Genomic DNA, 144,179 nt, shown 5'->3' on the forward strand with positions numbered 1-144,179 from the left:
CAGAGTTCTTCGTCGACCTGCTTCCATTCTGAGCTGTGGCTGAGGGCACGGTCGACGTAAGCGTTAACAACACTCCTCTTGTACCTGTCCGGGCAGTCACTGTTGGCATTTAGGCACATTCCTATGTTAAAACATAGGAATGTTAAGGAAACAAACAAACGAGTCACAATAACGTGGCTGAAGATATGATGACCAAAGCACACATCAGAAAGCAAAGAAACGACGACGTGTTGGTCCATCAGGACGTTTATCAAGTCCTTTGAGCAGCTGGATAATGGTCCTGGACGGCCCGAAATACGGTTGTTTCGTCGTTTTCTGTTGTGTGGGTATGCCTATAATAGGCCTAGTATTGCCTACATAGTCCTAGCAGCTTCTCGAGATCATACTGACTTGGGGAGTATTAAGCAAACACATTTAAGTGCATAAATATGACTCGTTTTTTTTCACAAAATTATATATATTAATATTATTTCTTCCAGAATATCAATGAATTAAAAGGTAGAAGAAAACTACCAGAAACTTTATATATACTTGTTAATTCAGCCACTGTCAGTCAGAAACTGGCTTTATTTAATACTTGCTGTACCAGACCACGCGCTGTTGTGGCTGTTGCTGAGCCACAGCAACCTTCCCCTGTCTCCCAGTTCTCCCCACCATTCCCCCCCCCCCCTCCCCCTCCCGCTTCTCGTCCTCCCAACCATACCTCACTCCTCTGTCCCTTCGTCCCCACCATCCCCAACTCCCCTGTCCCCTCGTCCTCCCCACCATCCCCCACTCCCGGCCCCATGTCCTTCCCACTATTCCCCACTCCCTCGTCTGATGATCAAATGATCTGATGTTCCCATCAGAAAATTGGGAACATTAAGTGATCTAGGGCTAGATTCACGAAGAAGTTACGCAAACACTTACGAACCTGAACATCTTTTCTCAATCTTTGGTGTCTTTGTTTACAATTATTAAACAGGTAATGAGCTCCGAAACACCAGGTGGCTTTTTATAGCAATAAAACAGTTGATTGTCAAGTTTTCATGCATGTAAACTGTTTAATAAATGTAACCATGGCCATTAAAAAATTGAGGAAAGATGTACACGTTCGTAAGTACTTGCATACCTGCTTCGTGAATCTGGCCCAACATTTTCCCATCACTGAAATATAAGAAAAACAGTCCAAAAAACGAAATGAAAACAACGAAAAGATAACAAAATAAGCTGTACTCACAAAATGAACGTACAATACAGCTCAATACAATTACAGTTGAGCTGTAAACAGTTCAGCTCAATTCCAACGCAATGTTACACAAAATAATTAAATCAAAATGAAAATAAATCAAAATCTATGAAAATTCAATTTATCAATGAAATAGGAAACACTGAAATGGAATCGTAACATAATTGGTTTAGCATGTGTTGGTCTAATGTCCAACAGATGAAACTGTTTTTCAAAAACGCATGTTTTTTACCTGTCTCAGGGGGTGGCATCTATATAGTAGGTATATAAAAAGACGCGCCTTTTCGAATGCAACGTTGTGTTCAAATTTCAAAGCAATCGGTAAAGAACTTTCGAAGATTACAGTGTGTGTTGCTCTTACATTCAACAGATGGCGCTGTTTAAAAAAAAAATAATGTTTTTTCCTGTCACAAGAAATATTGATATTGTATATTGTAGATATATAAAAAGATGCGCCTATTCGAATGCAACGTTGTGTCAAAATTTCAAAGCAATCGGTAAAGAGGTTTCGAAGATTTACCTCACATGGAAAAACACAGTTTTTCAGAAAATGCATGTTTTTTTAACGTCACAGACGTGACATCTATATAGTATGTATATGAAAACCTACTCGGATGCAAATGGAACGTTGTGTGAAAATTTCAAAGCAATCGGTGAAGAACTTTCGGAGATTAGCGGTTATTTACAAACGAACATTTCCATTTATATTTATATAGATAATGATCTTGGGTCAGATTCGTTCAGAAGAGGACGAGGGCTATGATAACTATATATGCAGAACTTCAATATATTGGTTAACAGGACTGACAATACAGCATCTTATAAATCTATTTATAGTTACTAATCTTCCAGTTTAAATTAAATAGAAATCTCTAAATATTACAAGCAAAATGTTATGATCTAAGCTGAGGCATAACCTAAAGTGACAATATAATACCATGAAAACGTCAAGCCTAACATTAATACAAGTATAATGCAAGAGTTAATACCTCTAGGAATATGTCAAGCTCTCTCTAAATACATATATAATGTAAGTGATAGTACTACTAGGAAAATGTCAAGCTTAATCTTTATACAAAATTAAAGGTTTGATACACAAACTAAAAACTCCACAAATTTTTAAAAGATTATCTTATGGTGGTGTTCTGTTCTACCTTTATTGTGTGCTGTTTTTCATTTATTGTGGGCTGTTCTCCATTTATTGTGCGTTTTTTTCTGCATGTCTTGTGCATTGTTTTGCTTATCTTGATACGTTCATGTCAGTTGGGCCATCTTGAGGTTGATAGTTGCTGGGAGACAACTGTGGAGTCAAGGTGTCAACTCGTCCAAGTGAGCTGAAGCATCTTATGGTGTTTTCCCTGCACCGGTTCCAAGCACTCTTGATAGATGAAAATATTCTGGACGTGTGTAATGCTGGTTTTGTTAAGGAATGTTTCACAGCGCCTCTACTGACTGATCTAGCCACTTGGGCTGGACGGTATAGCGACGGTCTCGCTTCATGCGTGTCGGCGTTCGATCCCCGACCGTACAGGTGGATGGGCACCATTCCATTTCCCCCGCCCTATCCCAAATCCATATTCTGACCCAAGTGCTATATAGTCATAATAGCTTTGCACTTTCACCTGATAATTCCCTAATTCTATTGGCTGAAATCATTTCATAGATAATATGAAAACGCTCTTACATAATGCTTCTATTGCGTGCCCTACTGCAGTATGCCCTTCTGCCCCTCTTCCAACGTACCCTTTGTTCCTCCTGACCTTAGTTTATGCACTCCTTGCCACAGCCAGCAACAAGACAACACTTGTGGCCCGTCTGACAGTGCAGGTCAGAATAACACTGGTCTAGGTATTGAATGCAGACCCTTCCGAACGAGTTGGGATCCGGACAGCGTTTCCTGTGGGAAGTTTTTATTAGAAGATGGAAATGGAAGAAAATGGGTTATGGAAACTGATAATTAGGTTGCATTAAATTAATACTTAATCGAGCGAATAAGTGAAATGCGTTTAATGATTTTTTTCTCAAGCGTTGCCATCTCCAATATAGAACATTCACTGCTGGAAGATTTGGCAAGGAAATCAACTTATTACAAGGACGTGTGATCGTTGAATTCTTTCAAGTTTAGGTCAGACATACATATGAATGTATTTGGGAGGATATAAATAGGATATGTCTTGAAATAGTCGTCACTTGGACTATTTACTGTGGTGGACTGTATACTCCTCCTGAGGTTGATAGGCCATAAGACCAAAGCTAAACTTGCTAGTTCATCAGGAAGCTATTGTGGTGGCCTTGCGGGATTATGTGGGTAAAGTTAATATTTCAGTAATTTATCTTACCTCTAATGGACTGAATAAACGGTTTGTTATGTGTTACACTCACCTCCACAGGGTTTTAATTTATTAGTGTCATATATTATTAATTTAGAATTAGTCCATCCAGTACAGAATTGTTTAATTAAACCTAAACTTAAGTATTTTGTCTACCCAGTTGACCGAAGATAACTCTAATGTTATTTAACGTTTTAAGGATCAGCATTTTGCCATTGACTCCTACGTCCTGTATGTATGATTGTCACTGAATGGGATAAATATTATTTGTGAATTAATAATTACTTAATTATGTAAATTTTACTAAATTATGTAAATTACTAAATTAATTATTAAAACGAGACTATCTGAGCTACAAGTGTGTGACGCCCTCGGGGTGGTGAAGCGAGTCTCCCACAATGGTTACTGTCGGCTGGTGTACACTCTGGGACGTGTCAATAATCTCGGACACCACCCGCCGCCAGTTGTAATATTATGCTCACAATAATAATGTGTGATTACTTGTGTGTTGTAACACTAAAAACATAGTGTTTAATAAAGAGGTGAAACACTCTGGTGTGTTGTATTCATGTATTATAACCAGCCCAACCTCACCCTTACTCCCAGGATGTACTAACTGCCCAGATGATATAGAACCAAAAGAGCTAGAGGACTTAACGTTTGAACAAGGGTCAGAGAGGAACTGTTTCCGTCCTGGACGTGTAGAACGATTGTAAACTAACAAGCTGAGCTATAGTTACAATGTAAAATCATCCACAGTTTAAGCTTCAGTTCACCCCTTGAACAACGATGAACAATGAACAATGGCATCGAACCATCCTCATTTACCCACCTCCAGCGGGAGAGAGAAGATTTTCATGTTATATAATTAATCGAATCACAAAGCCGCTCCTTTGGTGAGCACACTCACGTAGACACTCACGGGGCCAAAGTACAAAACAGGCACACATGAGGGCAAAGTACTCACATGACGCTCGCTGGAACCAAGTACTAACTAGAAACTCACGGAGACAAAGTACCAGCCAGGCACTTATGGGGGGGGGGGGGCAAAGTACTCACCTGGCACTCACTGGAACAAAGTACCAAACCAGGCATTCATGCGTACATAATACAAATCAGGCACTCATGGTGGCAAAGTACAAACCTGGCGCTCATTGGGGTAAATTCCCAACAAGGCATTATCGGGAGCAAAGCATCAAGGTACTCATGTGAGGAAAGTATCAAGGTACTCACGGGAGAAAGTATCAAGGTACTCATGGGAGGAAAGTATCAAGGTACTCATGGGAGGACAGTATCAAGGTACTCACGGGAGCACAGTATCAAGGTACTCACGGGAGCACAGTATCAAGGTACTCACGGGAGGAAAGTATCAAGGTACTCACGGGAGCAAAGTATCAAGGTACTCACGGGAGCACAGTATCAAGGTACTCACGGAAGGAAAGTATCAAGGTACTCACGGAAGGAAAGTATCAAGGTACTCACGGGAGGAAAGTATCAAGGTACTCATGGGAGGAAAGTATCGAGGTACTCACGGGAGCACAGTATCAAGGTACTCACGGAAGGAAAGTATCAAGGTACTCACGGAAGGAAAGTATCAAGGTACTCACGGGAGGAAAGTATCAAGGTACTCACGGGAGGAAAGTATCGAGGTACTCACGGTCACGGGAGGAAAGTATCAAGGTACTCACGGGAGGAAAGTATCAAGGTACTCACGGGAGCAAACTACAAACCTGGCACTCACAGGGTTACATTACCAACCAAACACTCAAGGGGTCATACAAAGGGACAAAGTACCACCAACAAGACACTCATGGGAACTCTAATACAAAGTGCCAACTAAACACTCAAGGGATCCCGCAAAAGGATTAAGGGTCAACCAGACACTCAAGGGCTCACACAGGAGAACAAAGTAAGAAACAGACACTCTAGGCGTAACACAATAGGACAAAGTACGAACCAGACCCTCAAGGGGCTCGCACACAGGAACAAAGTACCAACCAAACTCTCAAGTGGTAACACACACTGTTCAGAGACTACATTACAGGCACCATGAAGATGGGAGGACCAAGAGTAGTAATAGCAGTGATATATAGCCCTCCACCAAACAACAGAAGACCCAGGCAAGAGTATGACAGAAACAACATGGCAGTCAACACTATAACTGAGAGAGCATCCACTGCTGCCTGTAGAAATAGCTCCCATTTTCTCATCATGGTGGACTTCAATCATGGAAGGGTAGACTGGGGAAACAAAGAACCACATGGGGGTGAGGAAACATGGAGAGCTAAACTGTTGGAAGTGGTGACAAGAAGCGTTTTAAGTCAGCATGTCAGGGGACCCACAAGAATGAGAGGCAACGAGGAACCAGCGAGACTCGAGCTAGTCTTCACTCTGAATGACTCCGACATAAGGAAATCGGTTTCAAAGCCCCCGTGGGAATAAACGATCACTGTGTAATGTTGTTTGAGTATTTGATCGAATAATGGTTAATGTACCCAATCTTGAGGTTATCTTGAGATGATTTAGGGGCTTTTTAGTGTCCCCGCGGCCTGGTGCTCGACCAGGCCTCCACCCCCAGGAAGCAGCCCGTGACAGCTAACTAACACCCAGGTACCTATTTTACTGCTAGGTAACAGGGGCATAGGGTGAAAGAAACTCTGCACATTGTTTCTCGCCGGCGCCTGGGATCGAACCCAGGACCACAGGATCACAAGTCCAACGTGATGTCCGCTCGGCCGACCGGCTCCAAGGAAGGCCCTTGGGCCGACCGGCCCAAGGGAGGGCCCAGAAAACAAAAGAATGGCATTCCGAAAGGGCAACTAAGATGAGATAATTCCTAATAGATATAACTTGGGAAACAGATCTTAGAGGAAAGACGGCCCAAGGCATGATGGACTACATCACACAAAAGTGTAAGGAGGCAACAGACAAGATCGTCCCAATCCAAAAGCAAAGAAATGAGATCTTTTACTCCAGGCAGGAGTAAAAGATCTCAAAGAGGGAATAGACTCGTTCCTCTCGATGTTTGTTGATGATGAAAAAATTATGAGGAGGATTAAGACAGGATGATAGTAGGAGGCTACAAGATGACCTAAACAAACTGAAGGAATGGTCCAACAAATGGCTACTACCGTTCAACCCAAGTAAATGTAAGGTAATGAAACTAGGCGGAGGAAATAGGAGGCCAGACACTGGATACCGAATTGGAGATAAAGTCCTTCACGAAATGGAAAGAGAGAAAGATCTAGGAGTTGATATCACGCCAAGCCTGTCTCCTGTAGCCCACATCAAAAGAATAACATCGGCGTCGTATGCGAAACTGGCTAACATCAGAACCGCCTTCGGAAATCTGAGTAAGGAATCATTCAGAACTTTGTATACCACGTATGTAAGGATACGCATCTCAAATCCTGGAGTATGCGGCCCCAGCATGGAGCCCGAACGTTTTCAAGCACAAGACGAAGCAAGAAAATGTTCAGAGGTATGCCACTAAGCTAGTCCCAGAACTAAGAGGCATGCGTGGCGAGGAAAGGCTGAGTGAACTGCACCTCACGTCGCTGAAAGACAGAGAACTCGGAAAGACATGATCACCACATACAAAATTCTCAGTGGAATTGACAGGGTACACAAGGATGGATTATTTAACACGGGTGGTACATGCACAAGAGGACACAGGTGGGAGCTGAGTACCCAAAAGAGTCACAGAGACATTAGAAAAATCTTTTTCAATGTCAGAGTAGTTAGTAAATAGAAACGATGTGGAGGAGGCAGACTCCATACACAGTTTCAAATGTACATATGATAGAGCCCAGTAGGCTCAGGAATATGTACACCAGTTGATTGATGGTTGAAAGGCGGGACCAAAGAGCCAAAGTTCAACCTCCGCAAGCACAACTAGGTGAGTACACGAGAACAACGTACCAACCAGACACTCATGGATCACTAACAAGGACAATGTACCAACCAGACACTCAAGGATCACTAACAAGGGCAACATACCAACCAGACACTCAAGGAACACTAACACGGACCACGTACCAATCAGATTCTCAAGGAACACTAACAAGGGCAACGTACCAACCAGACACTCAAGGATCACTAACAAGGGCAACATACCAACCAGACACTCAATATCTTGAGGTTATCTTGAGATGATTTCGGGGCTTTAGTGTCCCCGCGGCCCGGTCCACGACCATGCCTCCACCTCCAGGAAGCAACCCGTGGCAGCTGACTAACACCCAGGTACCTATTTTACTGCTAGGTAACAGGGGCATAGGGTGAAAGAAACTCTGCCCATTGTTTCTCGCCGGCGCCTGGGATCAAACCCAGGACCACAGGATTACAAGTCCAGCGTGCTGTCCACTCGGCCGACCGGCTCCCTAACTCTCAATGATCACTGAAAAGGACAACGTACCAACCAGACTCTCAAGGAACACTAACAAGTGCAACATACCAACCAGACACTCAAGGATCAGTACCAAGGGCAACATACCAACCAGACACTCAAGGAACACTAACACGGACCACGTACCAATCAGACTCTCAAGGAACACTAACAAGGGCAACGTACCAACCAGACACTCAAGGATCACTAACAATTACAACATACAAACAGTGTACTTACCCAGGGTGAGCGGTTGTTCCCACAACAACAATCTGATAAAACAACAATACATTTAATATTAATTAATATGTCTCGTATAACTGCAAGTAATTTCAGATGATTTGATAACTTTAACATTTGGTAAATGTTTACAAAGTCCATCTGGTCATACTTACCCAGTCTCTCTCCCAAAGTCTTGTCCAACCTTTAGTCCATTCTCTCACCCAATGTTTTGTCTAACCTCTAGTCCAGTCTCTCGCCCAATGTCTTGTCCAACCTCTAGCCCAGTCTCTCGCCCAATGTCTAATCCAACCTCTGGCCCAGTCTCTCGCCCAATGTCTTGTCTAACCTCTAGTCCAGTCTCTCACCCAAAATCTAATCCGACCTCTGGCCCAGTGTCTCACCCAATGTCTTCTCCAACCTCTAGCCCATTCTCTCTCCCAATGTCTTGTCCAACCACTGACTTAGTCTCTTGCTGAATCTCTTGTCCAATCTTTTGCACAATTTTGTGTATAACCTTTTACATGGTCATTTGCATAATCTTTTCCCTCACTCGCTTGTCCCCTTTCATACCTAATCTCTTGAATAATCTTTTCCGTAATCTCTGGCTCAACCTCTTGCTCAATTTGTTGTCACTCTTTTGTTCATTCTATTACTCAATCTGTTGGCTCAGTCTCTTGCAAAATTTTATACGCAATGTCTTGCTCAATCACTTGCCAATAAATTTCTTAATCTCTTGCTCAGTCTCTCAACTAATTTCTTGCTCATTTGTATAATCCAATCTATTGTTCAATCGGGTAATCAATCTCTTGCACGATAACTTCCCCCAATCTCCTGCTCAGTCAGATGATCAATCTCCTGGCCAATCTTTGGCTCAATCTCTTGCATATTCTTCTGCTTTCTCAGTGGTATAGTGCTGTACCACTGAACTATCACACCACAAATTTGAGTATTGTTCGACTGAACCATCACTCCACAATGGTTGGCTGCTGTACCAATGAACCACCACTCCACAATGTTTGGCTGCTGTACCACTGAACCATCACCCAACAATGTTTGGCTGCTGTACCACTGAACCATCACTCAACAACGGTTGACTGCTGTACCAATGAACCACTACTCAACAATGGTTGGCTGCTGTACCACTGAACCATCACTCCACGATGGTTGGCTGCTGTACCAATGAACCACCACTCCACAATGGTTGGCTGCTGTACCAATGAACCACCACTCCACAATGGTTGACTGCTGTACCACTGAACCACCACTCCACAATGGTTGACTGCTGTACCAATGAACCATCACCCAACAATGGTTGGCTGCTGTACCAATGAACCACCACTCCACAATGGTTGGCTGCTGTACCAATGAACCACCACTCCACAATGGTTGGCTGCTGTACCAATGAACCACCACTCCACAATGGTTGGCTGCTGTACCAATGAACCATCACCCAACAATGGTTGACTGCTGTACCACTGATCCTTCGCTCCAGAGAGCTGACTGCTGTACCATTCAACTCTTTCAATCTGTCGTCACAGAAAGAGTATTGGATGCACTGCCACACAGGATAGGTGTGGGAAAGCCTAGCTCTAAATATTAATAATAATCAATTTTAATTGAATACTACGACAGCTTCGAAGGACCACCTCTTTTCATACAAAAAAAGAGAAAAAATAAATAAAGGAATCTGAAAATATAATCCAGGAATCAGTGTCCTAAGGATCTAGATTAATTCAATAAAATATTAAGAGAGCATTAAATGAACTGTAGTTATAATAAATTAAAGAGCTGCCTTAACACATAAATCTGCGAGGTTACATACTAAAAGATAAATATATCCCTAGTATTATTCCGACGCTGGTAATTCGTCAGAATAATCATTGAATATTAGTTAAGTAAATAGTTGCATGAATTAATAAATGCAGATTTCTATCAGAGTTTTTCTTCACTGTCGAGGGTAATTTTGAAATTACCTCTCCAAAGTTCATTACCATTCACAATGCAATTTATGGTTCAATACCATAAATAAAAATGTGAAAATGAACTTTGGAGAGTTAATTTTTCAATTACCCTTGACAGTGAAGAAAAACGTAAGATATATTGAGAAGATTCGTCTTAGAATCATTAATCTTACCCTTTCGGTAATATTTAACAACATATCTTTACAAGAAAGACTGCTACCAAAATATACTAATATGTACATATATATGTACATATTATATATATATATATATATATATATATATATATATATATATATATATATATATATATATATATATATATATATATATATATATATATATATATATATATATATATATATATATATATATGCAATTGACGATCACAAAACACTGATCATTTTATGCGGAAAATCCACAGAGAAATATGAAATGAGGTGAACGTTTCGGCTTTGTTAAAGCCTTTGTCAACACCAGACTGACTAAGGAGAAGGGAGAAGGGGGGAAGATATATAGGCCGACACCTGACCACCCCATCCCAAGGGTTGGTCAGGTGTAATTAACCAAAAACAGGTATAGCTTAGCTTAGAATGGTCAAAGAGGATTAAGCGGTCAGAGAATAAGGATGAAAGATTAAAGAAAAGCCTCATGAACACACAATATATGAATATACAATTATAATGAGACATTGTAAGCCTCTCTATCAGAGTTGTTTCTTAAACTGTTGTGCAATATTATAACTTAAAAATGGATCAAGTTTGTACATTCCAGTACTGACATTAAGATTTGGACACTGACTGATTAGAGCAGACTCAATCAAATTCCGTTCCACGAAATCCCCACAATTGGTAATGCTTTTTGCCCCATTCCAGTTAATATTGTGATCGCATAAACTCGTATGTAGATACAATGCATTAGACGTTTGGGCAGTTCTAATACTATAAGCATGTTGTGACAACCGCAATTGTAAGGACTTTCCTGTTTGTCCAAGGTACACAGAATCACAATCATTGCAGGGAATCGAATACACACAACCTGCTGTATCAGGGGAGTTTTTTATTAAATTGGATTTGATCGTACTATTAGTGAACACCAAATTTATATTAAGTTTCTTAAAAATCAGAGACAATTTTTCAAGTCCACTCGCATAAGGTACCACCAATGAGTTAATAATTTTTGGTTTCGCTTTAGGGACGTGATTATAAAACGTACGCTTGGCTTGTACAAACGAGAAATCCAAAAACCTCTTAGGATATTGTAGACTCTTCCCAATTTCATATATTTTAACAATCTCTTCATCAAAAAACTCAGGGCTGCAAACCCTCAAAGCTCGTAGAAACATTCCTGAAAATACTGCCTGTTTAACTTTACTATGATGATTCGAATAAAAATGAACATACGACCCCACGTTGGTAGGTTTCCTATACACATTAAATTTGAACTTTCTAGTGACTCTATGAATCATAATGTCCAAAAACGGAAGAGTACCATTCTCCTCAGTCTCACAAGTGAATTTTATTGAAGGTACCAAAGAATTGAGTTCATTAAGAAAAACTATCTGGTCTTTGTCGCACGGCCATAAGCACAAAATATCATCAACATACCTATACCAAACCACATTAGCCGGGATAATCCTGGATAAGATTTTTGTTTCAAAGAATTCCATATACAAATTGCTTAAAACTGGGGACAAGTTTATAAGTCGCCGAACCAATTGAGCCGATTATTAGTTCAATGAACTAATAACTGATGAACTGATGAACTAATAATCGGCAAGGCCGATTATTAGTTCAATTGGTTCGGCGGCTTATAAACTCTCTAAGTGGTTAGTCAAAGTTTTGTCCCCTATAGTTGGTACTATTTCCAACTCACACTTGACAAACAATGTGGACTTAGTTAATAAGCTATCCACACTGAATTTAAATTTTGATTTTAAACTTATAAGTTTCGATGTGACCTCTTTATTCACTAAAGTTCCTGTTGATGATCTGTTAGAATTTCTACGTGAGGAACTGCCTAAATATAATTTGAGCTTGCAGACCAATAAAGTATTGGAACTTATTAAATTGTGTATAAAAGACAATTATTTTAGTTTTAATGGAAAATTTTTCAAACAAACATTTGGTATGGCGATGGGCAATCCCCTGTCCCCAGTTTTAAGCAATTTGTATATGGAATTCTTTGAAACAAAAATCTTATCCAGGATTATCCCGGCTAAGGTGGTTTGGTATAGGTATTGTTGGGGGTTTCACCTCTCTATTATTCTCTACCCTTACTCTGGGGTGAGCAATAGTTACGCTCAAGGTAACTCACCGTAGCCCTGCGGGTCTTCCCTCGATCCTCACGGCGCCACTGCACGCCAGGAGAGTCTCCCAGTCAATCTTAACGGCCTCTTATTAAGAAAGAGTGAGAACACGACTCGATCACATCGACCGTCGTGTGCCCTCCCCAACAATAGGGCTCTACGGTTAATCACAAGGTCGCCAATTGGTGTTTAAGGTGGCCAATAACACCATCAGTGGACTGGTGTATTCAGTGGTAGCCTTGGCAAGGTCACACTCAAAGATCAGGAATCAGGCAGGTACTTGTTGTTATCACTCTATGTTTACCAGTATAATATAGCCACAAGATCAATGGAGGGGATGATAAAAACACAAAGAGAGTTTTGTATTTTACTTAAAATGTATGAAAGATGTCACAACAACAAATAAATCAGCAAATCCTGACGCGGCCGGAAGTTCCCACGAATAGTCCGCGATCATTAGGTGGCAACACCTCCCCCTCCTCATCAAGTGTCAAGAACAGCTGATCGCAATGGACTCTCCGCGCGAAATTTGCTTGTTTGCTAGATTCACGCGCGCGGTTTCTTTAAATTCTCCAATATTACTAGAAACTCGCACACTCGATATTGGCACAAATAAACCGAATTACTTAGTTACACTGTACTCAGGCTCAAACAGTCTTTTCTACAATCAATTCTACAATGATTCACTGTAATGGTCTTACACTGTTATTTATCCAACAATATATTATGAAATATTAACACGGGAGTTTTCAGTACTTTCTCTCGTGGGCGATAACGCAATAATTCACTGTACTCACAAATGATTATTCACTGAATGAACATAGACATATATATGGTATATAAATCAATCATCAATACATGGAAAATAAATAGTTTCTGGGCACATAGCCTAACCTCCGAATACTGGCATAATATTATATATAATTCACCACTATATGTTCATATCAAAATCTATAGAAAGATATACACAACACAGTAAATTTATCACTGGTTCCTGGTGCCTGTACACACCAATAATCAACATGAATATTACAAGTACTCTTGATAGTACTGTCTAGCACACTGGTGCTTTACCATGACATGGGTGAGACTTGCTCACGACATATAAAATCTTCGGGCTAGATAATATAGCCAAATAATATAGCTAACTAAAGGGGAATGGGGAGGGAACTAGAACCACCTACTTCACCCTATCCTCCGATGAAAGTCGAGATGTAGCTCCTGGTCCTCGTGTCGGGAACGCCCCCACACTACACGTCGTCGTGTCCTACCAGAGCCTCTCGTCGTCCCACCGTTTAGCGCGTCGTCTCCGTGCCTCCTCACTGCAGGTCCGTCCTCCTCCTTGACTTCTTGAAGGTTGGAGTCGGTCTCCTGGCCGTCGTCTTCTCCCAGCAACGGCTGTCGCCTACGTCTCAGCTACAGTCGTTCGGTTTCCCCAAATAGTCCTCTCTTCCTCAGCTACCCAGTGGCTCTGTCAGCCACTACGCTGTCACGAACTGGTGAATTGCCACAGACGTCAACATACGTCACTGCACGGCTTCACTGCTACTGGCACAGTACCTGACTGGAGCACTTGTTGCTCAAATAACCGTCAATTCCCTCTTCTGGTTCAACACATGAACTAGGGAAGACTTCTCAGAGTACTGGCGAACTTCCGATGACGCGTAAATCCACGGTAGTGGGAAACAGCTGTCCGACAGACAGGACCACTCGTCGCACGTCCGACCTCTATGACGTGTCGTGTCTGACTGATGGCGCCAGAGTGGCGCGCGGCCCGGACCCCCTTCCATCGTGACGTCACTTTCGCTAAGGGAAGTTTTCATTGGCTCCCGGTGCCACATTGCTGTCGGTGACCAATCCGGTGCCACTGACGTCACACGGTTTTGGCGGGAGATCAGAGAGGCCAGCGCCATCTTGGCTCCCTAAAGGGCCTAAACCACAGGCCAAAATATTACTATTTCACAAATTTCTCGGCTCTCCGAGAACACTTCACTCTCTCCCATATATCAAATTGTAGCCTGCAACGTAGAGAACGCTTGGGAAAAGCAGACGTGACTCTTACTGCAGGCGTGGGAGAATTATAAGGGGGGGGAACTCCGTCACATACCCCTCCCCTTAAAATAAGAGTCATGTCTCGTTAGTGGATGCGGGATAGGGCATCCGCTACTACGTCGTCCTTCCCCTTGATGTGCTTGACCTTGATCCTTGTCAGACTCTCAGTGCGGGTGAGACTGGTGCCGTCCGCCCTGGACCACTTACTTTCCTCCTCCGGGAGTTCTCGGTCCCTCGGTACACTCAGAACCGTCTTCCGCTGGGTTTCTCGGGTATTCGTTCCGTCCTGCTTGGCGACCCTACCTTCCACAGTGAAGAAAGGTCTCAGGCGGTCTGCGCGATACACCTGTTTCTTTCGGGGTCCATCCGGCTTCCCAATCTCGTACGACACTGGACCCAACCGTCGCAGCACTCGGTATGGTCCCTTGAACCGCGACCTGGTCACTCTACCTTTACCTGGCAGCACAACCAATACTTTGGATCCGGCCTGAACATTCCTCTGCGCAGCTCCCCTGTCGTACCACTCCGACATCTTACGTTGCGCCTTCTTCAGGAGTTTCCTAGCCAGTTTCTTCGCTCTAGTGAGACGTTCTTTGAACTTCTGGACATATTTATTCACCGTTCCCACGGTTGCTCCTGGCGTCCATCGTTCCCTCATCATAGATAGCACGGCATATATAATATAGATAAATGGAAAGTAAGCCTTCTCAGGACCCACACGTCCTCCTTCGGCCTTACTAACCAGTTCGGGGAACTCCTCCTGCTGTAACTCTCCGAGACGAGTGCGGTTTACCCCTGGAGAACCGGTGAGTGTCACCTGCAACTCACCATTCGGGCTACTTTCGCCCTCCACTCGTTCTCTGGGTCCTACGCAGAGGTGATCTGTTCCCAGGCTGTCAGTCGACTCCTCAGCCCCATCAGATCCACAACCTCCTGGTTCTTCGCGTTGTCTCGGTGTCACAGTACAAACTGGGATCGCCACCGGTGCGATTCCCTTCTCGTCCCCACAGGCGTTCAACTCTCCGCCTGCCTCCATGCATTGTTCTATGCACTCTTCGCTTTTCACGAGAGGTGGGAGGACGTATCCTCCACACGCGTCATTCCCCAAGATGACCTGTGCCTCCATCTTGGGCATTGATGTACAGACTCCCACCACTAGGGTTTGGCAGCCATAATCGGAATTTAAAGTTACCTGGTGTAGGGGCATCCTCACTGGGCCTCCCACAGTGGCCACCCGTGCCACCCCCACACTGGTACTTTCGTAACCCTCGGGGAACAGGGTTTCACTTACCAGGGTAAAGTCAGCCCCGGTGTCTCTTAGCATCTTCACGGGGATGGGGTCTGCGACCCCTATCCTTACGGTTCCTTGACACATAAATGGGTGAACTTTCTTCTCCCCATTTAGCACGGGTTCATCCCGCACTCCCTCGGCCCTCTGGTCCTCGAACATCACTAAAGCAACGTGTCCCCGCTGCTTAGGGCGTCTGCATTCCCGCGCGACGTGTCCGGGTATTCCGCAGTTGTAGCAGCGGCCCCTCGGCGGAGACCATCCACCACCGCTCGTCTTAGCACTGCCTCCAGAGACCGTCACACCCTGTGTCTTTCCCGCCTCACTTGTCGTTTCTTTCCCTGCAGTAACAGTTCCCGAGCTCTCAGCTTGGTTCTCCCCTATCGGCTCTACAACACCTTTTGATTCTCGGGTGTTCCAACTTGAGAAATGGGACTTGGGAGAACTCGTTCCTGTCCTCCATCCATCCGTCCTTCTATAACTCCGATCGTTTCCGACGTATGCGGGTGGTCGGTTCTGTCCCTCTCGGCGTGGGCGTAGGGCTTCCTCTAGCATGTCGGCCCGGTCGGCTGCGGCCCTCAGGTCCTTTATGTCCGCCTCCTTTACCCTCATCCTGATCTCAGGAGAGAGCACGGACATAAACTTTTCCATGGCCATTAGTTCCTTGGCCTCTTCGACCGACCTTGCTTCTTCAGAGTCCAGCCACTTAAGGAACTTTCTTTCCATGTCCCTCGCCGTCTCCGCATACGACTTTCCTGGCAACCGGGTACATTCTCTAAACCTCTTCCGGTAACACTCTGGCGTGAGCTTAAAGGAACGGAGCACAGCTCGTTTTACCGCATCGTAGTTAGTGCATTCTTGGAAGTCGAGCATGGTGAAGGCTTGGCGAGCTTCCCCTGTGAGCCTTCCTTGGACCAACTCCGCCCACTCCGCCCTCGGCCACCTCTTCATAGCAGCAACTCTCTCAAAGTGATCGAAGAAACTTTCGGCTTCACTAGGCACAAAGACCGGCAGGTCTCGTTCCCTCACTCGTCGGTCTTCCTGTGGCGGGGCAGGGGCACCTAGTCCCAGTTCAGCTCGCTTCAGCTCCACCTCCTGGTTGGCTTCTATTTCCATTTGTCTCAGCCTAACTTCTTGCTCTCGTTCTTCCCTGCGTAGCTGTGCTTCTCGTTCTTGCTCTTCCCGGCGCAGCTGTGCTTCTCGTTCCTGTTCTTCCCGGCGCAGCTGTGCTTCTCGCTCCTGTTCTTCCCGGCGCAGCTGTGCTTCTCGCTCCTCTTTGCGCTGCTGTGCCTCTGCTTCTCGCTCCTCTTTGCGCTGCTGTGCCTCTTCTCTCCTCAGCTGCGCTTCTGCTTCTCGCTCTTCTTTGCGCTGCTGCGCTTCTCGCTCTTCTTTGCGCTGCTGTGCCTCTAGCTGCAGCTTCATTATTTCCAGCTTAATGCTGTGCCTGCTGCCGCTGGATCCCCTGCTGCTTCCACCAATACTCAGGTGTTCACCCTCACTGGCAGGTGTTTGGGGCCGTTCCTCCCCCAAAGCTTCGTCTCGAGCCTTTAGCTGAGCCATTATCTCTAGTCTTCTTTCACCAACTCGGGCAGATTTCAGCTTTATTCCAAAATGATCCGCTATAGCCTGTAACTGTGCCTTGGTGCACTCTTCCAGCACCTGTTCGTCTCTAGAGTCAATAAACCTCGCTACTTTATCATCCTCCATCTTGTGCTACGAGTGATAACCTTCACCTGATCTCTAACACCACTGCCAAGTACCACTGCAACCTTTACTCCGATCTATATCCTGGCAAGGTCGCCAATGTTGGGGGTTTCACCTCTCTATTATTCTCTACCCTTACTCTGGGGTGAGCAATAGTTACGCTCAAGGTAACTCACCGTAGCCCTGCGGGTCTTCCCTCGATCCTCACGGCGCCACTGCACGCCAGGAGAGTCTCCCAGTCAATCTTAACGGCCTCTTATTAAGAAAGAGTGAGAACACGACTCGATCACATCGACCGTCGTGTGCCCTCCCCAACAATAGGGCTCTACGGTTAATCACAAGGTCGCCAATTGGTGTTTAAGGTGGCCAATAACACCATCAGTGGACTGGTGTATTCAGTGGTAGCCTTGGCAAGGTCACACTCAAAGATCAGGAATCAGGCAGGTACTTGTTGTTATCACTCTATGTTTACCAGTATAATATAGCCACAAGATCAATGGAGGGGATGATAAAAACACAAAGAGAGTTTTGTATTTTACTTAAAATGTATGAAAGATGTCACAACAACAAATAAATCAGCAAATCCTGACGCGGCCGGAAGTTCCCACGAATAGTCCGCGATCATTAGGTGGCAACACCTCCCCCTCCTCATCAAGTGTCAAGAACAGCTGATCGCAATGGACTCTCCGCGCGAAATTTGCTTGTTTGCTAGATTCACGCGCGCGGTTTCTTTAAATTCTCCAATATTACTAGAAACTCGCACACTCGATATTGGCACAAATAAACCGAATTACTTAGTTACACTGTACTCAGGCTCAAACAGTCTTTTCTACAATCAATTCTACAATGATTCACTGTAATGGTCTTACACTGTTATTTATCCAACAATATATTATGAAATATTAACACGGGAGTTTTCAGTACTTTCTCTCGTGGGCGATAACGCAATAATTCACTGTACTCACAAATGATTATTCACTGAATGAACATAGACATATATATGGTATATAAATCAATCATCAATACATGGAAAATAAATAGTTTCTGGGCACATAGCCTAACCTCCGAATACTGGCATAATATTATATATAATTCACCACTATATGTTCATATCAAAATCTATAGAAAGATATACACAACACAGTAAATTTATCACTGGTTCCTGGTGCCTGTACACACCAATAATCAACATGAATATTACAAGTACTCTTGATAGTACTGTCTAGCACACTGGTGCTTTACCATGACATGGGTGAGACTTGCTCACGACATATAAAATCTTCGGGCTAGATAATATAGCCAAATAATATAGCTAACTAAAGGGGAATGGGGAGGGAACTAGAACCACCTACTTCACCCTATCCTCCGATGAAAGTCGAGATGTAGCTCCTGGTCCTCGTGTCGGGAACGCCCCCACACTACACGTCGTCGTGTCCTACCAGAGCCTCTCGTCGTCCCACCGTTTAGCGCGTCGTCTCCGTGCCTCCTCACTGCAGGTCCGTCCTCCTCCTTGACTTCTTGAAGGTTGGAGTCGGTCTCCTGGCCGTCGTCTTCTCCCAGCAACGGCTGTCGCCTACGTCTCAGCTACAGTCGTTCGGTTTCCCCAAATAGTCCTCTCTTCCTCAGCTACCCAGTGGCTCTGTCAGCCACTACGCTGTCACGAACTGGTGAATTGCCACAGACGTCAACATACGTCACTGCACGGCTTCACTGCTACTGGCACAGTACCTGACTGGAGCACTTGTTGCTCAAATAACCGTCAATTCCCTCTTCTGGTTCAACACATGAACTAGGGAAGACTTCTCAGAGTACTGGCGGACTTCAGGTGACGCGTAAATCCACGGTAGTGGGAAACAGCTGTCCGACAGACAGGACCACTCGTCGCACGTCCGACCTCTATGACGTGTCGTGTCTGACTGATGGCGCCAGAGTGGCGCGCGGCCCGGACCCCCTTCCATCGTGACGTCACTTTCGCTAAGGGAAGTTTTCATTGGCTCCCGGTGCCACATTGCTGTCGGTGACCAATCCGGTGCCACTGACGTCACACGGTTTTGGCGGGAGATCAGAGAGGCCAGCGCCATCTTGGCTCCCTAAAGGGCCTAAACCACAGGCCAAAATATTACTATTTCACAAATTTCTCGGCTCTCCGAGAACACTTCACTCTCTCCCATATATCAAATTGTAGCCTGCAACGTAGAGAACGCTTGGGAAAAGCAGACGTGACTCTTACTGCAGGCGTGGGAGAATTATAAGGGGGGGGAACTCCGTCACAGTATGTTGATGATATTTTGTGCTTATGGCCGTGTGACAAAGACCAGATAGTTTTTCTTAATGAACTCAATTCTTTGGTACCTTCAATAAAATTCACTTGTGAGACTGAGGAGAATGGTACTCTTCCGTTTTTGGACATTATGATTCATAGAGTCACTAGAAAGTTCAAATTTAATGTGTATAGGAAACCTACCAACGTGGGGTCGTATGTTCATTTTTATTCGAATCATCATAGTAAAGTTAAACAGGCAGTATTTTCAGGAATGTTTCTACGAGCTTTGAGGGTTTGCAGCCCTGAGTTTTTTGATGAAGAGATTGCTAAAATATATGAAATTGGGAAGAGTCTACAATATCCTAAGAGGTTTTTGGATTTCTCGTTTGTACAAGCCAAGCGTACGTTTTATAATCACGTCCCTAAAGCGAAACCAAAAATTATTAACTCATTGGTGGTACCTTATGCGAGTGGACTTGAAAAATTGTCTCTGATTTTTAAGAAACTTAATATAAATTTGGTGTTCACTAATAGTACGATCAAATCCAATTTAATAAAAAACTCCCCTGATACAACAGGTTGTGTGTATTCGATTCCCTGCAATGATTGTGATTCTGTGTACCTTGGACAAACAGGAAAGTCCTTACAATTGCGGTTGTCACAACATGCTTATAGTATTAGAACTGCCCAAACGTCTAATGCATTGTATCTACATACGAGTTTATGTGATCACAATATTAACTGGAATGGGGCAAAAAGCATTACCAATTGTGGGGATTTCGTGGAACGGAATTTGATTGAGTCTGCTCTAATCAGTCAGTGTCCAAATCTTCTTAATGTCAGTACTGGAATGTACAAACTTGATCCATTTTTAAGTTATAATATTGCACAACAGTTTAAGAAACAACTCTGATAGAGAGGCTTACAATGTCTCATTATAATTGTATATTCATATATTGTGTGTTCATGAGGCTTTTCTTTAATCTTTCATCCTTATTCTCTGACCGCTTAATCCTCTTTGACCATTCTAAGCTAAGCTATACCTGTTTTTGGTTAATTACACCTGACCAACCCTTGGGATGGGGTGGTCAGGTGTCGGCCTATATATCTTCCCCCCTTCTCCCTTCTCCTTAGTCAGTCTGGTGTTGACAAAGGCTTTAACAAAGCCGAAACGTTCACCTCATTTCATATTTCTCTGTGGATTTTCCGCATATATATATATATATATATATATATATATATATATATATATATATATATATATATATATATATATATATATATATATATATATATATAACATTAACAATTGTGTAACTAGCTTCAAAAGATTGCCACTTGCTTAGCTAAATGAACTATGGTGTTCAGTTCCTGAACCCATTATATTCTCTGTAACCCTTTCCTTTATAGGGAAAGGATAGGGGATCTATAACCACTTTAGGGAAATGGGTATGGATCCCCTCAAAAGGATGGTTTTAGAAACCACTGCCACTCACATGATTGGTATGGAATTCAGTACTGCTCGCAGGATGGGTATGGCGTTCATTACTGCACGCAGGATGGGTATGGGGTTCATTACTGCACGCAGGATGAGTATGGGGTTCTCTACTGCTCGCAGGATAGGTATAGGGTTCACTACCGCTCGCAGGATGGGTATGGGGGTTCACTACCGCTCGCAGGATGGGTATGGGGTTCACTACCGCTCGCAGAATAGGTATGGGGCTCACTACCGCTCGCAAGAAGATTATTGGGTGCAATACCATACACAGGAAGGGGATAGTGTCTAATACTACTAACAGAATTGGTATGGGGGTTCACTACCGCTCGCAGAATGGGTTGACCAAACCACACACTAGAAAATGAAGGAACGACATTTCGGTCCGTGCTGGACCATTTTCAAGCCATTCTCAAGTCATCTACATATTTCAGCCACGTTATTATGACTCCTCATCTCCACAAGATGGTATTGGATTCATAATAAAAGACTCATAGGATGCATAAGTCAACAAACAATTTTGAATTATATTGATTGATTCTTTCATTATTATGTACCCCCATACCCATCCCGTGGGCAGTGGTGGAAAGGGTTACAGATTCTCATAATGGGTTCAGGAACTGAACACCATAGTTCATTTAGCTAAGCAAGTGACAATCTTTTGAAGCTAGTTACACAATTGTTAATGTTATATATATATATATATATATATATATATATATATATATATATATATATATATATATATATATATATATATATATATATATATATATATATATATATATATATATATATATATATATATACGCGTATATTAAGTCATTTACACTAATACATATCCACATCGATAATCGTTTTTATATTACAAGTGATTCAACAAGAGGCCCACAATAGTCACTATACAAAGAACTTTATATCTATAGTGAGTCACACAGTTACTAGTCTTGCTGCACACCCACCCAACTGGCCGACAGCTTTACAGTTATGTAAAGGCTGCACTTACAGAAAGCAAATTTTGGATACTTCGCTAAGATTCCCAGCAGTTCATTATTGTGAATAAAGTACATACACATTTCTTGCACTCCACTGTTGGCGGAGTCCAAGAAATGCAAACTCTCAAGAAATACAACACTGCATTTCTCGAATTTTTAACATTCCTTTATACTTATACTTATTATAATACTTATTATACCATTATTATTAAATCATATTGTGATTGAATACTGACCTTGTCCCACTGGAACCAAGGTATTAAAAAGCTCCACTCACCGTCAGCAACAGAGCTGAGAGCAGCAAGAGCTTCATCGTGGCTTCTGCTGGAGAGGTGAAGGTGTTGACGACTGCTTGAGAGGAGGTGATACTGACCAAGACCTGTGGCAGGTGAATGGTTCAGTAGGTGTTGCTGGCGGGACACGTGTGGCTGGTGTGGGGTTCCCCGGGCGCTTAAGGATGTACTGAGAGATGTTCCCCAAGGAGAGCGCTGGCACCTCTCACAGTTCCCTAGGTCCTCGCTGTGTAAAAACTGGAACTGTGTTGTCTAGCCGGAGCCGCAGCTAACCAGTCCAGGACGACGCATAATATGACTCGTTTTCTTAACATATTGGTCGACCTGGCAACCTCTGGGTTCCTGGAACACTGCTGAGTCTCTCCTGAACGTGTTCCTCTTTCCCAACACTGATTACCTCACACTGCTTAACTAACTTTGTTTATATAGCAGTCTTACCCCTAACAGTGCTTATAGCAGTGTTACCCTAACAGTGCTTATAGCAGTGTTACCCTAACAGTGCTAATAGCAGTGTTACCCTAACAGTGCATATAGCAGTGTTACCCTAACAGTGCTTATAACAGTGTTACCCTAACAGTGCTTATAGCAGGGTTACCCTAACAGTGTTTATAGCAGTGTTACCCTAACAGTGTCTAAAGCAGTGTTACCCTAACAGTACTTTTAGCAGTGTTACCCTAACAGTGTCTAAAGCAGTGTTACCCTAACAGTGCTTATAGCAGTGTTACCCTAACAGTGTCTAAAGCAGTGTTACCTTAACAGTGTTTATAGCAGTGTTACCCTAGCAGTGCCTATAGCAGTGTTACCCTAACAGTGCTTTTAGCAGTGTTACTCTAACAGTGCTTATAGCAGTGTTACCCTAACAGTGCCTATAGCAGTGTTACCCTAACAGTGTTTATAGCAGTGTCACCCTAACAGTGATTATAGCAATGCTACCCTAACAGTGCTAATAACAGTGTTACCCTAACAGTGCTTATAACAATGTTACCCCTAACAGTGCTTATAGCAGTGTTACCGTAACAGTACTTATAACAGTGTTAACCCTAACAGTGTTTATAGCAGTGATACCCTAACAGTGCTTATAGCAGTGCTTGTATGATTGCTTATATATCAGTGTTAGCCTAACTTTGTTCATATTCCTGTACTCACCTAGTTGTGCTTGCGTAGGTGTCTCTGATGTCTCCCACCTCACAGTTATTCGTTGTTTCCTGTTGCTTAGATACTCTCTTATCCACTGGAGCTCCTTCCCTTTTACTTCTGCCTGTTGCTCCAACTTTCGTTACAACCTTTTGTGGGGTACTGTGTCAAAAGCTTGCTGACAGTCCAAGAAAATGCATTCTGCCCACCCTTCTCTTTCTTGCCTAATTTTTGTTGTTTGGTCATAGAATTCTATTAACCCCGTGAGACACGATTTACCATTTTTGAACCCATGCTGGTGGTGCATTACAAAGTTATTTCCCTCCTGATGCTCTACGAGCGTTTTCCTCACGATCTTCTCCATCACCTTGCATGGTAAACAGGTTGGGAAAGCTGACCTGTAATTTAGTGCCTCTTGACTTTCACCCTTTTTGTATGTTGGGACTACATTAGCTGTCTTCCAACTTTCCGGTAGGTCTCCTGTTCCCAGTGACCTGTTTTAGACCATAGAGAGTGGCACGCTTAGGGCTTCTGCACCTTCTTTTAGTATTCACAGTGAGATTCTGCAGGCCCAACAGCCTCTGACACATTCAGCTCCAACAGATTCCTTTTGATCTCATTACTATTGAGGTCAAAACCCTCCAAGGCTGCTTGGTTGGCCTCCTTCTCATTTAGCGCATTTCTTGCCCTCTTGTATCTCTCCCTGCTCTCTGGTGTGCTGTTATTTCTGTACTTTCTCCATTTTCTTTTACTCACTTGCTTCGCTACCTAACATTCCTGGTTGAACCATGGATTCTTCTGTTGCTCTTCGCTTTTCTCCTTTTGGACCGGGATAAATCTATCTGCAGCTTCCTGGCATTTCTGTATGACATAGTCCATCATATCCTGTATATTCTTCTCTCTGAGTTCTGTTTTTCATGATATTCCCCCTTAGGAAGTTCCTCATCTTCATATTTTCCTCTTCAGTACTACAGTCTTTTCCCTTCCAATCCCATCCTTGGATAGGTTATCCCTGCCTCCACCAGATACTCAAATGTCAATGCATTGTGGTCACTTTTTCCTATGGGGGCTACAAATTTGACTTCTCTTACTTCTGACTTATTCAAGGTGAATATCAATTCTAGTCTAGCTGGTTCGCCATAGCCTCTCATTCTAGTGGGTTCCCTGACATGCTGGCTTAGAAAGTTCTTTGTTGCCACTTCCAAGAGTTTAGCTCTCCATGTTTCTGCTCCTTTATGTGGGTCCCTATTCTCCCAGTCTATCTTTCCATGGTCGAAATTTCTCATGATTAAGAGTCTGGAGCCATTCCTGCAGGCAACTGAAGCTTCTCTCTCTATTATATTATTGGTTGTCATGTTGTTCCTATCAAACTCCTGTCTGGGTCTTCTGTCATTTAATGGAAGGTTGTAAATGACTGCCACTATTATCTTCGGTCCACCCATTGTCATTGTTCCTGTTATGTAATCTCTGAAACCGTCAGAGCCCGGAATTTCCATCTCATCAAAGCTCCAGTCCTTCCTTATCAGCTGGGCCACTCCTCCACCTCCTCTCCCTTCCCTAACTTTCCTTACTATATAATAGTCCTTTGGAAACACAGCGTCTATTAAGACTCCTGACAATTTTGTTTCCATGAATCCTATTGCATCTGGGTTTTCTTCCTGCACCCTTTCCGCCAGTTCACTTGCTTTATTGGTAATCCCATCGATGTTTGACTACATTACCTTGAAGCTCACTTTCCTATATCCATTTTCACCCTCCCTCCCTCCCTATAAGTGTAGGAAGTTGATCCATGGGCATTTCTACTTGGGTAGGCTCCTCCTCCTCCTGTAGAGAAGTTGCCAGTGGTTCAGGAGGAGCTGAGGTGGAGAACAAAAGGCTTAAGTCTTGCCTTAGTCTGTTTGGGACAGGAAGAAGTCCTGAGGGGGGGGGGGGGGGTAGAAGTAGTACTTGGGGTTGGGGGGCAGGGATTGCTTGAGGTGAGGGCCTGCCCTCTTGTGGTGTAGTTAACAGGGGTTTGCATGGAGGCGGGGGTGAGGGATGGAGGGCCTAATTCTTGCCTGGGCCTGCTTGTGACAGGAAAAAGACCAGGGGATGGGAAGGTATAGGATACTCGGGGTAAGGAGGAGAGGGAGGATTTGGGTGATATGGTGGGTATTGTGTATGTGTGTGTGTGTGTATTCACCTATTTGTGCTTACGGGAGTTGAGCCTTGGCTTTTTGGGCCCGCCTCTCAACTGTCAATCAACTGTGTATAGGTTCCTGAGCCTACTGGGCTCTATTATATAGACACTTAAAACTGAATATGAAGGCTGCCTCCACCACATCACTTCCTAATACAATCCATTTGTCAACCACTCTGACACTAAAAAAGTTCTTTCTAATATCTCTGTGGCTCATTTGGGGACGTAATTTCCACCTGTGTCCCCTAGTGCGTATGCCTGTGTTAAATAGCATGTTCTTGTTTACTATATTAATTCTGTTGAGAATCTTGTATGTGGTGATCATGTCCCCCTTAACTCTTCTGTCTTCCAGCGACGTGAGGTTTAATTCCCGTAGTCTCTCCTCATAGCTCATACCTCTCAGCTCGGGTACTAGTCTGGTGGCAAACCTTTGAACCTTCTCCAGTTTAGTCTTATGCTTGACTAAATATGGACTCCATGTTGGAGCTGCATACTCCGGGTTTGGTCTGACATGTGTGGTTGTTACAACCCTGGGTTCCTTAGTTGGAAACCAGAGGTCAAATTGAACTCTAAATAATTACTATACATTAATTCATAGAATTGGATCATGTGAGAAGTATATTTAATTACAATAACATTTATATTATGGCTCCTTAAAACCGGGGGTATGCCTTTTTCCCGTCGCCCTTGCCAAACGTAAGATGAATCTTGTTTCTCACAGAGCATTCAGACTCTGAGCTTGTTGTTGATTAAATATAATATTGAACTAGTTATCAGCTATTCTTAGAACTATTAAAGTAACTAGTAATGAAGGTCGGTGAAGACATGTATTGTTTGTAGCTGCACAATCAACTTGGTAGCTTCCCGGCAACAGCAACGTGAGAGACCTCGAGGAATTAGTGCTGGTTCCTCCTTCTCTGGTCTGGCTGTGCTTGTGGCAACATCGTCCCTGTGTGGCTCTACCTCCATTCTCCTCCTCCTTCTCCCTTTCCCTTACCTTAGTCTACAGTGATTCTCTAAGTTAAGTATAACCTTGTGTAACCGGTCTCTGGCAAAAGTTGTAGTTATTGATTAGTCTAAGCCAGTGTTTTGGACATCCCTAAGTGTATTGTGTAGTGACTAGGGGCTTAGCCACGTGGGGCTTAGCTACTCTAGGCTGCTTCAAGCCTTTCATGTGCCTCTATTCAAGTAGACTTCACCTTAGTTTTGTCCAAGTGTAAGCCTTGAATCCTGCGTTGTGGACCAAGGTAGTTAACGAAAGATAGTGTGGTAAAGTGTTGTTATTATAGTAATTTATATATATGGGGGGGTTGTTATAGGGTTTAATAAATAAGTTAGTTTTTGAGGTGTATCCATTAATCCTGTTGAAGTGGCATAGATGATTATATACTAGACAGCAGACCTGTGGTCTAAAACCTTGAAGCATTAACAGGAACCTATGTTCCTTGGGGGCTGGGCCTATCTACCCCACTATTTTTGTTACATCTTGATTCTAGCTATTAGCCCTCTCACTAATACCTCATACCCCCCATAACAATTATCTTTTTCATAAGTGGGGCCTGTCCGGGAGGAACTTTTTAATTGTAAAAAAATAGATTTCTGAGTGCCAAAGCTAAAATTCTTGAATTCCGCAGAATGGTTGTGTGGTAACCTAGAGTCCAGATCTACTAAGGATACATCTTGCACTGACTGGACACCCAGCTGGATCACTTCACGATTGAGGTAAGTGTGGCCTTGTGATAGGGGCCGTGCAAATTAAAAAAAAAATATCCAATTTTTATTTAATTTTTTCTTTGGCTAGGAGCTAAAATAATTAATGATGGAGACTATGTTGCAGGAACTGACAAAGACACCTTCAGCAGTAGAGATCACGAAGCTTACCAAAGATAATTTAGTGTTGTTAGGCAAGGAATTTGGCCTCGAGTTAGATGAAGCTACTAAAATGGGGAGCCTAACAAATTAATTTTTACTGCATTGCATAGGTCAGGGCCTATTAGCAAGGGATAAAAATTTATGCCAGCCCAGTCCAGCTGAAAGTGTAGCTAGTTGGAATATGGAGTTAGAATTACAACTAGCCCAGTTAAGACAATGGCACAGTATTGTTGGTCATCGTGGCACAGTATTGTTGGTCACAGTATTGTTGATCATAATGACACAGTATTGTTGGTCACAATGGCACAGTATTGTTGGTCACTGTGGCACAGTATTGTTGGGCACAGTGGCACAGTATTGTTGGTCACAGTGGCACAGTATTGTTGGTCAGTGGCACAGTATTGTTGGTCACGGTGGCACAGTATTGTTGGTCACGGTGGCACAGTATTGTTGGTCACGGTGGCACAGTATTGTTGGTCACGGTGGCACAGTATTGTTGGTCACAGTGGCACAGTATTGTTGGTCACGGTGGCACAGTATTGTTGGTCACAGTGGCACAGTATTGTTGGTCACAGTGGCACAGTATTGTTGGTCATAGTGGCACAGTATTGTTGGTCACAATGGCACAGTATTGTTGGTCACGGTGGCACAGTATTGTTGGTCACGGTGGCACAGTATTGTTGGTCACAGTGGCACAGTATTGTTGGTCACAATGGCACAGTATTGTTGGTCACGGTGGCACAGTATTGTTGGTCACGGTGGCACAGTATTGTTGGTCACCGTGGCACAGGATTGATGGTCTCAGTGTCACTATGTTGTTAGTTATACTGGCACAGTACTTTTGGCCAAACTGGCACAGTATTACACAAGAACATAAAAATTAATGTAACTGCAGAAACAATCGAGGGACCCCACCTCCACCACGTTATGCGGTAATTGGTACCACAATTTGACAACCCCTGTTACTAACCTAGTATTTACTAAGGTCTTTCCTAAATCTAAACCTATCCAATTTATATCCATTGTTTCCTGTTCTGTCTTGTGTTGATACTTTTAATACCCTAAATATTAAAATAATGATAGTACCCTCTCTTATGGTCATTCATCCACTAGTAAACCTCTATCATGTCACCCCTAACTCCTCGCCTATCCAGTGAATGCCATTTAAGCTTTGTTAATCTTTCTTCATATGACAGGTTTCTGATTTGGGGGATTAACTTTGTCACCCAATGCTGGACACGTTCGGCGACCAAAACTGAATTGCATAATCTAAATGGAGCCTAACCGGAGCAAGATATAGCTGAAGAACAACACCAGTAGTCTTGTTACTAACTAATTAATTAATACTAGTGTCAATTAATTCAATTAATTAATTCAATTAATTAATTCAATTAATTAATACTAGTGTCCTATTTGTCTTATTATGAACATTTATGCATTGGTTTTTTGGTTGTATATTCTTACTAATCATAACACCCAGATCCCTTTCGCAATCTCAACACCATCTAGTTCGTATCTTGTAACTCTATCATCATTACCTAACCTCAAAACTTAATATTTGTCAGCATTAAACTGCATCTGCCAATATTTTAACCATTTCAAAACTCAATTTAGATCGTCTTGAAGTGATAGTATTTTTCAGTGTTTTCCCTCCTGATTTTTGTATCATCGGCAAATATGAAAATATTGTGGCTCAAACCTGAATCTAAATCATTTATATATATTATGAATAACAAAGGTCCCAGGGCAGAGCCTTGAGGCACTCCACTTACAACATTTTCCCAACCTGACTTAACTCCATTTATACTAACTCTCAGTTTCCTTTGGAATAGCCATGCCCTAATCCAACTTAATATAGCACACCCCAATACCATGAGCCTCTATCTTTAAATCGATCTTTCATGTGACACTCTATCAAAAGCTTTGCTAAAGTCCAGGTACGCAACTTCACAAAGCTTACCACTATCAACTGCCTCAATTATGCCAAAATTTGATAGCAAATTTGTGAAATTTTCATTTAACAAATTTTTCAATTTCTGAAACATTTATTAATTTATGTTTTTCAAGATGAAGACGAATTATATTTGCAATTATAGATTCAATTAACTTTCCCACAATAGACGTTAGGCTAATTGGCCGATAGTTTGAAGCAAGTGATCTATCTCCTTTCTTAAAATTTGGTACCACATTAGCAACCTTTCACGACACTGGAACACTGCCTGGCTCTAATGATTTATTAAATATGGAAGACAAATGATCGCAAAGCTCCCCTTTGCATTCTTTAAGCACCCTGGCAAACACTTCGTCGGGCCCTGGGGATTTATTTGGTTTGAATTTCACAATTTGTTTAAAAACATAATCCCTGGTAACTAAAACTAGTCAACATGTCCACGTCCCCATCCATATAGACTTGTTCGGCTGAAGGCATATTTTTAAGTTCCTCTTTAATAGCTACAGAGATAAAATATTTATTAAAAACACTATTCATCTCTACGTCATTATCTGTTATCTGACCAGTCTCAGTTTTTAAAAGGAACACATCAAGGACACCAATACCACAGTGCTCCCCCCTCAGGACCACATCAAGGACACCAATAATGGACCAATCCTTTCATTAATCTTTGTTTGATATAACTGAAAAAAACATTTTGGATTTGCCTTTGCTTGCCCTGCTGTGCGAAATTCATGGTTTCCTTTTGCCGTCCTTATCTCTTTATTTTTTATAACATTTCTAACCAGTTGTACGAATTCTTGTTTTAAACTGACTTCCCCATTCTTAATCCTTTTGTACCAAGCTCTCTTTCTACCTTTATGGTTCTTCAGATCCTTTGTTATCCATTTCAGGTCATTAGTATTCGATATATTCAATTTGAATGGTATACTGCGTTCCGGTGCTTTGCTTAGAATATTTTTGAATAAGTTATATTTTGAATCCACATCGAAATCCCTTTTTACATCACTCATCGCTGGTCTGGTCTTGTTCCAAGACCGGCCCACCCCCATACCCAAGACTTTCCAATCTATTTTACCCAACAAATTTCTTAGGCTATTAAAAACAGCTTTTCGAAAAGCTGGCGCTTTAACAGAATTTTCTCCTACAGATCTATTCCATTCTATGCTAAATCTGATTTCTTTGTGATAACTGTTCCTTAGTTCACTCTCAATTTCGATGTCATTAATTTGCGTTTCCCCTGTTAATTAACACTATATCTAATATTATTTTCCCATGTTGGTTCCTTAATGTGTTGCATAAGAAAGCAATCGTCAGTTAATTCTAGAAAATCTTCTGCTTCGTTATTCGCTGTTCTGTTAATCCAGTTTATTCACAAAATTAAAGTCATATCTTTTAAGGTGACAGACAATGTACAAACTACAAGGCACCGATAAATAACATTTAATCTTTGCACACAACCCGATCGTATCGTGAGACATCCGGCCAAATAACACTGAAATAATCGACAGATACACCCACGACAAATATCGACAATAGACAACGCCAGTTATACATCAGCAAAGCACGTGATGAAAAATGTGAGTGTCAGACCACGGACGAGGAATTGAAACAAGAATTTCTTTAAGTACTTTCGTATTTAATAATACATCATCAGAAGGGATATAATATATATATATATATATATATATATATATATATATATATATATATATATATATATATATATATATATATATATATATATATATATATATATATATATATATATATATATATATATATATATATATATATATATATATATATATATATATATATATATATATATATATATATATATATATATATATATATATATATATATATATATATATATATATATATATATATATATATATATATATATATATATATATATATATATATATATATATATATATATATATATATATATATATATATATATATATATATATATATATATATATCGTACCTAGTAGCCAGAACGCACTTTTTGGCCTACTATGCAAGGCCCGATTTGCCTAATAAGCCAAGTTTTCATGAATTAATTGTTTTTCGACTACCTAACCTGCCTAACCTAACCTAACCTAACTTTTTCGGCTACCTAACCTAACCTAACCTATAAACATAGGTTAGGTTAGGTTAGGTAGGGTTGGTTAGGTTCGGTCATATATCTACGTTAATTTTAACTCCAATAAAAAAAATTGACCTCATACATAATGAAATGGGTAGCTTTATCATTTCATAAGAAAAAAATTAGAGAAAATATATTAATTCAGACAAACTTGGCTTCTTCAAACTTCAGACTCTGAAACTCATGAAACTTTCTATATTGCAGATAAAACTGATTTGGCAACGATGAAACTCAAACTAGAGCTGGCCAAGATTGAACGTGAGCAGCAAAGAGAAGCAGCTGCCATACGAAGGGAAGAACAAGAACGTGAGGCTGCCTTAAGAAGGGAAGAAATCGCCCTCAAGGAATGTGAGTTTGCAATGCTCCGTGAGCGGGAAAGAGTACAGCTTGAAACCAAACAACGCGAGTTGGAGATGCAACGCGAACATGACAAGCAACAAGCGACTCTGGCTCTAGAGTGTCGTCAACGCGAAATCGCCTTGGAAACTTCACACTTCACTCAACGCCAGCAAGCTACTGCCAATCTTCCCGTCAGTTTTAATATATCACATGCAAGTAAGTTAATGCCATCCTTTGTAGAAGCAGAAGTTGATGTGTTTTTCACTACCTTTGAAACCCTTGCTAATCAACTCAGTTGGCCTGTCGACCACTGGGCCACACTTCTCAGAGTCCATCTTACAGGTAGAGCTGCAGTCACACTCAGTACTTTGGCGTCTGAGAATGACTACCACACTCTGAAACAAGCAGTGTTGGACGCCTACCTCCTCTCTACTGAAAGTTATAGAAGGAAATTCCGTGACCACCTGAAGGCAAGTACTACTACCTTCCTCGAGTTTGCTAACACAAAACGGAGATATTTCATGAAATGGCTGGAAGCAGCACATGTCTCTACTTTTACAGAACTCGTCAACCTGATGCTAGTTGAAGAATTCTTGAGGCGTGTGCCGCCTCCTGTCCGTCTCTACTTAGCAGATAAAGAAGAAACCGACTACCTGAAGTGTGCTAAGTCGGCTGACACTTACAGCCTCATCCACCGGCTGACACCTGAACCATCCTCCAGTAAGAAGTCGTGGTACAGTTACGAGAAAGTGAGCACCGATCAAGCTGGCTCGCAATTGTACTGCAAGTATTGTAGACTTTATGGACATACCATAGACAAGTGTGGTAAGTCTCAATACAAGGGAACCACTGACCCGAAACCCAAACCAACTCCTCCTAAGTCCGGTAAGCCTGTGATGAATGTTGGTGTTAATGTTAATGATCTTTCTCTTTTCAGTAACCACCTGTATACTGGAACTGTCTCTGCCAACGGTTCAAATCCGGAGGGACGTTTCAAATTGAAGATCTTGAGGGACACAGCGGCTCTTCAATCGATCATCTTGAAGTCGGTTGTGCCCAACATCGTCTACACCGGAGAAACTGTCTTCATCACTGACCTCACTGCTACCACTCCATACCCTCTCGCCAGAGTCCACCTGGATTGTCCCTACGTGAACGGAGAAGTCCAAGTCGCCGTCAGGGAAAAGCCTTTTCCCATGCCTGGAGTGCAACTTCTCCTAGGCAACGACTTGGCAGAAGACCTGCAACCAACCAACCTGATCGTCATGGACAAACCCCAGGTGTGTAACTCTGTGCCAAGTAACCCTATTCTAGCGTATGTTCCAGCAGAGGTTCAAGAGAGTGATGAAGTTTCTCCTCCGGTTCTCGTGACCACCCGTGCACAAGCCGCACGTCCACAGCCAGCTGACTCTACTGCTACCGCTGTCCCTCAAGACCCTCAGAAACTACCCCCGCATCTGATCAAGTTGGAGTTCCGTAAGTTGCAGAGGGAAGATCTTACTTTAACACCATTGTTTTTCCAGGCTGAGACTCAACCCGACAGTATTCCTGGGTTCTTCCTAGAGAACGACTTGCTCTACCGCAGATATAGACCCAGTAAACTGAAGGAGGAGGACGATTGGGCCAACATCGAACAACTTGTGATTCCAACCAGCCTGCGGCCCACTATTCTACACCTGGCCCACGGAGCACTCTCCCACTACGGCTTCAACAAGACTTACCATGGAATTCGTCAAGACTACTACTGGCCAGGTATGGTAAATAGCGTCAAACAGTACGTAAAACAGTGTCATACATGTCAGATGGCAGGCAAACCGAACATCTCCATTCCCAGAGCGCCACTGATTCCCATACAGGTGCCTGCGGAACCTTTCCACAGACTCATAATAGACTGTGTTGGTCCTTTACCTCGGACCAGTTCAGGTAACGCCTACATCCTAACCATCCTGTGTCCTACCACCAGATTTCCCATAGCAGTTCCAGTGAAGAACATCACGGCTGCTACGGTTGTAAAACATCTATTGAAGATCTTCACTCAATACGGATTTCCCAGGGAGATTCAGAGCGACTGTGGTACCAACTTCACCAGTGATCTCTTCAAAAGGACACTGCAGGAGTTCAACATCAAACAGGTATTGTCCAGCCCCTATCATCCTGCTTCACAGGGTTCTCTTGAACGTAGTCATCAGACTATCAAAGCACTCTTGAAAAAGTTTTGTAGTGAAACCTCTAAGGATTGGGATAAGCAAATCGACCTTATAATGTGTATTTACAGAAGTCTCCCCAATGAGTCCCTAGGAGTATCTCCTTATGAGATGCTCTACGGCCGTAAGTGCCGTACTCCCCTTAAGGCTTTCAAAGACTCTCTCCGAGATGCCACCTTCAGTGAGCATCAGAATGTGCCCCAGTTTCTTCAAAACCTTCAACACATTCTAGAGAGAGTCCACTGCTTTGCCCATGATAATCTATTGAAAGCCCAGGAGAGGATGAAGACTCATTACGACCAGACCAGCAAAGTAAGAAAATTTAAGCCGGGAGACTTCATCCTAGCCTACTTCCCTATCCCAGGTTCACCTTTACAAAACAGGTTTTCAGGACCCTACCGCGTCAAAGAGTGCAGAAATAACAACAACTACGTCATAGAGACTCCAGATAGGCGGCGGAAGACCCAGCTGTGCCACGTCAACCTCCTGAAGCAATATAATGGTACTCCTCCCACTGTCCTAATAAATTACTCTACCTTCACAGAACCCTACATCCACAGTGAGACCTTCCCAGCTTCTCCTCCCGAAAGCACTGACAAGGAGTCGGCGCTTTCTAATTCCGAAATCCTTAATGATCTTCCCAAATACTTTCAGGATAATCACAGTGCACCTCTTGTCAAGATCTTCAGAGAACATCAGGAGTTGTTCCGAGATGACCCCCAAGAGTGTAATGTTACCCAGCACGACATCCACCTGCTCCCCGACACCCGGCCGATTCGTCAACCCTTCTACCGAATCAGCCCTAGCAAGAAGGAAGTCATGCGTGCTGAGGTGCAGTACCTCTTGGATCATGGACTGGCTACACCTTGTGAGTCCCCCTGGGCCTCACCCTGTATCTTGGTGCCCAAACCCCAAGGTAAGGTGCGGTTATGTACTGACTATCGTAAACTCAATCAAGTAACTGTCAAGGATGCTTACCCCTTGCCTAGGATAGATGACATCCTTGATGCCATTGGTAGTGCCCAGTACTTGTCCCAAGTGGACTTGCTTAAGGGGTACTATCAAGTGTGTCTAACGGAGCGCGCTAAAGAGATATCTGCCTTCATCACTCCTTTTGGACTTTTCAGATATGAACGCCTTCCTTTCGGACTATGTAATGCCCCGGCCACCTTTCAGAGAGCTGTCAACCGTGTCATCCAGGGCTTGGATAACACATACGCCTACCTGGACGATATCGTCGTAGCCTCCAACACCTGGAGTGAACATCTGCTCCAGCTGCGACGTCTGTTCTCCAAGCTCCTGACAGCCGGCCTCACCATCAACCTGGGCAAGTCCACCTTCGCGAAAGGTAAAGTGCGTTATCTGGGTCATGTTATTGGGAGTGGCAGCATAGCTCCGTTAGACTCACACACTCAAGCCATCCAACAGTATCCACAGCCTACCACCAGGAAGCAGCTCCTGCGCTTCCTTGGTCTTGCCTCCTATTACCGTAGGTTTGTGAGGAATTTCAGTACAGTCGCCACACCTCTAATTCTATTAACCAGTCCCAAGCAACGGTATAATTGGACCATGCAGCAAACCGTTGCATTCGAACAACTCAAATTCCTCCTCTGTTCTAATCCCATTCTCGCCTCACCAGATATCACCAAGCCTTTCGTCCTACATGTCGACGCCAGTGGTACCGGCGTTGGTGGTGTCCTGATGCAACAACGAGGCGAGGAGGTTCTACCTGTCAGCTACTACAGCTACAAATTGAAACCACACCAGAGGAACTACAGCACTATTGAAAAGGAGCTACTATCCATCGTCCTGAACCTCCAACACTTCGCTCCGTACCTACAAGGCGCCAGGTCTACCACCATCTTCTCAGACCACAACCCTCTCCGCTTCCTACATCAAGCCCAATTCACCAACCAGCGTCTTCTACGATGGGCTTTGTATTTACAAGATTTCAACCTGGAGATCCGCTATATCAAGGGTTCTGACAACACCATAGCCGATGCCCTCTCCAGAGTTTATGAAGTAGAAGCGACTCCATCCATTACTCCACCACATAACGACGTACTTCTTCCAGAACCGCAGGCTTCGGGGGAGAGTTGTGACGATAATCTCCTTCAAGAGATTGAGCCTGCTCTTCCCTCCAAAAATACGTCGATACATCTATATAAAACTACTATGGAAGAAATGTCCAACAACGACAACAACATCTCCAAGGTTTGCCAGAGAGCAAAACGTATGCAGCCAGGAACACCTGCTTCACCTCAAACCGCCAAACTACCTGTCTTGTTGCCGGCTCCTCGCTGATTGGCCGCCGGTCTGGCTGCAACTGCACTCCACCCACCATACTACTTGATGTCTGGGGCCGCCACGACCTCAGTCTTCAGAATATTCAGTGCTTTCATACGGTTAACGCGTCTTCCTGGTAGATGAAGCTTTGGCTTACATGTACTAAGAGAGGTGATAGCTTAAAGCCAATATTCCTGCACCTCTCATTTTCAACCCGTTCTCGCAAATTTAATAAGTCAATATTGACTTATTAACTACGTGCATAGGTGATATACTAAACATAATAGATACCCTTAAAAAGATTCATAGAAAACACCGACCTTACCTAACCTTGTTAGTATCTTAAGATAAGCATCTTATTGCTTCGTAATTACAATTATTACCTAACCTATAATAGGTATAGATTAAGTAATAATTGTAATTACGAAGCAATAAGATGCTTATCTTAAGATACTAACAAGGTTAGGTAAGGTTGGTGTTTTCTATGAATCTTTTTAAGGGTATCTATTATGTTTAGTATATCACCTATGCACGTAGTTAATAAGTCAATATTGACTTTACGAATTTGCGAGAACGGGTTGCTCATTTTATTGTATATTGCACAGCTTGTTATTATTCACTTGTCTTAACGTAACTTTTCATTTTGTCATTTAATTATTCTTATTATTTTGATTGATTGATTTTATTATACGAATTTGTATGTCCATTTTATTCATGTTTTGATTTATTAAACGTAATTAAAATTCCATTGTTAAAATTTACTTGTGTTTTGTGTGTCTTCTCCTTACCTTACCACAGACGAAGTTCCAGATTTTCTATTTTTTTTATTCTATGTGACGAGGCCATACCCCTAGCTTTGAACAGCCGAACACCAACGCGTTACCGTCACAATATATATATATATATATATTTATACTAATAATATACTACAATATACTAATATATATATATATATATATTATAGGCGTGGTTTCCTCCGAGGCTATGGGTCCCCCTTCTTCCAGCTAGAGGTGGTACTCCCTTCCTATTTTTATATATATATATATATATATATATATATATATATATATATATATATATATATATATATATATATATATATATATATATATATATATATATATATATATATATATATATATATATATATATATATTGGTAGCAGCCTTTCTTGTAAACATATATTATTAAATATGACTGAAAAAGTAAGATTAATAATTCTAACACGAATTTTCTCAATATTTCTTATGTTTCTTTTCACTTTCGATGGTAATTGAAAAATCAATTCTCCAAAATTAATTTTTATTTGTTGTTTGACGCGACGCTTGAATGCGTTTCGTAATAACTTATTACATTTTCAAAGACTTTAGTTTACACACACACAACTATAACCTGCAAACACTAAACAGAGTTCTTCTATGCTATAATTTTAAGTTGTTGTTGTTTAAGATTCGCTACTCAGAACGATTAGTTCCAGTAGCACGGGCTATGGTAAGCCCGGAAGTGGCTCTTTGGAGCCATTATCTGTATCAGTGACTGATACTAGAGATGTGGCGATGGATGGGGTTCTTCATGATGGTTTTAAGCCTGGAGGGCTAGCTATACCAGTTATGGAGCTGGTGGAGTTGGTGTAGACCTCTAGTTTTTCTGTTTTTTCTTTGCCTGCGACTTTCGCTGAGCAGTGCTGTCGTTAGAGTTTGGTGACGTGGCCACCATGAAGAAGTCTTGAACCGTGTAGGTGTCGTATTTGTGATGCGGCGGTGGAGCTCCTACTATGATTTCCTCGTCTGAGGAGTCCGTAACCTCCGTAGTGAGCGTTTTTGTCTTTCGCCTCGTAGCCTTAGGTAGGTTTAGGTGTCGTTGATTGGGGGTTCTAGCTATTTCAAGAGCGCTGGTGGTGCTGTTATCGTTTGTAGACAGCACGTCTGCTAGCCCGGCTGCTGAGAGAGTGATGGTAGAAGTGTTGAGAGCTGGAGAAGAAATTACCTCTCTTTGTGTCGCCCGGGTCATGGGCGGTTCTGGAGTCGGTGTTGAAGTTGACCACTTGGTCGTCCTGGTGGTAGTCTCCGGAGTGGTAGAGGAGGCAGTGAGATTTACGCTAGTGGCTATGATGGGGGCCAGGCCATTGTCTATGTATAATGCGTTTAGTTCACTGACAAAGCGCTGGTTGTCTGGTCCTGCAAGCCTTTTCTCTAGTTTAAGAAGACCAGGGATAATGCCAGCACGTGATGCAGGGGGCTGTGAAGGAGCCTGTGGGACCTTGGGGACCTTGGGGACCTTGGGTTCCCAATGAGAAGGCTGTGTCGCCTGCTGGGAGGAGCCACATGTTGGTAGGACCGGAAAGTCTTCTGGTCGTCTAGTGAGAGCTAAGGTGGTGAGTTGAACGCTTAGGGCTCTGGTCGAGGAGGTAGACGAGTTGTTTCTTTTGGCTTCAACCTGGGCCTTGATGATTTCCTGTCTGCGGGGGCAGCGGAAGGAAATTGCGGGGTGATTGCCATCACAGAGCAAGCAGTGATGGACTGTTGCCTTGCATATGGAGTAGTGATGGTCCAGTGCGCACAGGCTGCACCTCTGGACAGGGTGCTGACACTTGTTGGTCGGGTGGGAGAGCTCGTAGCACTTAAAGCACTGCTGGATCTCATGGTATCGTTCCTTTTTTATTTGGTGGGGTGGTATTTTTAGGCCGAAGCAGTAGAATCCTTGTGTGGCAGCCTGGGTGGCCGCAGCTATGGTGGTGAACGTAATCTTCATTGATGTTTTGTCGGTGTTGCAGAACTCTAGGTTGAATACCGACAGGTTTGGATTTTCGTCCTCGATATTGTTTATGATATGATGTTGAGGTCGGTCAGCGATCCACCGGCTAGTCCTGCTGGTAAAAACAGTTCTTCCGGACAGGAACTGACGTGGGAAGTGAGGATGTAGGTAGTGCTCTTTGCGAAGAAAGGCATCGTTAGTGAGGAGTTTTTCTAGCTCCTCTTCACATGAAAAGTAGATCACGATATCTTCACCTTCCTGACTAACGTCAGCGGGTTTGAGGCCAGTTACGTCCTTCAGGACCTTTAAAGTATTGCTTCTTCCGATAGCATAACCGTCAAGTGGAGTAGCTCTGACCTTAAGACGTTTGGGTCGCATTGTGACAACACTGCGCCTTGTGATGTGTTGGCGGGAGATGTCTCTCCCGTCCTGAGAATCCTGCTACTGGAATCCTGCTATAATTTTAAACAGCTTTCATCCTATATACCTGCATTTGGGTGAGGTGATATGTTATAACAATTTTGGATGAGGTGAACAAAACTTTCAACACAAGACAGAACACGAAACAATGGGTATATTTTGGGTAAATTAAAGGGAAGAATGGAAGGAACTGCAAAGGGCCTATTGGCCTTTATATCTTGATGCTTCTATATTGGTGCGGAGTCTTGAAGTGGGTAGAATACAGTTGTGCATTAATTGGCTGTTGATTGCTGGTGTTGACTTCTTGATTTGTAGTGCCTCGCAGATGTCAAGTCGCCTGCCATCGCTGTATCTATCGATGATTTCTGTGTTGTTTACTAGGATTTCTCTGGCGATGGTTTGGTTGTGGGAAGAGATTATATGTTCCTTAATGGAGCCCTGTTGCTTATGCATCGTTAAACGCCTAGAAAGAGATGTTGTTGTCTTGCCTATATACTGGGTTTTTTGGAACTTACAGTCCCCAAGAGGGCATTTGAAGGCATAGACGACGTTAGTCTCTTTTAAAGCGTTCTGTTTTGTGTCTGGAGAGTTTCTCATGAGTAGGCTGGCCGTTTTTCTGGTTTTATAGTAAATCGTCAGTTGTATCCTCTGATTTTTGTCTGTAGGGATAACGTTTCTATTAACAATATCTTTCGGGATCCTTTCCTCCGTTTTATGAGCTGTGGAAAAGAAGTTCCTGTAAAATAGTCTAATAGGGGGTATAGGTGTTGTGTTGGTTGTCTCTTCAGAGGTTGCATGGCGTTTCATTTTCCTTCTTATGATGTCTTCGACGAAACCATTGGAGAAGCCGTTGTTGACTAGGACCTGCCTTACTCTACAGAGTTCTTCGTCGACTTGCTTCCATTCTGAGCTGTGGCTGAGAGCACGGTCGACATATGCTTTAACAACACTCTTCTTGTAATTATCTGGGCAATCGCTTTTGGCATTTAGGCACATTCCTATGTACGTTTCCTAAGTGTAGACTGCAGTGTGGAAACCTCCGCTCTTTTCCATGACTGTTACATCTAGAAAGGGCAGCTTCCCATCCTTTTCCATCTCGTAAGTGAAACGCAGCACGGAACTCCGCTCAAACGCCTCCTTCAGCTCCTTCAGATGTCTGACATCAGGTACCTGTGTAAAAATGTCGTCAACATACCTGCAGTATATGGCCGGTTTCAAGTTCATGTCGACTAAGACTTTTTGCTCGATGGTGCCCATGTAGAAGTTTGCAAACAGGACACCTAGGGGAGAACCCATGGCGACCCCATCTACTTGCTTATACATGTGCCCATCCGGGCTCAAGAAGGGTGCCTCTTTAGTACAAGCTTGGAGTAGTTTCCTTAGGATATTTTCTGGTATGTCAAGAGGAGTACAGGCTGGATCACGATACACTCTGTCGGCTATAATCCCGATTGTCTCGTCCACGGGTACGTTGGTGAACAGCGATTCTACGTCCAACGTGGCTCTTATTCCTGTGGCCCGTGTGCCCCGCAGTAAGTCAACAAATTCCTTTGGCGACTTCAGGCTGAAGGCACAAGGGACATAAGGAGTCAGAAGGCTTTTGAGTCGCTTCGCTAGTCTGTACGTGGGTGTGGGTATCTGGCTAATGATTGGCCGAAGTGGGTTTCCAGGCTTGTGTGTCTTGACATTTCCATACACATATCCAGGTTTATATTCCCCAATAATCTTTGGCAGGTGGAGTCCTGATTTCTTGGCGTTCACAGTGTCGATTAGTTTGTTGACCTTTGCTTTCAATTCGGCTGTAGTGTCCTTCGTTACCCTTTGGAATTTAGTTTGGTCAGAGAGTATGAGGTTCATTTTTGCCAAATATTCGTCTTTTTTAAGAATGACGTATATTGGCGACTTGTCACCTCTCCTGACAACTATCTCCTTGTTCTCACGAAGGCTTTTGGCTGCCGCTTTGAGCTCGGGGGACAGTATGGTGCTTCTGTAATTGCCTCGATTCTTTCCTCCTTCCGCAATAAGTTCTGCTTGTAAGGTATCTTTGGTAGTGACCTTTTTTTGTGTCTCGAGGTCGAATATGTCGTCCAACAGAATTTCCAACTCCACTTTCCGGGCCATCTCACTCGGTCTGGACATAACGTGACAGTTTATGCCCAGATTTAGGAGAGTGACTTGGTCCTCAGTAAAAAAAAAACAGTATATAGGCAAGACAACAACATCTCTTTCTAGGCGTTTAACGATGCATAAGCACCAGGGCTCCATTAAGGAACATATAATCTCTTCCCACAACCAAACCATCGCCAGAGAAATCCTAGTAAACAACACAGAAATCATCGATAGATACAGCGATAGCAGGCGGCTTGACGTTTGCGAGGCACTACACATCAAGAAGTCAACACCAGCAATCAACAGCCAATTAATGCACAACTATATTCTACCCACCTCAAGACTCCGCTCCAATATAGCAGCATCCAGAAATATGGACCAATAGGCTTTCTACAATCACTTCTATTCAATACCCATTGTTTCGTGTTCTGTCATGTGTTGATGAAATTTATACCTTATTAAATACCACCTCACCCCATCCACCTCACTCAAATGTAGATATAAACAAAATCGGAGATGTGTAAGTTCTATTCAGTTGTGTATGTGTTAACTAAAGTCTTTGAAAATGTAATAAGTTTTACGAAACGCGCTCAAGTGTCGCGTCAGACTAGAAATAAAAATGAATTTTGGAGAACTGATTTTTGATTTACCTCCAACAGTGAAAAGATTGAGAAAATTCGTGTTAGAATTATTAATCTTACTTTTTCGGTCATATTATATATATATGTAAATTGATCTCATATATAATGAAATGGGTAGCTTTATCATTTCATAAGAAAAAAATTAGAGAAAATATATTAATTCAGGAAAACTTGGCTTATTAGGCAAATCGGGCCTTGCATAGTAGGCTGAGAAGTGCGTTCTGGCTACTAGGTACGACATATATACATATATATATATATATATATATATATATATATATATATATATATATATGTCGTACCTAGTAGCCAGAACTCACTTCTCAGCCTACTATTCAAGGCCCGATTTGCCTAATAAGCCAAGTTTTCCTGAATTAATATATTTACTATAATTTTTTTCTTATGAAATGATAAAGCAACCCTTTTCTCTATGTATGAGGTCAATTTTTTTTATTGGAGTTAAAATTAACGTAGATATATGACCGAACCTAACCAACCCTACCTAACCTAACCTAACCTATATTTATAGGTAAGGTTAGGTTAGGTAGCCAAAAAAAGCTAGGTTAGGTTAGGTTAGGTAGGTTAGGTAGACGAAAAAACATTAATTCATGAAAACTTGGCTTATTAGGCAAATCGGGCCTTGAATAGTAGGCTGAGAAGTGCGTTCTGGCTATTAGGTACGACATATATATATATATATATATATATATATATATATATATATATATATATATATATATATATGTCGTACCTAGTAGCCAGAACGCACTTTTTGGCCTACTATGCAAGGCCCAATTTGCCTAATGAGCCAAGTTTTCATGAAATAATTGTTTTTCGACTACCTAACCTACCTAACCTAACCTAACCTAACTTTTTAGGCTACCTAACCTAATCTAGCCTATAAAGATAGGTTAGGTTAGGTTAGGTAGGGTTGGTTAGGTTCGGTCATATATCTACGTTAATTTTAACTCCAATAAAAAGAATTGACCTCATACATAATGAAATGAGTAGTTTTATCATTTCATAAGAAAAAAATTAGAAAAAATATATTAATTCAGGAAAACTTGGCTTATTAGGCAAATCGGGCCATGTATAGTAGGCTGAGAAGTGCGTTCTGGCTACTAGGTACGACATATATATATATATATATATATATATATATATATATATATATATATATATATATATATATATATATATATATATATATATATATATATATATATATATATGGCGTACCTAGTAGCCAGAACGCACTTCTCAGCCTACTATGCAAGGCACGATTTGCCTATTAAGTCAAGTTTTCAATATGTTTATATATATATATAAATATATATATATATATATATATATATATATATATATATATATATATATATATATATATATATATATATATATATATATATATTTATATATATATATACATATATAAATATATATATATTTTGTGCTTCATTATGCATTTGATGGTTACAAGATATACATGGGTTGATACAAAAATAATAATGCAAAAAGGTGCTTAAAGGTTATGGATCTCTTGAAAAACACAACAATGGGAAACATTGATGAATGTCACAGACGGGTTCGATCATTGTTGCAAGTCAAACACTTCTTCGAATTCCTCTGAAGTTGGACTAGTGCCCAGGACGCAACAGGCATTTCCCCTCTGAATCGCAACACTGAGGCGCTGGAACAAGAAACTTTTTGCTCTCTGGTCTTTTGTAGCGCTGATCAATTTGTCCCCCAATTCCTTCAGGAACTTCAATGCACATTTTCCCCACGAACCGAGGGTCTCCGAGCCGATCGGAACAAAGCTGTAGCAGTGTGCTAGACCTCTGTATTTAATAATTTTCTGAGATTCCCTGAAAGAAGCAGCACCACCGCTTTCACGTGTTCTGTAGTGGAGGTAGGTACTGGCCAGTGTGGCAGCGCACGTGTAGTCCCATACCACTTGCTTACCATTCTTCCATGGTAGCAAGGTGACCCCATCAGGGCGCTTCTGAGGGTCGTTAGGTCTGGATAAGTGTGGTTCTCTTTGTGCCGGGCAGCGGGCTGTGGCGAGGCTCCTCTTGATGATGTCGTTGACTTCTTCATGTCTTGCAATTTTACCCTGTGATTTACGACATACCAGACCATGACGACCATATTGGTCTGCCATCGCAGTTCCGCAGATGCACCTATGTTCGGTGAGGATGGGGGCGGCAAGGCGAAGGGCAACTCCAATGCGGAGAGTGTCATGACTGAGGCCAGTTCCCAGGGCTGCATTGGGCACAGCAAATAAAAAATCCCCGGCGTGGGGTGCTGTTACCGCTAGGAGGCGGGCTTTGTTTTCAGCATCAGCGTTGTCAATCATTGCTGTGACAGTCTTTTCCATTATGGGGCTATCCCAGTGGGCCTGCTTGTGGTCTTTTGGGACTTGTGGTCGGGGTTGAGGGTGTGCAATGGTGTCCCATTGTCTGGCTGCTTCGATGAACGTTTGGTCATGAGTTCCCGCTGTCTCTCTCATACGCTCTGGTAGGATCTGCCCTACCAATTCGTTGACTGCTTTACATGAGGATAAGAATGCTGGAAGTGCTACCTCAGTTGCCTTTCGTATGCCTATCCCTCCAAATCTCACTGGTAGTGTTGCTTGGTCCCACTGACTCATCTAAATCTAGGTTGAGCGCCTTCCTGAATATTGACCTAAGGAGCTCATCATATTGATTTAGAAGTGGGTTGCCAAAAGTTGGTGCACACCTTAAGAAGTATATTAGCCTGGGCAAGGTAAGGCACTTTGTGAGAAGGTAGAGAGCATCGTGGGAGTCCAAGTCCCCAATTCTCTCTTCCATCCTCTTTAGGTCTCAAAACTTTTCGTCAAGGACTGCAGCAATGGCATTGTGGCCCAGAGGTGCTCCGAGTAGTGTGCTGTCGGTAGGTTTAACGACTGAGGCTTCTGGTAAAACTGATTTCACTGCTCTAATGATTACTTCATTGGATGCAATAATTTCGCACTTGGAGGGATTAAGAACGAGACCCATGGACTCCCCCCGTGTCTTCACCAGCTGTAGGTCTTCTAGCAGGGAATCTTGTGTGCCTGCCAGAGTGCCATCATTCAGGAACCAGATGTTGAGCTCACTGGACAGTCTGGTTGTAATTTCTCGAACCGCTATGCAAAAGAGGAACGGTGCAAGTGGGTCACCCTGTTGAATTCCCTCTGCTGAGGTGACTTTATGTTTGCCAAACAGGAGGGTTGAGTCTTTGCTGTAGCCTGCTGACACAAACGGGAGAATGCTTGGGCAATGTTCCTGGACTGCAGTGAGGATTGCTTCCCTTTTTGACCGAGTTGAAAGCGTTTTTAAAATCTAATTTTACTACTGCCTGGTCTTCAGTAAGAGAGCTAATGTAGGCTCGTGCAGCATGAGCCGCTGCTTCACAGCCTTGGGGGACTCCAAACCCCAGCTGGTTGGGTTGCAGCATGGTGGCTGCTTCCATTCGGATACTTCTGACAGCAGCTCTTGCAACTAGGCGGCGAAGGGTATTACCAACGGCAATGGGTCTGATCCCTCCCCCCTTCTTTTTCAGGGCACATAGGGATGCACCAAAGAAGAATGGTTTGATTTCATCAGGGATTAACCCGGCGAGGCAGTTGTTGACAAACGTTGTGATTTGTCAGGAGTGCTTCTGCAGCTGGGCCAAGAACAGGGTTCACCATTTCCTTCACATGTTGAGGTCTTACCCCTGTGTAGCCTATGTTTTTATATATATATAAATATATATATATGTATATATATATTGTGACGATAATCTCTTTCAAGAGAGAGATTGAGCCTGCTCTTCCCTTCAAAGTACGTAACAAAAGATAATATAGAAGATACGTACAGCAAGTATCTCCAAAACGTTTTGCCCAGAGAGCAAAACGTATCCAGCACACCGGCACACCTGCTACCTACCGCCACCGTAAACCGGCAAACTGCTTGTCCATTGCCTGCCTGTCGCTGAGTGGCTGGTGTCCCGTCGCACCTGCCCTCCGCCCTCCGCCACAAGTTGATGTCTGGGCTGCAGTGGCCCAGTATTGTCAGGATATCTCAGTGCTCCTTGCAGTTGACATCTCTCGCTGGTACACTAAGCCTTGGCTTTCGTGTACTAAGGGAGGTGGCAGCTCGAAGCCAATATTCCAGCTCCATTCATATTTATTTTGCTATCACTGTAACTCTCTTGTCTTAACGTAACTTTTCATTTGCCAGTGATTATTAATATTATGTTGTTTGTTGACTTACCTTTTATATTTTATGCTTAACTTTATTCATGTCTTGTTTTTCTAACGTAATAAAAATTTCATTGTTAAATGTACTTGTGTTTTGTGTGTCTTCCCATTACCTTACCACAGACGAAAGTTCCAGCTTTTCTCTTTTTTTTTTCTCTAATGTGACGAGGACCTGCCCGTAGCTTTTGAAACAGCCGAACACCAACGCTTTACCGTCACAATATATATATATATATATATATATATATATATATATATATATATATATATATATATATATATATATATATATATATATATATATATATATATATATATGTATATGTATATATATATATAAATGTTCATGTTCAATGCATTGAACAACACCTCGACATCCTCACAGACCGACATCTCCTCAGCACTGAAACAAGGATTATCAAGAAACTAACAACATTATATGGAGGACCTATGGCAATTCCACGACCAAGAGATGGCTTCCTGAACCTTGCAGGAATTAACCTCACTGAGGACCAAGTCACTCTCCTAAATCTGGGCATAAACTGTCACGTTATGTCCAGACCGAGTGAGATGGCCCGGAAAGTAGAGTTGGAAATTCTGTTGGACGACATATTCGACCTCGAGACACAAAAAAAGGTCACTACCAAAGATACCTTACAAGCAGAACTTATTGCAGAAGGAGGAAAGAATCGAAGCAATTACAGAAGCACCATACTGTCCCCCAAGCTCAAAGCGGCAGCTAAAAGCCTTCGTGAGAACAAGGAGATAGTTGTCAGGAGAGGTGACAAGTCGCCAATATATGTCATTCTTAAAAAAGACGAATATCTGGCGAAAATGAACATCATACTCTCGGACCAAACTAAGTTCCAAAGGGTGACGAAGGACACTACAGCCGAATTGAAAGCAAAGGTCAACAAACTGATCGAAACTGTGAACGCCAAGAAATCCGGACTCCACCTGCCAAAGATCATTGGGGAATATAAACCTGGATATGCGTATGGAAATGTCAAGACACACTAGCCTAGAAACCCACTTCGGCCAATCATTAGCCAGATACCCACACCCACGTACAGACTGGCGAAGCGACTCAACGGCCTGCTGACTCCTTATGTTCCTTGCGCCTTCAGCCTGAAGTCTCCAAAGGAATTTGTTGACTTACTGCGGGGCACACGGGCCACAGGGATAAGAGCCTCGTTGGACGTAGAATCGCTGTTTACCAACGTACCTGTGGACGAGACAATCGGGATGATAGCCGACAGAGTGTATCGTGATCCAGCCTGTACTCCTCTTGACATACCAGAAAATATCCTAAGGAAACTACTCCAAGCTTGTACTAAAGAGGCACCCTTCTTGAGCCCGGATGGGCACATGTATAAGCAAGTAGATAGGGTCGCCATGGGGTCTCCCCTAGGTGTCCTTTTTGCAAACTTCTACATGGGTACCATCGACCAAAAAACCTTAGTCGACATGAACATGAAACCGGCTATATACTGCAGGTATGTTGACGACATTTTTACACAGGTACCTGATGTCAGACATCTGCAGGAGTTGAAGGAGGCATTTGAGCGGAGTTCCGTGCTGCGTTTCACTTACGAGATGGAAAAGGATGGGAAGCTGCCCTTTCTAGATGTAACAGTCATGGAAAAGAGGCAGAGGTTTCCACACTGCAGTCTACACTAAGGAAACGAACATAGGAATGTGCCTAAATGCCAACAGCGACTGCCCAGACAGGTACAAGAGGAGTGTTGTATATGTCGACCGTGCTCTCAGCCACAGCTCAGAATGGAAGCAAGTCGACGAAGAACTCTGTAGGGTAAGGCAGGTCCTAGTCAACAACGGCTTCTCCAATGGTTTCGTCGAAGACATCATAAGAAGGAACGTGAAACGCCATGCAACCTCTGAAGAGACAACTAACACAACACCTATACCCCCTATTAGACTATTTTACAGGAACTTCTTTTCCACAGCTCATAAAACGGAGGAAAGGGTCCTGAAAGATATTGTTAATAGAAACGTTATCCCTACAGACAAAAATCAGAGGATACAACTGACGATTTACTATAAAACCAGAAAAACGGCCAGCCTACTCATGAGAAACTCTCCAGACACAAAACAGAACGCTTTAAAAGAGACTAACGTCGTCTATGCCTTCAAATGCCCTCTTGGGGACTGTAAGCTCCAAAAAAACCAGTATATAGGCAAGACAACAACACCTCTTTCCAGGCGTTTAACGATGCATAAGCAACAGGGCTCCATTAGGGAACATATAATCTCTTCCCACAAACAAACCATCACCAGAGAAATCTTAGCAAACAACACAGAAATCATCGATAGATACAGCGATAGCAGGCAGCTTTATGTCTGCGAGGCACTACACATCAAGAAGTCAACACCAGCAATCAACAGCCAATTAATGCACAACTATATTCTACCCACTTCAAGACTCCGCTCCAATATAGAAGCATCAAGAAATATGGACCAATAGGCTTTCTACAATTACTTCTATTCAAATACCCATTGTTTCGTGTTCTGTCTTGTGTTTGAATTTAATACCCATTCAATACCCATTGTTGAAAGTTCGTTTTCACCTCATCCACCTCACCCAAATGTAGATATAAACTCGAAGATGTGTAAAGCTCTATTCAGTTTCAGTTGTGTGTTTGTAAACTAAAGTCTTTGAAAATGTAATAAGTTTTACGAAACGCTCTCAAGTGTCGCGTCAGACTAGAAATAAAAATGAATTTTGGAGAATTGATCTTTGAATTACCATCAACAGTGAAAAGAAACATAAGAAAGATAGAGAAAATTCGTGTTAGAATTATTAATCTTACTTTTTCGGTCATATTTAATAATATATATATATATATATATATATATATATATATATATATGTATGTTGTACCTAGTAGCCAGAACGTCGTACTCGGCCTGCTATGCAAGGGCCGATTTGCCTAATAAGCCAAGTTTTCCTGAATTAATATATTTTCTCTATTTTTTTTCTTATGAAATGATAAAGCTGCCCATTTCATTATGTATGAGGTCAATTTTTTTTATTGGAGTTAAAATTAACTTAGATATATGACCGAACCTAACCAACCCTACCTAACCTAACCTAACCTATCTTTATAGGTTAGGTTAGGTAGCCGAAAAAGTTAGGTTAGGTTAGGTAGTCGAAAAACAATTAATTCATGAAAACTTGGCTTATTAGGCAAATCGGGCCTTGCATAGTAGGCTGAGAAGTGCGTTCTGGCTACTAGGTACGACATATATATATATATATATATATATGTGTGTGTGTGTGTGTGTGTGTGTGTGTGTGTGTGTGTGTGTGTGTGTGTGTGTACTCACCTAGTTGTACTCACCTAGTTGTGTTCGCGGGGGTTGAGCTCTGGCTCTTTGGTCCCGCCTCTCAACCGTCAATCAACAGGTGTACAGATTCCTGAGCCTATTGGGCTCTATCATATCTACACTTGAAACTGTGAATGGAGTCAGCCTCCACCACATGCATTCCATTTGTCAACCACTCTAACGCTAAAAAAGTTCTTTCTAATATCTCTGTGGCTCATTTGGGCGCTTAGTTTCCACCTGTGTCCCCTTGTACGTGTGCCCCTTATGTTAAATAGCCTGTCTTTATCTACCCTATCAATTCCCTTGAGAATCTTGAATGTAGTGATCATGTCCCCAAACTCTTCTGTCTTCCAGCGAAGTGAGATTCAATTCCTGCAGTTTCTCCTCGTAGCTCATACCTCTCAGCTCGGGTACTAGTCTGGTGGCAAATCTTTGAACCTTTTCCAGTTTAGTCTTATCCTTGACTAGATATGGACACCATGCTGGGGCTGCATACTCCAGAATTGTGTGTGTGTGTATGTGTGTGTGTGTGTGTGTGTGTGTGTGTGTGTGTGTGTGTGTGTGTGTGTGTGTGTGTGTGTGTGTGTGTGTGTGTGTGTGTGTGTGTGTGTACTCACCTAGTTGTACTTACCTAGTTGTGGCGGGGGTTCAGCTCTGGCTCTTTGGTTCCGCCTCTCAACCATCAATCAACAGGTGTACAGGTTCCTGAGCCTATTGGGCTCCATCATATCCAGACTTGAAACTGTGTATGGAGTCGGCCTCCACCACATTGCTTCCTAATGCATTCCATTTGTCAACCACTCTGACACTAAAAATGGTCTTTCTAATATCTCTGTGGCCCATTTGGGCATTCAGTTAATTTTCCACCTGTGCCCCCTAGTGCGTGTGCCCCTTGTGTTAAATAGCCTGTCTTTATCAACCCTGTCGATTCCCTTGAGAATCTTGAATGTGGTGATCATGACCCCCCCTAACTCTTCTGTCTTCCATCGAAGTGAGGTTTAATTCCCGTAGTCTCTCCTCGTAGCTCATACCTCTTAGCTCGGGTACTAGTCTGGTGGCAAACCTTTGAACCTTTTCCAGTTTAGTCTTATGCTTGACTAGATATGTACTCCATGCTGGAGCCGCATACTCCAGGATTGGTCTGACATATGTAGTATATAATGTTCTGAAAGATTCCTTACACAAGTTTCTAAATGCCGTTTTTATGTTAGCCAACCTGGCATATGCCGCTGATGTTATCCTCCTGATATGAGCTACAGAGAACAGGTGTGGCGTGATATCAACCTCCAAGCCTTTTTCTTTCTCTGACTCCTGAAGAATTTCCTGTTCCAGATGATACCTTGTATCTGGTGCCCTTCTTCCCACCCCTATCTTCATTACATTACATTTGCTTGGGTTAAACTCTAACAGCCATTTATTCGACCGTTCCTGCAGCTTGTCTAGGTCTTTTTGAAGCCTCAAACAGTCCTCTTCTGTTTTAATCCTTCTCATAATTTTGGCATCGTCCGCAAACATTGAGAGAAATGAATCTATACCCTCCGGGAGATCATTTATATATATCAGAAACAAGATAGGACCGAGTACAGAGCTCTGTGGGACTCCACTGGTGACTTCACGCCAATCGGAGGTCTCACCTCTCACCGTAACTCTCTGCTTCCTATTGCTTAGGTACTCCCTAATCCACTGGAGCACCTTACCAGCTACACCTGCCTGTCTCTCCAGCTTATGTACCAGCCTCTTATGCGGTACTGTGTTAAAGGCTTTCCGACAATCCAAGAAAATACAGTCCGCCCAGCTGTATTTCTTTCATGCTTAATCTCTGTCACCTGATCGTAGAATTCTATCAAGCCTGTAAGGCATGATTTACCCTCCCTGAACCCATGTTGGCGATTTGTCACGAAGTCCCTTCTCTCCAGATGTGTTACCAGGTTTTTTCTCACGATCTTCTCCATCACCTTGCATGGTATACAAGTCAAGGACACTGGCCTGTAGTTCAGTGCCTCTTGTCTGTCGCCCTTTTTGTATATTGGGACCACATTCGCCATCTTCCATATTTCTGGTAGGTCTCCCGTCTCCAGTGACTTACTATACACTATGGATAGTGGCAAGCAAAGTGCCTCTGCACACTCTTTCAGTACCCATGGTGAGATCCCATCTGGACCAACAGCCTTTCTAACATCCAGATACAGCAGGTGTCTCTTGACCTCCTCTCTCGTAATTTCGAACTCTTCCAAGGCCGCCTGGTTTACCTCCCTTTCTCCTAGCACAGTGACCTCACCTTGTTCTATTGTGAAGACCTCCTGGAACCTCTTGTTGAGTTCCTCACACACCTCTCTGTCATTCTCTGTATACCTGTCCTCGCCTGTTCGAAGTTTCAATACCTGTTCTTTCACTGTTGTTTTCCTTCTGATGTGACTGTGGAGTAGCTTTGGTTCGGTCTTGGCTTTGTTTGCTATATCATTTTCAAAATTTTTCTCTGCTTCTCTTCTCACCCTGACGTACTGATTCCTGGTTCTCTGGTATCTCTCTCTGCTTTCTGGTGTTCTGTTATTCCGGAAGTTCCTCCACACCTTTTTGTTCAGTTTCTTCGCTTCCATACATGCCCTATTGTACCATGGATTCTTCTGTTGCTTCTCGGATTTTTCCCTTTGGGCCGGGATGAACCTGTTTACTGCCTCCTGACACTTTTGGGTAACATAGTCCATCATACCCTGTACAGACCTGTCTCTGAGATCTGTGTCCCAAGGTATTTCACTTAGGAAACTTCTCATCTGTTCATAATTCCCCTTTCGGTATGCCAGCCTTTTGATTCCTAGTTCTTTTTGAGGGGAAATAAGTCCTAGCTCTACCAGGTACTCAAAGTTCAATACACTGTGGTCACTCATTCCCAAGGGCGCTTCCATCTTAACTTCCCTTATATCCCACTCATTAAGGGTAAATATCAAATCGAGCATTGCTGGTTCATCTTCTCCTCTCATTCTTGTTGGTTCTTTGATGTGCTGGCTTAGAAAGTTTCTTGTTGCCACGTCCAGCAGCTTAGCTCTCCATGTTTCTGGTCCTCCATGCGGGTCTCTGTTCTTCCAATCTATCTTCCCATGGTTGAAGTCTCCCATAATTAGTAGTCCAGATCCATTCCTGCTAGCAACAGAAGCTGCTCTTTCTATTATGTTAATGGTGGCCATGTTGTTTCTATCATATTCATGTCTAGGTCTTCTGTCATTTGGTGGTGGATTATATATGACTACGACTATAATTTTTTTCCCTCCATTTGTTACAGTACCTGCTATGTAGTCATTGAAACTTTCACAGCCCTGAATATCCATCTCCTCAAAATCCCAGCCTTTTCTTACCAGCATAGCTACACCACCCCACCTCTTCCTTCCCTCTCTTTCCTCATAACATAATATTCCTGTGGGAACACTGCATTTGTTATCGTTTTCGTGATCTTTGTTTCTGTGAGGGCTATTATGTCTGGGTTTTCCTCTAGTACCAGTTCTCCAAGCTCATTTCCTTTATTTGTAATTCCATCTATGTTAGTGTACATCGCTTTGAGGCTCACTTTCTTTTGTCCCTTCTCAAATCGCCTCCTTGGTGAGTGTTCTTCTGGTGGGGGAGGCTGTTCCATGGGTGTGAGGACCCGTGAGGTGGATAACAGAGTCTCAGAGGATACTGGGATGAGGGGCGGGGGATCCAGTGAAGGGGGAGGGACAGGGAGGGTATGGGGTGAAAGGGGAGGGAGGATGGGAAGGAAAGGGGGGGAGGGGTAGAAGGGTGGGGATTGGGTGTGGGGGAAGGGAGATTTGGCTGAACATTTGAGTGGGGGCAGGGAGGGTTTGGGGTAGGGGGGTTTTCTATGCAGAGGAGGGGGGCGGGGTTGTCCTCCTTCTGGTGTTACTGGGTAGCTGGTTGTTGGTTCCCCCCTCGCCTCTGGGGGTGTTGTGTTGGGAGCTGTGACTTCCTGGTTTTCCCCTCTCGCCCTGCGCCTCTTCCTTGCTTCTGCCGCCACGGCTCTCTCCTCCCTTGTCATGTCTCTCTGGAGGAATACATTTTTTAATTATCCCACGTTTTTCAGGGAGCTCTTCCTTGATAGGATCTTCTCCTTTGTGTTCTCGTTTGCAAACACTATCTTTATCATTCGGTCTCGGTCTTTGTTGTACCAGCCTAGCCTGAAAACCTTCTCAATGCTATGCTCAGCCCCTTCCATGTCTAGTGCCTTTTGTACTTCATTCACTGCTGCTTTGTCCTTGTCATTCCACTCTGTCCTATTAGATCCTTCCTGCTCTTTAATACCCACAGCAACCACTGATCTGTTCCTTTCCAGCAGTTGGCTAGTGGAGCGTGCCGCCTCCTGTGAGGTGGCTGCTTTCATGGCCACCTCCATCACTGCAGTCATTACTTCAGAGTTATTTTTTTTTAGTATTTCCGGTAAAAAAAAATAACTCTGAAGTAATGACTGCAGTGATGGAGGTGGCCATGAAAGCAGCCACCTCACAGGAGGCGGCACGCTCCACTAGCCAACTGCTGGAAAGGACACACACACACACAGTGTGTGTGTGTGTGTGTGTGTGTGTGTGTGTGTGTGTGTGTGTGTGTGTGTGTGTGTGTGTGTGTGTGTGTGTGTGTGTGTGTGTGTGTGTGTGTGTTTGTGCATGCCTTTGCATACCTGGTACCTTAACCACTCGACCCCACCATGACAGTGCAAAAGTCGTTGGTAGCCGAGGCAATATCCACAACGGCCCGACAGCACTTGGCGGTAAGCTTGGGCATAGATATTTCATCGAATAACCTCACTTTGTGTTACCATGTGAGCAACACAAGTGCGAACAAGCTTGAATGGTTCCTGTTCTGCTATGAACCTTGGCATACCAGGTACGCCAAGGTGCATAGTGCTCCTGGCCGTCTGGGTTCGAATCCTTCTGGGGTGTGGAGTTTTCAGTTGCATATTGGCTTGAGGACCATTCAAGCATGTTCATATTTGTGTTGTTCACATGGCCCCACAAAGTGAGATGATTCGGTGAAATATCTATGCCCAAGCTTACCACCAAGTGCTGTTAGGTCGTTGGGGATATATCCTCAGCTACCAATGACTTTTGTACTGTCGACTGAAGATTTCCTCCTAGACCAGCAATAACACTAGAGTAGTCATCATGTGGGTTATGCAGTAAATGTTGACTCCGGGTCACTACGTCCAGTACTCCAGGCCAAAACTCCAATATGTTGAAACCGGTAGAACCCTCTCCTACGTCCCCAATGTAGATCTACCGGGGAATTACACTGTACCAACTGCAACAGTCTAATATATTAATAATATAGCGTAGGAAATTATACCTAAGGAAATGAGAGAGGCTTTCTGGGATTTTCAGTAAATTATGCCTCTTATCTCGGTTGAAATTCTAATGTTAGGAGCTCACAACAAAAGAAATGATTTTTAGATACAACCGGGACGCGTCCTTGGAGAATGCAACAGCTCGATATGTAGCAATTCGTTTGACGGCACGACTCTGCTGTGCAATTTGCACCTCTGAGTGAGACAATTCTGCGGTTATAAGCACAAATATGGCGTCAATCTGGAGAGCACAGTGATGCATCCGTCTCTCGTACCATGAGCTCAGGAACTCCGCCCCATGGCGGGGCGCTCCTCCCCCTCTCATCAGCTGTTAGTCACTGCACACATTTTCGGTGCAAATTCAAACCTTGTCCTTTCCTGACATTCTCACTCCCTAAGATTCTAACTCCCCAACACTCTCTCTCACTAATATTTACACTCGCTAACATTATACCGGGGGGGTCGGAAAATGAATGATGAAATGAAAAGAATAATAAAGTAATGGGTGGATGTTAGGGGCGAGGGAGGAAGAGAAAGGATGAGGGAGGTAAGAGGAAGGAGTATGGGAGTAGCGAGGAGTGGTCAGGTAGAGAGGTAGGAGGGAGGAGAAAGGAAGGAGTGGTCAGGGGAAAGGGAAAGTTAGAGAGATGAAGAGAATAGGAACACTGAGGGAAGTAGAAGGTACATAGTTAGAAGTAGTAGTTGAAGAAAGTAGCTGCCACCATCCATTCTAAACTTAGTACAAATTAGTCAAGGAATGGAACTTGTCTGTACTTTAAGCTGTTATTAACTGTTAGGAATGTATCAAAGACATCTGCTGTAAGCATATACCCATAATCTTTAAACCGGTAAGATCAGAGTGCTCCAAACTCTAGTTTGCAATATATCAGAAAAATCCAAGATCTATGGAACACAATTAAAGTCAGATTAAAAAGTAAGTTAATCAAGTACTTATTTAATACTAGCTGTACCCGGCCACACATTGCTGTGGCTCAGCAACGCATGTGCGTTACTTAGCCACAGCAACCTTTCCCTGTCTCCCAGTCCTCCCCACCATTCCCCCTCCCTCGTTCCCTCGCCCTTCCAACAATTCCTCACTCCCCCATCCCCGCGTCCTCTCAACCAGTTCCCACTCCCCTGTCCCCTCGTCCTCCCCACCATCCCCTACTCATCTGTCCCCTTGTCCCCCCTTCCCCACCATTCACCATTCCCCTGTCCGAATGGTGACAGGCGACTGGCGACTACTCCGTTGTGAACCCTGGCTGGAATATTTCCCGTCCTCCCTCCTTAATTATCACTCCCTAACATTCTCCCTACCTAATTATCACTCTCTAACATTCTCCCTCCCTAATTATCATTCCCTAACATTCTCCCTCCCTATCATTCTCACTCCTAAATAGTCTCACTTCCTAACATTCTCCTTCCTAAACATTTTCACTCCCAAAACATTCTCACTCTCCCAACATTCTCCCTCACTAACATTCTAACTCCCAAACTTTCTGCCTCCCTAACATTCTCCCTCCTGTTACTAACCCGACCCCATCGTCGGAGCATGGAGCAGCGACGTCAACGCCATCTGTGAGTCCGCTCCCGAAACCCCCACAAAATTGACGGCGCCAACTGGCGGTGGCAGAATGATACCTGCAAGAGACTCTAGATTCCTGCCCCGGTCAGCCCGTTGAGTCGCTGTAGCTGACTTTTGGTGAGGTGGCGCCTCGAAATAAGCGCCATCTGTTATGATATCAGTTGCATGTCAATGTCAGAGTCCGTAAGTGGCATGTCCTAGTTTCACAAGTACCGGCCAGTTTACTGATGACGTGTCAGAGGCGACGTTGTTGTTGTTGTTGATTTAGGGGCGACGACGGTCGTGGGATCGGATGCGCCCTGGCGTACCCGTGATGGGTGAATCGCGAAGCCAAATCGCAAAACAAGTGACGCCAAACACTATAAACTAATAGCCATATAAACGCACAGACGGGCAGATGATTGGGGAGCCCCAAGAGTCCCTCAGAGTGACAAGCACCGGCCCCGCCCCACACAGAGAACAACAGGTAGCAAAACCAAAACTCGGCCCCCAACTAAAATGCAAAAAGTCATCCAGTGTCCTTCGGCAGAGTAGAAGCCAGCCGCCCACCACGACTGAGGGCACACCAGGAACCAACCAAGACCCGCCAACCCCCGGCACCTCTCGGCCAAGCCGGCCCCCGAACACCGTCACCCGCCGGGAGAACCAGCCAAACACACACACACACAAAAAAATCTATCAACAATCCCGTGACCCAAGGCGATATGTGCGCCAGGCGTCGCACAATTGGACTGGTGAAAAGGGATGCCAAACGGCAGTAACAAAGCCAAAACGCGGAAACAGGACGTGAAGTGGCGGCTCCCAGGCGGAGGTGTTCAGACATCCGCTCGTCGTCAAGGTTGAACCATGAGTCCACAGAGGCGACGTAGGGCTGCAGTGGTACGAAGACAATAAGTCTACCCATTATATCTCTACTCCATTCTGCTTTACGTGAGCAGTGAGCTGCCGCCGAAGAGGAACTGAGTAGTTTTTGCTGTCTGCCTGTGAAGTGGCAGTGACAGAATTCGGCATATGCCGGGACTGGCTAGAGGAAGAGACGACCGACAGTGAGGTGCTACGGAGGAGTGTAACTAGCTAGTTGCAAGAAGCTCATGCCAGGGGTTTGCTACCCTTGTATTTGTTCGTGTAGAGGCCCAGCAGCGCGAGGCTGATATTCTCTGCCAGCACCAGGCTGGAGAGTGATTGTGGGCATTCACAAGGAGCACCTAGTGATACTGTAGATAGTCTGGCCCATGGTTAGGGTAGACTCGTTGGTGTTTCCCAGTACTGGTTGAGGACGGTACTGTGTGTTGAGCTAACACGGAAGTTGACAAGGCTGCATTGCATGAGCATCGTGGAGCGCTTAGTATCCTATGAGAGCGACACATGTGTATATATCAGTGTAGTAATACTTCGTTTATAATTCTATTTAAGGTGATGGGAAAGTGATAATATGTGAATATATTGATAAAGGATGAACTGTCATATTCCTTTCAACTCCCCCCTTGTTTTTTTTACTTGCATTACCAAGCTCACTCCTTGAAAGCCACTACTGACTTGGGTCGGATACTTTGGTTCCTCCAGCAAAGAACCCGGTTGCGACCCATAGTGGCCGTAACACTCCCAAACATTCTGCCTACCAAACATTTTCACTCCCAAATCATTCTCACTCCTTAACGTTCTCCCTACATAACATGCTCCCACACTAATATTCTCACTACATTCTCTCTCCTCAATATTCTCATTCCCTAACATTCTCTTTCCTGGCATTCTCTCTCCCGAACATTCTCACTCCCTAAGATTCTCACTCCCCAACATTCTCACTTCCTAGCATTCTCTTTCCTAACGTTCTCTTTCCTAAAATTCTCCCTCCCTAACATTTTCATTCCCAGCATTCTCACTTGGTTATTCTCAATGTTCCTCTTGGTTATCTGTGCTGTGTTCCTGTTGGTTATCTGCACTGTGTTCCTCTTGGTTATCTGTGCTGTGTTCCTCTTGGTTATCTGCACTGTGTTCCTCTTGGTTATCTGCACTGTGTTCCTCTTGGTTATCTGCACTGTGTTCCTCTTGGTTATCTGTGCTGTGTTCCTCTTGGTTATCTGCACTATGTTCCTCTTGGTTATCTGCACTGTGTTCCTCCTGGTTATCTGCACTGTGTTCCTCTTGGTTATATGCGCTGTGTTCCTCTTGGTTATCTGCACTGTGTTCCTCCTGGTTATCTGTACTGTGTTCCTCTTGGTTATCTGTGCTGTGTTCCTCTTGGTTATCTGTGCTGTGTTCCTCTTGGTTATCTGTGCTGTGTTCCACTTGGTTATCTGTGCTGTGTTCCTGTTGGTTATCTGCACTGTGTTCCTCTTGGTTATCTGCGCTGTGTTCCTCCTGGTTATCTGCACTGTGTTCCTCCTGGTTATCTGCACTGTGTTCCTCCTGGTTATCTGCACTGTGTTCCTCCTGGTTATCTGCACTGTGTTCCTCCTGGTTATCTGCACTGTGTTCCTCCTGGTTATCTGTACTGTGTTCCTCTTGGTTATCTGTGCTGTGTTCCTCTTGGTTATCTGTGCTGTGTTCCTCTTGGTTATCTGTGCTGTGTTCCTCTTGGTTATCTGTGCTGTGTTCCTCTTGGTTATCTGTGTTGTGTTCCTCTTATTTTGTGTGTGCCGTGTTCTACTTGGTTATATGTGCTGTGTTTCTCTTGGTTATCTATGCTGTGTTCCTTTTGTTTTTTTTTGTGCTGTTCGTCTTGTTATCTGTGCCGTTCCTCTTGGTTATCTGTGCAGTGTTTCTCTTGGATATTTATGCTGCGTTCCTCTTGGTCATCTGTGTAGGGTTCCTCTTGGTTATCTGTGTTGTGTTTCTTTACGTTATCTGAGAAACACAGACGACAGATATAGACAATAGACATCAATTATACATCAGCGATGCATTATATATATATCTCTAAATGATGGAATATCTGTATTTCTGTCTATTGTATACACCTAGTTGCATTCACCTATATTGTGCTTGCAGGGGTGAAGCTCTGCTCTTTCGGCCCGCCTCTCAACTGTCAATCAATCAACTATTACTAACTACTAACTAGCTTTTTTCCACACACACACACACACACACGGGCCGGTGGCCGAGCGGACAGCACGCTGGACATGTGATCCTGTGGTCCCGGGTTCGATCCCGGGCGCCGGCGAGAAACAATGGGCAGTGCTTCTTTCACCTTAATGCGCCTGTTACCTAGCAGTAAATAGGTACCTGGGAGTTAGTCAGCTGTCACGGGCTGCTTCCTGGTGTGTGTGTGTGTGTGTGTGTGTGTGTGTGTGTGTGTGTGTGTGTGTGTGTGTGTGTGTGTTGTATTAAAAAAAAGTAGTTAGTAACAGTTGATTGACAGTTGAGAGGCGGGCCGAAAGAGCAGAGCTCAACCCCCGCAAACACAACTAGATGAATACAGACACACACACACACACTTTGCTTGCCACTCTCCATACTGGAGTCACTGGAGACGGGAGACCTACCAGAAATATGGAAGACGGCTAATTTAGTCCCAATATATAAAAAGGTGACAGACTACAGGCCAGTGTCCTTGACTTCTATACCATGCAAGGTGATGGAGAAGATCGTGAGAAAAAACCTAGTAACACATCTGGAGAGAAGGGACTTCGTGACAAATCGCCAACATAGGTTCAGGGAAGGTAAATCTTGCCTTATTGGCTTAATATAATTCTACGACCAGGTGACAAAGATTAAGCAAGAAAGAGAAGGATGAGGGGACTGCATTTTCTTGGACTGTCGGAAAACTTTTGACACAGTACCCCATAAGAGACTGGTACATAAGTTTTGAGAGAGAAGCAACAGTGACTGGTAAGGTGATTCAGTGGATAAGGGAGTACCTAGGCAAAAGGAAGCAGACAGTTAAAGTGTGGGGTGAGACCTCAGTTTGGCGTGAAGTCACCAGTGGAGTCCTAGAGGGCTCTGTACTCGGTCCAATCCTGTTTCTGATATACGTAAATGATCTCCTGGAGGGTATAGACTCCTTCCTCTCAATGTTTGCTGACGATGCCAAAATTATGAGAAGGACAGAGGAGGAATGCTTGAGGCTTCAAGAAGACCTAGACAAACTGAATGAATGGTTGAACATTTGGTTGTTAGAATTTAACCCAAACAAATGTAATGTAAAAAAGATAGTTGTAAGAAGCAGGAGGCCAGATACAAGGTATCATTTGGGAGATGAAATTCTTCAAAGAGTCAGAGAGAGAGAGAAAGAAAGACTTGGGGGTTGATATCACGCCAGACCTGTCCCTCTGCAGAAGTACGTATAAAGAGGATAACATCAGCGGCATATTCCAGGTTGGCGAACATATGAACGGCATTTAGAAACTTGTATAAGGAATCGTTCATAACTTTGTATACCACTGTTATGAAAAAGTTACTTGTTATGGGGGGTATGAGGTATTACTGAGAGGGCCAATAGCTAGAATCAAGATGTAACAAAAACAGTGGGGTAGATAGGCCCAGCCCCCAAGGAACATAGGTTCCTGCTAATGCTTCAAGGCTTTAGACTACAGGTCTGCTGTCTAGTATACAATCATCTACACCACTTCAACAGGATTAATGGATACACCTCAGAAAACAACTTATTTATTAAACCCTCTAACAACCCCCCATATACATTACTATAATTATAACACTTTACCACACTATCTTACGTTAACTACCTTGGTCCACATAGGCAGGATACAAGGCTTACACTTGGGCAAAACTAGGGTAAAGTCTACTTGAATATAGGCACATGAAAGGCTTGAAGCATCCTGGGGTAGCTAAGCCCCACGTGGTACCCTAGTCACAACACAATACACTTAGGGATGCCCAAAACACTGGCTTAGAATACTCAATAACTACAACTTTTGCCAGAGACCGGTTACACAGGGTTATACTTACCTTAGAGAATCACTGTAGACTAAGGTAAGGGAAAGTGAGAAGGAGGAAGAGAATGGAGACAGAGCCACAAAGGAAAGATGTTGCCACAAGCACAGCCAGACCAGAGGAGGAGGAACCAGCACTTAGTCCTTGAGCTCTCTCATGGTGTTGTTGCCGGGAAGCTACCTAATTGATCGTGCAGCTTCAAACAATACAAGTCTTCACCGGCCTTCGTTACTAGTTACTTTAATTGTTCTAAGAATAGCTGATAACTAGTTCATTATTATATTTAATCAACAACGAGCTCAGAGACTGAATGTTCTGTGAGAAACAAGATTCATCTTACGTTTGGCAAGGGCGACGGGAATAAGGCATACCCCCGGTTTTAAGGAGCCATAATATAAATGTTATTGTAATTAAATATCCTTCTCACATGATCCAATTCTATGAATGTATAGTAATTATTTAGAGTTCACTTTGACCTCTTGTTTCCAACTAAGGAACCCAGGGTCGTAACAACCACATACGTCAGACCAATCCCGGAGTATGCAGCTCCAACATGGAGTCCATATTTAGTCAAGCATAAGACTAAACTGAAGAAGGTTCAAAGGTTTGCCACCAGACTTGTACCCGAGCTGAGAGGTATGAGCTATGAGGAGAGACTACAGGAATTAAACCTCACGTCGCTGGAAGACAGAAGGGTTAGGGGGACATGATCACCACATACAAGATTCTCAAAGGAATTAATAGGGTAGATAAGAACATGCTATTTAACACAAGCACAGGCACTAGGGGACTCAGGTGGAAATTGAGTGCCCAAATGAGCCACAGAGATATTAGAAAGAACTTTTTTAGTGTCAGAGTGGTTGACAAATGGAAAGCATTAGGAAGTGATGTGGTGGAGGCAGCCTTCATATTCAGTTTTAAGTGTCAATATAATAGAACCTATACACATAGGAACCTATACACAGTTGATTGACAGTTGAGAGGCGGGACCAAAGAGCCAGAGATCAACCCCCTTAAGCACAAATAGGTGAGTACACACATATCACCCAAATCCTCCCTCTCCCCCTTACCCCGAGTATCCTATACCTTCCCATCCCCTGGTTTTCTTCCTGTCACAAGCAGGCCCAGGCAAGAATTAGGTCCTCCATCCCCACCCCTGCCTCCATGCAAACCCCTGTTAACTACACCACAAGAGGGCAGGCCCTCACCTCAAGCAATCCCTGCCCCCAACCCCAAGTACTACTTCTACCCCCCCCCCCTCAGGACTTCTTCCTGTCCCAAACAGACCAAGGCAAGACTTAAGCCTTTTGTTTTCCACCTCACCTCCTCCTGAACCACTGGCAACTTCTCTACAGGAGGAGGAGGACCCTACCCAAGTAGAAATGCCCATGGATCAACTTCCTACACTTATAGGGAGGGAGGGTGAAAATGGATATAGGAAAGTAAGCTTCAAGGTAATGTACTCAAACATCGATTCGATTACCAATAAAGCAAGCGAATTGACGGAAAGGGTGCAGGAAAAAACCCAGATGCAATAGGATTCATGGAAACAAAATTATCAGGAGTCATAACAGACGCTCTGTTTCCAAAGGACTACTATATAGTAAGGAAAGTTAGGGAAGGAAGAGGAGGTGGAGGAGTGGCCCAGCTGATAAGGAAGGACTGGAGCTTTGATGAGATGGAAATTCCGGGCTCTGACGGTTTCAGAGATTACATAACAGGAACAATGACAATGGGTGGACCGAGGATAATAGTGGCAGTCATTTACAACCTTCCATTAAATGGCAGAAGACCCAGGCATATGATGTTGTTGATGATGTTGTGTGATAGGAACAGCATGGCAACCAATAATATAATAGAGAGAGCAGCTTCAGTTGCCTGCAGGAATGGCTCCAGAGTCTTAATCATGAACAATTTCAACCATGGAAAGATAGACTGGAAGAATAAGGACCCACATGAAGGTGCAAAAACATGGAGAGCTAAACTCTTGGAAGTAGCAACAAAGAACTTTCTGAGCCAGCATGTCAGGGAACCCACTAGAATGAGAGGCAATGGCAAAGCAGCTACATTCGAATTGATATTCACCTTTAATAAGTCAGAAATAAGAAAAGTCAAATTTGTAGCCCCCATAGAAATGAGTGACCACAGTATATTGACATTTGAGTATCTGGTGGAGGCGGATATTCTATCCAAGGATGGGATTGGAAGGGAAAAGACTGTATTACTGAAGAGGAAAATATGAAGATGAGGAACTTCCTAAAGGGGAATATCATGGAAAACAGAACTCAGAGAGAAGAATATACAGGATATGATGGACTATGTCATACAGAAATACCAGGAAGCTGCAGATAGATTTATCCCGGTCTAAAAGGAGAAAAGCGAAGAGCAACAGAAGAATCCATGGTTCAACCAGGAATGTTAGGTAGCGAAGCAAGTGAGTAAAAGAAAATGGAGAAAGTACAGGAATAACAGAACACCAGAGAGCAGGGAGAGATACCAGAGGGCAAGAAATAAGTACCTCAGAGTGAGAGAGAGAAGTAGAGAGACAGTATGAAAATGACTACGCGAGTAAAGCTAAGACCCGACCAAAGCGGCTCCACAGCCACATCAGGAGGAAAACAGCGGTGAAGGAACAAGTGATGAAACTGAGAACAGGGGAGAATAGATACACAGAGAATGACAAGGAGATGTGTGAAGAACTCAACAAAAGATTCCAGGAGGTCTTCACAAAAGAACAAGGAGAAGCCAATGCGCTAAATGTGGAGGAGGAGGAAACCAAGCAGCCTTGGAGGATTTTGACCTCAATAGTGATGAGGTCAAAAGGAATCTGTTGGAGCTGAATGTGACAGAGGCTGTTGGGCCTGACAGAATCTCACCGTGGATACTAAAAGAAGGTGCAGAAGTCCTAAGCGTGCCACTCTCTATGGTGTATAACAAGTCACTGGAAACAGGAGACCTACCGGAAAGCTGGAAGAGAGCTAATGTAGTCCCAACATACAAAAAGGGTGACAGGCAAGAGGCACTGAATTACAGGCCAGCTTTCCCAACCTGTTTACCATGCAAGGTGATGGAGAAGATCGTGAGGAAAACGCTCGTAGAACATCAGGAGGGAAATAACTTTGTAATGTACCACCAGCATGGGTTCAGAAATGGTAAATCGTGCCTCACTAGGTTAATAGAATTCTATGACCAAACAACAAAAATTAGGCAAGAAAGAAAAGGGTGGGCAGACTGCATTTTCTTAGACTGTCAGAAAGCTTTTGACACAGTACCCCATAAAAGGCTGTTACGAAAGTTGGAGCAACAGGCAGAAGTAAAATGGATGGTGCTCCAGTGGATAAGGGAGTATCTAAGCAACAGGAAACAACGAGTAACTGTGAGGGACGGGGGGATCTATACTTGGACCCATCCTGTTTCTAATATATGTAAACGATCTTGCAAAGGGTATAGACTCAGTCTTCTTAATGTTTGCTGAGGAAGCAAAAATTATGAAAAGAATCAAGACAGATGATGATAGACAGAGACTACAGGAGGACCTGGACAGCCTAGAGAAGTGGTCTAGAAAATGGCTATTAAAGTTCAACTCAGGAAAGTGCAAAGTAATGAAATTAGGTGAAGGGAGCAGAAGGCTGAACACAAGGTACCATCAGGGAGGTGAAATCCTACAAGAGTCAAATAGGGAGAAGGATCTGGGGGTTGATATCCCACCGAACCTGTCCTCAGAGGCTCACACCAAAAGGATGTCCTCAGCGGCACATGCTAGACTGGCCAACATAAGAAATGGCTTTAGAAACTTATGTTAGGAATCGTTCAGGCCCCTGTATACCACTTATGCCATATATATCCTGGAATATGCAGCTCCAGCCTGGAGTCCATACCTAGTTAAACACAATACAAAGTTAGAGAAGATTCAGCGGTATGCCACCAGACTGGTCCCGGAACTGAGAGGTATGAGCTACGAGGAAAGGCTAGAGGAGCTGAAACTCACGTCCCTGGAAGACGTAATAGTAAGACGGAGACATGATAGTCTACTAAAAAATTCTCAGGGGAATTGTCAGTGTGGACAAAGATAAACTCTTTAGCACGGGCGGTACACGAACAAGGGGACACAGGTGGAAGCTGAGTACCCAAATGAGCCACAGAGACATTAGAAAGAACTTTTTCAGTATCAGAGTAGTTAACAAGTTGAATGCATTAGGCAGTGATGTGGCGGAGGCTGACTCCATATACAGTATAATACAATTGTACACATACAATTGTATATATGGCAGAGCCCAGTAGGCTCAGAAACCTGTACATCAGTTGATAGACAGTTGATAGCCGGGACGAAAGAGCCAAAGCTCAACCCCCGCAAGCACAACTAGGTGAGTACAGCAATATGGACAATGTTAGGCTAACACTGATATATAAGCACTGTCATACAAAGAATGCTATAAGCACTGTTAGGGTATCACTGCTATAAGCACTGTTAGGGTATCACTGCTATATGCACTGTTAGGGTAACACTGCTATAAGTACTGTTAGGGTAACACTGCTATTAGCACTGTTAGGTAACACTGCTATAAGCACTGTTAGGGTATCACTGCTATAAGCACTGTTAGGGTAACACTGCTATATGCACTGTTAGGGTAACACTGCTATAAGCACTGTTAGGGTAACACTGCTATAAGCACTGTTAGGGTAACACTGCTATAAGCACTGTTAGGGTAACACTGCTATAAGCACTGTTAGGATAACACTGCTGTAAGCACTGTTAGGGTAACACTGCTATAAGCACTGTTAGGATAACACTGCTATATAAACAAAGTTAGGTAAGCAGTGTGAGGTAATCAGTGTTGGGAAAGAGGAACACGTTCAGGAGAGACTCAGCAGTGTTCCAGGAACCCAGAGGTTGCCAGGTCGACCAATGTGTTAAGAAAACGAGTCATATTATGCGTCGTCCTGGACTGGTTAGCTGCGGCTCCGGCTAGACAACACAGCTCCAGTTTTACACAGCGCGGACCCAGTGAACTGTGAGAGGTGCCAGCGCTCTCCTTGGGGAACATCTCTCAGTACATCCTTAAGCGCCCGGGGAACCCCACACCAGCCACACGTGTCCCGCCAGCAACACCTACTGAACCATTCACCTGTCACAGGTCTTGGTCAGTATCACCTCCTCTCAAGCAGTCGTCAACACCTTCACCTCTTCAGCAGAAGTCACGATGAAGTTCTTGCTGCTCTCAGCTCTGTTGCTGACGGTGAGTGGAGCTTTTTAATACCTTGGTTCCAGTGGGACAAGGTCAGTATTCAATCACAATATGATTTAATAATAATGGTATAATAAGTATTATAATAAGTATAAGTATAATGGAATGTTAAAAATTCGAGAAATGCAGTGTTGTATTTCTTGAGAGTTTGCATTTCTTGGACTCCACCATCAGTGGAGTACAAGAAATGTGTAAGTACTTTATTCACAATAATGAACTGCTAGGAATCTTAGCGAAGTATCCAAAATTTGCTTTCTGTAAGTGCAGCCTTCACATAACTGTAAAGCTGTCGGCCAGTTGGGTGGTTGTAGAGTAAGACTTGTAACTGTGTGACTCACCATATATGTAAAGTGCCTTGTATAGTGACTGTTGTGAGCCTCTTGTTGAATCACTTGTGATATAAAAACGGTTATCGATGTGTATATGTATTTGTGTAAATGACTGAATATATATGTACACGTATATATAACATTAGCAATTGTGTAACTAGCTTCAAAAGATTGTCACTTGCTTAGCTAAATGAACTATGGTGTTCAGTTCCTGAACCCATTATGTGCCTCTGTAACCCTTTCCATCACTGCCCACGGGATGGGTAGAACCCCATACCCATCCTGCGTGCAGTAATGAACCTCATACTCATCCTGCGTGCAGTAATGAACCCCATACCCATCCTGCGAGCGGTAGTGAACCCTATATCTATCCTGCGAGCAGTAGAGAACCCCATACCCGTCCTGCGTGCAGTAATGAACCTCATACCCATCCTGCGTGCAGTAATGAACCCCATACCCATCCTGCGAGCAGTACTGAATTCCATACCAATCATGTGAGTGGCAGTGGTTTCTAAAACCATTCTTTTGAGGGGATCCATACCCATTTCCTTTAAGTGGTTATAGATCCCCTATCCTTTCCCTATAAAGGAAAGGGTTACAGAGGCACATAATGGGTTCAGGAACTGAACACCATAGTTCATTTAGCTAAGCAAGTGGCAATCATTTGAAGCTAGTTACACAATTGTTAATGTTATATATATATATATATATATATATATATATATATATATATATATATATATATATATATATATATATATATATATATATATATATATATATATATATATATATATATATGTCGTACCTAGTAGCCAGAACGCACTTCTCAGCCTACTATGCAAGGCCCAATTTGCCTAATAAGCCAAGTTTTCATGAATTAATTGTTTTTCGGCTACCTAACCTATTTAACCTAACCTAACCTAACTTTTTCGGCTACCTAACCTAACCTAACCTATAAAGATAGGTTAGGTTAGGTTAGGTAGGGTTGGTTAGCTTCGGTCATATATCTACGTCAATTTTAACTCCAATAAAAAAACATTACCTCATACATAATGAAATGGGTAGCTTTATCATTTCATCAGCAAAAAATTAGAGAAAATATATTAATTCATGAAAATTTGGCTTATTAGGCAAATCGGGCCTTGCATAGTAGGCTGAGAAGTGCGTTCTGGCTACTAGGTACGACATATATATATATATATATATATATATATATATATATATATATATATATATATATATATATATATATATATATATATATGTCGTACCTAGTAGCCAGAACTCACTTCTTAGCCTACTATGCAAGGCCCGATTTGCCTAATAAGCTAAGTTTTCATGAATTAATTGTTTTTCGACTATCTAACCTACCTAACCTAACCTAACCTAACTTTTTCGGCTACCTAACCCAACCTAACCTATAAAGATAGGTTAGGTTAGGTTAGGTAGGGTTGGTTAGGTTCGGTCATATATCTACGTTAATTTTAACTCCAATAAAAAAAATTGACCTCATACATAATGAAATGGGTAGCTTTATCATTTCATAAGAAAAAAATTAGAGAAAATATATTAATTCAGGAAAACTTGGCTTATGAGGCAAATCGGGCCTTGAATAGTAGGCCGAGAAGTGCGTTCTGGCTACTAGGTACGACATATATATATATATATATATATATATATATATATATATATATATATATATATATATATATATATATATATATATGTACATATTAGTATATTTTGGTAGCAGTCTTTCTTGTAAAGGTATGTTGTTAAATATTACCGAAAGGGTAAGATTAATGATTCTAAGACGAATCTTTTCAATATATCTTACGTTTTTCTTCACTGTCAAGGGTAATTGAAAAATTAACTCTCCAAAGTTCATTTTCACATTTTTATTTATGGTATTGAACCATAAATTGCATTGTGAATGGTAATGAACTTTGGAGAGGTAATTTCATAATTACTCTCGACAGTGAAGAAAAGCTCTGATTGAAATCTGCATATATTAATTCATGCAACTATTTATTTAACTAATATTCAATAATTATTCTGACGAATTACCAGCGTCGGAATAATACTAGGGATATATTTATCTTTTTGTATGTAACCTCGCAGATTTATGTGTTAAGGCAGCTCTTTAATTAATTATAACTACAGTTCATTTAATGCTCTCTTAATATTTTATTGAATTAATCTAGATCCTTAGGACATTGATTCCTGGATTATATTTTCAGATTCATTCATTTATTTTTCCTCTTTTTTGTATAAAAAGAGGTGGTCCTTCGAAGCTATCGTTGTATTCAATTAAAATTGATTATTATTAATATTTAGAGCTAGGCTTTCCCACACCTATCCTGTGTGGCAGTGCATCCAATACTCTTTCTGTGACGACAGATTGAAAGAGTTGAATGGTACAGCAGTCAGCTCTCTGGAGCGAATGATCAGTGGTACAGCAGTCAACCATTGTTGGGTGATGGTTCATTAGTACAGCAGCCAACCATTGTGGAGTGGTGGTTCATTGGTACAGCAGCCAACCATTGTGGAGTGGTGGTTCATTGGTACAGCAGCCAACCATTGTGGAGTGATGGTTCATTGGTACAGCAGCCAACCATTGTGGAGTGGTGGTTCATTGGTACAGCAGTCAACCATTGTTGAGTGATGGTTCATTGGTACAGCAGCCAACCGTTGTGGAGTGGTGGTTCATTGGTACAGCAGTCAAACATTGTGGAGTGATGGTTCAGTGGTACAGCAGTCAACCATTGTGGAGTGGTGGTTCATTGGTACAGCAGCCAACCATTGTGGAGTGATGGTTCATTGGTACAGCAGCCAACCATTGTGGAGTGGTGGTTCATTGGTACAGCAGCCAACCATTGTGGAGTGATGGTTCATTGGTACAGCAGCCAACCGTTGTGGAGTGGTGGTTCATTGGTACAGCAGTCAAACATTGTGGAGTGATGGTTCAGTGGTACAGCAGCCAACCATTGTGGAGTGGTGGTTCATTGGTACAGCAGCCAACCATCGTGGAGTGGTGGTTCATTGGTACAGCAGCCAACCATTGTGGAGTGATGGTTCAGTGGTACAGCAGCCAACCATTGTGGAGTGGTGGTTCATTGGTACAGCAGTCAACCATTGTGGAGTGGTGGTTCATTGGTACAGCAGCCAACCATTGTGGAGTGGTGGTTCATTGGTACAGCAGCCAACCATCGTGGAGTGGTGGTTCACTGGTACAGCAGCCAACCATTGTGGATTGATGGTTCAGTGGTACAGCAGCCAACCATTGTGGAGTGGTGGTTCATTGGTACAGCAGCCAACCATTGTGGAGTGATAGTTCAGTGGTACAGCAGCCAACCATTGTGGAGTGGTGGTTCAGTGGTACAGCAGCCAACCATTGTGGAGTGATGGTTCAGTCGAACAATACTCAAATTTGTGGTGTGATAGTTCAGTGGTACAGCACTATACCACTGAGAAAGCAAAAAAATATGCAAGAGATTGAGCCAAAGATTGGCCACGAGATTGATCATCAGATTGAGCAGGAGATTGGGGGAAGTTATCGTGCAAGAGATTGATTACCCGATTGAACAAGAGATTGGATTATGCAAATGAGCAAGAAATTAGTTGAGAGACTGAGCAAGAGATTAAGAAATATATTGGCAAGTGATTGAGCAAGACACTGGGTATAAAATTTTGCAAGAGACTGAGCCAACAGATTGAGTAATAGAATGAACAAAAGAGTGACAACAAATTGAGCAAGAGGTTGAGCCAGAGATTACGGAAAAGATTATTCAAGAGATTAGGTATGAAAGGGGTCAAGAAAGTGAGGAAAAAGGTTATGCAAATGACCATGTAAAAGGTTATACAAAAGATTGTGCAAAAGATTGGACAAGAGATTCAGCAAGAGACTAGGTCAGTGGTTGGACAAGACATTGGGTGAGAGACTGGACTAGAGGTTGGACAATACACTGGGCGAGAGACTGGACTAGAGGTTGGACAAGACTTTGGGAGAGAGACTGGGTAAGTATGACCAGATGGACTTTGAAAACAATTAACAAATGTTAAAGTTATCAAATCATCTGAAATTACTTGCAGTTATACGAGACATATTAATTAATATTAAATGTTTTGTTGTTTTATCAGATTGTTGTTGTGGGAACAACCGCTCACCCTGGGTAAGTACACTGTTTGTATGTTGTAATTGTTAGTGATCCTTGAGTGTCTGGTTGGTACGTTGCCCTTGTTAGTGTTCCTTGAGTGTCTGATTGGCACGTGGTCCGTGTTAGTGATCCTTGAGTGTCTGGTTGGTACGTGGTCCGTGTTAGTGATCCTTGAGTGTCTGGTTGGTATGTTGCCCTTGTTAGTGTTCCTTGAGTGTCTGGTTGGTATGTTGCCCTTGTTAGTGATCCTTGAGTGTCTGGTTGGTACGTGGTCCGTGTTAGTGATCCTTGAGTTTCTGTTTGGTACGTTGTTCTCGTGTACTCACCTAGTTGTGCTTGCGGGGGTTAAGCTTTGGCTCTGTGGTTGTGGGAACCGACCTGTGAGATTTATATTTATTTAATTTATATGAAGATATATAGAATTTATATTTACATTAATTTATATACTTCGATAGCAATTTGTATAATGATAAGTGGACTATATTTCTGCAATAATCTCATAATCTCACAAATCGATCCTCTACACATTAGGGGGGGGTTTATATTAATTGTATATAGATGCAGCCAATCAAACTACAGTATTAACTACATACATTGAAAAGGTTCCTTATCTTATAGTACAGCAGGTTAGTCCACCAGGTATAACTAGGGTGTAGACACCAAATTATCCTCTTTGAGGTAGCTTCCATCACCCAGTAACTGATGCACAAAGCCTTCCTCGTCTTGACCTGTTAAAAGGGCGCTAGCTGTAAAGCCAGAATCCTATATATGACAAGTATTTCAGAGAAAACTGTACATGGAACAATGAAGACCTGGCTTAATTACCTTTAGTTTGAGGCTATATCGTGCTCTAACCGGCTAACCCTACCCAATGATATTAATGGCCACTAATGATAGATAATGGGTTTCGGAAAGAACACTTAACTTGATTTGTTGACAGCGTGTTGAAAATGGTACACCTTTGGTTTCCATAACACTACGTCCAAGTAAATTTAACAGGAGCCAAATTTGCTCCCTGTAAGCCTCTGGTCTAGTATCAACAATGGCTGCCCTTTCTTCCTCACTGACGCCTGGCTTACATTGTCCAGAATTCAGAAAGTGATAGAAGGGTCACATTTACTCTACTTTAATATTGATAATTAAGTTAATTTATATAAGATGTTTTTATGATGGTAAAGTCCAAAGACTAATGTATTTAAGAATAATTCCCACCATAATAGGTGGAGAATATAATAGTATGTGGTGATGATATCCCGTTTTCTATAGACGGTAATTCCACTACAAGTTACGTTTTCTATGGGTAACTTGTTGGTAATAGAGCAGCAATTATTATCTGTCTGTATGGTATTAAATGGTGTCGGATTTTCCGACATAATTCCCCAGGGGGCTGCTCACGGGTCGAAGTCCTCTTTAGAACAGACGAACACCGATACTCCTCCTTCGAATTATTAGATTAATTTGATGTTAGTAGTTAGTAATCACACATTTGTGCGTCTGTTCGTACAGGACGGATGTCCCGTACTAGAGTTGCAGGGGTTAGACGTCTAATGCGATTTCATTTCCCTGTTAACTCTTGAAAGGCTAATATTCAAGCCTTATTACATATTATTTAACCCAGAAGACTGAATGTGATCAAGTACTACAGTCAAGTATGATTCAGGGACTGCAGTGAGATCAGTGACATTAGATATAACTTGAAGTTTGTTCAGGTAACTGGTCACTGATATATAAACACTGAGGCCCATGGAATACATCTTGATTAAATAATAAATGTATCAAATCAGTCATCAGATTTATTGGGTTTAATTTAGTTAATTGATTCAGAAGATTGAATAGCTCATCATTAAAGTAAAGTATGGTTCTGAGACTGCAGTGGGATCAGTGACATTGGTCGCAGTGACTTGTAGCTGTTTAGGCTACTGTTCACTGATTTGCCACTGAGGCCTCATGAACTCATCTCCAGCTTTAAATGATGATACTAACATCAACTTCTGTTGGTATAGTCAGCTGTAATCTCCTTAGTATAATGCTACTGGAGAAATATAATCAGCTGACAAATTTAGATTTCTATTGGTATTGTTTATCTGCAGGCATAGGTCTCCTCAGGCTTGATACTGGGCCTGAGAGTAATTTACCTCCTGCAGAGTTTAACATGGTTATACCCTGATATTTAGTAGGGCTACCGATGAATCGATGACAATAGTCTGTCCCTACAAGGAGACCGAAGTCGGTGAGGTGATCAGACTTAATATTATCTGCCAATTTTATTCCTCTATTTCTCAGGAATTTGGCTGTTGCTCTCAGACCTTGAACTTGTAGGTCTACTGGTATTTTGTCCACCACAATGGCTTGTACTCGACAGACGTACCTGCCTAAACGTACTGATGGTTGTACCACCTGGGAGACTTGAGGTCCTGCATCTGTTACAAACCCTGAGATGTTGAATGACATCTGGGCTACAGGCCTTAATTGTAGTTCATCTGCCAACCTTTTAGTGATATATGTTCTCTGGGATCCTTGGTCAAACAACCCACGGGTATGGACCTTGGCCCTCTTATTCTGGATGGTAATTTGGGCAGTAGGCAAAGTCGTATTACCTTTAGACTTTGCCGATTGGACACTCTTTGTTTGTTGCACCTTGCAGTACTGTACTGTGGTGGGAATGCTATCTTCCACCTTGGGGTTTGGAGACGTTGTTTTGGTGTCTCTGCACAATGCTGCATGGTGCTGACCTTTGTTACACCTATTACAGATGTGTAATTGGGTCTCACAGTCGTTGATGTTATGTTTCCTGAGGCACCTCGTGCAATGTTGCAAATCTTTGAGTCGCTCAACACGGGCGTCACTATCAGGATAATTAGAGCAGTGGTACATTGAATGTTTCTCATTGCAGAACAAACATGTTCCATAGCTTCCAGTACCCTTTGGTGTCACGTTCTTGGGTGACACAGTAACTATAGGCTTGGAGGGTCCCACTGCATATACGCCCACACTGCTACTGTTCCACTTTGGTGTTGAATTATATTGTCTAGATTGATTTGGAGTACCTTTGGTACTCTTTGGTTTACTATTATTGGTTTCTGAGGGTTTACTTGGTGGTTTTAATTTGTCATGTGTTCGTAATTGATGAACTACTGACTTTAAACCTTCAGATATTTCATTCATAGATAAGATACTTTTATTGTAATGAGCACTCATTTGTCTCAATATGTCCCTAGGTATATTCTCCTGGACAATTATTTTCAAGACCCACTCAGCCCCGTTTGTATCTGCTGTCAGGCTGAGGGCATTGATCAATGATTCTACCTCCAGCTTGAAGACTTGGAGTGAATCAGCTGAAGCCTCCGGTGGGGGTAAATGCAACAGCTCATGAACTAAATGTGATGTTCTTACTTCTGGATCAGCATAATTATCCTTGAGGAGTTTTACTGCCAGATCATAGCCGTCATTAGTTAATCTCAGATGGGATACTACTGTTTTAGCCTCACCTGATAATTGGCCTTGCAAGTAAGAGAATTTACTACTCTTTGGTAAAGATTGTTTTGAGTCTACAAGGTCAACGAATTTGTTCCAAAATTCGTCCCAATCTTCCTCGTCTTTTCCTGAGAAAGTGGGTAAATTAATTGGAGGGAGTCGAGCTTCTGCTTGACTCGTATTAGATGCAACTGTTGTTGTTGTTGCTGTTGCCTTGTTCTGGGCAATTAATTTGACATAAGGCTGTAACGTGGCCTGAGTGTGATCTTCATAATTCGCAAGATCAACCATAATGTCGTCTATTTCTGTTTCTGATAAATTGGTGTTGGCAAGTTCAGCCACATATGTTGCTATTTGACATTTGATTTGCTCAAATTTACCTGCAGCTGCTTGATAATAGCTTTCCAGGTCAGCATAATCAACTTGAGATTGTTGTGACAAATCTTCACATTTCTTGATCTGTCTTGTTAAGTGGCCTTTAAGACCTGCAAGGGTTCTTTTCATTCTCCCTGCATTATCCATACTGGCTAGTTGGTGAAGCCTTGTGGGGCTTGTACTTGGGCTGCTCATAATACTGAACAAGCACTGATGTTAGTCTAGCGAAAAATTCTGCACTCACTAGGCAATAATTCTACCTCTACTAGAGGTTAGCACTTAAAATTAATACACATTATATATATACAATCATACACACTAATAATTTGAGTGATAAACCAGTGTCACTGGAAGTACCTTTAGGTTAGCTCTTCTATATCACCCTAGGATGGTAGAGACACTAATTAATCACTCAAAGGTGTAATGATCATAAGTAAATTATTATATATACAACTCAACTCGAGTTGATAAAAATTACACCCAAAATAGGGTCTGGACCATTCATTAATGGTGTTAGGTTGTTGAATATAGTACAACTGACTATGGTAATAATGGGACTAGGATGAACGATAATAGTTCAACTAGTCAATGATAAATATCCTACCCTGTTGTGGGTTGGCAATTAGTAAATATTATACTGTGATCACTAGTGCAATATATATTAAATAATTCTCTATTTTAGAGAAATAATATACACAATTATTGATAATAGCCTCTTAATTAGCCTCTATGAAACTTCTAATATTATCAAGAAGTATTAAATATTATTAGTGACCTCGCGAAATAAACTCCACAAAATTCGTAGTTAATCTCTCGCGAAATGTAACACCACGAAATCCGTGAACAACCTCGCGACACAGTCACTAATTTGGCTGGCTTCTATATTAGCGCTGTCATTTCACAGAATAACACTCCACCAAATCTGTAGGTGTGCATGAAACCGCTGACTAAGGCTGATCTAAATACTGAGCGGGGCTCGTGAACTCGCACGAGTCAACGCCGCCGTCTATGACTGGCTGGTCTTTGTTTAAATAACACTGCACTAGTATATTTAATGAATCCACTGGTTAACTGGTTCATCCGGTACTAAGATGACCAAATGTGGGTTCACAGGATCAAATAATTCGTCATCCGGTTCTAAGGACCAAATAATGTGGGAACCGACCTGTGAGATTTATATTTATTTAATTTATATGAATATATATAGAATTTATATTTACATTAATTTATATACTTCGATAGCAATTTGTATAATGATAAGTGGACTGTATTTCTGCAATAATCTCATAATCTCACAAATCGATCCTCGACACATTAGGGGGGGTTTATATTAATTGTATATAGATGTAGCCAATCAAACTACAGTATTAACTACATACATTGAAAAGGTTTCTTATCTTATAGTACAGCAGGTTAGTCCACCAGGTATAACTAGGGTGTAGACACCAAATTATCCTCTTTGAGGTAGCTTCCATCACCCAGTAACTGATGCACAAAGCCTTCCTCATCTTAACCTGTTAAAAGGGCGCTAGCTGTAAAGCCAGAATCCTATATATGACAAGTATTTCAGAGAAAACTGTACATGGAACAATGAAGACCTGGCTTAATTACCTTTAGTTTGAGGCTATATCGTGCTCTAACCGGCTAACCCTACCCAATGACATTAATGGCCACTAATGATAGATAATGGGTTTCGGAAAGAACACTTAACTTGATTTGTTGACAGCGTGTTGAAAATGGTACACCTTTGGTTTCCATAACACTACGTCCAAGTAAATTTAACAGGAGCCGAATTTGCTCCCTGTGAGCCTCTGGTCTAGTATCAACAATGGCTGCCCTTTCTTCCTCACTGACGCCTGGCTTACATTGTCCAGAATTCAGAAAGTGATAGAAGGGTCACATTTACTCTACTTTAATATTGATAATTAAGTTAATTTATATAAGATGTTTTTATGATGGTAAAGTCCAAAGACTAATGTATTTAAGAATAATTCCCACCATAATAGGTGGAGAATATAATAGTATGTGGTGATGATATCCCGTTTTCTATAGACGGTAATTCCACTACAAGTTACGTTTTCTATGGGTAACTTGTTGGTAATAGAGCAGCAATTATTATCTGTCTGTATGGTATTAAATGGTGTCGGATTTTCCGACATTGGTCCCGCCTCTCAACCATCAATCAACTGGTGTACATATTCCTGAGCCTACTGGGCTCTATCATATCTACATTTGAAACTGTGTATGGAGTCAGCCTCCACTACATTGTTTCCTAGTGCTTTCCATTTACTAACAACTCTGACACAAAAAACGTTTTTTCTAATGTCTCTGTGACTCTTTTGGGTACTCAGCTCCCACCTGTGTCCTCTTGTGCATGTACAACCCGTGTTAAATAATTCATCCTTGTGTACCCTGTCAATTCCCTTGAGAATTTTGTATGTGGTGATCATGTCTTTCCGAGTTCTTCTGTCTTTCAGCGACGTGAGGTGCAGTTCACTCAGCCTTTCCTCGTCACTCATGCCTCTTAGTTCTGGGACTAGCCTAGTGGCATACCTCTAAACATTTTCTTGCTTCGTCTTGTGCTTGAAAACGTTCGGGTTCCATGCTGGGGCCGCATACTCCAGGATTTGAGATGCTCATCCTTACATACGTGGTATACAAAGTTCTGAATGATTCCTTACTCAGATTTCCGAAGGAGGTTCTGATGTTAGCCAGCTTCGCATACGCCGCCGATGTTATTCTTTTGATGTGGTCTACAGGAGACAGGCTTGGCGTTATATCAACTCCTAGCTCTTTCTCTCTTTCCATTTCGTGAAGGACTTCATCTCCAATTTGGTATCCAGTGTCTGGCCTCCTATTTCCTCTGCCTAGTTTCATTACCTTACATTTACTTGGGTTGAACGGTAGTAGCCATTTGTTGGACCATTCCTTCAGTTTGTTTAGGTCATCTTGTAGCCTCCTACTATCATCCTGTCTTAATCCTCCTCATAATTTTTTCGTCATCAACAAACATTGAGAAGAACGAGTCTATTCCCTCTGGAAGATCATTTACCTATTTCAGGAACTGTATAGGTCCAAGAACTGATCCCTGAAGGACTCCACTGGTGACCCCACGCCACTCCGAGACCTGATCCCTCACAGTGGCTAGCTGTCTTCTGTTGCTTAGGTTCTCCCCTATCCAGTGGAGTACCTTTCCTTTCATCCTTCCTGCATCTCCAGTTTGTGCACAGGTCTCTTATAGGGTACCCTGTCAAAGGCTTTCTGGCAATCCAAACATATGCAAGCTGCCCACCCCTCTCTTTCTTGCCTGATTTTAGTTGTCTGGTAATACAATTCAATCAATCCTGTAAGGCACGATCTGCCATTCCTGAACCCATGCTGATGTTGTTATACAAAGTTCGTCTGCTCTAGATGTTCCATCTGGGTGAGATTCCATCCGGGCCTATAGCTAAGCCTTTGTCACTTCCAACTCTAGCAGATGCTTCCTCATCTCCCCACTGGTAATCATAAACTAATCTAGTGGTGTTTTGTTAGATATTCCCTCTCTTATCTCTAGGACATCCCCTTGCTCTACTGTGAAAATCTCCTGGAATTCTTATTGAGTTCCTCGCACTCTTTCTTGTCATTTGTAATCAATTTGTCTACCCCTGTCCTCAGTTTTATTACCTGTTCATTCACTGATGTTTTTCTACTGATGGGCTGTGCAGCAATTTAAGTTGAGTCTTTGCCTTGTTGCTATGTCATTTTCATATTGTTTTTCTGCCTCTCTTCTCACCCTGACGTATTCATTCATGGCGCTCTGGTATCTTTCAATGCTCACTAGTGTCCTATTATTTATACAGTTTCTCCACGCACTTGTACTTAGTTGCTTAGCTAGCTTACACCTCTGATTAAACCATGAGTTTCTTGTCTGCATTTCATTTCTTTGCTTTTGGATTGGGACGACTTGTCTGTTGCCTACTTACACTTTTGTGTGATGTAGTCCATCATGCCTTGGGCCGTCTTTCCTCTAAGATATGTTTCCCAAGTTATATCTGTTAGGAATTATCTCATCTTAGTTGCCCTTTCGGAATGCCATTCTTTTGTTTTCTGGGCCCTTCCTTGGGTACATTAACCCTTCTTCGATCAAATACTCAAACAACATTACACAGTGATCGTTCATTCCCACGGGGGCTTTGAAACCGATTTCCTTATGTCGGAGTCATTCAGAGTGAAGACTAGCTCGAGTCTCGCTGGTTCATCGTTGCCTCTCATTCTTGTGGGTCCCCTGACATGCTGACTTAAAACGCTTCTTGTCACCACTTCCAACAGTTTAGCTCTCCATGTTTCCTCATCCCCATGTGGTTCTTTGTTTCCCCAGTCTACCCTTCCATGATTGAAGTCTACCATGATGAGAAAATGGGAGCTATTTCTACAGGCAGCAGTGGGTGCTCTCTCAGTTATAGTGTTGACTGCCATGTTGTTTCTGTCATACTCTTGCCTGGGTCTTCTGTTGTTTGGTGGAGGGCTATATATCACTGCTATTACTACTCTTGGTCCTCCCATCTTCATGGTGCCTGTAATGTAGTCTCTGAACAGTGTGTGTTACCACTTGAGTGTTTGGTTGGTACTTTGTTCCTGTGTGCGAGCCCCTTGAGGGTCTGGTTCGTACTTTGTCCAATTGTGTTACTCCTTGAGTGTCTGTTTCTTACTTTGTTCTCCTGTGTGAGCCCTTGAGTGTCTGGTCGACCCTTTATCCTTTTGCGTGATCCCTTGAGTGTCTAGTTGGCACTTTGTATTAGTTAGAGTTCCCATGAGTGTCTTGTTGGTGGTACTTTGTCCCTTTGTATGACCCCTTGAGTGTTTGGTTGGTAATTTACCCCTGTGAGTGCCAGGTTTGTAGTTTGCTCCCGTGAGTACCTTGATACTTTGCTCCCGTGAGTACCTTGATACTTTGCTCCCGTGAGTACCTTGATACTTTGCTCCCGTGAGTACCTTGATACTTTCCTCCCGTGAGTACCTTGATACTTTGCTCCCGTGAGTACCTTGATACTTTCCTTTCGTGAGTACCTTGATACTTTCCCCCCATGAGTACCTTGATACTTTGCTCCCGATAATGCCTTGTTGGGAATTTACCCCAATGAGCGCCAGGTTTGTACTTTGCCACCATGAGTGCCTGATTTGTATTATGTACGCATGAGTGCCTGGTTTGGTACTTTCTTCCAGTGAGTGCCGGGTGAGTACTTTGCCCCCCCCCCCATAAGTGCCTGGCTGGTACTTAGTCCCCTTGAGTGCCAGATGAGTACTTTGCCCCCCAGAGTGCCTTGGTTGGTACTTTGTCTCCGTGAGTTTCTAGTTAGTACTTGGTTCCAGCGAGCGTCATGTGAGTACTTTGCCCTCATGTGTGCCTGTTTTGTACTTTGGCCCCGTGAGTGTCTACGTGAGTGTGCTCACCAAAGGAGCGGCTTTGTGATTCGATTAATTATATAACATGAAAATCTTCTCTCTCCCGCTGGAGGTGGGTAAATGAGGATGGTTCGAGGCCATTCTTCATTGTTCATCATTGTTCAAGGGGTGAACTGAAGCTTAAACTGTGGATGATTTTATACTGTAACTATAGCTCAGCTTGTTAGTTTACAATCGTTCTACACGTCCAGGACGGAAATAGTTTCTCTCTGACCCTTGTTCAAACGTTAAGTCCTCCAGCTCTTTTGAGTATATATTATCTGGGCAGTTAGTACATCCTGGGAGTAAGGGAGAGGTTGGGCTGGTTATAATACATAAATACAACACACCAGTGTGTTTCACCTCTTTATTAAACACTATGTTTTTAGTGTTACAACACACATGTAATCACACGTTAATATTGTGAGCATAATGTTACAACTGGCGGCAGGTGGTGTCGGAGGTTATTGGCACGTCCCAGAGTGTACACCAGCCGACAGTAACCATTGTGGGAGACTCGCTTCACCACCCCGGGGGCGTCACACACCTGTGGCTCAGATAGTCTCGTTTTAATAATTAATTTAGTAATTTACATAAACTAAACCATAATTAAGTAATTATTAATTCACAAGTAATATTTAACCCATTCAGTGACAATCATACATACAGGACGTAGGAGTCAATGGCAAAATGCTGATCCTTAAAACGTTAAATAACATTAGAGTTATCTTCGGTCAACTGAGCAGACAAAATACTTAAGTTTAGGTTTAATTAAACAATTCTGTACTGAATGGACTAATTCTAAATTAATAATATATGACACTAATAAATTAAAACCCTGTGGAGGTGAGTGGAACACATAACAAACCGTTTATTCAGTCCATTAAAGGTAAGATAAATTTCTGAAATATTAACTTTACCCACATAATCCCGCAAGGCCACCACAATAGCTTCCTGATGAACCAGCAAGTTTAGTTTTGGTCTTATGGTCTTATCAACCTCAGGAGGAGTATACAGTCCACCACAGTAAATAGTCCAAGTGACGACTATTTCCAGGCATATCCTATTTATATCTTCCCAAATACATTCATATGTATGTCTGACCTAAACTTGAAAGAATTCAACGATCACACGTCCTTGTAATAACTTGATTTCCTTGCCAAATCTTCCAGCAGTGAATGTTCTATATTGGAGATGGCAACGCTTGAGAAAAAATTTATTAAACGCATTTCACTTATTCGCTCGATTAAGTATTAATTTAATGCAACCTAATTATCAGTTTCCATAACCCATTTTCTTCCATTTCCATCTTCTAATAAAAACTTCCCACAGGAAACGCTGTCCGAATCCCAACTCGTTCGGAAGGGCCTGCATTCAATACCACGACCAGTGTACTTCTGACAACGAGTGTCGGAGGGGCAACAAGTGTTGTGTTGTTGGCTGTGTGCATAAGTGCATAAGTGCATAAGGTGTGCATAAGTGCACAAGGAGTGCATAAACTAAGTTCAGGAGGAACAAAGGGTACGTTGGAAGAGGGACAGAAGGGCATACTGCAGTAGGGCACGCAATAGAAGCATTATGTAAGAGCGTTTTCATATTATCTATGAAATGATTTCAGCCAATAGAATTAGGGAATTATCAGGTGAAAGTGCAAAGCTATTATGACTATATAGCACTTGGGTCAGAATATGGATTTGGGATAGGGCGGGGGAAATGGAATGGTGCCCATCCACCTGTACGGTCGGGGATCGAACGCCGACCCGCATGAAGCGAGACCATCGCTATACCGTCCAGCCCAAGTGGTTAGATCAGCCAGTAGAGGCACTGTGAAAAATTCCTTAACAAAACCAGCATTACACACGTCCAGAATATTTTCATCTATCAAGAGTGCTTGGAACCGGTGCAGGGAAAACACCCTAAGATGCTTCAGCTCACTTGGACGAGTTGACACCTTGACTCCACAGTTGTCTCCCAGCAACTATCAACCTCAAGATGGCCCAACTGACATGAACGTATCAAGATATGCAAAACAATGCACAAGACATGCAGAAAAAACGCACAATAAATGGAGAACAGCCCACAATAAATGAAAAACAGCACACAATAAAGGTAGAACAGAACACCACCATAAAATAATCTTTTAAAAATTTGTGGAGTTTTTAGTTTGTGTATCCAAACCTTTAATTTTGTATAAAGATTAAGCTTGACATTTTCCTAGTAGTACTATCACTTACTTTATATATGTATTAAGAGAGAGCTTGACATATTCTTAGCGGTATTAACTCTTGCATTATACTTGTATTAATGTTAGGCTTGACGTTTTCATGGTGTTATATTGTCACTTTAAGTTATGCCTCAGCTTAGATCATAACATTTTGCTTGTAATATTTAGAGATTTTTATTTAATTTAAACTGGAAGATTAGTAACTATAAATAGATTTATAAGATGCTGTATTGTCAGTCCTGTTAACCAATATATTGAAGTTCTGCATATATAGTTATCATAGCCCTCGTCCTCTTCTGAACGAATCTGACCCAAGATCATTATCTATATAAATATAAATGGAAATGTTCGTTTGTAAATAACCGCTAATCTCCGAAAGTTCTTCACCGATTGCTTTGAAATTTTCACACAACGTTCCATTTGCATCCGAGTAGGTTTTCATATACATACTATATAGATGTCACGTCTGTGACGTTAAAAAAAAATGCATTTTCTGAAAAACTGTTTTTCATGTGAGGGAAATCTTCGAAACCTCTTTACCGATTGCTTTGAAATTTTGACACAACGTTGCATTCGAATAGGCGCATCTTTTTATATATCTACAATATACAATATCAATATTTCTTGTGACAGGAAAAAACATTATTTTTTTTTTTAAACAGCGCCATCTGTTGAATGTAAGAGCAACACACACTGTAATCTCCGAAAGTTCTTTACCGATTGCTTTGAAATTTGAACACAACGTTGCATTCGAAAAGGCGCGTCTTTTTATATACCTACTATATAGATGCCACCCCTGAGACAGGTAGAAAACATGCGTTTTTGAAAACAGTTTCATCTGTTGGACATTAGACCAACACATGCTAAACCAATTATGTTACGATTCCATTTCAGTGTTTCCTATTTCATTGATAAATTGAATTTTCATAGATTTTAATTTATTTTCATTTTGATTTAATTATTTTGCGCGACATTGCGTTGGAATTGAGCTGAACTGTTTACAGCTCAACTGTAATTGTATTGAGCTGTATTGTACGTTCATGTTGTGAGTACAGCTTATTTTGTTATCTTTTCGTTGTTTTCATTTCGTTTTTTGAACTGTATTTCTTAGATTTCAGTGATGGGAAAATGTTGGTCCAGATTCACGAAGCAGTTATGCAAGTACTTACGAACGTGTACATCTTTCCTCAATTTTTGATGCCTTTGGTTACATTTATTAAACAGTTTACATGCATGAAAACTTGACAATCAACTGTTTTATTGCTACAAAAAGCCACCTGGTGTTTCGGAGCTCATTAACTGCTTAATAATTGTAAACAAAGACACCAAAGATTGAGAAAAGATGTTCAGGTTCGTAAGTGTTTGCGTAACTTCTTCGTGAATCTAGCCCTAGATCACTTAATGTTCCCAATTTTCTGAAGGGAACATCAGATCATTTGATCATCAGACGAGGGAGTGGGGAATGGTGGGAAGACGAAGGGATCGGGGAGTGGGGAATAGTTGGGAGGACGAGAAGAGGGAGGGGGAGGGGGGGTGAATGGTGGGGAGAACTGGGAGACAGGGGAAGGTTGCTGTGGCTCAGCAACAGCCACAACAGCGCGTGGTCTGGTACAGCAAGTATTAAATAAAGCCAGTTTCTGACTGACAGTGGCTGAATTAACAAGTATATATATAGTTTCTGGTAGTTTTCTTCTACCTTTTAATTCATTGATATTCTGGAAGAAATAATATTAATATATATAATTTTGTGAAAAAAACGAGTCATATTTATGCACTTAAATGTGTTTGCCTAATACTCCCCAAGTCAGTATGATCTCGAGAAGCTGCTAGGACTACGTAGGCAATACTAGGCCTATTATAGGCATACCCACACAACAGAAAACGACGAAACAACCGCATTTCGGGCCGTCCAGGACCATTATCCAGCTGCTCAAAGGACTTGATAAACGTCCTGATGGACCAACACGTCGTCGAACAAATCCACAAGGGCAGTGACGAGGATTCGAACCTGCGTCTGGGAGCAAGTGTGTAACATGTGCATGTGCATGTGTGTGTGTGTGTAACACGTCGTCGTTTCTTTGTTTTCTGATGTGTGCTTTGGTCATCATATCTTCAGCCACGTTATTGTGACTCGTCGTCTGAATATATATATATATATATATATATATATATATATATATATATATATATATATATATATATATATATATATATATATATATATATATATATATATATATATATATATATATATATATATATATATATATATATATATATATATATATATATGTCGTACTAGTAGCCAGAACGCACTTATCAGCCTACTATGCAAGGCCCGAATTGCCTAATAAGCCAAGTTTTCCTGAATTAATATATTTTTTCTAATTTTTTTCCTATGAAATGATAAAGCTACTCATTTCATTATGTATGAGGTAAATTTTTTTTATTGGAGTTGAAATTAACGTAGATATATGACCGAACCTAACTAACCCTACCTAACCTAACCTAACCTATCTTTATAGGTTAGGTTAGGTTAGGTAGCCGAAAAAGTTAGGTTAGGTTAGGTTAGGTAGGTTAGGTTGTCGAAAAACAATTAATTCATGAAAACTTGGCTTATTAGGCAAATCGGGCCTTGCATAGTAGGCTGATAAGTGAGTTCTGGCTACTAGGTACGACATATATATATATATAGCCAGAACGCACTTCTCTGCCTACTATGCAAGGCCCGATTTGCCTAATAAGCCAAGTTTTCATGAATTAATTGTTTTTCGACTACCTAACCTACCTAACCAAACCTAACCTAACTTTTTCGGCTACCTAACCTAAAAAGATAGGTTAGGTAGGGTTGGTTAGGTTTGGTCATATATCTATATTAATTTTAACTCCAATAAAAAAAAATATTGACCTCATACATAATGAAATGGGTAGCTTTATCATCTCATAAGAAAAAAAATTGAGAAAATATAATAATTCAGGAAAACTTGGCTTATTAGGCAACTCGGGCCTTGCATAGTAGGCCGAGAAGTGCGTTCTGGCTACTAGGTACGACATATATATATATATATATATATATATATATATATATATATATATATATATATATATATATATATATATATATATATATATATATATTTATGTCGTACCTAGTAGCCAGAACGCACTTCTCAGCCTACTATGCAAGGTCCGATTTGCTTAATAAGCCAAGTTTTCATGAATTAATGTTTTTTCGACTACCTAACCTAACTTTTTCGGCTACCTAACCGAACCTAACCTATAAAGATAGATCAGGTTAGGTTAGGTAGGGTTTGTTAGGTTCGGTCCTATATCTACGTTAATTTTAACTCTAATAAAAAAAATTGACCTCATACATAATGAAATGGGGAGCTTTATCATTTCATAAGAAAAAAATTAGAGAAAATATATTAATTCAGGAAACCTTGGCTTATTAGGCAAATCGGGCCTTGCATAGTAGGCTGAGAAGTGCGTTCCTTAGTGTAGACTGCAGGGTGGAAAACTCCGCTCCTTTCCATGACTGTTACATCTAGAAAGGGCAGCTTCCCATCCTTTTCCATCTCGTAAGTGAAACGCAACACAGAATTCTGCTCAAATGCCTCCTTCAGCTCCTGCAGATGTCTGACATCAGGTACCTGTGTAAAAATGTCGTCAACATACCTGCAGTATATGGCCGGTTTCAAGTTCATGTCGACTAGGACTTTTTGTTCGATGGTACCCATGTAGAAGTTTGCAAACAGGACACCTAGGGGAGAACCCATGGCGACCCCATCTACTTGCTTATACATGTGTCCATTCGGACTCAAGAAGGGTGCCTCTTTAGTACAAGCATGGAGTAGTTTCCTTAGACTGTTTTCTCGTATGTCAAGAGGAGTACAGGCCTGATCACGGTACACTCTGTCGGCTATCATCCCGATTGTTTCATCCATAGGTACGTTGGTAAACAGAGATTCTACGTCCAACGAGGCTCTTATCCCTGTGGCCCGTGTTCCCCGCAGCAAGTCAACAAATTCCTTTGGAGACTTCAGGCTGAAGGCGCAAGGGACATGAGGAGTCAGCAAGCCGTAGAGTCGTTTCGCCAGTCTGTACGTGGGTGTGGGTATCTGGCTGATGATTGGCCGAAGTGGGTTTCCAGGCTTGTGTGTCTTGAAATTTCCATACGCATATCCAGGTTTATATTCCCCAATATTCTTTGGCAGGTGGAGTACAGATTTCTTGGCGTTCACAGTTTCGATCAATTTGTTGACTTTTGCTTTCAGTTCGGCTGTAGTGTCCTTCGTTACCCTTTGGAATTTAGTTTGGTCAGAGAGTATGAGGTTCATTTTCGCCAGATATTCGTCTTTTTTAAGAATGACGTATATTTGCGACTTGTCGCCTCTCCTGACAACTATCTCCTTGTTCTCACGAAGGCTCTTAGCTGCCGCATTGAGCTCGGGGGACAGTATGGTGCTTCTGTAGTTGCCTCGATTCTTTCCTCCTTCCGCAATAAGTTCTGCTTGTACCCGTCCCCCACCACGACACAGCACCATACTGTCCCCCGAGCTCATGGAAAAGGATGGGAAGCTGCCCTTTCTAGATGTAACAGTCATGGAAAGGAGCGGAGTTTTCCACACTGCAGTCTACACTAAGGAAACAAACATAGGAATGTGCCTGAATGCCAACAGTGACTGCCCGGACAGTTTCAAGAGGAGTGTTGTTAATGCTTATGTCGACCGTGCCCTCAGCCACAGCTCAGAATGGAAGCAAGTCGACGAAGAACTCTGTAGGGTAAGGCAGGTCCTAGTCAACAACGGCTTCTCCAATGGTTTCGTGGAAGACATCATAAGAAGGAAAGTGAAACGCCACGCAACCTCTGAACAGACAACTAACACAACACCTATACCCCCTATTGGACTATTTTACAGGAACTTCTTTTCCACAGCCCATAAAACGGAGGAAAGGGTCCTGAAAGATATTGTCAGTAGAAACGTTATTCCTACAGACAAAAATCAGAAGATACAACTGACAATTTACTATAAAACCAAAAAAACGGCCAGCCTACTCATGAGAAACTCTCCAGAAACAAAGCAGAACGTTTTAAAAGAGACCAACGTCGTCTATGCCTTCAAATGCCCTCTTGGGGATTGTAAGCCTCAAAAAACTCAGTATATAGGCAAGACAACAACATCTCTTTCTAGGCGTTTAACGATGCATAAGCAACAGGGCTCCATTAAGGAACATATAGCCTCTTCCCACAACCAAACCATCACCAGAGAAATCTTAGCAAATAACACAGAAATCATCGATAGATACAGCGATAGCAGGCGGCTCGACGTCTGCGAGGCACTACACATCAAGAAGTCATCACCAGCAATCAACAGCCAATTAATGCACAACTATATTCTACCCACTTCAAGACTCCGCTCCAATATAGAAGCATCAAGAAATATGGACCAATAGGCTTTCTACAATTATTTCCATTCAATACCCATTGTTTCGTGTTCTGTCTTGTGTTTGAATTTAATACCCATTCAATACCCATTGTTGAAAGTTTGTTTTCACCTCATCCACCTCACCCAAATGTAGATATAAAATCGAAGATGTGTAAGCTCTATTCAGTTTCAGTTGTGTGTTTGTAAACTAAAGTCTTTAAAAATGTAATAAGTTTTACGAAATGCGCTCAAGTGTCGCGTCAGACTAGAAATAAAAATTAATTTTGGAAAATTGATCTTTGAACTACCATAAACAGTGAAAAGAAACGTAAGAAAGATCGAGAAAATTCGTGTTAGAATTATTAATCTTACTTTTTCGGTCATATTTAATAATATATGTCTACAGGAAAGACTGCTACCAAAATATACTAATATATATATATATATATATATATATATATATATATATATATATATATATATATATATATATATATATATATATATATATATATATATATATATATATATATATATGTCGTACCTTGTAGCCAGAACGCACTTTTCAGCCTACTATGCAAGGCCCAATTTGCCTAATAAGCCAAGTTTTCATGAATTAATGTTTTTTCGACTACCTAACCTAACTTTTTCAGCCACTTAACCTAACCTAACCTATAAAGATAGGTTAGGTTAGGTTAGGTAGGGTTGGTTAGGTTCGGTCATATATCTATGTTAATTTTAACTTGAATAAAAAAAAATTGACCTCATTCATAATGAAATGGGTAGCTTTATCATTTCATAAGAAAAAAAATGGGAAAAATATAATAATTCAGGAAAACTTGGCTTATTAGGCAAATCGTGCCTTGCATAGTAGGCCGAGAAGTGCGTTCTGGCTACTAGGTATGACATATATATATATATATATATATATATATATATATATCGTACCTAGTAGCCAGAACGCACTTCTCAGCCTACTATGCAAGGCCCAATTTGCCTAATAAGCCAAGTTTTCATGAATTAATTGTTTTTCGACTACCTAACCTAACCTAACCTAACTTTTTCGGCTACCTAACCTAACCTATAAAGATTGGTTAGGTTATGTTAGGTTAGGTAGGGTTGGTTAGGTTTGTTCATATATCTACGTTAATTTTACCTCCAATAAAAAAAAATTGACCTCATACATAATGAAATGGGTAGCTTTATCATTTCATAAGAAAAAAATTAGAGAAAATATATTAATTCAGGAAAACTTAGCTTATTAGGCAAATCGGGCCTTGCATAGTAGGCTAAGAAGTGCGTTCTGGCTACTAGGTACGACATATATATATATATATATATATATATATATATATATATATATATATATATATATATATATATATATATATATATATATATATATATATATATATATATATATATATTAGTATATTTTGGTAGCAGTCTTTCCTGTAGACATATATTATTAAATATGACCGAAAAAGTAAGATTAATAATTCTAACACGAATTTTCTCAATCTTTCGTACATTACGCTTCACTGTTGGAGGTAAATCAAAAATCACTTCTCCAAAATTCATTTTTATTTCTAGTCTGACGCGACACGGGCGCGTTTCGTAAAACTTATTACATTTTCAAAGACTTCACAAATACACAACTGATTAGAACTTACGTATCTCTGATTTTATATCTACATTTGAGTGAGGTGGGAGGGGTGATGTGACATTAACACAAGACAGAACAAGAGGGGATATTAATAGGGTATTAAAAGTATCAACACAAGACAGAACAGAAACAATGGGTATTGAATAGAAGTGTTTGTAGAAAGCCTATTGGTCCATATTTCTTGATGCTTCTATATTGGAGCGGAGTCTTGAGGTGGGTAGAATATAGTTGTGCAATAATTGGCTGTTGATTGCTGGTGTTGACTTCTTGATGTGTAGTGCCTCGCAAACGTCAAGCCGCCTGCTATCGCTGTATCTATCGATGATTTCTGTGTTGTTTACTAGGATTTCTCTGGCGATGGTTTGGTTATGGGAAGAGATTATATGTTCCTTAATGGAGCCCTGTTTCTTATGCATCGTTAAACGCCTAGAAAGAGATGTTGTTGTCTTGCCTATATACTGGGTTTTTTGGAGCTTACAGTCCCCAAGTGGGCATTTGAAGGCATAGACGACGTTAGTCTCTTTTAAAGCGTTCTGTTTTGTGTCTGGAGAGTTTCTCATGAGTAGGCTGCCGTTTTTCTGGTTTTATAGTAAATCGTCAGTTGTATCCTCTGATTTTTGTCTGTAGGGATAACGTTTCTATTAACAATATCTTTCAGGACCCTTTCCTCCGTTTTATGAGCTGTGGAAAAGACGATCCTGTAAAATAGTCTAATAGGGGGTATAGGTGTTGTGTTAGTTGTCTCTTCAGAGGTTGCATGGCTTTTCACTTTCCTTCTTATGATGTCTTCGATGAAACCATTGGAGAAGCCGTTATTGACTAGGACCTGCCTTACCCTACAGAGTTCTTCGTCGACTTGCTTCCATTCTGAGCTGTGGCTGAGAGCACGGTCGACGTATGCGTTAACAACACTCCTCTTATACCTGTCAGGGCAGTCGCTGTTGGCATTTAGGCACATACGTATGTTTGTTTCCTTAGTGTAGACTGCAGTGTGGAAACCTCCGCCCTTTTCCATGACTGTTACATCTAGAAAAGGCAGCTTCCCATCCTTTTCCGTCTCGTAAGTGAAACGCAGCACGGAACTCTGCTCAAATGCCTCCTTCAGCTCCTGCAGATGTCTGACATCAGGTACCTGTGTAAAAATGTCGTCAACATACCTGCAGTATATGGCCGGTTTCAAGTTCATGTCGACTAAGACTTTTTGCTCGATGGTACCCATGTAGAAGTTTGCAAACAGGACACCTAGGGGAGAACCCATGGCGACCCTATCTACTTGCTTATACATGTGCCCATCCGGGCTCAAGAAGGGTGCCTCTTTAGTTCAAGCTTGGAGTAGTTTCCTCGGAATACTTTCTGGCATGTCAAGAGGAGTACAGGCTGGATCACGATACACTCTGTCGGCTATCATTCCGATTGTCTCGTCCACAGGTACGTTGGTAAACAGCGATTCTACGTCCAACGAGGCTCTTATCCCTGTGGCCCGTGTGCCCCGCAGTAAGTCCACAAATTCCTTTGGAGACTTCAGGCTGAAGGCGCAAGGAACATAAGGAGTCAGCAGGCCGTTGAGTCTTCCAACAGTGAAGCGTAATGTACGAAAGATTGAGAAAATTAGTGTTAGAATTATTAATCTTACTTTTTCGGTCATATTTAATAATATATATATATATATATATATATATATATATATATATATATATATATATATATATATATATATATATATATATATATATATATATATATATATATATATATATATATATATATATATACAATCTTTGGACAACACCCACCAGTGGGACTCGAACCCAGAAAGCACAACTACCTTCCAGTAGCTGGCATAACTAGTATGCTTTAACCCACTACGCCATCAGACCTTACAAAAGAAGTAGATAGTTCGAGATATATATCTCAAACATCTCTACCTCCCGAAGGCACCAGATGAGTGAGGGGTCAGTCTGCATTTTTCGTCAAGCCACTGTCAATGTGAGAGAACTCGTGTCCAGCTTATAAGCCTATACTTGCATAAACCACAAGTGAAGATAAACAATCTTTGGACAACACCCACCAGTGGGACTCGAACCCAGAAAGCACAACTACCTTCCAGTAGCTGGCATAACTAGTATGCTTTAACCCACTACGCCATCAGACCTTACAAAAGAAGTAGATAGTTCGAGATATATATCTCAAACATCTCTACCTCCCAAAGGCACCAGATGAGTGAGGGGTCAGTCTGCATTTTTCGTCAAGCCACTGTCAATGTGAGAGAACTCGTGTCCAGCTTATAAGCCTATACTTGCATAAACCACAAGTGAAGATAAACAATCTTTGGACAACACCCACCAGTGGGACTCGAACCCAGAAAGCACAACTACCTTCCAGTAGCTGGCATAACTAGTATGCTTTAACCCACTACGCCATCAGACCTTACAAAAGAAGTAGATAGTTCGAGATATTAGGCAAGTAGATAGTTCCCGAAGGCACCAGATGAGTGAACTCGTGTCCAGCTTATAAGCTGGACACGAGTTCTCTCACATTGACAGTGGCTTGACGAAAAATGCAGACTGACCCCTCACTCATCTGGTGCCTTCGGGAGGTAGAGATGTTTGAGATATATATCTCGAACTATCTACTTCTTTTGTAAGGTCTGATGGCGTAGTGGGTTAAAGCATACTAGTTATGCCAGCTACTGGAAGGTAGTTGTGCTTTCTGGGTTCGAGTCCCACTGGTGGGTGTTGTCCAAAGATTGTTTATCTTCACTTGTGGTTTATGCAAGTATAGGCTTATAAGCTGGACACGAGTTCTCTCACATTGACAGTGGCTTGACGAAAAATGCAGACTGACCCCTCACTCATCTGGTGCCTTCGGGAGGTAGAGATGTTTGAGATATATATCTCGAACTATCTACTTCTTTTGTAAGGTCTGATGGCGTAGTGGGTTAAAGCATACTAGTTATGCCAGCTACTGGAAGGTAGTTGTGCTTTCTGGGTTCGAGTCCCACTGGTGGGTGTTGTCCAAAGATTGTTTATCTTCACTTGTGGTTTATGCAAGTATAGGCTTATAAGCTGGACACGAGTTCTCTCACATTGACAGTGGCTTGACGAAAAATGCAGACTGACCCCTCACTCATCTGGTGCCTTCGGGAGGTAGAGATGTTTGAGATATATATCTCGAACTATCTACTTCTTTTGTAAGGTCTGATGGCGTAGTGGGTTAAAGCATACTAGTTATGCCAGCTACTGGAAGGTAGTTGTGCTTTCTGGGTTCGAGTCCCACTGGTGGGTGTTGTCCAAAGATTGTTTATCTTCACTTGTGGTTTATGCAAGTATAGGCTTATAAGCTGGACACGAGTTCTCTCACATTGACAGTGGCTTGACGAAAAATGCAGACTGACCCCTCACTCATCTGGTGCCTTCGGGAGGTAGAGATGTTTGAGATATATATCTCGAACTATCTACTTCTTTTGTAAGGTCTGATGGCGTAGTGGGTTAAAATATACTAGTTATGCCAGCTACTGGAAGGTAGTTGTGCTTTCTGGGTTCGAGTCCCACTGGTGGGTGTTGTCCAAAGATTGTTTATCTTCACTTGTGGTTTATGCAAGTATAGGCTTATATATATATATATATATATATATATATATATATATATATATATATATATATATATATATATATATATATATATATATATATAGGGTGGTATCACCTCTGGTGCAATTATAGGGACCCGCAGCCTCAGAGAAGGGAACACAGAGCATTCAGGGAAAAACTTGCCATTTAACTCTGAATACGTAAGAGTGTTCGCTTCTCCTACCACCCCGCTTTTTTTTATGGTGTACACTTTATTATGCAAGGTTATACAGTTACATATCTGATTTTATACAAAAAATTATCATTAGAAGGACACAAAAAAAAGTTCGCTTCCTAGAGGCTGTAGATTTCCTTGAACTCCTCCGACGCCGGGCAGGAACCGAGGATGCAGCGAGCATTCCCCCTGTGGATCGCGACACTGAGGCGCTGTATATATATATTTAATATTTTCTATATATTAAGGGTATGCGGCGTTGCTCGTTTCTGTCTGTCTGTCTCCCATCTACCTATCCATTTACCAGTCCATCTGACTGTCTACCTATCTACCCATCTGTCATCCATCTATCTATCTCCCCATCTGTCTACCTATTCATCTATATATTATCACGGTTCTGGTTTTCCCGCGGGTCGTCGCATCCCTGTACCTGGGCACCACTGATCGCCCCGGGAGACCCCCAGTCTACCACAGGCTGAGACACTACCTATGCCACATCCTTGCACCCCTGGCGAGTGGGAGAAATCCAGCCTTACCTCTGTCACTCTCGGCTGAAGTTGCCCGCCGCAACACTGGGAAACACACAGGCGAATTTTTGCCACTCACCTGCAATCAAGGTCGCCAGCTTGGTACCAGTATTCGCGTCCCAGCAACACTTCTCAGTGGTCTTGTTAATTATCACAAGTCAAGGACTCAATGCCAGATATAATGAAGTGCAATATTAAATAATTTACTCAACTCGCTCTAGAGATGGAAGGCTCACTCAAACACAATTGTAAAAATAATGATAAGTTTACTGGAGTAAACTACAATGAATCCACAAGGTAAATAATATATGTAGAGCTGGCAGACGACTGCAACACTCTTCACTCCATCTCTGGCAACACAATAAGCTGGACGATTTAAATGCTTCACACCTGGCCTCTTGAAACCAGCCACCTCCTCTAGTCGCCACAAAATGTCACTACGCCCATACACATAAATTAGCTCATACATATATGTATCACCTGGCACATAGCCTAATCCTACCACACTGGTAATAATAATAAAGATGATGATCACAGTATAAATAATACTCTGGCTCACCTAGATCAAGGGGTAATGGGAAGGAATTTATCTACCTTAATTCTCTCTGCTACAAAGTTGACATGTCCTCTGGCGATGATCGTTGAGGTCTTCTGTCCTAGTGGTCGGTCCTCCGCTGATCAAGGTCCGGTACACACAAGGTCCTTAGATGACTTGTAGATGAGCGTCCTCTCCATGCCCACTCCCAGAAGGCAGATCCTCCTCCTTGGCACTGAAGAAAGGTCCCTGCGCACGTCGTTTCCCTTCTCCCACACTGGAACTGTAGACATTCTTGCAGTCCGGTTCAGTGTACCCTTCTTAATCTTCCAGTGAACTTGATCCGGTCACATAAGCTCGCTTGATTTGTCTGAATGCAGCCTACAGAGCGTCCACACGACCCAGCGCCAGCGTTCACCTCCGCCACAGACTATCAGCAAAAGAACTCTTGGCAATCTAAAACCAACTAAACTCTGCTTCCATGTACTTCCCAGGAGTCAACTAATCTTCCTCGATGTCTGTAGTATCAATGTGGCCGCTGGGGTCCACTGGCTGGGGCTTCCTAACCTCCAAACTGGGAACTCAATTGATTGTGTCCGCGTTAAATGACAGGCAGTGACTCACTGAGCGCCGTAGGGCACTGAGCCGGCCGGAGTTTTCTGCCTTGTGACGTCTCACCACCCAAGGGTGCCGAGCTATTGGTCAATCTGGTCACGTGACCTTACCTGGCCAATCACCAGATGGCTGGCGTTGGCTCCTTTGGCGGGAACATGTTCGCCCCGGCGCCATCTTGTGATACTAAAGGCCGCAGACCACCTGCAGTACCAAAATTAAATCAGCAAATTCACTTCCCACACAATTACTTTGAATACCTTTATATACACCAAAATGTTCCCTGAGCATCAGAGAACGTGCGGGTCGAAGAGATATGACACTTTACGCCGGGATAGGAAAGATGTAGGGTGGGACAACGTCACAATATCCATCTATCTATCCATCAATTTATTCACCTATCTATCCATCCACCTATTTATCCATCCACCTATCTATCAATCGATATTTTCAGCTATCTATCCCTTCCTTTGAGTTAAATGGAAATATATCTAACTGGAGGAATGTAGTGAGCGGGGTGCCGCAAGGTTATTGGGGTGAACCCCTTTTCTCATATTCATGAGTCACATAGACGAGAATATTACAAGCCACTTTATCATAATTGTAGATGACTTTTAAGTTTTATGTAGCCCATCCACCTGTTTAGATAGTACTTACAGTAACGACGAGGATAATTGTACATATTTTGACATACTGGACAGTTAGACAGTAAAATTTGGTACTACTAAATTTGTATAAGCAAAAAAAAAGGTTTTGTATTTATGTTGCTAACAAAACGTAGTCTAACCTAACCATTCTAGGCCACATGCTGTAAGAGGTCTAATTGAGTAGATATATGTGTGATATACTAGGCCTAGGAATATTTTAGATTTGTATTTTAGCTTATTTTCTGGACTCTATAAAGTGAATTGTACCAAATTCTTTTACCTAATTGTCCAATATGTCAATACAATATATATGGTGGTCCGCATAGTTACGACAACTACTATTTGAAGAGGATCATGGGTTGGACTTATAGAAAAGTGGGAATTGAAAGTTAAATTGAGGCCTTACAAAAACCTTACAGAGATATACGTGAACTCCACAAATGATCGGAAGACTGGAAAATTCTTTTTAATATGAAATAGTGCAAGGCCTTGCATTTGGGGTATAAAAATGACCCCCGAAAATCTACTAAATCATCAATAGTACCTCCTTGCCGAAGATTGATTAAATCAAGGATCTTGGAGTCAGAATCCACTAGTCACTAAAAGCCAACCAAACCCTAGGAATAGTCAAGAGCACCTTTGACACGAAAGTCTCTGATGCTCATTTCAACTATTGTATCCAAACAGGAGAACTCATTTTCAGTAAACAGTTTCTGCTTTAGAGAAAGTTCAACACCAACAATAAAAATCATCCCAGAACTAGGTAGACTCTTAAACAACACTCCTCTCTTCAACTGGTGCTACACCTGAAAGGCCAGTTGAAAGGATTGTGATAACTATCGTAAACGGTTCAAGTCACTAACATTGTGTTCCTATACCCATAGAGCATCAAGAGAGAGAGAGAGGGGACCAGAAGAACACACTCAAGAGATCTTGATTCCGGGCGTCACACTGACAGTATACATTCAATGTGAAACACCGATACTACGCCACCATAATTCAAACAACCAAGCAGATGACTCTTAAACCGCCACCTTCTCCACCACCACCATCTCCGCCCTTTACCCCACTTTGCACAACCACCACACCAGACCCTGAATCTGCTTTCCATCCATCCATATCAGCCTCTCCATCACCATAAAACCCTGAATAACGATATAGCACATCCTTCACTAACTTCTGGGAACAATCCCCATAGACAATCAAAGAGCAATTCCGATAGACAATCACCGTGCAATCCCCACATAAACACTCACTCACTCCAACCTCCCGACATATGTCAACCTCAAGTGCCTCAACATTAACCACAGCAGTGGACACACCTAGCTTCTCACCCTCCCTTACTTCTAGAGGAGCCGGGAGGGACGAGAGTCTCTCTCTCCTGAACCAAGAGAGAGGGACCCTCTCTTCTTTTCTTGAACTTCTGAACCAAATCTCCCTCAGCACCTAAGCCCCCAGCCATATACTTTCTATTCTGTGGCATATTTTCGAGCGTCTCTCGTCGCAATTGTTCACTTTTTCGATGTTGCAATTCACCTCCAGAAAACAAAGTCACCATCTTGGTAACATCAACCTACCTTCATCACAACCAGCAAATATCACACCAGAGTGTCGGCACTACACAAGAGTGTCGAGCTTTATTCTCAACGATACCAGTGACTGGCGACTGGGCCGGAGAAAAACTCTACCAACACTGCCCTCTTCCACAGGATCATCACCTGATTTCTTCACAGCTTCGCCAACCTTCCCATTATTATCTTGTGACCCAGTTCCTTTATCAGCGGAAAGTCATCTTCTGAAAAAACATTCGCCCGATCTTCTGGGGCAACTCGACACAAAGCAGCCATGTCTCTGGGCATTCCGCCCTTAAAACATGCCCGTTCCTGACCCTGGTAAAAAGTATGTAACATACAGCCAGCGACCTTCAGTGATGAAAGGATCCCCTCATTATTTTCATTACCACCATTCTCTGGCCCGTGAGAAGTCTTGCAGGCTCCGATGTAAACCAATGCAGATGAATATCTAGGACGCTACCATACTGGGAGAGTGCCACCTTCAGCACGCTATCTGCACCTCAAAGGGTCCATCTCATATTCAACGCTTAAGTGTACTTCCCACAGCACTAAGACAATAGTCTTGGTGTCCGTCCCTATGCTAAATTCAAATAGACAATAGTCCGTCCCTGTGCTAAATTTAAGTTAAATATTCTCTCCGACGGTTCGATTCTGGTCAAGTTCTACAACACCCCACCAAGCATTATCAATATCAACATTAACAAGATCTACACTCACAGGTTATTTTGTGTCTATGTACAAGTGCGGCAACTCCTCATTACCTTGTTAACGGTGAACCTCCACGTGAATCACATTCTCAATTCACATTGATTTGTGTATCGATGTGAATTGATTAAATTAATTCATTTTTATTATATTTTTAATTGTTAATTAATTAAATTATGTGAATCACATTCACATAGTTCACAAGACTTTGTGAATTGATCAAGGGTCCCGGTAGTGAAGGTGAATTAATGGTCCGGGTAGTGAAGGTGAATTAAGGGTCCAGGTAGTACAGTCGGGTTCGTTCTCGACGCAAAATCGAGACTTTCTGGTTCGAATCCCGGGCGGGACAAAAATAGTTTGGGCGCATACCCTTTCACCTTGGCACCTGGGCTGGACGGTAGAGCAACGATTTCGCTTTATGTAGGTCGGCGTTCAGTCTCAGACCGTCCAAGTTTTTTTCTTTTAATTGTAAAACAAAAGTAAATGTAAAATAAAAGGCACCGAAGCACCAAATAAAACGAAGCAGAAGCTCCACACCACACATCAACAAACACCATAATACAGAAACACAACACAAAACACAAAGTAACACAGCACCAAAAAAAAAAATGGAATAACAATGAACCACAGAAAACATGGCGAACAGAGCAATACAACACAAATGTGAAAACGCAAACAAAACAGTATAAAGTTACACAGGAACACACACATGGAAAATCCCCGCACCACCCAGACGGGGCGTGCCAACAGGACACACAAAGTAAAACACCCAACACCAAGGCACCAAATTATTGAAAGACAGTGAATACAAAAGTTTACTAAATAAAAAACACACATAATGATCTTCACACCACACAACAACAGACAACATACCACAGAAACAGAAACACTGAACACACACATAAACATAGCATAGACCATATAGACATAGACAAAATAATATTGTCATGGGTTCGTATCCTGGTTGGGGAGGATTTACTGGGCGCAAAACCTTAACTGTAGCCTATGTTTAACTCAACAGTAAAATGGGTACTTGGATGTAAAAACTATTGTTCGTGGGGGTCGTATTCCAGGGACCTGCCCGAAACGCTACACGTACTAGTGGCTGTACAAGAATGTAACAACTCTTGTATATATCTCAAAAAAATAAAAAAAAAAATATATATATAGGACTCACCGCACACAGAAACCCTGAGTACAAAACCATACAACATCAAATTTGAAAGCTCAATTAGAGACAAAATTGATAACACAGGAAGTATAATATAGTAAGTTTAGTATAGGAATTAGAACATAGTAAATAGAACATAGTACACACAAACAACAAACGCACAACCCATACTGGGCGTGCCAACAGGACAGATAACAGAAAGCACATAAAACTAGCGAACCGACACACACAGCCATCATACAAAAGGCCACACACTCAACACAGCCGCACAGCACACAAACCCGACCCCCACATACAGAGGATGGGCCAGCTGCCAACAGAAAAAACACCTACACACACTGTAGCAACAAGAAAGAGACATACATACCACACACCTGCACCAGCACACGCATACCACAATACACAAACACCTGCCACAGAATCAGACAACCTAAGATACCAAAAAACACACACAAAACCCCAAAGACAACACACGAGCACCCGCACACAACCGACCCCCAGACACACACACACCCCCAAAAACACCCACCAGAGGGAACCCCCCACAAAAAGAGAACATGCACAGACACACACACACACAGGAGATGAATAGATTCCTATGGGATATACATTGGGACACAGAACTCGGAACCAAGTCCGTACAAGACATAATGGACTATGTCACCCAAAAATGTAAGGAGGCTGTAAGCAGGTTTGTCCCAGCCCGACAGGAAAAAACAGAGAAGCAAAGGAAGAATCCGTGGTTTAATAGGGAATGTATGAAAGCAAAGGAGCTGAACAAAAGGGCATGGAGGAACTTCCGTAATAACAGAACACCAGAAAGTAAAGAGAGATATACCAGAGAACCAGGAACGAGTATGTTAGTGTGAGAAGAGCAGCTGAGAAAAGGTATGAAATGATATAGCTAATAAAGCCAAGACCGAACCAAAGCTACTACACAGTCACATCAGGAGGAAGACAACAGTGAAGGAACAGGTGATGAAACTTAGGGTGGGCGAGGACAGGTACACAGAGAATGACAAAGAGGTGTGTGAAGAACTCAATAAAAGGTTCCAGGAGGTCTTTACAATAGAACAGGGAGAAGTTACGGCGCTAGGAGAGGTGGCAGCAAACCAGGTGACCTTGGATAGGTTCGAAATTACAAGAGATGAGGTCAAGAAGCACCTATTGGAGCTGGATGTGAGAAAAGCTGTTGGGCCGGACGGAATCTCACCATGGGTATTGAAAGAGTGTGCAGGATCACTTTGCTTGCCTCTCTCCATAGTGTATAGTAGGCCACTGGAAACGGGAGACCTACCAGAAATATGGAAGACTGCTAATGTAGTACTAATATACAAAAAGGGTGACAGACAAGAGGCACTGAACTACAGGACAGTGTCCTTAACTTGCATACCATGCAAAGTCATGGAGAAGATTGTGAGAAAAAACCCAGTAACACATCTGGAGAGAAGAGACTACGTGACAACTCATCAACATAGGTTCAGGGAGAGTAAATCTTGCCTTACAGGCTTGATAGAATTCTATGATCAGGTGACAAAGATTAAGCAAGAAAGAGAAGGATGGGCGGATTGCATTTTTTTGGACTGTCGGAAAGCCTTTGACACAGTACCCCATAAAAGGTTGATGCATAAGCTGGAGAAACAGGCAGGAGTAACTGGTAGGGCGCTCCAGTGGATAAGGGAGTACCTAAGCAATCGGAAGCACAGAGATGCAGTGAGGGGTGAGACCTCAGAATGGGGTGAAGTCACCAGTGGAGTCCCACAGGGCTCTGTACTTGGACCTATCCTGTTTCTGATATACGTAAATGATCTCCCAGAGGGTATAGACTCATTCCTCTCAATGTTTGCTGACGACGCCAAAATTATGAGAAGTATTAAGACAGAGGAGGACAGCTTGAGGCTTCAAGAAGACCTGGACAAGCTGCAGGAATGGTCGAACAAATGGCTGTTAGAGTTTAACCCAAGCAAATGTAATGTAATGCAGGTAGGGGTAGGAAGCAGGAAACCAGATACAAGGTATCATCTGGGAGATGAAATACTCCAAGAGTCAGAGAGAGAGAAAGACCTTGGGGTTGATATCATGCTAGACCTGTCCCCTGAAGCTGATATCAAGAGGATAACATCAGCAGCATATGCCAGGTTGGCTAACATAAGAACGGCCTTTAGAAATTTGTGTAAGGAATCTTTCAGAACATTATATACCACATATGTCAGACCAATCCTGGAGTATGCGGCTCCAGCATAGAGTACATATCTAGTCAAGCATAAGACTAAACTGGAAAAGGTTCAAAGGTTTGCCACCAGACTAGTACCCAAGCTGAGTGGTATGAGCTACGAGGAGAGACTACAGGAATTAAACCTCACTTCATTGGAAGACAGAAGAGTTGGGGGTACATGATCACCACATTCATGATTCTCAAAAGAATCGACAGGGTTGATAAAGACAGGCTATTTACCACAAGGGGCACACGCACTAGGGGACACAGGTGGAAACTGAGTGCCCAAATGAGCCACAGAGATAGTAGAAAGAACTTTTTTAGTGTCAGAGTGGTTGACAAATGGAATGCATTAGGAAGTGATGTGGTGGAGGCTGACTCAATACACAGTTTCAGGTGTAGATATGATAGAGCCCAATAGGCTCAGGAACCTGTACACCTGTTTACTGACGGTTGAGAGGCTGGACCAAAGAGCCAGAGCTCAACCCCCGCAAGCACAACTAGGTTAGTACAACTAGGTGAGTACACACACAATCACACCCACCATGAACAAAGCACCTACACCAAAGCAGTACCCCTGACATACTCCACCGTAAACCAAGTACCAAAAATCCTAAAGAAAAGATCCGTGTAACCACCACACAGTATAAGACAGACGTACTCTCAAAAATCCTAAGCCCCTCCCCCCCCCCATACCCCTCCATCCTACCCATCCATAAGCAAAAAATATAGTCCACCAACAACACCCTGTGCGTGTTTCGCACATGCCTGGAACCCCGAAGAAACGAAAAAAAAACAGAAAACGTAAGAGTCTTCCTGTTGGAAAACACATGAGCCAAAAAAAGGAAGAAAAACCCTATAATTTTGTTTCTCTCCCCCATTCTTGAGTGTTAAAAGTGTTGGAAGTTTCGTTGAATTGCAGAGACAGATGGAGATCGATGCAGTATACTACGAACGAAGAGACCTTGAGAAGCCTAACCAAACCAATCCTCGACCTCGAAAGTGAGGAGGCCAGTGGAGGCCAAGTTAAATGTCTCCGAATCCCTCCCGAAGGCAATTACAGAAGATCACAAGGATTCACTCTCTAGCACCTCCGAAGAGGAGTGGGAGTATGGAATACTCAAAATCCTACACAAATACAAACAGAGACCTCAACAGTAGTAGGGATGACCACATATCAACAAATGGATTTTTTTTCTGCCATTTGTCAATATGTGGTCAGGGTTTCCAGGTTGATTTCCCATTTGTCGATATGTCGTCATGGTTTCTAGGTGAATTTGGCCAGTCACTGATTTGGAATTAAGGAATTCTTATGAGAAAAACAATTTCTGAGATTTTAGAAGTTTGTTAAGAGTTCTTATGAGGTAAATAAGTGGGAAAATCTTATAAAAAAATCCCCTTTAAGACACAGCATTTCTGGGTAAACTCTATGGACAACCTTTGCCCGTTTTCAAATCGCATATTTTTCAAAGAGCATTTTCTGAGAATATGTTCACAGAAGTTTTGTTAAGGAAAACAAACATCTTAGCCAAGACATTTAAGACCGAAAATTCATCAGAGTCCAGTTTATGCCTGAAAATAATCAGAGTCGAGTTTTACCCTGAAAATTAACAGAGTCCTGTTGTTAACCTAAATTATTCAGAGTCCAGTTTGTGAGCAAAAATATTCAGACTCCTGTAATCAACGAAAATTAGTCAGAGTCATGTAATCTACGAAAATTATCCAGAGTCCAGTTTGTTCCCGAAAATATTCAGAGTCCAGTTTATACCCCAAAATAATCAGAGTCTAGTTCATTACCCAAAATTAATCAGTCCAATTGAAGACCCAAATTTGTCAGAGACCAGATTTTCGCTACTAATATCACAATTTTAGTCTAATTTTAAACATCATATTTCTATTATCATATTTCTACGTCATATTTCAGACGTAGTAAATCCACCCAAATTCAATAAGCAAGTTCTAGCTCCTGTTCCTGCCTTAACCCTCTATCATAACATCTTTACTAACAGTCCAATCCTCCTGAAATTTTAAACATTCATATTTCAGATGTAGTAAATAAGATCCGAACAATTACCAAGTTCTAGCTCCTGTCCTCAGTCTTTGTTCCCTCTCATATCTTCGGTAATACCTAATCAAATTCCCTGAAATTTTAACCCCCTGTATTTCAGACACAGTAAATAAGATCAAGTCAGTTACCGAGCTCCAGTTCTTGTCCTCCACTGTAGTTCATTTGCACAAGTTCTTTAGTAGCAAATAAATTTCCCTGAAATTTAAACCTGCTGTATATCAGACACAGTAAATAAGATCAAGTAAGTTACTGAGCTCCAGCTCATGTCCCCCACCTTAGTTCATTTGTACAAGTTCTTTAGTAACTGACTAATTTTCCCTGAAATTTGTAACTGCTGTATTTTCAGACATAGTAAAATAGTTCCAAACAATTACCAAACTCTAGCTCACGTCCACTGCCTTTGCTCATTTGTACATGTGCTTTATTATCAGACCAATTCCCCTGAAATTTTAAATCACTATATTTCTACGTAGTGAAATAAATCAAGACATTAACCGAGTTTCAGCTCATGTCTTCCACCTTAGTTAAATGTTCATCAAATTATTTCAGATCAAGCTCCTCTCCAGTCTATCAAAGTAAACATCACTGCCTTTAATACTCTTTTTGTACTCAGCTATGTATTATTCACACGGTCATATAACACCTTACCTTCAATACCTTTTGTTTACCCAAGTAAGCAATAATCACACGGTCAAAAATCGCACCTTACCCTTTCCCTCCCTTACCTTCTCATCCCCAACTTATCCAAACCTTCAATAATCGTACTGTATTTGCATATTTTCTCTATATTCACTGTGTTCTTCGTATTCTTATCCATGTTTTCCGTGTTCACTCCATGTTCTTCAAATACTCACTCCATGTTCTTCAAATGTTCACAGCCCATTCAGTTCATATTTTCACAAGTATCTCCATTTTTTCTGTGATCTTTCTCTTAGTCTCATGATATTCTCTACAAATTCTAGTCATATTTTCTATGTTTTCATGCTAATCGCATGTTCTCTTTACAACGTTTATACTCAATATTCATGCTGTCTTCCATATTTTTGTGTTCTTTGTCAATATGTTCCTCTACAAGTTCATGTTCCTCACAAGATCACTTAGTTTATCACCTTCACTTACACGTTTTCTACATTCTTTGTCATATTCTCTATGTTCTTCACAATTTCATTGTTCATTCTTTGTATTTCCTATTCTCCTTATCATGTTTTCATGTTCTCTGTAAGTTCATATTCCCAGCATGTTCACTGTGTTCATCAACTTTTCTTACATGTTTTCTGCGTTCTCTGCCATGTTGCCCATATGTTTACTGTGTTCATTCCCTTGCATGTTATTTAACGTTCCTTAACTAAAACCTTTCGCCAATCAAATAAATATGGTCAATTTCGTAATTTCTCAACTAAACTTATTATCCAATCAACTAAAAATAGTGTGGATTAGCCTCGTTCAACACCGTTCTTAACTAAAATGACCTTTTTCTTAGCTAAAAAATTGTCAAAGTAAACTTTCCATCACTGTTCATTACTAACTTTATCCATCGTCAATCAACTAAAAAATAATCACTTTCATCATTTCTTAGCTAAACTTATTCCACAGTCAACAGAAAATAACTGTATTCATCAACTTTTTTTACATGTTTTCTGTGTTCTTTGCCGTGTTCCCCATATGTTCTCTGTGTTCATTCCCTTACATGTTATTTAAGGTCCCTAACTAAAATCTTTTGCCAATCAAATAAAAATAGCCACTTTCACATTGTTTCCTTGTCATTTTTTAACTGAAATATCACTTCTCTCAACTGAAAATAGTCAAGTGTAGCCTCTTTCCAACACTGTTCTTAACTAAAGTAACCTTTCACTTCGCTAAAAAATAGTCAAATGTAACTTTTTCAGCACTTTCGTAACTAAAATTATAAGTCGTTAAGTAAGAAATATAGTCAAAGACACTCTTCGAGACATCAAGGACATACTCAAAGACATCCTTTGAGACATCAAAGACATCCAAAGACACCACTCGAGACATCCAAAACACTCTTCGAGACATCAAGGACACTCTCAAACACACCAAAGGTACTCTTCGAGATATCAAAGTTATTCTTCGAGACATCAAAGTTTTTCAGTAAGATATCTTCGTTCATCAAAGTTTTTCGGTAAGATATCTTCGTTCATCAAACTTATTCTCAAAGACATCTAAAGATAATCTCGATCATCAAAGTTGTTCTCTACATCATAAAAGTTATTCGCTACGTAATCTTTCGTTCGTCAGAGATGCTTTCTAAGACATCTTCGTCCATCAAAGTTATTCTCAGAGATATCTAATGTTATTCTCAGAGACATCAGAGTTATTCTCAGAGACATCTAAAGTTAATCTTGGTCATCAAAGTTAATCTCTAAGTCACCTTCGTTATTCAGAGAAGGTTTCTGAGACATCCTCATTCAACAAAGCTGTCCTCAGAGCCATCAAAAAGTTAAATACAGTCATCAAAGTTAATCTCTAAGTAACCTTTAGTTCATCAGAGAAGCTTTCTAAGATATCTTCATTCATCAAAGTTATTCTCAGAAACATCTAAAGTTATTCTCAGAGACATCAGTCATCAAAACTTATTCACAGAGGTACCAAAAGTTATTCTCAGAGTCATCATAGGTGTTGCCAGAGTCATCAAAGGTATTCTCAGTCATCTAAGGTAATCTCTAACTCACTCTCGTTCGTCAAAAGTTGTTCTATAAGACATCAAAAGTTATTCTCGGAGCTATCAAAAAATACTACTCATGTTCTCAAAAGTTATTCTCAAAGTCGTCAAAAATATTCTCATAGTCATCTAAGGTAATCTCTAACTCACCTTCGTTCATCATAGTCATTCTATGTCATCAAAGTTGTTCTCTAAGTTGCTCAACACATCAATGTTGTTCTTTAAGAAATCAAAGTAAATCTTAGAGTCGTGAAAAGTATTCTCAGAGTAATCAAAGTTATTCTCAGAGTAATCAAAGTTATTCTCAGAGCTAGCAAAAGTTAATCTCAGTCATCAAAGTTGTTCTCTAAGTCACCAAAGCTATTTCAATGTCATCAAAGGTAATCTCTAACTCACTTTCGTTCATCAAAGTTAATCTCAGAGTCATCAAAGGTAATCTCTAACTCACCTTCGTTCATCAAAAGTTGTTCTCTAAGACTCATTTGTTCATCAAAAGTGTTCTCTAAGACTCCTTCGTTCATCAAAGAAACTCTCCTTTTTCCATCAAGTTATTCCTAAAACATCAATGTTGTTCTCTAAGACTTCGTCAGTCATAAAATTTCTCTCCAAAATGTAACTAGTTCACCTTTCCATATCAAACTTGCACTTCTGTTAAAATACATTTTCTTAGACACTTTACCTTGAAAACTGTTCTCTGTACAACACTGCATAAACCTACCTAACCTATCCTCCCCACCCAATGTTACTTACCTAACATAACGTTCCTAAACCTAACCTAGCTTACATAACCTAACCTAACTAACCAACCCTAACCTAACCTAACTTACCTAACCTAACCTAACTTACCTAACCTAACTTACCTATCCTAACTTAACTAAGCTAGCCTAACCTAACTTACCTAACGTAACCTAACTTACCTAACCGAGCTTACATAACCTAACCTAACCTACCTATCCTAACTTAACTAACCGAACCGAACTTAACCTAACTTACCTAACCTATCTTAACCTAACCTAACCTAACTTACCTTTCCTAACTTAACTTGCATAACCCAACCTAACCTAACCTAGCTTACCTACCCTAACTTAGCTTACATAACCTCACCTAACTTACCTATCCTAACTTAACTAACCTAACATAACTTGCATAACCTAACTTAACATAACTTACCTAAACTAGCTTACCTAACCTAACTTACCTAACCTAGCTTACATAACCTAACTTACCTAACCTAGCTTACCTAACCTAACTTACCTATCCTAACTTAACTAACCTAACCTAACTTACTTATCCTACCTTAACTAACCTAACCTAACTTAACTTGTATAACCTAACCTAACCTAATGTACCTTACCTTACCTATCTTAACCTAACCTAACTTACCTAACCTAACCTAACTTAACTAGCCTATCTTTACCTATCTTAACCTCACCTAACTTGCATAACCTAACTTAACGTAACCTAACTTAAAGTAAATTACCTATCGTAACCTTAAATACCCAAACTGACGTAACCTAACTTACCTAGTCCAACCAGACATGACCTAACTTACATAATTATTCCTGCTTGTCTTTTGTGTTTCGTCAGTGTCTCATATTCATTTGTTTGTTTCATTAGTTATTTTCTCAAATGATCATTTATGCATTTCAAGTGCTATTTGTTAAAGATTGGGTATTTAAGCATTTAAATGGATTTTTGTTATATATGGGCATTTGTTCGTTTCAATAGTTAATTTCTCAAATGGTCATTTATGCATTTCAAGTGTTATTTGTTAAAGATTGGGTATTTAAGCATTTCAAAGGATTTTTGTTATTTATGGGCATTTGTTCATTTAAGGGTTACATTCTCGAATGGTCATTTATGCATTTCAAGTGCTATTTGTTATAAATGGGCATTTACTCGTTTCAAGGGTTAATTTCTCTAATGGTCATTTTTGCATTTTAAGGGTTATGCGTTAAAGCTCATCAAGCTGCTCATAAGTTGTATTTATTATGTTTGTTATAATTGTTCTTATTCCCCTCCCTTTAACCTAACCTTTCATATATAGTTTATTTGTTTATTCTGCTTTTGACGTATTTGTTGAATACATTATCCTTATCTTAACCTTTCATATGTAGTTTTCTTTCTCCTTTTTGTATATTTTACCCAAACCCACCATCCCACTTAACCTGCCTTCATTCTTTTACTTTGTTTTCACATATAAGTTTATTCTTTATCTTAGTAATAATATAAGTACAGTTTTACAGAATCAGATCTACTAAGACTTAAAATTGAGAAAAAACAAGAGAGCAAGGGAGTGGGAGCAAGGAGTAAGAGAGAGTGGGAGGAAGAGAGAGAATGAGGGAGAGTGAGAGCATGGGAGCATTAAGACTTGAATTTGAGAAAAAGAAAAATAAGAGAATGAGAGAGAGTGAGAGAAGGGAAAGAGAAGGAGGAAGATAGAGAGAAAAAGCGGGATAGAAGGAGGAAAATATAGAGAAAAAGGGGGAGAGAAGGAGTAGGAGAAACAAAGTACAAGAAGGAAGGAAGGTTAAGTGGGATGGTGGGTTTGGGTAAAATATACAAAAAGGAGAAAGAAAACTACATTTGAAAGGTTAAGATAAGGATAATATATTCAACAAATACATCAAAAGCACAATAAACAAATAAACTATATCTGAAAGGTTAGGGTAAAGGGTGGGGAATAAGAACATATGATAAAAAACCTAATAAATACACTAAGATCACAAGAGGTGGGAATAAGAACAATTATAACAAACATAATAAATACAACTTATGAGTAACTTGATGAACTTTAATGCATAACCCTTAAAATGCAAAAATGACCATTTGAGAAATTAACCCTTGAAACGAGTAAATGCCCATATATAACAAATACCACTTGAAATTCATAAATGACCATTTGAGAAATTAACCCTTGAAATGAACAAATGCCCATATGAAACAAAAATCTTTTGAAATGCTTAAATACCAAATCTTTAACAAATAGCACTTGAAATGCATAAATGACCATTTGAGAAATTAACTAATGAAACGAACAAATGCCCATATATAACAAAAATCCTTTGAAATGCTTAAATACCCAATTTTCAACAAATAGCGCTTGAAATGCATAAATGGCCATTTGAGAAATTAACTATTGAAACGAACAAATGAATATGAGACACTGACGAAACACAAAAGACAAGCAGGAATAATTATGTAAGTTAGGTCATGTCTGGTTGGACTAGGTAAGTTAGGTTACGTCAGTTTGGGTATGTAAGGTAACGTTAGGTAATTTACTTTAAAATAGGTTATGGTAAGTTAGGTTACTCAAGTTTGGTTAGGTAAGGATAGGTTAGTTAAGTTAGGTTTGGTTAGGTTAGATTAAGATAGGAAAGGTACCTAAGGTTAGGTAAGTTAGGTTAGATTGGGTTATGCAAGTTAGGTTAGGTTAGTTAAGTAAGGATAGGTAAGTTAGGTTAGGTTAGGTTATGTAAGCTAGGTTAGGTAAGTTAGGTTATATAAGCTAGGTTATGTAATTAGGTTAAGTTAGGTTAGGTAAGTTAGGTTTGGATAGGTTAGGTTATGCAAGTTAAGTTAGGTTAGGTTAGATTAGGCTAGTTATGTTAGAATAGGTAAGTTAGGTTAGGTTAGGTTATGTAAGCGAGGTTAGGTAAGTTAGGGTAGGTAAGCTAGGTTAGGTAAGTTAGGTTAGGTTGGGTTGGGTTTTGCAAGTTAAGTTAGGATAGGTAAGTTAGGTTAAGATAAGTTAGGTAAGGTAAGTTATGTTAAGTTCGGTTTGGGTTTTTTAAGATAGGATAGGTAGGTGAGGTTTGGTTAGTTAGGTTAGGTTATGTAAGCTCGGTTAGGTTAGGTTAGGTAAGTTAGGTTAGGTTAGCTTAGTTTAGTTAGGTTAGGTAAGTTAGGTTAGGTTAAGTTAGGTTAGGTTAGGTAAGTTAGGTTAGGTTAGGGTTGGTTAGTTAGGTTAGGTTATGTAAGCTAGGTTAGGTTTAGGAACGTTTTGTTAGGTAAGTAACACTGGGTGGGGAGGATAGGTTAGGCAATTTTATGCAGTGTTGTACAGAGAACAGTTTTAAAGGTAAAGTGTCTAAGAAAATATATTTTAACAGAAGTGCAAGATTGATATGAAAAGCTAGTTACATTTTGGAGAGAAATTTTATAACTGAAGATGTCTTAGAGAACAACATTGACGTCCTAAGAATAACTTGATGGAAGAAGGAGAGTTTCTTTGATGAACAAAGGAGTCTTAGAGAACAACTTTTGATGAACGAAGGAGTCTTAGAGAACAATTTTTGATGAACGAAGGTGAGTTAGAGATTACCTTGGATGACACTGAAATAGCTTTGGTGACTTAGAGAACAACTTTGATGACTGATATTAACTTTTGCTAGCTCTGAGAATAACTTTGATTACTCTGAGAATACTTTTGACGACTCTGAGATTAACTTTTATGTCTTAGAGAACAATATTGATGTGGGTAGAGAACAACTTTGATGACTTAGAGAATGACTATGATGAACGAAGGTGAGTTAGAGATTACATTTGATGACTCTGAGAATATCTTTGATGACTTTGAGAATAACTTTTGAGAACATGAGTAGTATTTTTTGATTGCTCAGAGAATAACTTTTGATGACTTTGATGTCTTATAGAACAACTTTTGATGAACGAGAGTGAGTTAGAGATTACCTTAGATGACTCTGAGAATACCTTTGATGACTCTGGCAACACCTATGATGACTGAGAATAACTTTTGGTAGCTCTGTGAATAAGTTTTGATGACTCTGAGAATAACTTTGATGTCTCTGAGAATAACTTTAGATGTCTCTGAGAATAAGTTTGATGAACGAAGATATCTTAGAAAGCTTCTCTGATGAACTAAAGGTTACTTAGAGATTAACTTTGATGACTGTATTTAACTTTTTGATGGCTCTGAGGACAGCTTTGTTGAATGAGGATGTCTCAGAAAGCTTCTCTGAATAACGAAGGTGACATAGAGATTAACTTTGATGACCAAGATTAAGTTTAGATGTCTCTGAGAATAACTTTGATGTCTCTGAGAATAACTTTAGATATCTCTGAGAATAACTTTGATGGGCGAAGATGTCTTAGAAAGCATTTCTGACGAACGAAAGGTTACTTAGCAAATAACTTGTATGATGTAGAGAACAACTTTGATGATCGAGATTAACTTTAGATGTCTCTAAGAATAAGTTTGATAAACTAAGATGTCTAACTGTACTCTTGGGAGTGTGCGTGAAAACAAAAATTGTACTCCCGGGACCGTGGGTGAAACAAACTATTCTCTTGGGAGCAAGTGTGTTGCGATGTCAACACCATCTGATGAGCACACCCGACCCCATTTCCAGTTCCCCGGGGGAAGGCTGTGATTTTACTGACACCTGTGTAGTTTTCTTCTTACTATACGACCTTAACTCCTCTGAAGTTATGTGTAAGGTATCATGGTCGACAATAATCGGTTCAACCAGGGCAGTCCTGAACTCATGACTTGTTCCAGTGGGAACAAGTAGGCCGCGTAGGTGGAGGCTGTGATTTGTCTGGGATAACCAGTGAAGTATTGTTGATTGGACAACGTATCCCGAGATGGCCCCCAGTTGAGTTATGAGATGGAATCAATCCGCCTGTCCCCTATCTTAAGACTTTTTATGGTTGAAACTTGTTAGAGGAAGACAGCCAGTGTGTTGCTGGAGGTCCCCTGCTTGTGTGTTGCTGGAGACCTGCCAGTGTGTTGCTGGAGGTCCCCTGCCAGTGTGTTGCTGGAGGTCCCCTGCCAGTGTGTTGCTGGAGACCTGCCAGTTTGTTGCTGGAGACCTGCCAGTGTGTTGCCGGCGGCCCCCTGCCAGCGCGTTGCCGGCGGCCCCCTGCCAGCGCGTTGCCGGCGGCCCCCTGCCAGCGCCTTGTCGGCGGCCCCCTGCCAGCGCGTTGCCGGCGGCCCCCTGTCAGCGCGTTGCCGGCGGCCCCCTGCCAGCGCGTTGCCGGCGGCCCCCTGCCAGCGCCTTGCCGGCGGCCCTCTTGCCAGCGCGTTGCCGGCGGCCCCTGCCAACACGTTGCAGGCGACCCCTGCCAGCGCGTTGCCTGCGGCCCCCTGCCAGCGCGTTGCCGGCGGCCCCCTGCCAGCGCTTTGCCGGCGGCCCCCTGCCAGCGCCTTGCCGGGGGCCCCCTTCCAGCGCCTGGCCGGCGGTCCCCTGCCAGCGCCTTGCCCGCGGCCCCCTGCCAGCGGCACTCCAGTCAGCGCGTTGCCGGCGGCCCCTGCCAACGCGTTGCAGGCGGCCCCCTGCCAGCGCGTTGCCTGCGGCCCCCTGCCAGCGCGTTGCCGGCGGCCCCCTGCCAGCGCGTTGCCGGCGGCCCCCTGCCAGCGCCTTGTCGGCGGGCCCCTGCCAGCGCGTTGACGGCGGCTCCCTGCCAGCGCGCTGCCGGCGGCCCCCTGCCAGCGCCTTGCCGGCGGCCCCCTGCCAGCGCGTTGCCAGCGCCTTGCCGGCGGCCCCCTGCCAGCTCGTTGCTGGCGGCCCCCTGCCAACGCCTTGCCGGGGGCCCCCTTCCAGCGCCTGGCCGGCAGTCCCCTGCCAGCGCCTTGCCCGCGGCCCCCTGCCAGCGCCTTGCCAGCGGCCCCCCTGTCAGCGCGTTGCCGGCGGCCCCCTGCCAGCGCCTTGCCGGCGGCCCCCTGCCAGCGCCTTGCCGGCGGCCCCCTGCCAGCGCGTTGCCGGCGGCCCTCTTGCCAGCGCGTTGCCGGCGGCCCCTGCCAACGCGTTGCAGGCGGCCCCCTGCCAGCGCGTTGCCTGCGGCCCCCTGCCAGCGCGTTGCCGGCGGCCCCCTGCCAGCGCTTTGCCGGCGGCCCCCTGCCAGCGCGTTGCCGGCGGCCCCTTGCCAGCGCGTTGCCGGCGGCCCCCTGCCAGCGCGTTGCCGGCGGCCCCCTGCCAGCGTGTTGCCGGCGACCCCCTGACAGCGCGTTGCCTTCGGTCCCCTGCCAGCGCGTTGCTGGCGGCCCCCTGCCAGCGCCTTGCCGGCGGCCACTTGCCAGCGCTTTGCCGGCGACCCCCTGCCAGCGCGTTGCCGGCGGCCCCCTGCCAGCGCATTGCCGGCGGCCCCCTGCCAGCGCCTTGCCGGCGACCCCTGCCAGCGCTTTGCCGGCGGCACCCTGCCAGCGCCTTGCCGGTGGCCCCCTGTCAGCGCGTTGCCGGCGGCCCCCCTGCCAGCGCTTTGCCGGCGGCACCCTGCCAGCGCCTTGCCGGCGGCCCCCTGCCAGCGCTTTGCCGGCGGCACCCTGCCAGCGCCTTGCCGGTGGCCCCCTGTCAGCGCGTTGCCGGCGGCCCCCCTGCCAGCGCTTTGCCAGCGGCACCCTGCCAGCGCCTTGCCGGCGGCCCCCTGTCAGCGCCTTGCCGGCGTCCCCCTGCCAGCGCCTTGCCGGCGGCACCCTGCCAGTGCCTTGCCGACGGCCCCCCTGCCAGCGCGTTGCCAGCGGCCCCCCTGCCAGCGCGTTGCCGACGGGTGATAGTGATGTTTTGATTTTGTGATGATACTGTGGAGAACTGGTCAATAATTTATTGATAAAGGTGGACTTGCCAGCGTGAGTACCAGATATAAAGCACTCAGGGAGGGTACCATGTGTGTTGTACGCTGGAAGATAGAAGTGCACTCGTTGGGAAAGAAGATTTCAGAAGTTCTTTGGTGTGCCCTGTGTGAAAGTCACACCTGCGGTGTTATGTGCTGTACATATGTGTATATGTAGTAAAGACGTACATTTAGTAATGGTTTTGTTTAATGTTGTTTACCCATTTTCCCGTTGGCTTGACTATTAGGGCCAGTTATTAATAACATACCTATGACTCGAGGCTGGATGAGCCAGAGGCTATTCTCATCGAAGAGTGGGCGAGACTGAAACTATACTCCTGAGAGCGTGAGAGAGACAGAAACTTTACTTCTGGTTGGGCGAGTGAGACTGAAACTATACTTATGGGTGCGTTGTGAGATAGAAACTTTACTCCTGTGTGCGTAAGTGTGACAGAAACTATCCTCCTAGGAGTGTGGGTGAGATAGAAACTATACTCCGAATAAGGGTGTGAGTCAGAATCTATAATCCTGGAAAAGAGGGAGTCAGTAACTATATCCCTGGGGGTGTGGGTGAGAAAGAAAATATACTCTTGAGAGCGTGAATGAGACAGAAACTATAATCATGGGACCGTGGATAAAGCCAAAACTATACTTCTAGAAGCGTGAGTGAGAAAGCAACTTTAATCCTAGGAGCGTGAGACGGAAACTATCTGATGACTATACAACTATATTATCAATTACTATACAACTAGCGGATGAGACAGTAACTATACGTCTAGGAGCGTGGGTGAGGAAGAAGCTATATTTCTGGAAGCTTGGATGAGACTGAAATTACACTCTTGAGAGCGTGAGCGAGAAAGAAATTATACTACTGGCAGCGTGGGTGAGACAGAAACTGCATTCATTGTAGTATGGGTAAGACAGAAACGATTCTCCTAGAAGCACGAGACATAAACTCTGCTCACGGGAGCGTCGGTGAGAATTAAACTATATATCTGGGTGCGTTGGCTGAGACAGAAAGAATACACCTAGGAGTAAGCATGCATGAGACAGAAATTATACTCCAGATAGCGTGGGTGAGACAAAAACTATACTCCTGGGAGTACTAGTGAGACAAAAACTATTCTCCAGGGAGTACTGGTGAGAAAGAAACTATATACCTGGGAGCTGGGGGAGACAGAAACTATACTACAGGGAGCGTTGATGAAAAAGAAACTACACTTCTGTGAGCGTGGGAGAGACACAAACTGTACACATGGGGAGCTAGAGTAAACCAGAAACTCTACTCCTGGGAGCTTGGGAGGGGTGGGACGGAAACTATACCCCTGGGAGCTTGGGAGAGTGGGACTGAAACTATACCCCCTGGGAGCTTGGGAGGGTGGGACGGAAACTATACCCCTGGGGGAACGTGTGTGACCTAGAAACTATAATCCTGGGAACACGAATGAGACAGAAACTATACACCTTGGATTGTAAGATAACCAGAAACTATACTCTTGGGATCATAGGGCAGCTGAAACTATACTCCTGTGATCGTGAATGGGACAGAAACTATACCACCGGGAGCGTGGGTGGGAGCAGAAACTATTCTCCAAGGAGATTATGTAACCAAGAAACTATAATCATGTGAACTCGAGTGAGACAAAAACAATACACACTGAACAAATCCACAAAGGCTGTTTTGAGGGTTTAACTTACGTTCGGGATGATCCCAGATGCGCCTTATATAATCGATTCCGCCACGACATGGTAAAAAATTTGAAACCGAGATTGCTACTGCCCTCGCACAGATCCCGCAGCCTCTTCGAAACACAAACCAGGGTGTTACACAGTTCCCCTATGCACCTGGGCTCTGTCAACAAGTTGTTCTACCCCTTCGCTCATACTTCAATAGACACAAAAATCACAATAGCATAATACATCACGCTATTGATACATTGATATTGTATCATCGTGATACATTCATGTATCACGCTATTGTGATTTCTGTATGTATTGAAGTAAGGGTGAAGAGGTAAAACAGCTTGTTGACACAGCCCGGGTGCCTGGGGGAATTGTGTAAAACCCCGGTTAGTGTCTCGGAGAGGCTGCGGGATCTGTGTGAGGGCAGTAGCACTCCCGGTTGCAATTCTTTGACCATGTCGTGGTGCAATCGACTAAGACGCGTCTGGGATCATCCCGGACATAGGGATGACATCCCAGCGGTGATTTTTGTTTTTGGAAAAAAAGCGAATCTAGACACGGATTGCCAGGTAATTTTAAAAATCGTGTGTTGGGCGTCGGGGGTTCCAGGATAATTTTAGTTTGTTTTCAAAATCGCGCATTTTTCAAAGACCATTTTCGGATAAAGCGATCATGAAAGTTTATTAAGTGTTCTTATGAGGAAAATAATTTCATAAGATTGTTAAGAGTTCATATAGGGAAAATTTAAAAAAATTCAGAGTTCAGTTTTATGAAAATATTTTAGAGTTCATATTATCATAGGAGTTTATTTACGACTTTATGACCAAAATTTAGAAAAACGACCATTTTCAGAGAATATGTTCATAGAAGTTTTGGTAAAGAAAACAGACATCTTAGCCATGATTTTTAGTTTTGTATCCATTTACAGCTTTTTCACCTGTAAAAGACCGAAATTGAACAGAGATCAGTTTAAACACCAAAAATTATTCAGAGACCATTTGAAGACTGATTTTCTTCAGAGTCCATTTATGACCAAAATATGACAGAGACCATTTGAGGACCTAAATAAGACATAGATTATTTTAGACTCAATTTTCAACAGAGTCCATTTTCAGACCTCCCATTAATCGTAGTTCCCCATTTTCTTGTCGGCAGGGCTTGAAGGTGACGACCAACTAGGGACAAGCAATGGAAGTCAGTGAACCCAGGAGAGTGTAAGAGTACTTGGGTCGACATGAAGGTGATAGCCAAGTGGGTTAGTTAAGCTCTGTGGACTTCACTCATGGAAGGTGCTAGTCAGTGGGGCTAGTTGAGCGCTGTGGACTTCACTCCTGGAGGTACTAGCTATTGGGGCTAGTTGAGCGTTGTTGACTTCACTAATTGAGCATACCAGCAAGTGCGCTACGGAGGGGGGAGCCCTTAAAGGCGTCTCCATGACTGCAGCTAGCGTAAGGGCTAGTGGTACGGTGAAAACCTCGTTAGAGGCATATAGTGTCCGTCATCTGGGAAGCTAGCTGGCGTGAGGGCTAGTGATGCCGCTCCGGATAACCTCACATAGTAACTTATATAAATTATTATGGTGATGGGTAATAATAACGGCTAATTTTAAGTGTTATTATTTTTATTTACCTTAAACATTACACTATTTATCCATCAAGGTTAGGAGTCTTCTGAACTTGAGCAGGATCGTAGAGTGTAAAGGAACCCGGTTACGAATGGTCCGTAACAACGCTATTGTGATTTCTGTATGTATACACATAGGATTGTGGGGGAACCAGTAACTATACTCCTGGGAGAGTGGGTAATACAGAAACTATACTCCTGGGAGAGTGGGTAATACAGAAACTATACTAGTGAGACCGTGAGTGAGGTAGAGACTATACTTCTGGGAGCGCGTGTGAGAAAGAAACTATATTCATAGGAGCGTGGATGAGAGAGAAACTATTCTCCTAGGAGGTTGGGTGAGATGGAAACTGTACTCCGAGAAGCGCGGGTGTGATAGGAACTATCGTAATGTGAACGTGGGTGAAACTGAAACTATACTCATGAGAGCGTCAGTGAAAATGAAACAATACTTCTGGGAGCGTGGGTGAGAAAGAAACTGTACTCCTGGGAGTGAGCGTGACCCAGAAACTATACTTTTGGGAGCGTGGATGGAACGGAAACTATACTCCTGGGGGCGTGTTTGACCTAGAATCTAATCCTGTGAAGGCGAGTGAGACAGAATCTATACTCCTAGGAACGTCGGTAGGACGGAAACTATACTCCTGGGAGCGCGTGTGAGATATAAACTATATTCCTGGAATCGTGGGTGAACCAGGAACTATATTCCTGGAATCGTGGGTGAACCGGGAACTATATTCCTGGGAGCGCAGTGAGACAAACTATACTCCTCAGAGCGTGGATGAGGCAGAAACTATGGTCCTTGGAGCGTGTGTGAGACAGAAACTATACTCAAGGGAGCCTTGGTGAGACAAACTATGCTTCTGTAAGCACAGGTGAGACAAAATATGCTTCTATAAGCGCGGTTGAGACCAAAAATATATTTCAAGGAGCGTGGGTGAGCCAGAAATTAGGCTCTGGGAGCGTGGGTGAGACAGAAACTATAATCCTGGGAGCATATGTGGGGACAGAAACTATTCCCCTGAGAGCGTGGGTCAAGCAGAAACAATATTCGTGGGAGCGCTGGTGAAACAGAAATAAATAATATTTGTTTTACTATTTGTATTTGTATTTAGATATATACAAGAGTTCTTGCACTCGTGTACAGTCACTATCACGCATAGCGTTTCGGGAGTTCCTTAATCCTAATTTAACCCGGAATGTGACCAGCCGAATCGTTTAACAACCAGGCACCCATTCACTTCTGGGTGAACAGAGGCTACAGCTAAGGATTGTCACCAAGTAAATCCTTCCTAGCCAGGATATGAACCATGGCTAAAGCGCTTGTAAAGCGGCGAGCGAGCGTTTTACCACTACACCAAGGGGAATGCTTCTGGGAGTAGTGAGTGAGGCCAAAACCATACTTCTGTGAGCGTGGTTAAGACTGAAACTATTCATCTGGGTGCGTTAGTGACACAGAAACTATATGCCTAGGAGCACGGGTGACAAAAAACTATACTCCTGGGAGCGTGAGTGACACAGCAACTATACTCGTAGTAGCGTTGTTGAGAAAAAAATATACTGCTGAGAGCATAAGTGAAACCGAAGATATAATCATGGGATCATGGAGGAGACAGAAACTATGCTCCTGGGAGCATGGTAAGGCAGGAACATACTACAAGTGAGGGTGAGATTGAAACTATAATCCTGTGAGCGAAAATGAGAAGCATTGGTGAACCAGAATCTACACTCTTAGGAGCGTGGGTGTGACAAACTATATTCCTGAAGCGTTGGTGGGAAAGAAACTATAATCCTGGGAGCACGGGTGAGACAATAAGACAGAAACTCATCAACGTTCTTGGGAATGTGGGTGAGACAGAAACTATAATCATGGGACAGTGGATGAGACGGAAAGTGTACTTCTAGGAGCGTGTGTGTGACAGAAACTATACTCCTGGAAGCGTGGGTGAGACAGAAACTACACTCGTGGGAAAGAGGGTGAAATAGAAATAATATTTCTGTTTCATGGGCGATTTCAACCCATGGAAAGATAGACTGGGAGAATGGGGACCCACATGGAGGTACAGATACATGGAGAGCTAAACTCTAGGAAGTGACAACAAGGAACATACTGAGCCAACATGTTAGCGGGACCTTCAAGAATGAGAGGCAATGACGAACCATCTAGACTCGACCATATTCACCTTGAATGAATCAGGAAAAAGGGAAATAAAATTTGAAGCCCCCATGGGAATGAGTGACCACAGTGTATTGACATTTGAGTATCTGGTAGAGGTAGGGATAACCTATCCAAGGAAGGGATTGGAAGGCAAAAGGCTAAATTACCGAAGAGGAAAATATGACGAGATGAGGAACTTCCTAATGGGAATACCATGGGAAACAGAACTCAGAAAAAAAGACTGAACAGGATATGATGGACTACGTCGCCCAGGAGTGCCAGGAAGCTGCAGACAGGTTTATCCCGGCCCTAAAGAAGAAAATGAAAAGAAATAGAAGAATCCATAATTCAATCAGGAATGTAAGGTGGCGAAGCAATTGTGTACAAGAACATGGAGAAACTACAGGAATAACAGAACACCAGAAGGCAGGGAGAGATACTAGAGGGCCTGGAATGAGTACCTTCGGAGTGAGGAGAGAATCAGAGAGAAAGTATGAAAATGACATTGCGAGTAAAGCTAAGACCCAACCAAAGCTGCTCCACAGCTACATCAGGAGGAAAACAGCAGTGAAGGAACAAGTGATGATACTGAGGAAAGGGGAGAACAGATACACAGAGAATGACAAGGTGTGTGAAGAACTCAACAAGAGATTCCAAGAGGTCTTCACAATAGAACAAGGAGAAGCCCCCCTGCACTAAATGAAGAGCCGGCAAACCAAGCAACCTTGGAGGAATTTTACCTCACCAGTGATGAGGTCAAAAGGTATCTGTTGGAACTGAATGTGACAAAGGCTGCTGGGCCTGACAGAATCTCACCGTGGATACTAAAAGAAGGTGCAGAAGCACTAAGATTGCCACTCTCTATGGTGTATAACAGGTCACTGGAAACAGGAGACATACCGGAAAGCTGGAGGGCAGCTAATGTAGTCCCAATATACAAAAAGGGGGACAGGCACGAGCCACTTAATTACAGGCCATTCTCCTTAACTTGTATATCATGCACGGTGATGGAGAAGATAGTGAGAAAAAGGCTCATAGAGAATCTCGAGATAAATAGCTTTGTAACACACCACCAGCTTAGGTTCAGTAATAGTAAATCGTGCCTCACAGGTTTAATAGAATTATATGACCAAGAAATAAAAATTAGACAAGAAAGAGAAGGATGGGCATTTTCTTGGACTGTCAAAAAGCCTTTGACACAGAACCCTATAAAATGATGTTACAACCATTGGAGCAACAAGCAGGAATAAAAGGTAAGGTGCTACAGTGGATAAGAGAGTATCTAAGCAACAGGAACCAGCTTTAGCTGTGAGGAGGGAGCTATCAGAGTGGCGAGATGTCACCAGCGGAGTCCCACATGGCTCTGTACTTGGCCCCCATCCTGTTTCTAATATATGTTAACGATCTTCCAAAGGGTATAGACTCATTCCTAGCAACGTTTGCTTATGATGCAAAAATTATAAGAAGAATCAAGACAGATGAAGATAGACTGAGACTACAGGATGACCTGGACAAACTCGAGGAATTGTCTAGAAAATGGCTACTAAAGTTCAAATCAGGAAAGTGTGAAGTAATGAAACTAGGTGAAGGGAACAGAAGGCAGAACAGAAGGTACCATCAGGAAGGTGGTATCCTGCAAGCGTCAAATAGAGAGAAAGATCTGGGGGTTGATTTTAACGAACCAGTTCCTAGAAGCTCACAACAAAAGGATATCATCCGCGGCATATGCTAGATTGGCCACCATAAGAACTGCCTTTAAAAGCTTGTCTCTGAAATCGTTCAGGATCATGTATATCACTTATGTCAGACCAATCCTGGAATATGCAGCTCCAGCCTGGAGTCCATACCTAGTTAAACACAAGACAAAGTTAGAGAAGATTCAAAGGTAGTCCACCAGACTAGTCACAGAATTGAGAAGTATGAGCTACGAGGAAAGGCTAAGGGAGCTAAACTTCACGTCCCTTGAAAACAGAACAGTAAGGGGAGACATGATATCCACCTACAAAATTCTCAGGGGAATTGACAGGGTTACTTTACCTTGAGGTGTTTTCGGGGCTTAGCATCCCGAGGGCCCGGTCGTCGACCTGGCCTACTTGTTGCTGGACTGGTCAATCAGGCTGTTGTACGCGGCTGCTCGCAACCTGACGCATGAATCACAACCTGGTTGATCAGGTATCCTTTGGAGGTACTTATTGAGATCTCTCTTGAACACTGTGATGGGTCTGCCAGTTATGCCCCTTATGTGTAGTGGAAGCATGTTGAACAGTCTCGGGCCACTGGATATGGTGGACAAAAACAAACTCTTTAGCATGGGTGGAACACGAACAAGGGGACACACGTGGAAACTTAGTACCCAGATGAGCCACAGAGATATTAGAAATAATTTTTTCTGTGTCAGAGTAGTTAACAAATGGAATGCATTAAGCAATGATGTGGTGGAGGCAGACTCCATACACAGTTTCAAAAGTAGATTTGATAGAACCCAGTAGGCTCAAGAATCTGTACAACAGTTTACAGTTAAGAGGCGTGACCAAAGAGCCCGCAAGCACAACTACGTGAGTAAAACTAGGTTAGTACGCATTTCTTTCCTTCTGTTTTGTGTATTAAGGTGACAAAATTTTATAAGATTATTTCTACTACCAAATTAACGCCATTACATTACATCAGATAGATGAAAAAAAAATCTCAGAGTAAAAATCCACCACTCAATGAAAGTTAAACAGCGGGTAGAGGCAGCCGTAAAAAAAGCTAACCAAGCACTTAGAATAATCAAGACTTCAAGAAAAAAAAGGATTGTGATTCAATTGCATAAATCTCTGATGCGCCTCCAATTGGATTACTGTATTCAAGCATGGAGACCTCATCTTCAGAAGGTTATAGCTGCTCTGGAGAAAATGCAACACTGGACAACAAAAATGATTCTAGAGCTAAGTCAATTCACATATCAGGAATGGTTGAGGAGCACAGGTAACAACACTGCAAACCAAGCTCCTGTGGATTATTTCGGATCTTATTGATCAGATTGACAGGGCGGATCTTATTGAAACTTAAAATAATGAACAATTTGGAGGATGTTGATCCGGAAAATTTCTTCAAAAGGTAAGATGTAATATAAGCAAGAAACAACGGTTTCAAGTTCAACAAGCAACAAAGTAGGACAGAGATTTTTACCCACAAGGTTATTAACTCTTGGAACCGCCTACCCACCGAAGCCGTAAATCCCAAAGCTCTGTTAACTTTTTAAGTACAGCTGGAAAGGATCATCAAGGCAAATGGGGAGGGACCTTCGACAAGCCGCCAACTTCCTGTCCTCGTCGAGGCTATTAGTGTAAGTGGCTCTCTCAGGTAAACTCATGTAAACTAAGGAAAGATTGTGTTGTACTGTTTATTAAACCATATCCTGCCTTTCACTTAATATATATTTCTTGAAATGCTAATTTCTCATTAACTTCTACATCTCTGTTTTTCTTCAGACATATGGATCTTTAAGGTTAATTAGCATATATGCAAGTTAATTACTCAATTGATTATTGGTGTGTAGAGCTTTTCACTCCCAGAGCGGGCCATCAAGTAACTATAAAACGGCATAAATTTTCACTTTCACATCAGTTATATTTATGACAAAGGATTTAAGATGTAGCTTATATTTCTGCCTTTCTGATGACATAGATTACTTGCATTTATTTCAGTACTAAATAAAAGTATTATTGATCTTCGAAAGGTCATAGTTCCCATCGACAGGGAGAGCGTCGGCAAAGAAACCTTCTTTAAAAATATGAATCTCTTTTCTCTCTCATAAGATATAATCCCTGTGATGGATTTACAAAACGATTTTATCCCTGTCTTTCTGCTAACATCAAGATATAAGCCTAATATGTGAATCTATATTAATTAAGCAATATATCAGAGAGATCAGATCATTATAGACACAATCATTATAGACAGTACATTGCAGTACATAATAGTTTAAAGAGCGAACACATACCATTGTCCTATGAAGTTAATTTAACTTCCAGATACATTTTCTTAGTAAATCCTAAATGTGTTGTGGTAATTTAAGCTAAATACTATTGTTAATATGCATTTTACAAGTTAATATTACGAATTAAATTTGCGACTATATGGGAAGAGAAGTGTGACGATAAGATCACTGTACAGGAGGCCGATATATCAGCAATTACTCTCCAGGCAAAAATATATCATGCATAAGTCGCTCCATAACATTGTGGCTTGGACAGTCGACTACCTATGGCGTCACCTGCCACATATTTTCGCCTTAGTTATGAAATGAAATTATTTAAGAGTTCAAATATTTGTTGTGTATACTATATTCAGCACCATCATTAAGTAAGGAGAAATAATGAAGAAATAATAATGCACATTGAAGAAGTATACCATATTTCTTCATTACTTACGTAATGCTAGGAGGCTTTGGGTAGCTTTGGGTAATTCTGCGGACTGGATTAGATAAGCCATGGCAATTAATATATGCAATTTACAGGAGCCCTTGACACAAGTAATATCGAGAAATTACAGGAGCCTTGACACAAATAATATCCAAAATATACTGCAACCTTTACACAAATAATATCCAGAAATTATAGGAGCCTTTACACAAATAATATCCAGAAATTATAGGAGCCTTTACTCAAATAATATTCAGAAATTACTGGAGCCCTGCCACAAGTAATATCGAGGTTACAGGAACCCTCACGTCAGTAATATCGAGGTTACAGGAGCCCAGACACAAGTACCATTGATTACACGAACCCTGCAACAAACACCATCTACAGTTTACAGGAGCCTTGATTCACGCACCAAAGATTATTTGCAGGAGCCCTGTTATTAGAAGCCATATTCAGTTTACAGTAACCCTGATACAATCACTATAAACAGCTTACAGGATACCCGACACAATCACTATACACAGTTTACAGGAGTCCTGATACAAGCACCATACTGAGCTTAGAGGACTCCAGACATAAGCACCATACTGATTTTACAGGAGTCTTCATATAATAACTACACAGTTTCAGAAGCTCACACAAAATTACTGTACACAGTTTACAGGAGACGTGACACAAGCATCACACACATAGTTTCCAGGAGCCCCGACAGAACCACTATGAACAGTTTACAAGGCCCATGACAATATCATTATACACAGGATACAGGATGCCAGGCTCAATTACTATACATAGTTTACAGGAGTCCTGAAGTAAACAATAAACACGCTTTAAATGAACTGTGACAAGCACTATACACAGTTTTCAGGAACTTTGACACAATATATATGCACAGTTAATGGAACCCTGATACAGTCACTATACACAGATTACATTAGCCTTGACACAATCATTATACGGAGTTTACAGGAGCTCCTGACAAACTCCACATTTAGTTTACCGAAACACTGACGCAATTACTATACACAGTTTTCAGGAACCATACACAAACACCATACTCAATTTACATGACACATGACACAGTCACTATACAAAACTTATAGGACGATTGACAAATCGCTATACACAGTCTACAGAAGGCCTGACACAGTTATTATAGACAGTTGACAGAAGGCCTGACATAATTGCTATAGACAGTTTACAGAAGGCCTTACACAATTATTATAGACATTTACTAATATCTTTCGTCCTCTTGACATAAAGCTCGCCTTTCGACAAACTAACACTCTTCGAAGCAGTTTATTTCACACTGCTCCTTCTGCTTCACACTTAATGACAGACTTAAGGAACACAAAAGAAGTGTTAAATCTGCAGACACAAACAATGTTCTCTTCTGTCAGGCTAGTGATGCTAACCATCCCATTGATTGGTCTTCATCCAAAATAATTTTTCCTGCCTCTACTCTACACAGACGCCATCTCGTTGAATTGGCTCTGATACACAACGTACCCAACATGAACCTGAGTCCTGGCTTTGTTGCTGTTGACTCTTCCCTTTTCACAGTGTATACTCAAAAGCTCTAAAATTTCTAGCAAACGTGACCTAACATAAGCCTAGCCCTTCCTTTGATCTTCCTTTTGTTTCCTTCCCTTGTTTTCTCCTACGATTTCTTATTCCTATTATTACCAACCTTTATTACACCTTACCTTCCGTTCCTGTTGCCTTGCTATTTCTTCCTGTATGATTTCCATCTTCTCACCACTCTCCTGCCTATTCATTTCGCCATTGCCTGGTTCCTCTCATCAAAATCGACTTGATAATGGTCCAGGACGGAGCGAAACTTCGTCGTGTCTACACTTTCTAGTGTGTGCTTTGGTTAACATTTTTCTGACACGTTAGTGTGACTCCTCATCCGCTATTACAGACAGTTTACAGGAAGACTGGAACAATCATTATAGACCGTTAAGAGGAGGCCTGACGAAATCACTATAGACAGTTCACAGGTCTGACATAATTATTTAATTATTATTGACAGTTCACAGTAGGCCTGACACAATCACTATAGACAGTTTACATGAGGCCTGACACAAGCACTATATATATATATATATATATATATATATATATATATATATATATATATATATATATATATATATATATATATATATATATGTATATATATATTATACATATGCGAACAAGCCTGAATGGTCCCCAGGACTATATGCAACTGAAAACTCACACCCCAGAAGTGACTCGAACCCATACTGCCAGGAGCAACGCAACTGGTATGTACAGGACGCCTTAATCCACTTGACCATCTCGACCGGACAAAAGGAGATGATAGCCGAAGCTATTTGAACTACCCCCCCCCCCCCCCGGCACACGGATGGTAATCTTGGGCATGGCATTTTACCAAATCACCTCATTCTTTGGGGCACACATGAGGAACACAAATGCGAACAAGCCTGAATGGTCCCCAGGACTATATGCAACTGAAAACTCACACCCCAGAAGTGACTCGAACCCATACTGCCAGCAGCAACGCAACTGGTATGTACAGGACGCCTTAATCCACTTGACCATCTCGACCGGACAAAAGGAGGTAATAGCCGAAGCTATTTGAACCACCCCCGCACCGGCACCCGGATGGTAATCTTGGGCATAGCATTTTATCAAATAACCTCATTCTTTGGGGCACACATGAGGAACACAAATGCGAACAAGCCTGAATGGTCCCCAGGACTATATGCAACTGAAAACTCACACCCCAGAAGTGACTCGAACCCATACTGCCAGGAGCAACGCATCTGGTATGTACAGGACGCCTTAATCCACTTGACCATCTCGACCGGACAAAAGAAGGTGATAGCCGAAGCTATTTGAACTGGACCTGCGGTCCAAGTCGGGACCCTAGGTCCTGACTGGTTTGGAGTGGAGACGGGTTCAAGTAAAAAATGGGCACACAGGAAATGATTTCGACGTTCAGTAAACACTTACCGAGTGGATAACTGAATGCCCGAGAGCCCAATACGGGGTTGATGATAGTATTTAATTTAAGATTGTGAAACTTAAAACTAAACTAAATGCTCACACATGTGATAATTTCCACGTTCAGTTAACACTCACTGAGTTGTAAACTGAAAGACTAAGCCAGCCAATGCATGGTTGATGATGATAGTAATATTTTAAGATTGAGAAACTTTAAACTAAATGACCACACATGTAGCGATTTTGCATTCAGTAAACACTTACTGAGTTGTAAACTGAATGCCGGAGCCGGCCAATACAAGGTTTGTGATAGTAATATTTTATTTTTTATTTACGATGGAGAAACTTTAAACTAAAAAATGAGGTCACATGGAGGGATATCTATGTTCAGTAAACAGTTACCGAGTTGTAAACTGAATGGTTGAGCCACCCAATACATGGTTGGTGATAGTAATATTTTATTTTTTTACGATGGAGAAACTTTAAACTAATAAAATGAGATCACATGGAGGGATATCTATGTTCAGTAAACAGTTACTGAGTTGTAAACGGAATGGTAGAGCCACCCAATACCTGGTTAATGATAAAAGTATTTCACGATGGAAAAACCTTATCCTAAACTAAAAATGAGCTCACATGAAGTGATTTTCACTTACTGAGTTGTTAAATGAATGCCTGAGCTATCCAATACATAGTTAGTGATAGTAGTATTAATTCAAGATGGAAAACTTTAAACTAAACTAAAATGAGCGCACATGAAGTGATTCTCACGTTCATTAAACACTTACTAAGTTGTTAACTGAATGGCTGAGACATCCAATAAATGGTTGATGATAGTAGTATTAATGACATTGATAATACGAGGTCTTGAACTAGATACTAGCAGGGGAACAACAAAGCTGTGATATTGAAAAGAAACTGAACTGAATTTGAAAATTGATTAATATATGTAATGTGAAGCCAATCTACTGGAAAACAGTAAGCAAACTTTATTTGAAAAGAATATGAGAAGACTGAAAATCTAGGGGCAAGAAAAATGTTAAAAATAAGAAGTAATGATCTTCATAAACATAACATAACATATCCATGACCATAATTAATACAATGTGAACTCTCTTAAACTATGCTCACCGTGAAATCTCGTCACTATGCATAACTTGTCACTCTGCGAAACAAATTATTGACTATAAGTGCGGCAGTGAGAATAAAAATGACCACTTATGTTTTGGAGTGCTATTTTAGTCAAGAAATACTGTAAAGGATGATTATTGACTAAAGGGAATTTCGCAGACTGCTGGTGTTTGATGTGTTGAACTGCTTAAAGGAAGCATATTTGCTAGAAAAAAAATCCAGTGAAATAATGCGTGTTATATGTTTTGACAATCTAGCTAATAGCGTATTGCCTGGCTAATAATGAAATGTCGCATTTTGTCTGACTCACTTAGCACAAGTGAAGAGAAAACATTGAAAAACTTGCAAAGGTTAAAAACTCTGTGAAATCATATCTGTTATGTTAAGTTTTGACTAGCTGATTAATAGCATACTACTACTACATTATTGTCTTTATGTTATGTTTACCTCGATAGCGTTGTAATGCTTGGAAATTGTATGTGCGGATCCCGTTTCCCTCTTACTGCACATAAATAATGGATGCTGTAAAGTATATTTTATGGAACATGGCTCTTCTTATTCTTACCCCTTTTTAAAACTAGATGCAATAACCAAGCTATGTTTGCCTTCTCTCTCTTTCTCAATATGGATGTGGGTTATTTGTGTGGATTGAGGAGATATGATCACCACTTATAAGTTTCTCAAAGAAAACGATAAGCTATGTAAGGACCTTTTATTTAACACACACACACACGACACCCGTGCAGTAGTGAGATTCCCATTTGATGGCTGTGCACGTGACAATGTAAAATTAAAATGTGCAAAGATGATTCGGAGTGCTATTTAGTAGAGAAATGATACAAAATTGTGTTTATTGACTAGTGAGAGCCCGTAGCATGTATGGTGTGGGATATTGCGGTCCTTAACCTAGTCAAGCGATAGACAGACAGACAGACAGACAACAACAATAGGTAGTGGCCCTCGCGTCTATTTGATTTGATTGAAGAAAAAAATGAAGACTAGTAGTCCCTGTTTTTTAAGATGAAAAACTTTTAACTATAAAAATGTTTGACTGACTGACTGCTTTTCTGGTCAGGTCTGCAAGAAATAATAGTAATATAGGTAGGGAACATGTCTCCTCGGCTCTTTTATCTTCCACAAAGCCTTTCCTCCTATCTCAACCCTATTAGTTCATGCTCTCGTGTTTCACTTTTTGTTAAAACTAAATCTACACACGCGATATGAAATGTGAAAAAAATCTTACATTATGCTATGTTAACAGTGCTTGAATAAAATTATTAAGAGTGCTAGGGTACTGTTGCGCACAGTCATCTCGCTAAGGCGGGTCGGTAACAGAATTGTCAAAATGATGTACCTTGCATACATCAGATCTTTAGTGGTTTATTCTGCACCTCTGCTTGTTTTGATGACTGAAAGGACTTTGATGATACGAATAGTAATTGCTGACATGGATGATGATAGTAGTATTTAATTTAAGATGGAAAACTTTAAACTAAACTAAATAATCACACATGAAGTGAATTCCACGTTCAGTAAACACTTATTGAGTTGTAAACTGAATGTCTTAGATATCCAATACGTTGTTGATGATGATGATAGTAGTATTTAATTTAAGATGGAAAACTTTAAACTAAACTAAATAATCACACATGAAGTGATTTCCACGTTCAGTAAACACTTACTGAGTTGTAAACTGAATGGCTGAGCCAGTCAATACATGGATGATGATAGTAGTATTTAATTTGAGATGGAAAACTTTAAACTAAAATGAACTCACATGAAGAAATGTAGATAGCGAACATGTCTCCTCAGCTCTTTTATCTTCCGCAAAGCCTTTCCTCCTATCTCAGCCCTATTAGTTCATGTTGTCGTGTTACACTTTTCGTTAAAACTAAATCTTCAACAATATCCTGTAGATCTGAGGCAAAGTGAAATTGACAGTGCTTAATTTAGAAACTGTACTTGTGGTCGGTCTCGAACCCATTGTCGATGGGTCGACTTATATTGAATTTTGTAACTATCTGATCAAGATTGTAACTTGCTTAGCTAAATGAATTGAGGGGTTCAGTCCCTGAGCCCATTATGTGCCTCTGTAACCCTTTCCAATAACGCCCGCAAGATGGGTATGGGGTGCATAATAAATGAACTAAACTAGCTTAACTGCCATACAGTACTAATGGCATAAGGTCAGCCTGACGAAACTGTAGATGCTATGTCCTACCAAATTGAAGCCGGGTATTTCACTAATGACTCAACTCGAGAGAGAAGCAGTCTATCCCACAACATATTAGAGTCTTCAGTCCACTGTTGGTGTTGGTGTTTGACTTACTGAGTTAGTGTAAGGGGTAAACACGGTTCACATCTCAATATTCAGACATCGGACAGAAAGTTGCTCGTTACTCTTAAAATGATATTTGGGCAAAGAACGAAGTTTCCATATTGGTCACGTTACATTAATGATATTTGGGCAAAGAACGATGTCATCATGTTGGTCATGTTACGTTACATGGTTATAAGGGTGAGAGTGATGGGGCTCGAAAAATTGACATTAGTCTTCCATTCTCTGGTGCGCTGTCAGTCTAAGTGAAATAAAAAAAGATATGTGAACAGCGGCGGTAGGAGAAAGGAATTGATGTTACTTTTCCCCAACTATTAAATGAGCTGAATAGAGAGAGAGAGAGAGAGAGAGAGAGAGAGAGAGAGAGAGAGAGAGAGAGAGAGAGAGAGAGAGAGAGAGAGAGAGAGAAACCACTGACTGCTATGTGTATCCCATGCAGTTGTGTTTACAACAAATTATGATTTGTTATAATAATAAGATTGAAGACCAGCTTATGACTCTCGATATTCTTAAAAAATGCTATTTGAGCAAAGAAAGATGATACCATGTTGGTCACGTTGCGATACAAGGTTACACATATGATCAGAAATAATACTAAAGGCTTTGCACAGAACATCCGGTCTGGGAAGGGTGAAGTGATGCTTGATGGTTTGGGCTTGGAAGGGGGGTGGGAGGGGGAAGGGGTTTGGTGGGGGTTGATGGGGAGAGGGTAAGGTCTTCCCAGTACCTCGTCCATCTCACTACGCCTCAAACCACCACGAAGGTTAGACCCTAACGAGACGGATTGCTGTTTCACTCATTCAGGAGTCTTGAACATTCTGTGACATTGTCTTGCTATGATAACGCCGCTGTGTGTTACAAGGTCTGCACAGCAGTAGTTGGTGTAGGAAGAAGAGGTGATGGAGATTGAGTAGACACACATACATTTCAATGATATTTATTTGGGCCAGCAGATGTTGTGATCACAGTTAACAAGAACAATTTGTAGGTAGAGATCGCGTCTCCCGTGACGATGTGTTGACTTATATTGAATTTTGTAACTAGCTCGTCATGATTGTAACTTGCTTAGCTAAAAATGAATTATGGGGTTCAGCCCTGGACTCCTTTTTGCGTCTCTGCAAGCCTTTACTGCCCATATCACTGCCTTGTGTGAGATTGGACTGTTTAGCAACATGTAGGTAGTTCTTGATGGAATTTGTATGTTGTGCTCATGGTACGCCTTTGCTATGTCCCAGTGTGAGTGTCAGGAGATAGAGAGAGAGAGAGAGAGAGATGGTACACCTCAGGCTCGCTCCCCGCCAAAAAAATGTTTCCCTCTTTTAGTAAAACGCTAACCTACTGACTTTGACTGAGTTTACTAAGTGATGTGCCATGTGGTGACACTTCTCAGGTCGATGTGACGGTATGTGGTCCTGGTCCGTACCACTCTAGAAGGTAAGGGGTGGGGGAAGAGGGGTGCCCCACTCTAGAAGGTAATGGAGGGGAGGGAGAGGGGGGCCCTGATGGTATGGGGAGAGGAGGGGATGAAGGGTGGGAGTGATTGACGATGACAGGTGTGGACCTGCTGGCGGCGGAAGTAAGAACATCGCTCCTTAACGAATCCACAGTGTTGGGAGAGGCCGGTTGGGGTGAACATCTCCAGACCACTCTGAAGACATTGAAAAACGATTAAGGTAATGGACCACATCCCTCCTGCTGCAGCTCTCATCTCCTCCTGGACTCTGCTCTCTCCTACCCTCCTCCTCTCACTTCCGGCTGTGTGCATAGCTTCAAGAAAATAATGGATGTCAAAAACCACAAATGACCCTAAGCACTCTCACACCGAGGGGAAGCTCCCCTCACCCTTCCCTCACCCCTCCCTCACCCATCCCCCACCCCAAACAACATATCCGCCTATGTTGGGACCCCTCACACCTACATTCAGCCTCTACATAGCTTTACTTACTATCATCTTTAATCAAAACTATTATCTACACACCGGATTAAGTCTACGGCAAACACACATACATATTTAACTACTCTTTCCACATATTCCACTCATATCCTCGTATTTCTTACTCTACCACATACCACACATAGCCCACATGCTCTCCTACACCCCCAACAACATGACCCCCCATCTTTCCTGACCGCATACCCAAACACGGGACGCTCACACGCGTCCGACACGCCACAACTTCCGGGAAAATCCCCCAAAACCCCTTGTGCTCCACCTGGCCAGATGGTGCGCATCGTCGTAGTCGCGGGGGTCCCACCTGGCCAGATGGCGGGCGTCGCTCTAGTCCTCAATTTCACTACTCGGAACATTAAGAATGTTGGCCTTGTACATAACAGTATTTATTTTATTTTATTTTATTTTATTTTATTTTATTTATTTTATTTATATATATACAAGAAGGTACATTGGGTTTGTGAGAATACATTGGATAGTACAGTAATTACATTCTTGTAAAGCCACTAGTACGCGCAGCGTTTCGGGCAGGTCCTTAATCTAGCAGATAATTTTAAGTAGGTAATTTCAATCAGAATTGATAAATGAAAGATACATTACAAGAGAAAAATGAAATGAGAGAGATAAGTAAGTATATTAAAGCACATTGTTATATTAAAGCTCTGATTGATTACATTGACAGCTTGATTAGTAATTTAAACAAGATTAATAGACACCATACAGCAGATTGACAGCACATATAAGACAGCAATGATCACAATGGTAAAGATGTTCAGAATGGGTACATAAAGATTGGGAGACTGGGTAGCAAAAGATACAGATAAACAAGATATATAAACACCATACAATAGAATGGCAGCACATATAAGAAAAACAGCAATGATCTCAATGGTAAAGATGTTCAAATTGGGAACAAAAAGGTTGGGAGATTGGGTAGCAATAGATACAGTGCAATTTTAAGGCAAAAAGAGAAAGACTATGAAGATGAAATTAGGTACTTTTTAGTATTGATTTTGAATGATGTAAAAGTTGGACAGCTTTTCAATTCAGTAGGGAGTGAGTTCCATAAACTGGGTCCCTTTATTTGCATAGAGTGTTTACACAAATTAAGTTTAACTCTGGGGATATCGAAGAGATATTTATTTCTGGTGTGGTGATAATGGGTCCTATTACATCTGTCCTGGAAGAGTTTCAGACAAGGATTTGCATTTAAGAACAGGGTTTTGTAAATGTAGTTGACACAAGAGAATTTGTAGAGTGAGATTATGTTTAGCATGTTTAGGGAGTTAAACAAGGGGGCTGTGTGTTGTCTGAAAGCAGAATTTGATATTATTCTGATAGCAGATTTTTGCTGGGTGATGATGGACTTGAGGTGGTTTGCAGTGGTTGAACCCCATGCACAGATACCATAGTTGAGATAGGGATAGATTAGTGCATAATATAGAGAGATGAGAGCAGAGTTAGGAACATAATATCTGATTTTGGAGAGTATGCCAACTGTTTTAGAGACTTTCTTAGTTATGTGTTGTATGTGGGTACTGAAGCTGAGTCTCTTGTCTAGGAATATGCCAAGAAACTTTCCATCATTTTTATTGCTAATGTTTACATTGTCAATCTGAAGCTGAATTGCATTTATAGATTTGCTTCCAAATAGGATGTAGTAGGTCTTTTCTATGTTGAGTGTTAATTTGTTGGTTGACATCCATAAGTGGACTTTTTTTTAGTTCATTATTAACAACATCATTTAGTGTATGTGGGTTGGGGTTGGAGTAAATGAGGGTAGTATCATCAGTAAACAAAATAGGTTTCAGAATGTTAGAGACATTAGGCAGATCATTAATGTATATAAGAAATAGTAGGGGTCCCAAGATGCTGCCCTGAGGCACTCCAACGGTTATTGGTAGAATGGGAGAGATTATATTATTGATGGCTACACATTGGTGTCTATCACTAAGATAGGATTGGATATAGTCCAGTGCATGGCCTCGGATTCCATAATGATGGAGTTTACATAAGAGGTAATCGTGATTAACAGTATCAAAGGCCTTTCTCAGGTCAATGAAGAGTCCAATTGGAAACTCATTTTTGTCAAGGGCAGAGTGAATTATATCAAGGAGACTAATAATTGCATCGTTGGTACTCTTTTGAGAGCGGAAGCCAAACTGACAGGGGCTAAGAATGTCGAATTTTACGAGATAGGAGTAGAGCTGTTTGTAGATAATTTTTTCAAATAACCATTAATATGACAGAGAGAGAGCAGCTTCTGTCGCTAGCAGGAACGGATCCGTATTACTAATCGTGAGAGACTTCAACCACAGGAAGACAGATTGGGAGAACAGAGACCCACATGGAAGACCAGATACATGGAGAGCTAAGCTGCTGGATGTGGCAAAAGGAAACTTTCGCTAATGAGCCAACACATCAAGGGACCGACAAGAATGAGAAAAGATGAACCAGCAATGCGTGATCTGATATAAACACTTATCAGTCGGATATAAGGGAAGATAAGTTGGAAGCCTCCTTGGGAATTTGTGATCACAGTATATTGATCTTTGAGTACCTGTTAGAGCTAGGAGTTATCTCCACAAAAAAAGAACTAGGAAACAAAGGGCTGGCGTATCGAAACGGAAATTATGAGGAGATGAGAAAATTCTTAAGGGTATGCCTCACAGAATTCAGAACTAAGTCCGTACAAGACATAATTGACTATGTCCCAGAACGTGTCAGGAGGCAATAAACAGGTTTATCCCAGCCTAAAAATAAAAATAAAAAATAAAAATAAAAGAAGAATCCATGGTTTAATAAGACATGTATGGAAGCAAAGGAACTGAACAAAATGGCGTGGAGGAACTTCCGAAATAACAGAACACCAGAAAGTAGAGAGATACCAGAGAACCAGGAATGAGTATGTTAGTGTGAGAAGAGAAGCTGAGAAAAAGTATGAAAATGATATAGCAAATAAAGCCAAGACCGAATCAAAGCTACTCCAAAGTCACATCAAGAGGAAAACAACAGTGGAAGGACAGGCGATGAAACTTAGAACTGGTGAGGACAGGTACACAGAGAATGACAAAGTGGTGTGAAGAACTCAAAAAGAGGTTCCAGGAGGTCTTCACAATAGAACCACGTGAAGTCATTGCGCTAAAAGAGGTGGCAGTAAACCTGGCGGCCTAGGAAGGGTTCGAAATTACAAGAGACGAGATCAAGAGGCATCTGTTGCATCTGGACGTAAGAAAAGCTGTTGGTAAGGACGGAATCTCATCATAGGTATTGAAAGAGTGTGTAGAAGCACTTTGCTTGCCAGTCTCCATAGTATATAGTAGGCCACTAGAGTCGGGTGACCTATCAGAAATATGAAAGACGGCTAATGTAGTCCCAATATACAAAAAGGGTGACAGACAAGAAGCACTGAACCTCAGGCCAGTGTCCTTAACTTGTATAGCATGAAAAGTGACGGAGAAGATCGTGAGAAAAAAACTAGTAACACATCTGTAGAGAAGGGGCTTCGTGACAAACGATCAACATGGGTTTGAGGGAGGGATAAATCTTGCCTCACTGGCTTAATTGAATTTTATGCTCAGGTAACAAAGATTAAGCAAGAAAGAGAAGGATGGGCAGACTGCATTTTCTTGAACTGTCGGGAAGCCTTTGATAAGAGACTAGTGCATATGCTGATGAAACAGGTAGGAGTAACTGGAGGGATGCAATCGAGGATAAGGGAGTACCTAAGCAATAGGAAGCAGATAGTACTTGGTAGGGTCCTCCAGTGGAAAAGGGAGTACCTAAGAAATGGAAAGCAGAGAGTTACAATGAAGGGGTGAGACCTCAGATTGGCGTGAAGTCACCAGTGGAATCTCGCAGGGCTCTGTACTCGGATGTATCCTGTTTCTGATAAACATAAATTATCTCCCAGAGGGTATAGACTCATTTCTTTCAAGGTTTGCTAATGATACTAAAATTATGAGAGATATTAAGACAGAGGAGGACAAAAAAAATCTGGACAAACTAAAGGAATGGTCCAACAAAGAGTTGTTAGAGTTTAACCCAAGCAAATGTAATGTAATGAATATAGGTGTAGGGAGCAGGAAGCCAGATACAAGGTATCAATTGGAAGCTGAAATTCTTCAGGAATCAAAGAGAGAGAAAGACCTGGGGGTTGATATCACACCATGCCTGTCCCCTTAAGCTCATATCAAGAGGATAACATCATAAGAACAAAGGTAACTGCAGAAGGCCTATTGGCCCATACGAGGCAGTTCCATATCAGCGGCATATGCCAGATTGTCCAACATAAGAACGAATTTTAGAAACTTGTGTTAGGAGTCATTCAGAAATTTGTATACCACAAATGTCAGACCAATCTTGTAATACGCAGCTCCAGCATGGAGTTTATATCTAGTCAAGCATAAGACTAAACAGGAAATGAGTTCCCAGTAGCCACAGAGACATTATAATTTTTTTTAGTGTTAGAGTAGTTGACAAATGGAAAGCATGAGGATTTGACGTGGTGGAGGTAAACTTCATACACAGTTTCAAGTGTAGATATGATAGAACCCATCAGGCACATGAACTTGTACACCAGTTGATTGACAGTTGAGAGGCGGGACGAAAGAGCCAGAGCTTAACCCCCGCAAGCACAACTAGATGAGTACAACTAGGTGAGTAATTGCCTTGCACACTAACACTGCCACACTTACCATGCGACACTTACCCTGCCACACTTATCCTGCCACACTTACCGTGCCACACTTACCTTGCCACACTTATCCTGCCACACTTACCGTGCCACGCTTACCTTGCCACACTTATCCTGCCACACTTACCGTACACACTAACGCTGCCGACAGGAAACACTGAACTACAGGCCAGTGTCCCTAACTTGCATACCATGCAAACTAATGGAGAAGATTGAGCGAATAAAGCTTGGGGGAACATCTGGAGCGAAATAACTTTGTAACACAGCATCAACATGGGTTCAGGGATGGCAATTTCTGCCTCACAGGAATAATTAAATTCTACGACCAGGCAACAAAAATCAGGCAAGAAAGAGAGGGGTAGGCAGACTGCATATTTCTGGATTGCCAGAAAGCCTTTGACACAGTACCACACAAGAGGTTAGTGAAAAAGCTGGAGATGCAGGCAGGAGTGAAAGGGAAGGTACTCCATTGGATAAGGGAGTACCTAAGCAACAGAAGACAGCGAATCACTGTGAGGGATGAGGCCTCAGATTGGCGAGACGTCGCCAGTGGAGTTCCGAAGGGTTCAGTCCTTGGACCTATACTGTTTCTGATATATGTAAATGATCTCCCAGAGGGTATAGAATCGTTCCTCTCATTGTTTGCTGATGATGCAAAAATTATGAGGAGGAGTAAAACAGAGGATGATAGTAGGAGGCTACAAGCTGACCTAGACAGACTGAATGAATGGTCCAACAAATGGCTTCTAAAGTTCAACCCGAGTGAACACAAGGTCATGAAACTAGGCAGTGAAAACAGGAGGCTAGACACAGGATACCGAATGGGAAATGAAGTACTTCATTAAACGAACAGAAAGAAAGATCTAAGAGTTGATATCACACCAAACCTGTCTCCTGAAGCCCACATAAAAAAAAAAAATTACATCTGCGTCATACGCGAGGCTGGTTAACATCAGAACGGCCTTCAGGAACCTGAGTAAAGAATCATTCAGAATCTTGTACACAGATTCTTGTTCTTCTACTTGTAAGACCACTCCTGGAGTATGCGGCACCAGAACGAAGCCCGTACCTTTTCAAGCACAAGACAAGGCTGGAAAAAGTTCAGAGGTATGCCACTAGGCTAGTCCCAGAACTAAGAGGCATGAGTTACCAGGAAAGGCTGCATGAGATGCACCTCACGACACTAGAAGACAGAAAAGTAAGGGGAGATATGATCACTACCTACAAATTGTCAGAGGAATTGACAGAGTAAATATGGATAAACTATTTAACATGGGTGGTATGCGAGCAAGGAGACACAGGTAGAGACTGAGTACCCAAATGAGCCACAGGGACGTTAGAAAGAACTTTTTCAGTGTCAGAGTAGTTAACAGGTGGACTGCATTAGGCTGTGATGTGGTGGAGGCAGACTCCCATACACAGTTTCACATATAGATATGATAAAGCCCAGTAGGCTCAGGAATCTGTAAACCAGTTGATTGACGGTTGAGAGGTGGGACCAAAGAGTCAGAGCTCAACCCCGCAAGCACAGCTAGGGGAGTACAACTGAGTAGTACAACTTGCCCGGCTACTCTAATTCTGCCACACTTACCCTGCCATACTTACCGTCACACTTTACCTGACACACGTATCGTACCAGACTAACCCAAGCCACACTTACCCTGCCACATTAACCCAAGCCACACTTACCCTGCCACACTAACCCAAGCCACACTTACCCTGCCACACTAACCCAAGTCACACTTACCCTGCCATGCTTACCCTGCTTCACTAACCCTGCCACACGTTGTATTTACCAAATACAGTTGATTGACAGTTGAGAGGTGGGCCGAAAGAGCAAAGCTCAACCTCCGCAAACACAACTAGGTGAATACTACTAGGTGAATATACGTATCGTACCTGACACACGTGTCGAACCAGACTAACCCAAGCCACACTTACCCTGCCACATCAATCCAAGCCACACCCTGCCTCACCAACCCAAGCCACATACCTTGCAACACTAACCCAAGCCACACTTACCCTTGTTACAGTCGTAGTCTAGCAAGGCTCGTGCATTATTAGCAATGGAATATGTCTAGGGGTATGTTGGAAATTTCCAACACTAATACAATACTATTGTATTATAATAAATTAGTATTAAAATATACTAATTACTGTAGTTACTAAAACTTACTAACAGTAATGTTCACATAAACTAACTATTATATCTGCATATGGATACTGGAATTCTTACGAAACCAAGCACCAGTATTGCGTCAGATTATATCTAGTTAAACACATTTATAGCCAATGTGTTAGAGAATTGAATGTGATTCTCTAAAATCATCAGTATTCCCTGTGATAGTTATTTATGGATAACATAACTCCCAAATAACTCTAAATCGAGAGTTTTTAGTTACAATTGTTATCAAGTAATAATTTTACCGTCACGCGTGAATGCCATGGAGAAAACTAAAATCTTCTCCATTTCTTGTATACGACCATAAGACGAGAAATTAATAATATTTAAATCCCTAGAATTACAACCCAGTCTTTATTAAAGTCTTTCAACCACAATTACGCGAAATAATATTATTCGTGATAAATAATTTCTGTGGCGAATGCGGGGACGCGGTTGAGGGAGGAGAGACGCCATTGTGTGTGTGGCGTGGTGGACTCGTGTTGCGGAATTGAGCAACAAAGGTTGTGGCGTCAGAGTCTGAGACACGTGACTTTAAGATTATCAGGAAATATTACACTAGTACTCAATCCAGAATGAATTATTATTATTCTAAGTGATCTGCAGTGCTCGGTCAACTAATAACGCATCGATATTCAGGCCAAGCTATCAACCACGTGTTCGACATTGTGGAAGTTTGAGCCTGAGACGCGATACCGGCAAGCTTCAGCATAATTTGCACCCTTAGATAAGTATATAGTTCTTTTTTGATGCATCATTAGAGATTGTATATGTTGGGGCAGCTTGTCGTTATATCGAACGACTACAACAAATCCAACGTTAGTACCACACTAAATTTAATTTATATTTCATGAATATTGAGATTTTAGTAGCCTAGTTCAATGCTACGTAATATCCCTTAAATTACAGCTCGTATGTGAGGAGTCAACGAGCTGTTACCTACCTTCGTGTTATTCACCTCTAAGGGTTTCTACGAGGAATTCCTGAGATCACGAGGACGAGGCGTGAATGATGTCATAGAAATCGTCTTAAAGCTAAGACTTTTTTGTACACATTTAATTACTCTAAATTTGGTTATTTGTTCATGATTCTGTCTAATCGGATGCTTGTCATGTACAGTGGAGATAATCTGTGTTTATTTAGATGATTAATTTCTAATGTTAATAATCTTTATAATTTCTGGTGATAATCTTCTATAGATTCTTTAATATTTTGGTCACAAGATTAGTTATTAAACAATGAACTGGTGCACGAACCACACTAGTTCCTAGACGTATATGAAGTTCTAGCAATACCCCACCAATGAAGGTGTTTGAGGCTCTGATTTAAGTTAATTAACTATACACCCCATTAATTATTTAAGTGATTATGCTTCCTAATATTTAGCCATAGACACTGGTTCTTCCTTGTGTTTCTAATGATCACTTTTTATTAGTTTCCCTCTTTTCTTAAAAGTGGGTGGTCCTTCGTAATTGATTTCATTAATTTAATAATTGAATAAATTGAGTCAAGCCCCAGATATCCCACATTATGGTCCTTCGAACCGTATAAACATATATATAGAAATATACATACTAATTAGTAATAACTAATCAACGTGTGAAGTAGTCTAGACTAACCATTTTAATTAATTGTGTCTACCGGCAGCGTAACACATAGGTTAGCCTAAGTCACACCAAGTCATTGCTACTTACAACTCATGTATAAGGTAGCACTCGTGGGACAGTCAATTACCCACAACACTTATACCTATACCTCATACTGAAGTAAGAATCTTTAGGTCACCAGGAGCAACAGCTCATAACTTTTATAACAATTCCACACTAACACCTGCGTTAGAGTGGCCTCACCATCTAACCATTATTTATTTAGGTGGTAATGACATCCATCCTACTCGTCATCCAGCTGAGATGATTAATCACCTTAAAACCATAATTTCTTCATTTAATTTCATCAGCAATTCGGTAGTATTCACATTAGTGGAACCTCGCCAACTGAGTCATGATAATCGTTGGGGAGTAACACCAGAATATTACCAGAGAGCTGCCAAATACATAAACTTCAGGCTGAAAAAATGAGTGCGATTGGATGCCACTTATATCCAATTTACAGCCAGATCATACAGGCAAAACCTGGCAAGAGATGGTGTACACCTGTCAGGTGAGTCTAGGTCACATGTAGTTGACAAATTGATCAACACAATCAATTATCACAAACGGCTGTGGCTAACAAGCCAAAATTAACTGTACATAATTGTTTCTCACTTGTGTGTACAAGTGCACACTTATAAACTATAAAATAAAAAATAAAACAAAAATACAGCACAACTGTATTCACATTACTGCACCACAATAATCTTTGCCAACCTTTATTAGGTAGGAATTTAGGCTGTGATTGTGCTGAATTTGGCACAAACACAGACTAAATAAATTTGTAGTTTCTTAGGTAGAAATTCTCACAACTAGCCTTGAGCTAGTTAGTAGTATATGTATTATACCTTTTGTGCTGACCCTATCAAGGGTGGGATTAAGCCTTGAGATAACTCTGATTAGAATATATCCATATTATTTCTTCTTGTACTCATTATTTTGTGTATATACATTTTGAGTGCTGCTGAATGATCACCATTACATCTAAAGGTGATAAAGAAGAGCTAGCCGGACGAAAGTTAATGGTGAAGTTCAAGCACTGCTCAAAATAATTAGCTACTTATTGTTAGGTAGGTACATTTAACCACGAGTGAGGTAGAGTATAATTTAGCCACATTAAATTAGGCTATACTTAATATTACTTGTCAACCAATGAGCAAGTACCCAAGCTTCATTAGTAATACTTATTCAAATCCCATGAAGTTTGGACTTAAAACCATCATGGCTACTCCTGAACAATTAAGGAGAACCTATATTGGCCTTAAAAATCATTTAACTAGACTAATTAACAAGTCTGAGGCCTTGTCTAAAGCAACTCTCATTGATTCCTATCAATTAGAAACATCAGTGAGAGTAGCTGATCTGAAATTTGATCAAGTTAAATCTACAAGCCAGTCTTATCTTGACCTACTGAATACCACAGAAACTGATCCTGATGAAATGGATCGAATTATAGCAGATATTTCCCAGTATGAAGATGAGACTCAAGATAAACTTGACATACTATCCAATCTAGTAACACAATCTAAATCTAATACAAATAATGCTATGTCTCAATCCAGTAACCAATTACCTGAGGTTCGTTTACCTACTTTAGACTTACCTACATTTGCAGGGCTGGATACAGAAAATTGGGACAACTTTTGGACTTCATTTGAAGTTCAAATACATAGAAAATCTTCTCTTGACAAGATTTTTAAATTCTCATACCTGATTAGTCTTCTCAAAGGAGAGGCTAAAAAGATCATAAATAACCTAGCTCTCACTGAGAGCAATTATGAGGAAGCTATAAAACTGCTAAAGTTGAACTATTGCAACAAGGAGTTGAGTATAGCTAACCTTTATTACCAGTTGCTAGATCTGAAAGCACCAAGTAACAGACCAGACTCACTTCAAAGCTTCAGGCTAGAAGTAGAGTCCCTAGTGAAGGCCTTAGGTATTAAAGTTGATATACCAGCCTCAGAATGGTCAATCAAGTTACTTTTGCAGAGGAAATTACCTCGAAATATCTTAGCAGAAATCTGCTCACACTATAAAACCGAGTTTCTCACTCTCGACCAAATATTCGAGGGACTGAGAATAACGGTTAACATGTTGAAGACCCATGATAAGATTAAATCTGAGTCTAAACGACCTAATATTGACACTTCAGTCAAAACCAAACCGACTTTAAATAAGTCTAAAAAATATAAACCTAGGACTGCTCCATCCACTGGAAAGGGGAGTGGTGATGTAGGTACTTATTCAGTATCTCCTTCTGATGTAACCAATGACTTGTCTGCTAAAGAGACAAAGTCAACCAGAGAGAGAAGGTGCCTGTTTTGTAGTCAAGGACATGCCACCTACCAATGCCCTGTTTATCCTAACTTTAATAGCAGGATTAAACGGTTACAAGAAATACACAGGTGCACCAAGTGCATGGGCTCTCATGATCCCAATAAATGTGTAGTGCAACTACGTTCATGCAGTAGATGCAACAAAGGTGTACATCACTATGCCTTATGTAGAAAAACTTCTACCCAATCCATGACAACTGGGGAGAATTCCACGAATTCTACCACAGTACAATATTGCAAAGTACATCAAGAAATAAATGTACTTGCTACTGAGTCAGGCAATAATACTACTCTGCCTACAGCTCAACTTAGATTAATTAACAGGAAATCTAGAGTTAACACTAGAGGTCTTTTTGATCAAGGATCACAGAAAACCTTCATCACCTTCAGAGAGAGAGAGAGAGAGAGAGAGAGAGACAGACAGAGAGAGAAAGACAGAGAGAGAGAGAGAGAGAGAGACAGAGAGAGAGAGAGAGACAGAGAGAGAGAGAGAGAGAGAGAGAGAGAGAGAGAGAGAGAGAGAGAGAGAGAGAGAGAGAGAGAGAGAGAGAGAGAGACAGAGACAGAGAGAGACAGAGAGAGAGAGAGAGAGAGAGAGAGAGAGAGAGAGAGAGAGAGAGAGAGAGA

The 144,179-nt window shown here is 41.9% G+C and overlaps 1 protein-coding gene and 2 long non-coding RNA genes across 3 annotated transcripts; 1 reads left to right on the forward strand and 2 right to left on the reverse strand.

Annotated features, from left to right (window-relative positions):
• Positions 1 to 2,001: 2,001 nt before the first annotated feature.
• LOC138357746 (uncharacterized) lies at positions 2,002 to 22,719 on the reverse strand. Its single transcript, XR_011225125.1, has 3 exons — positions 22,508 to 22,719; positions 8,183 to 8,214; positions 2,002 to 3,125 (listed from the first exon to the last, which is right to left on the reverse strand). It is a non-coding gene; the product is annotated as an uncharacterized lncRNA (long non-coding RNA).
• A 32,496-nt stretch (positions 22,720 to 55,215) lies between these two features.
• On the reverse strand, positions 55,216 to 63,355 carry LOC138357820 (ring-infected erythrocyte surface antigen-like). Its single transcript, XM_069314997.1, has 4 exons — positions 63,289 to 63,355; positions 59,112 to 59,696; positions 55,576 to 55,700; positions 55,216 to 55,422 (listed from the first exon to the last, which is right to left on the reverse strand). The coding sequence occupies exons 1-4, from the start codon at positions 63,353 to 63,355 to the stop codon at positions 55,216 to 55,218; spliced, it is 984 nt and encodes a 327-aa protein (XP_069171098.1).
• A 3,588-nt stretch (positions 63,356 to 66,943) lies between these two features.
• Positions 66,944 to 117,697, forward strand: LOC138357747 (uncharacterized). Its single transcript, XR_011225126.1, has 3 exons — positions 66,944 to 67,202; positions 71,684 to 71,715; positions 117,244 to 117,697. It is a non-coding gene; the product is annotated as an uncharacterized lncRNA (long non-coding RNA).
• Positions 117,698 to 144,179: the final 26,482 nt, after the last annotated feature.

This window comes from Procambarus clarkii, chromosome 80 (genome assembly GCF_040958095.1).
Source record: "Procambarus clarkii isolate CNS0578487 chromosome 80, FALCON_Pclarkii_2.0, whole genome shotgun sequence".
In the NCBI taxonomy this organism is placed as follows: domain Eukaryota; kingdom Metazoa; phylum Arthropoda; class Malacostraca; order Decapoda; family Cambaridae; genus Procambarus; species Procambarus clarkii.

Coding starts and splice junctions, on each gene's coding strand:
- LOC138357820 (XM_069314997.1), bottom strand. CDS start 63,355: ATGGGCATTTCTACTTGGGTAGGGTCCTCCTCCTCCTGTAGAGAAGTT. Junction 59,697..63,288: donor TGCCAGTGGTTCAGGAGGAG/GTGAGGTGGAAA, acceptor ACACAAAATAAG/AGGAACACAACACAGATAAC. Junction 55,423..55,575: donor TAAAAATCATTTCTTTTGTT/GTGAGCTCCTAA, acceptor ATTCCCCGGTAG/ATCTACATTGGGGACGTAGG.